At 38.8% G+C, this 144179-nt stretch overlaps 1 protein-coding gene across 3 annotated transcripts; it reads right to left on the bottom strand.

The window, feature by feature from the left end:
• Positions 1-84659: 84659 nt before the first annotated feature.
• TPO (thyroid peroxidase) lies at positions 84660-143746 on the bottom strand. Of its 3 annotated transcripts, XM_080387796.1 has the most exons (15): positions 143645-143746; positions 142738-142831; positions 140230-140311; positions 135116-135285; positions 130396-130528; positions 125889-126017; positions 125409-125538; positions 122572-122778; positions 115727-116242; positions 108475-108733; positions 107789-107959; positions 106036-106273; positions 100601-100809; positions 99912-100082; positions 84660-96630 (listed from the first exon to the last, which is right to left on the bottom strand). In XM_080387796.1, exons 1-15 carry the CDS (start codon positions 143738-143740, stop codon positions 96470-96472), a joined length of 2766 nt encoding a protein of 921 aa, XP_080243922.1. In that variant the 5' UTR covers positions 143741-143746; the 3' UTR covers positions 84660-96469. The 3 variants fall into 3 exon arrangements, with proteins under 3 accessions (XP_080243922.1, XP_080243923.1, XP_080243924.1); XM_080387797.1 differs by lacking the exon at positions 125889-126017; XM_080387798.1 differs by lacking the exons at positions 135116-135285; positions 143645-143746 and having other exon boundaries at positions 142738-142762.
• Positions 143747-144179: the final 433 nt, after the last annotated feature.

The raw sequence follows: 144179 nt of genomic DNA, 5'->3' as shown, positions 1-144179 counted from the left end.
TTAGCAGGATCTCTTCAGGTGCTCCTGATCCCAGTCCAAGGCTGTGCTCCAACTACAAAGTTGCTGTTAGTAGATGGAGACCTGCTCACAGGCTCAGGGTTGCAGGACACAAGGTTCCTCTTTTCAGCCTAGAGACACCTGTTTTTCAAAGGAGAGAACGGGGACTGCAAAGTATTTTGCCACATTTCATAATATTGAGAGGAAGCAAAGGAGGACTTCAGCAAAAGATATGGGTGGTGATATTTGTATATGTGAAGTAGTTTGCCTGTTAATTTCAAGGACATTGGCAACAAGCTGAACATCCTTCTCTCTGGAATAAAACCCACTCTCTGGGCTGCCATTTGAACTTGGCCACTTTTCTTGCAGAGATATTTTACTCTCAGCCTCTAATTTAAGAACTTAAAACAACCTCCTGAATTTCCTTTAACACCGTCTAAAGTTGTCTAGCTTACAGTGAATTGCACATAGGTTTGAGGTTTTGCTCTTCAGTTTTAGGACAGGTCTGAAAAGTACATTGCCAAATCCTTAATGCCCCCCTCAAAAAAGGACACTAGGCACGCTACTGCGTGTTAATTTTAAGCCTTGCAAGTCTTCTGACACTCATTTCTTTGAAAGAAAGCAGCAATTATGTGTTTAGCTGTTTGTTTTGCAGTTGAAAAAAATCAGAAATATCTCTCTCTTATTAACGAGACCAGTTTGCAGACACCAGGGAGTCCTTGTAAACCAGCTTTTCTCAATATTTTACTTTCTTCCAGGTGGCTGAGGAAAATAACGCATCTGTTCCAAATCTCAGCAGACCCACATATTACAGATGTCACCAGAGCCCTAAAACAAACAGGTTGTATAAAGCTGGAAATGTTTCAAGAGTTCCCACAATTATGAATTCATCTGATATTCACTTGAGAAACAGAACCGCTCGGAACAAAATGCCTTTTCTAAACTAGCTATCTGTAGCTGGATATAGCTCTCTGTGTGTGTGCGTGCAAAGGGGTAAAAAGGCAGTGGGATAGACAGATGGGTTGTACAGGGTCCTGTGCTGAGCCAAAAAGGGACAAAGGAGGTTCCTGGCAACCCAAGATTTATGACTGGGAATGAGGTAATAAGTTACCAGTCCCAGATTTTACTCTTCTCTGGTGGTTTGAGTTGTAGCATCCACTGATTTAAATTGTCAGTGAAAGATACATGAGGAGAGAGCAAGTTCTCAATAACTCAACACAGATCCCTTCTGCCAGAATTAACTCCCTTGCTTACTTTACTGAAGCTATTTATACTTTATTTCATCAGGAAAATCCCTCTCATGATACTTTTCACATTTTCAAGGAGGTCCTGGGAAATCATTATGACCTCATGGTCGATATTTTAGCTTGTTTCTACCTGGGACTTAGGCAACATCATTGATGTTTTCCATGACAAGACATTTTATAAATTTATTTTTAAAGATTTTTCAACACATCCCCATTTAAATAACAAAAAAGTTCTCCTTAAAGATACCAGGCTGTTTTATTATAGCAAGCTCGTTTTCATATGTTACTTTTCCTTATTTGTTCATCTTTATAGATGACAATGTTTAAGCATTTTTACCTCTTCAGAAGTGTCCATACTTTTAACTGACTTGTTATTATTTGGAGCCATAATGCAGTAAAAATGTTTGTGTCCAATGATTATGTTGTACTAATTATTATTTAAGAATTTCACCCCTTGTCAAAGTTCCAGAACAATGCCATTGCTTATCAGTATAATTAAAAACTTGGGTTTAAGTACTCTAAATAATACCTTTCTGAACATGAGGAAAAGTATCTGTGAGGGATAGGACCTGAGGGAAATTACAAGGTGCATGAGAAAACAGACAAAACAGGGGAAAGGAAGAAAGAGAAACAGAGGTTTTACTGTACAGAAGGGTTTAAGTTATTGATACAGCCAAGACATTTTTATTAATTCTTTTTAAAGGTGACTGAATTCTTTTAGTTCCCATAGCTTGAACTGACGCCAGCCTCTCTCTAGACTGTTTCTTGTTTTTAACTTACAACTGTTTCCAATTTCTGCTTTCTTGTAACATCTTTTCAGTCTTTTTGTATTTGTTTTCCCTTATTTATATTCTTCATTAGTTCCACTCTTATTTTTGGCCAGGAATCATGTGGCAGGAGAAAGCAATGATCTTCAATCTGCCTTTGTACAGATTCTTTAAGGCTCTCCCTCAACAAATGCAGGAGTGAAAAACAGCTCTTCCCTTGGATATCTGAATTGAGTGCCCAGCCCAGGATGTTATCAATATCTGCAGTCCTCATGTTGATTAAAAGTGAGCTTTCATAATCCAAAAATCTTGTTCTTTCTCCTTTTGTCACGCTCTTCTGACAGTTTGTTGGAAGTGATAAAGACCAGTGTAACTGGAGAAAGAGTACAACTTTGTGAGCACAGCACTTTTCTACTGTCTGATTAATTCTGTGCTCATGTGATTGAAGGGACACTATTCATTCCCCCATGGCCCTGCAGACCTAAGGACTTTCACTGGTTTTGTAAGATACACTGACAGACCTCACGCTGTTTGGGGTGCCTGGAACATCCTGCTAAAAAGTAGCAAGAGATGAGTTTTGATAAAGGGGAAATGAGATAAAAGGGTAACAAGAGTGCATATGTCCTGGCTTTGAAGCTTTGTCAAAACTAGATCTTCCATCCGTTTTCTTCCTGCTGCTGCTAACAGCATTCTTTCATGGCCATGACTTTGCTGAGACTTGTGTTCTCCAATGAGAGAGGAGGGTTGCTGGCAAGTAAATAAATGCAGCAAAATTAAGCATGGGGGATTTGGGTTCCCTGCGTCAAGATGAGAGTGATGGTAGCAAAAATGTCTAAAAATTTCTGCCTCATGAGATATGAAAAATATAATTTCTAGATTTGGAGGGCAAGTTGGTATACATTGTTAGTATTCCCTAGAAGTAGAGTTCTTTACCAGATGAACATGGACATTTCCTGGATATGTCTCTTTTTCACCTGAAAGTTTTATCTGAATGGAATTTGAGGATTACGTATATTGGGACTGCTGTATTAACTCTGTTGTGCATATGGTTCGCTGGCAGCTCATGTTTTGGATGGACCAGTCCTATTGCAAATGTACACCACTTCTCAGAGAGGTCAATCTGTGCGTCACATACGCAGTGGGCTTCATGTGTCCTGGATCTGTGGCCAGCTCATTCCATTTGTGTTGTGGAGCACATGTGAGAGTATTTCTGCCTAGGAGATATCAGTCAAAAACTGCCTTTTTTTGACAGCAGTTTACCTTACCTAGGGCAGGAGGAAGGGAATTTGCAACCCTCCTGGTCTCAGAAGCTCTGGTAGTTCAGTTACATCTGTTGCTGAAAGGAAGACTATCTTTTCTCTATTTAATAAACTAAATGTGTTGGTTTTTTCTTCCTCCTTTTAAAGTAATGAGAGAGAGATAAATCAAGAGGCAATGGCTGCTGAGAATGATGAGGTGAAGAATTTCTAAATTTGTATTTAGAGTAAGTGTTTCCTAGATCAGAGGCATAACATGAAGGGTCCCTTTCAGTGGCAGTTATTGCTCTGGTGAGCTGCACGAAAGAGCTCTTCAACCTTTAGAGTGAAATGCAAGAAAATACTTTTAAGCAATCATGTAGTTGGTAGAAAAGTGTATTTTGCTAGTTTAAGCATTATGGGATGCTCAATTTGTTATTTAGACAATGATTAAAATCAGGTATAATATTTATCTGGCTATGAAATATTAATTATTACAGTTATTAATATATTGCATGCTACTGACATTTTTATGTTTTGGAGTTTAGACGTATATTTTTAGAAACTATTTAACATACACAGTTATCAATGTTTGGTACAGATATGGTGTTCAAAAGTAAAATGTTACGAACTTCAATTACTATGCCAGGTGTTCATCTTCCCCAGCTAGTTCCTTCAATTCTCTGCTGAAATTCATGCTCCAGATCCTCTTCCTTTCCCCCATGTTCCTCTGGAACATTTCCTTCCTGCTCTCTGAGATCTCTACAGCAGAAACAACATGATTCCCTATCTTCAGCAAACCAAATCGATATGTTATAAATTTGATTATGAGCAATTATTATTTTTAATTTGTGAAAATTCGCATAAGATAATGGTGACAAGAAATTCAGCTTGGTGAGCTCTGATAGGGATGCTGCAGATATGTTATGCTGATGGTAATAGGTATTTCTGCCCTGGAGTAAGGAAATCCCACTCATGCCGGGCAGTGGCATGGATGTCTTGCTGAAGATGATTGATGCTGGGTGCTGAGCAAAATGAAGAGATGTCATGGGAGAACATGAGAATTTAGGAAATGAAGGAACAGCAGCAGAGCCACCTACAGTGCTCAGGAAGTATTTGGAGAACTGCTACTATGTGATAATTTTATTGTGATCATTGTATTACTTAGAATTACTTAGAGCTATGGGACTTTGTTCAGAGGATATCCAATTAGGAACCTTGAAAGAGGAGAGATTAGTCTGTGGAAGCCTTGGCAGTAGCAGGGAAATATTAATTACAGGCTGAAAATTACTTCTGTACCTCACGCCCCATCGTAAAGACACAGACTCTTGGGCCAGCTCTTTATTTTTCATCCCCTTTGTGACACTTGGATCTCTGTATATTTAAAATTATAATCACAATGTATGTTATTGCTAGGAGGCTGCAAAGATCATACCTTTTCCTTGCTGTAGCTGGGAAGGGTCTGTTTTTCTCGTAGCATTTTTTTCCACTTGTCCTCAGAACAACTTATTCCTCCAGTGGTTACCATAGGGACTAGAAAGACATTCAGCATATTCTTCAACAGTGTTTTTGCAGGCTGCTCTATGAACCTGCACAATTCCAGTAGTGTGACACCATGTCATCTTTATTTAAGACTTTATTTCCTCTCTTAAAGAAAAATGTTCACAAGAAGCAACAAGCAGGACTAGCCATCTCGTTAGTTCATTGTTGTTCCACTTCTTCATTCTCTCTTTCTTTCAAAGGAAACTTAAAAAAAAAAAAAGTCACTTCAACCCTTTTTAAAATCTCTGGATCCAAAAGCAGTGATTGCCTTTAAGCTAACAGAATTGTAATCACTTTTGTCTTAGCCTCTTAGACCTACAAGACATACAGATGTAATCAAGATTAGAGAAAATTAACACAAAGGCCATATAATTTTTATTCTGGGAGTAATAGAACAAGAATCCTTCCTTGTTATTAGTCATTAGATCAAAGCTGCGTTATGCAGGAATGTTGTATTTATGTTCTAAACTTGGATTTCATTCAGCAAATGGCTTTATGTCCAAGCTTTGGTGATTAAATTAGGTACTTAAAGTCTGATTACACACTCTAATGAAAAAAGTTTTAAAAATAATTGACCCATGGTTCACATTTATTTCTGCCCTATTTTACTGCTAAAAAATATTTTTTCAAAAGTACCTTGGTGGAATATAGTCCTGTTTATTTTGGAGTGCAGCTAACAACGTACATGTCAAGTGGTTTGGGATGTTTCAGTGCTAGGGCAAAGATGCAAGGCACTTTAAACTGTCCTCTGCTTAGCCTACGAAATTTCAGGGATCTAAAATCACTCAACAGTTTAGAGACACTTACCCTATCTTTAAAACAGTGCCCTCTTTAAGTGGGACCTAGTAATATTGTTCTGCAGTTCAAGCAGTAAGACCTCTGTCACTAACATTTGGATATTTTCTTAGATGTTTTCCTTACATTCACTAGCCTTTGGCATTGTAACAAATGGTATTCTTATCCTCTTGGAAATAAAGGGCAATTGGAAAAGGTCCAGAAAGGTTTCAGTCCAAACTTGTCCCTTTCCTTGAAGTTCACATTCTTATGTGAATAACTGTATGTCTCAAACCAGATACCCTCTGAAGCTGACCTTCCCTGGGCATTCCTTGTAAAGCTGACCCTGTTTTGCTGCTGCTGTGAAGGCACTTCAAGGGTGTCTGTCAGATGGTCAGGCAAGAGAGAAGAAATAAGGCTTCATGTCTGGGCATGGGTTGGGAAACTACAGTGCACCCAGTAGAAATCTATTTACAGAAAATTTCACTTTAGAAAAGAACACCTTAGATACACTGACAAAAGATTTGGCTGTCTAGAGTGCACTGAAACATCCAGCTTTCCCCATGCAGTCTCCAGGCTAATGAGTTTTAGCTCTGCGCTGCGGAGCTGTGCCATACCCCGGCTACCATAGCCTTTGCTGTTTCTCTTCTCCATTTGAGTCTTACAGCATATTATGCCCCTGGACTGAAACATGCAGCATGTGTTTTTGTGGAGGACTTCACATCTTCAATATCTGCTGGATGCTCAACAGGAACGAAGCTGTGCGCTTAATCTGATAAGCCCTCGCATCCCTGACTCCGTGAGCTGTTCGCACTATGAGGTTACGTGAGAATTCATGCATACTTGGATGTGATGGGCTTCTAAAAATATCTCACTCCAACGTACAGGCACACTGACAGCAGAAATGCCAGACATTCCTCCCTGCTCCAGGCTTTTCTATTGAATGTGTGTGCATATGAAAAAGAAACCAGTTGAGGAATGAAACCACCTCCCAGTAAGGCAGTACTCTATGAATACGTTTAGCAGTTTCTTCGATAATTATTTATAAATTCTTTGTTTCAAATTAATCAGCAGCTGGAGCCCAAAGTACCCTAGATCTTCTCCTGCCTTTGGCTATTCAGTCAAATTGACTAACTGAAAAAAATCAAAGGAGTGACTGAGGGAGAGCTGCAGTCAGAGGAAATTTGTTATTGAAACAGAAGTGAATCTGCTTGCCTGCCAGACTTTCCATGGACAAAAGGGTATTTGTTTTCCCTTTGGTACCCACGGTGGCATGGCTTTCATTAGAAGGTTTATGGGCCAGGGTTACAGCTGTACAGGATTGCCAGCCAGCATTTGCAGCCAAATGGTCTAAAGCAATCCATGAGAGCACAGCTGTCTCGTAGCACAATGAGGTGAGGAACACATGATGAATAGCTAAGTCTGTGTCTGTGGGTGAAGTAGGGAAGGAGAAGAGATCACCGAGGCTATTGCAGAATGCAAGTAATACAAATTATTCTGAGAATTTGCTGTCAGTTAAATAAGCTACGTATCTGATAGTGCCTGAAAGAACAGATGGATTGAAATTAGGATGTCACATCCAACTCATTTAAGCTGTGGCCAAGAAGGGCAGGGAAACATTTGAATTCCCAGCTTCGACATCACTCTATGCTTATGATTTCCAGTAAAATCCCCAAACTGGAAGAGTCTGTTTCCCATTTGAGATGCAGCCAGATTCTCAAAAAAAAAATCCAATTCTCAGGGGATTAATGAGATTTTTGCCAAACCCACATAATTGTTAAAAAAGATCTTGGCACGGTTGGTTCTGCCACCAACCCAAACTAATTCTGGTAAGCTTAAACCTTCAAGCTTAAGCCAAGACCAAAAACCTTTCCTTTAGCCCAGGGGTCCTCAAACTATGGCCTGCAGGCCAGATACGCCCCCCCAGGGTCCTCAATCCAGCCCCCAGTATTTACAGATCCCCCCGCCGGGGGCTGGGGGGGAAACCAAGCAGCCGCAGATGACTGCCTGCCACTTCATCCGCGCGCTGGCCCCCTGGTTAAAAAGTTTGAGGCCCCCTGTTTTAGCCCATATTTACTAGCATATATATATCTGATGTTTTGTTGTTGGTAGAATTGTCTATATTTGAATTCAGTAGTAGCGAACAAATCATTGCATTTATTGAATTTTATCTGTCATCTTTAGGACTTAAAAGTGCTATGTGAAATCAATTATTTTGAAATACGGATATCCTTAAAATTAGTCAGGTGTGTGTTAAATTAAAAGTATGTAATTTTTTGTTCCTTTGAAACTTTCCAGGGCCCTGAAAGCACCAACAGAACTTACGGACCCTGCCCAGCCTCATATGGGTCACCCCCATCCCTGCTGGTAGGCACAGGACAGCATTTCAGCTCAGTCCAGTACTCTCCATCTCTGCCCAAATTATTTTGCAACTGTGTCTGCAGCCATTTCCATGCCCCTATCTCTTTTTGCTCCTGGTAGGATCCCAGGCATCAATTGTGGACCGGGATCTGGGGCTGTTGACGGACCCTGCTACCAGCCTGTGGCTCTGCCCGCCATGCCCAGCCCCTGTGGGACCGCACCCTGTTGGTGAAAGCACAGCTTGCACTGGATCGCCTTTGATTCCCATGCCCTTAGGCGGCCCTTGCTACTCTCTGACATGAGATTTTAATCAATGGATTCTTTTTTCTTCATTTTAAACAGAAGTATGTTTTGTGTACAACTCTGCAACACCTTTTAAACCTCAGCTAATACTTACGCTCCGATTCTGCTTTCAAAGAAATTGAGAGATGGTCAAGCTTCTTCATGCAATGATTTGTGTAGCTTGCCTCTGTTTCTGGCTCAGTCAGCTCTTTATGTGGTGTAAACACTCTTCGTGCAAATGCAAGCTGATACCCAGTACAGAGGAAAAAAGGTTACAAGATTGGACTATCCTCAGTATCTGGCAGTAGCTCCACATTTCCAGAGAGCCTGCTCCTGCCAAGAGTCTTGTTCATGAGGGTGAGCTAAGCCGTAGTGATGGACAAACTTTATGCATGGATCCTGCTCCTGATGCACACACATGGGAGCAATAAATCAAAGCGGCCAAAAGTATTTAGTAGGGATCAGCACCAGAAATGGCCTTTCTCTTCTCCTCATTCTCTTTGTTACTCTTAAAGGCAGAAAAGATTAAGTCATGCCAAGTCTTCTCCCCTCAGCCCTATCTAGATTACCCAATCCTAATTCCTTCAACCTTTCTGTATGGGCCGTGTATAAGCCCTTCAGTCATTCTTGTTGCTTGTCTGGACTGACCCACATTCCTCTTGATCTGCAGTGCCCAAAAATGGACCTGGTACTCCGCCTGAGGTCGTACTACTGACAAGTAGAACAAAAGAGTTACTTCATGCGTTTTTCAGGCAAAACTATTGTTTATCTATCCATCCCAGTATGTCACGTTCTTTTTTTTTTTGTAACAGCCTAACATTGAGTAATTTTCAACTTGTGACTCACTGTAGTTCAGAGACCCTTTTCTGTAGCACCAGAGGTCATAATTATTCATTTTATCATTATATGGCTGATTGCACTCACTCACGTGCAGAACTTGACATTCATTCTTGCTGAATTGCATTGTGTTCTTCCCTAGACGATTTCTCTAAAACTGCTCAGTGATTCTGTTGTAAGCCTATTTTTAGAACCACTTGTTAGTGGAACATGGCTAAAGCCACTGTCACTGATGCCTCATTACCACAGGTTAGGTTTGTGGTTGGATTCAATGATCTTAAAGGTCTTTTCCAACCTAAATGATTCTATGATCCTATGTAAAGTTTGTAGTGCCACTTCTGTCACTTTGCAATAGGGTAGCCCAGACACTGATGGCATTAAAGACATCTCCATTTAGATGCTTGGAGACAGATGTCTAAAGGCATTTTAAGCGCTTAAACTTCCACTGCAGGTAATGAAAATATGGTTCAGTGTGATTTCTGATAGCTGAGGATTATTTAGTTAACCAGCACATCAGCACAGTGGTTTCTGAGTGCCATCTGAGATGCCCTAGGCTGACCCAGACATCCACAGCAGAATGACAGAGGGCGTACAGGAACCTGCGCATTTCTGTGCCCTACTGGATGGCAACAAGGTGTCAAGGACATCCTAGAACATTTCAAATGGCGTTGCATCCCTCTGATAAACTGAATAGACGCTTATGTATTTAATGGAGGGGGAACTGAAGTGATCTCCAGGGTCTATTGACAGCACACTTTAGAACTCCACACACTGTGACTGGAACTTTGCCTGCCATGCTGATAGATACGTGTTTTAATTGCAACTTTAGGACTCTAATATGTCCTAGCACAAGGGGAACTCCTTTGCTGAGAGGGGAATGTTTGTTTTCATCCTCATGTAAGTGCAATGTAAAGGATTTTCTCACAGTTCCTCCCTTCGTTGAAGAAGAGACAATGGAATACTGAGATTACAATGAAAAAGGTAGGGTTTTCACCGAAATCCTAGGACATGCTGTCTTAGGTGATGGACTTTCTCCTTGTTATGGAGAAAGATTAAAATCCATAATGAATGGTAACTTGAATTTCCTTGTAAGCAGCATTTAAAGATGCAAGAAGATTGCACACATTTGCTCAGGGATACGCAATCTCAGCTTTGCTCAACTGAGTTACTTCCCAAAGTATAAATAATGACTGGGAATTTTCCTTTAAGTGCAATGATCTTTTATAATCTAAGATTAATGAGGTCAGTAGAGAACTTGATAGAGGACTCCAGGAATGTTCAGTGTTCCCTAACATTAAACATTTTAACAAGTTCTGAACTGAATTTGTTGAACTCTTTCAACATCTCTTTCATGCTTTTTTACAGAGAAATATTTTATGATATGCAAAGGAATCAAAAAAATCAGGTTTTCTTTCGACATATGGAAGTAGAATGTTGTATTCTTAGATTTCAGTCCTTGGGGTTATTTTTCATTATAAATGAGAAAAACATTTGTAATTCATTTCTGGATCATTAATATCTCAAACAAAAATCTTATAGTATTTCAGTTTCATGGATAATGGCTATAGGCTCCATACTTTCCTAGGTATTGCTTTCAGGATGCCTCTTTCATGTAACTATTTGCTCATGTAGTTCTTCAGACTCATTATCAAAAAATCTTAATCCTGATCACTAACTTCAGAATGTCCCCAGAATGCATAGTGGTATCTAGGTGTCTGGCATGTGCAAAGCTCGTATAAAGAAATTAATATTAAGCTTAGATGATCACTCCATATTTTCTTTTGTATCACACTGTCCAAAAATAAATTAATTTCACCTGTCCTCAGCCCTTTTTGTCACACTTCTTAAACTTAAGGAAAAATAATTTTTCCAAGGCAAAGCATGGAGTTCATAGAAACAAAGATTTGTTCCAGATCAGTAAGAATTACTCTTCCATAAGAAATGTTTCAGGATATCTGAGGGAGGTGTCGTAGCTTGCCATGGCTGGTCTGAGGGTAGTACCTGTGTCACAAAGAGGAAGCAGTGGTCAGAGACTGCCTTCGCTGTGGAAAGGCAGCACCTCTCTGCTGACCAGACCTGCTGTCTTGGGAATTGCACTGCTTGCCAGAGGCCTGGATCCAGAATGTTGCAGAAAAATTGCTGAGGTTCATCTGGCACTAACATGACTTTTCTTTGCTACAGCATATGTTGCTTGCCTTGATTTCAGCAAGACTTTAAATGCAATCTCATGTATCGTTCCTATAAAATTGTTGTGTAGACCAAATGGGGAGATCTCCCTGGTTTCGAAGGACAGTGGTCAGTGGTTTACAATCTAACTTGTGGCTGATTACAAATCGTGTTCCTGTGGGGCTGATGTTTAGGTCAGTGCTGTTTACTGTGTTCATCAACAGCATGGGGAATAGGACAGACACACTGAGCAAATTCATAAAATTGAGGCAAGCAGTCAGTATGTGATATATTGGTGCTGCCATCAACAGTGACCTTGAAAAACTGGAGCAATGGGCCAACACATTCCTCATGAGGTTTAGTAAAGACAAATGCAAAGTCCTGTTCCTGGGCCAGGACAGCCCCAAGCAATGGTGTAGACCAGGGAGTGACTAGCAGCCTTGCTAGAAAGGACTTGGGTGTCCTGGGGGTTAGCAAGTTTTACAAGTCATCTGTGCATGCTTGCAGTGCAGGGCCACCACATGCTGGACTGCATTAGCCAGAGTGTCGTCAGCAAGTTAAAGGAAGTGAATATTCCCCTCTGCCTTTCTTTAATCAAAATTACATGTGGAGTATTTGGTCCAGTTTGGGGCCCTTCAGTGCAAAAAAAATCTACTAAAAACCTGGTGTGAGTACTGTAGTCATCCGCTAAGACAGATAGTGGTCAGGTGCTTAAAGTATGAGATGAGTGTAAGAAGGATGGGCTTATTCATCTCAGTGAAGAGAAGGAAAAGGGGAGATACCTAACTGTCATCTTCAGCCACCTCCGTGGGGGAAGACAGATTTAAACTCTTCTTAGATATGGTCAGTGAGAGGAGGCAACAGCCCCAGGCTGCAGCAAGGGAAATGCCATCTGGATATGAGTATAGAATTTTGATTGTGAGAGTGATTAAACACTGGAGGAGGTTGCTTGGAAAGACTGTGGTATCTTCACCCTTGAGCCAGTCAAAACTCAACTTGGCAAGGCCCTGAAAAGCCTGACCTTGCTTGGTCGCCGGCCCTGGTTTGAGGAGGGCGTTGGACTAGGCGGCCTCCAGAGATACCTACCAATCAATTTTTTTTTTTTTAATTCTAAATAATATAGAGACCAAGCAACGCTAGATTTTAATTTCTTTAATATTGCTTTCACATCACTTTTAACTAGAGGATAGAGGGATAGAAGAAAAAAACCCCAACAATAGGAAGCACCAGTAACTGAAGATATTTGCTTTTTTTTAATTGAGAAAAAACCCAAGAGTCCATAGCAACAACTGACATTTACTTAATTCAGACACTCTTAATTAAATTAATACCTTTTTTGATCAAGCCTCTTTATCAAGTTTATGCTGTGTTTATTTCTTATATGACACTTCATTACTGTCAACCATGACCTCAGAAACTTGACAGATGGAGAAAAAACAGTTCACTGACAGAACTGGGAACAAAATGTGTTCCTTCCAGAGCGGTGTTCAAAGCTGTAGACAATTTTGCCTGTTTCCTGTCAGGAGAGCTCTTTCTTTAACTGCTGTCAGTCTTAATGGGTGTTCAAAACCAGGTGAATGCTGTGCATGTTCACACTTGGACAAAACATGGTCAGCTTGCTAGGTCATGTTAGAAGGCGCTTCACTGACAAGCATCTCTGCTGACGTAACTTCTGATTTATTTGTCTCAAATGATATTCATGTCATTTGAGTCCCCATATTCAAGTGAATTTCTGAACAAAGAAAAGGGAAGGCATATATGAAGTCTGGTTTTTCTCCCAAGATCCCAGCATAAAACAGAAATGTGAAGAAATAGCCACCATAAGAAAAGGCTCTTCTGTTCCGGCTGTTCTATTATGACAGCTTGAGCCCTTGAACGTTCTGTCTCCCGTTGAGTTACTCCTTTTCCTGTCTTGTTTTCTCCAGCCTGACAGCTAATTTGCTGGCTCCCTCTTCATTTCTGCCTTCCTTCAGACTTTTTTCATGGCCTGTTTTGTAGCTTTACTGTCCTTTCTGCTCTCATTTTGGGTCATGGTGATGTGGATACTCCTGGTAGGTCATTGTAATTAATCACATGCATGTGTCTAATCTGCTTTGGTGTAACACCTCTCTGAGGAAAACATACAGTGGGATTCCACTTCTCTTGGAAGTTTTTACTGATTGAGCTTCAGTGGATTCTCAGTAAGTTTTGGCAGGACTGGGTATCTTACTATTTTACTCACTACTTTTTCATTTGACAGTCAAACAGAGAAACCCAAAAGTCAGCCACTGTTTCTTGACTTGCAAAGTTTGCACAGCTTACCTGGGTTTACTTTTTTCCCCTGTTGGCTGAGTAATTTCTTATAATTGACTTCCTGATCGGGTTGCATACACCAATTTGCCTCCCACTTTTTTTCATATGCATTCATTTCTATGGATATATGTGATGAAAGATGATAATAAACAGAGCGTATGACACTGGCAAATTCACTATGTTGAAACTGTCAATAACTGCGGGAATTGTTTGTGAAGAATGTTAGTAGTGGTGAAAACAGCAAAAGATGTTAATTATTGTCAGACAACTACATGTGTATTTAAGTCCAGCCATGGCTGGAAGCAGATGTTTCAGCTTGGTGTAACAGACTGCTGTGGGAGATACTACCTATGGGGAAGCTCTTACTCCTTCAGCAGCTGGAAGCTGATTCATACCTTAAAACCTGAGGATTTATATATCAAAGAAAAGTTTGCTGAATCTTTTCTATCCTCTGGATAATTTTACTATTCATACAAAGGTCCAATACTTTCTTGGAAAACAGCTAAGCTATTTGGCTTCAGTAATGTCATGTCTGAATCTTGTCAAAATGTATTCACTCTTCACAGCCCATAAAACATATGGGAATATCTCATGACACAGAGTAAATTCAAGTTAACAAAATTCATGCACTGGAAACAGAATAAAATGTAGTGTTTAGAGCAGAGAGAAATTCTGCTAAAATTGTGAGCTGGAATAGAAGGAAGATCTGGATTTTTCAGTTAAGCATACAGTAAGTGAACAGCATTGGAGCAAATGTGATGACTCAGTGTTGTTAAACAGAAGTATTAACATCAGTCCCCAAAGGAAATAGCTTGTTTTTAATCCCCATATCCAACTCCCACTTATAGCAATAACAGCTGCAAATGAAGATCTGGGGTAATAGAAGGCTGTAGGTGTGTTAAGATGACTGTCTCTTAGAAAATCGGAAAAAATATGCAGTGTGGATAATCTAAATCATCTTTTTTTCTAACAGTATTGATCATATAACCAAAGAATCAGTTAAGGAGCATGGGGTCCACTAATTAAACACAGAAGAAATGTATGCATTTGTGGCAGAAAACAGAGAAGAAAAACAGCTGGTAAAATACAGTACATTGCTGAAGATTGTTTCAGATATGGGACTGTGATAATTTTGGATGAGATCCATTCCACCTAAAACATCTATAGCAGTAAATTAAACAGTGCTGTAATAATTCTAGTTTGCAGTTTGGATGAAGCCACCCTGCTTTGGAGGGGTAAAAACATTCATTATTAATGACACAGGCTGTTTCATGCCAGGTTGCCTTAGTGCCAAAAGCAGCTCCTGGACACCGTTAACTTAGTAACATAGATGCAGTCCTAAGGTCCCTCTTTCTTCCCAAGTTAGAATTTGAATTCCTAAAACTCATCTAGATTAAAGATAGTTTTTGTTGAATAAATCACTGAAAAAATAGATAGTGATGATCTCATTTGGTTTCAATATCCTGACACAAAGAGTCTGGTTTTAGAACTATCAGTCTGATGGTATTCTGCCTGTCCATTCTGAAGCATTACTGCAGTTCCTTCCACATTCAAATGATACTGACCATATTTTTTTTGCATTTTCTGTATAATTTTATGGCCGGATAATTTCTGTAGAGTAATAGACCTGTGCAACTTTAACTCTTACATAATGAAGTGTTCTCTTACTGTCCTGATTCTTTTTGGGGATTAAATTTTTGTATTCTTTTCCTTCCCATTTTGCAACTACTAATTTATATTTGCTAGTATCGGTTTTCCCAATTTTCTAGACAATGTTCTAGCTTTATAGCTGTCTTCTCATTTTGTTTATTGCAGGTTTTTTAAGCCAGAGTTCTTTCTTGCTTATAGGATTATGACTTTCTAGGCATGGAGCAAAATGTCCATAATTGATTCCCAATTGCCATATATTTTTCTGCTTAAATTCTTTCTGCTAGCTGGCTTGGTTCATAATTCTTTTCAGCTTTGGGAAATGCCTCCTTTCAAAACACTAATTAGATATATTACTACTCTGGACTTTATTGTGCTTGATGCAGCAAATGTAATAATTTTTTTTTTTTTTACTTATACTACCACTAATTTTTATTTATACAACCATTTCCTCTTTATCTTTCTCAATGGAATTTCACTTTCTTGGGTGTACACTCCTGTTGAATCAAAGAATGACTGTGTAATACATGCTGAAATTTTAAGGATGTTTAAGTATTGTCAGCATCACATTTTTGCATTTCATTCCTGTTGATTTCTCCATAAAATAGATTTCTTTTCCTGATTCATTAGGCTGATGTTCACAGAGCTGCTCATCCTACTCTACAGAATACGTCAGAGATTTTCAAAACATAGCAAGTAATAGTCCATCTTGTACTCTGTCTTCTAAAGCACTGATCCTTATATATTTGATTATTTTTGGTGAAAAGAGTTACTTTGCCAGATAATTCCCATATATTATATACAACTTATTTTAAGATTCTAATCATTCATTAGATTATTTTCATTGAATGAATTATTTAATTTCATATCCAAGACATTTCTTCTGGCCTCAGTTAGGGAAGAAAAGAGAATCTAGATCACAGCTGATGTTCCACTGATATTTACCATGAGAATGAGTTTAGAAAGAGAATTTCTCCTGTTTCCAGTTTGCATATTTAGGGAAGCTGAGTAAATATGTTTAATTATTTGGTCTCCCCTATTGCATGGTTTAGAGCTCAGCTGTGTTCCCATTAAATCAGTTCTCTTAACTTCATGGCAGTTGTATTGTACCTATAATTTTTCATTTGGCTTTTCAATTTTATTTTTCTTACTTCTCTATTTTTTTTTATTCGTGAACACTGTTGTTATGTGCAATTGATATGAAAATATTCACATCTATTTTTTTCTCTGTTGTGTCATCTATATTCTGAAAAATGTTGAAAACAGAGATGAAGGGAGCTATTTTTATACCCTTAAGTGATGGCTGAGAACACAGAGAGGAATCTGAATGAAACCTCTTGCACAATCTGATATTTACTTTTTTTTGGCAGCCTGTTGCAATAGTAATAGGAAGATGAGTGTGAACACATGCACTGTCCATCTCCATAGTTATTACCTAACGTCAGATAACATGGAATGTTCTGTAATCTAGCATAGCAAGTACAGGCTATATGAAATTTGCTGTTTCTAGGGAAGAAAGTAAAGCCTCCTCTGGGGAGTTTTTCTGCCAAATGAGGGCAGGTAAAAGAACTTTTCTGAAAGTTCCATCACTTGAGGTCTAAGAGAATAGGAAACTCAATCTCATTCCTCAGGTGGAGAAACAATGGTTGTGTAGAAAAAAATCAATAGATTCTATTGCTTCTTTTAGCTCTGTGGAGCAATCTTCAAGACTGTCCATTTCAGTTGCATTCTTATCTTGATTAAAAATGGTACTGCCCACAGTTTTCCTTACATCTTTTAATTCTTTTCCTAGAGGGTCAGCAGAATTACTGCTTTTACAGTGTAAATGTCAGATCCTGCCCTATAAATACCAAGATGCTGAAAGAATGCAAAAATCGCAGGTGTTTCTGACTGATTTTAGCTTGCAGTAAGAAAATATAAGCAATCCAATTTGGAAGTGCTCCATATATGAGAACAGGAGTGGTGTTGGCCAGAAAACACCACTGAAGAAATTTTATTTAGAGATTTTAAAAAATCAGAACAACCACCCAAAAGAAACTATAAACTAATTGTGAGCTGTATTCATAGCCAGACCAGGAAAAATTAAGCTAGTAGATTCAGTCTTTTAGTGTATAAAACTGGCTGTGCCCAGCAAAGTCTCAGACTGTGATCTATAATTTGCTCCATAATGGCTGCTGAATTGCTAGCTCCCATTCACGTATTAATTCTTTGCAAATGTTTTTTGGTGCAAAGATGTTCGGTCTTGAAAAAGGCTCAGGCTTCAAAGCACAGTTTGTCTTTCCCTCTCACACATATTCCAATGAAGCTGGTGGTTTTTTTAATCTAAACAATGGGAAATACCTTTCTCGCTCTCAGATTTACTGCTTCTTACAAATATCTGACAGTTAACCTTGGCAGTCATTTTATTACAGGAGGATGCAAGAAAAATTCGTGAAAGTTCTGGGACTCTGCTCATCTGGCAGCTAAAAGATTCCAGCAAAGCCTTGCTTGGCCTCAGGCTCAGAGTATGGAAGTTCAATTGTCCATGAATACCCTAAGCCAAAAAGGAGCCTGAAGATTGAGGGGCATTTGCCAGTATATCTGCCTGAAAGAATATATATGAGAGTTTAGCTGCTCTTGTGAATGTTTCACACTATTTTGTAGAAAATGTATTTTACTCATTTGGATTTATTGAATAATTACACTATATGATTATTAACACAAACCAGGCAGTCTTCCCCATTCATTATTTTTCCCAAAATTCTAAGTCATGTAATAAAATAGTATGATTTCCTATTGGTTCCTGATATAATTTCTAATGATTCTGTTACTGGAAATATTTTCATTCACCAATCACCAGGCTGTGAATCAGGCACATACTTGTAAAAATCAAACTCTCAAGAAAACTTTTTGAAAAATTTTCAAAACATACGAATCAATCTCAAAGCTGGGAAATTCTATGTGCCAATAAGCTTTTCCATAGCGTAAGGATGCAGTAGGAGTCACACAGTGATAATTCCACAGAAGTCAGTGGACAATGACTTTTGAAGTTCTTTTTAATAGGAATTTTAAAATGCTAGCCCCCCCTCCCCCTCCCCCACCCTAGGCACCTTCTTTTCCATCATTTGCTCAGGAACTATACAAACTCACTATGGTGCTAGCATAATGCTGCCCAGCCATGAATGCCCTTATACCTACAAACGTTTGTGGCCTAGAAAATATTTCTCCAGAAGATAGTCTCTTGGTCTCCCATCAAAAAGTTTCGGCACCTTGCATAGGTAAAATGCTGTTCTGTGAAGAGTAGCAGCTGTGTGCATAGTAGCAACATAAGTAGGTATAATACTTGGAGAATCATCAGGCAAAGTTACATAATTCTGTCTAACGGGCACCATGTAGGTTGGTTTGTGCAAACAGCTGCATTCAGGAATGTCCTGCTCGTGTGAGAAGTGACGTCTTTCCTGTCTCTGTGATGCATCCCATCCAGCGAGAGGAGAATAAATGGAAAAATCCAGTTCTGTGTACAGACACAAGAACTGTAGAATCAAGAAACATTGCAAATGGGGTTTTATGTCCGCATTTGCGGGGAGGTGAAATTGTACCAGCTGGAGATCTGCACAATATATCTTAAAAAATTGTGTTTCTGCCTCTTTTTGTGACTTTGGGCTTTGAAATACATTCTCTGTATGCAGGTCTAGTAAAGCATGGCATTAAGGAAAGCTGAAGGATAAGGGGCTACATTAACTGTAAGAATTACTTGCCATGACAGACTTTTAATCTTGACAGGGAATCACAGGTTTGGTTTAGGAGTAAAGCAGAAATCAGCCTGAAAGTGGGCCGATATTAACTGGCCAGTTTTGACTACTCCTACCCTCAGGATTTTTGCATAGTTACACTTCTGTTACATTAGCTATAAATCAACATCTGAACACAGTAAATAGTTAATTAGAAAAAAAAAACCCAACAACCTGTGATCTGTGAGAAGAGTTGGTTCACTATTTTTTTTCCCCACATATTGAAGAAACAGTGTTTAAGAACAGTTGTCCTGTAAAACCAGGGAGGAGAACCTATATAAAAAATAATTTATGGGGGTATTGTACGAATTCAAATAAAAAATTAGTGAAACTGAACCGGCAGCAGAGATTTGTTGATAATACAACAACTTAAAGAACCGTGGAACAAGGATATCTGCATATTTCCAGATTCTGGTCCATCTATTTTTCTTCTTACCTGTTCAGTTTCAGATTTGAAGCTTTTAGTTGAACAGCTGCAATTGGGTTTTTGAAAGTACTGTATTCTAGAGCTGCAGGGGACACAAATGGGAAAATGGCAAGTGTATCAGATACTTTCTGATAGCAGAAGAGTAACTCTGTGAAGCTAATAGGTTCTCTGGCATTATACAATATTTTTGTGACAGATGAAAAGCTGAAATATTTTGGGATCAGCTTTAGAGATGTTAAATTCACATTAAAAATATTCTAACTGAAATTATACATAGATGCAATCAGTAGCAATCCCTTGAATTTACTATAATGCTAGTCTGAAAGTTCTTTTTATGTTTAATTACTAAAAGAGTTTACATCTAATGAAAGGCCTTGCATTTCTGCTGGTCTACAAAGTAAAATTTTTGTGCACATTTTTTGCCATGATATCTCTGTTTTTTTCAAGAGAAGATTGCCATGGATAATATCATTCAAATCTATTCCAAATATTTGCTGCCAGAATGGCTTGTCTCCAAAAGTTTTGCGAGTAGACGTTTTTTGAATGTTGCCGGAATTAATTCTGAAGTCTTCTGTTAGTAATATAGATTCAGTGCAGAGAAAGCCATCAAAAGTTTTAGCACATTGCCTCTTGTATTTCTCACTTTATTAGAGGACGATGTATTGCTAGATCTTCAGTCAGCATAAATCTGTCTAGTACAACCATGAGGATTTTTGCCAGCTCTGATCTAGTGTCTAGTCAATCCTTGGCCTGTCCACTAAAACAACAGGTAAGTTTGCCAAGTTGGACCAGCTAGCTTTATTTGACTGCTTCTGCTTTGATATGAGAAATGTGGGCCTATAGTTCCTATCCAAAATGCATTGCTTGGTGCCCCAGGTAAAGAATCTTCCCTACCCATACATTAATTTCATTGTCCCCTTCTTTTAGCCTTATACATGTTTTCCTCATCCAATTCATACAACTCAGAATAGCAATCTCTGTCACTGTTTGTTCTGGATCTTGACCCAGCTTCTGTAGAAGTCAAGGGCAAACTCCACTGGCTGCTGAGAGAGAAGATCAATCATCAAAAGCAAAAAAAATCCCTGGAGTACTAGTTTTTCACAAGGACATGCAGGAAAAGATGATCACACAGCAGCAGTAGTCATTATGTAGAAGGGAATTTTTCTGGGGATGAAGCAGTCAGGATGTTTACCAGTGCTTTTATCATGTTCTGTTCTGGAGTTAGGATGCTTTTCCATTGCAAAAGAACTTTTATTAGCTGGCTTCTTGCCAAGTAGGATTTTTGCTTCCATACTACCTTGCAAATTTCCCTGGAAACATTTGTTAATCCAAACTGTGCGTCAATATTTATCTGTATTTCCAGTACATGTTAAAAACTTGTATTTACTAACATGTAAAAAAACCCAACTAACAGAAATAACACAAAAAACAATAAAGAATTTGAGTCTGGTCTTTCAAGCTTTCTCCCACTAACTTTGATGGTATTCCTCAGTAGAATTAAGTATACTTAAGTATGAATCAGCACTGGCCTCCTCAGTTGCAACAAAGTCTGGGTCCTGATAGGCTTTTTGGGTAAGGCCCAGAGTTTAGATCTCAGAAGCTGAGTGCCACACAAATTATGTGACTTCAAGTACAGAACTATTCTGACATTATCAAAAGAGTTTGCCTGTCGGATAGAGACTTTGCCAAGAAATGAAGGAATTCCCAGAAGTGACCCAAACACCTTTGCAAAGGCAGAAGACTGGGAGAGGGAAAATTTAAGGTAAAAAGAAGGGATGTTTCCACATTTCCTATTTAAGCAGATGTACTCAGTTCCTTACATTTTCCATTCTGTCTTTCACATCTCCTATTTGTGCCTCTTCACCCAACACATCTTTTATTTTTTCTGTGAGACTGCTGTGGACAGCATCACAGTTCTTGACAGTGTGCTGGCACAGGATTTTATTTGTATTATCAGTGTTGCTAAAGGATTTGGAAAGATTTGTCCTATAATACCAGTACAGGGTACTCAGTCATCCAGACAGTGTAAACTGGTGCTCAGTCTCACCAGATTAGACTAAGCACTTAATGTATCGTAACTGGTGAGTGGGGGCTGACTGCCTTTGCTATAGGTTGAAGCTGTGACATACAAGATGCTTTACTATTACTCTAGGGTACACAAGACATTAAAATATGACTAAGGCACTATGAAACAAAAAGATACTAGACTTTCTATGGTTAAGGATACACACAAGGTGGTTATTTTTGCATGTTTATCGTCATAGCTAGCAACATTTGGATTTCTGTTTTTCTTATTTGTATGAGTTCTTCAGCTTTGTGGAATGTGTTCTCCACATATTCTTACAGCCATGTGTTTCTAGTCATTGGTGGGACCTCACAGGTTCATCATGTAATGATTATTCGCTATTCTTTCTGGACATATGCTTGTTTCTAGAATAGAATTTTCCACTTTCTCCAGTCATTTTTTTTTTTTTTTTTTTTTGTTGTTGTTCTTTTGCTCTGGGTATCAAATATAGGTAAATCTTGCATTTTATGCTGTGGACCTATTCCTTATTAGAGAGCTCTTCTCTAAAAAAATGTTTTTCCTCATTCTCTTGTTACCTTTCTCTGTGTAATTGATGTGCCTCCATTTACTTTGATAGATTCAGTTGACTAAAAGGTGTTGTAGTTAGGTTTTTCTTGAAATTGCCTCTAGTCTTTGAACAGCCAGTCAGAAATCCATAAAAGATACACTACAAATCCTCATTTGGACTGCTGTTTTAGGATTAGACAATTAAGATTTATTTTTATCTTGTTTCAGCTTAATCTCAGCAGGTATTACTTTTTTCAATTTATCTCCTTTTTGCTTTTGCCCTCCATAATGACACACATGTATATACAGACATGAATATGTACAAATCTGTTTCTTTAGCATAGTCCATCATACTAAATTCAGAGTTTTGCTATTTCCTTTTGTCTCAGATGAGGATAAGTTTTTACTAATCATAGACTTTAGAGTGGAAAAGAGCCTGGAAGGCAGTGCTTATGAGAAGTGAATTTGAAGTGTTTTAAGGTGATTTTGTAGCAATTCTTTATCACCCACTGCTCAATGGTGCAAAATGCGTCTCCTCTAATTCTATCTATAATTGACTCTTAAATTAACATTTTTGATTGTTTTATTAACATTTCTTCATATGGTGGCAGATGCTGTAACATTTTCATTAATAAGTAAGAATGCTATGATTCAGTCCTGGTTTTGCCATTTTTATTTGCACATTTATCCTTACAGTAATTTTGTTTGCATCAAAATGGTGTCTTTTTTTCAAAATTTTTCCTGGAAAGATGATATGATATAGCATCCCGTAGGAAGAAGTTGATATCTGTCTGAGACATAAAGGATTTTGCTTATAATTATTACTTTGCAACCATTCCTAACCATAAGCTTAAAAAAGGTAACATATCCATTATTTCTATTAGGAGTGATACAGACAAAATAGGATGGGAAGCTGTTTAGGTAGGGTTTTTTTTTTCTGACCAGTAGTTCTCATGAACGTGGGAGAGACATTCTGTGGCTTGATTTGCGTATATTTTGTCAGAAACAGTCTCATGTTTTGAGGGATAATCTCATTTCACACAGTGCAGTGGGAAGGGCAATTTTTAAGTGCAGTCAGTAAAAAGACATTAACTACAGTGAATACACATATGCAAACAAACACAAAGTCCTGTGTGAACTGATCCTCAGCTTCCTGTGGGAATGACATCTTCAACGGATTATGTTTGACCCCACTGAGGATCAGTTGGGATGACAGCTGAGCTGGAAGCTATGCAAGAATACTGGCTACGTCTGGTTTTTTGTATGTTAGTGATACCTATACTTAGCCTGCTCTCTGGGGTACAGACAGTAAAATTGTTATGAAGGATGGCTGTAAAAGGAGCCTGATGTGTGATTCTTCCAGGCAGTTCTAACATTATTGTCACGATGCTTCCTGAAATGTGTTTTCTATTTATGACCTGTTCTATGGCTCAAGGATTTTTTTACTCAGTTATTAGTACTGGTCTTTTTCATGCCTTATCTTCGGTGTATTTCTTGACAGCAAGGTAACTTCTTAAAAGTAGAAAATCTTAAAATGTAGGAATTATATGCACAGGATGGAATTAAGAATTTATGGATATGGGCAATGTAATACAAAGCCCAGAACAGAGATCTGACTAATTTGCTGGCCTTTCTATGTGTAAATATTTATTTAGAATTGTGTTACCGTGCTTTCTCAAAAATGGTTTTATATGTGGGGGTGGTATGTGAACAGATTAAAATACTCATTTGGGTGATGTGGCTCACATGAGGGTGATGTGTAAATCAGTTTCCCTTATTCCTTCAAAACTCCTTCCACTAAATAAAGCTATTAGGATCATTTAGAAGTGATTTATTTCTGTGAAAATTAAAGCAGTGATTTAACTTACATTTCAAGAAGCAAGAAAATGTTTCAAATGGAAATAAGAAGTCTTTTGTATATATTGGTAAGGTTCTCCTGAGCTTTCTGTCCTCTAGGCCGAACAGTGCCAGCTCTCTCAGCCTTTCCTCATGTGTCAGATGCTAATCATCTTCATGGCCTTTTGCTGGATTCACTCCATGATGTCCATGTCTGTCTCTTCCTGAGGGACTCAGAGCTGTACCAAACACTCCAGATGGGTCTCACCAGTGTTGAGCAGAGGGGAAGGATCACCTTCCTCGTCCTTCTGGAAAATCCTCTGCCTAATGCAGCCCAGGATGCCATTGGTCTTCACTGTGACAGCCCTTTGCTATCTCACGGTCATCTTTATACCACCAGTACCCACAGGACTGTCTCTGCTTTCCAGCTGGTTGTCCCCAGCTTGCACTGTTCCAGCCAAAGAGCACGTTGAGTAGTCTTTGGTCTCAATGTCCCTCAGAGGAGCTGGTTTCACACACAGCTAAAGACAACAGCTTTTCAACGTAGTCAGCCAAGCTGGGTGTATAAAACTGACTGTTATGAATATACTTCCCTTCAGCCTGTGAAGCATTTTTAACTATCTCGTCATACCCTTATAAAATAGGCAAGAAGCCATGGGCAGCAGCCTCTGTCTGAATAGGTAGAAATTAATGTGGAAAGGGACCTAAAGAGAAGAAACATGATAGAAGTGCTAAAGTGGAGCAGCTTTATAGGAGCTCCAATATGCATCCTCACTCCCTTCCTTTCATGGAAATTACAGTTTTGGAATTATTATTACTGCTTTTATCTTGCCAAAGTGACATGTAATACGTAATTAAAAATAAGTAACTTAATAAATGCCTGTTTTCAAAGATAATTCCTAAGAATTACCTTCTTTCAACTTAACTGTAGCTGAGGCTTAATGTTGAGTCAAACCTTTGCAGACTAAAGGTATCATCTATCCTTGTTTGAATGTGGATATCCCCTTTCCAGGCTGCTACCCTGCCAATGCTTAACAACTCCTTCAGTCGTGATCTGGAAGGAGTATTTTTTCTTGTCTTTGTGCAACTGCCACAGCATCTTATTTCACATTATCTAAATTAATTCCATGGTTCCTCTGCAATCCTAAGGCTGTTTGACCCTGGCACATAATTTGTAGATATAGAAAAGAGTATGTTCAGTGCCTTCTGTTTTTATTAAGAATCATCAGAAGTCACTGCAAATGGATAGCTTGCTAACTGGGGGATGATTTCATATAATTCAATCCTAAATGAAGTTCATTAGAGTGGCCTGAACAGTATGAATTCCAGCAGCTGTCAATTGTAAACCCATAATTTATGCTAGAACCTCCAGGATGTAAAAAAAAAAATACAGTAGTATGGTAGTATAAAATGTTGTATGTGAAGTAGGAGGATTTCCAGCTACCTATTTTTAGCTTTTTATGCTTTGTACATTGAATTTGTGGACTCCATTCAATATGTATTTTGCTTGAATAACCTGGGAAAGTGAGGGCCAAATTAAAGACTTTTTAAAGGCCTTGTTGATTTAGTTTAGGAATAAGTTCTGTGATATACTTCATATGCTACTCAAAATCAAGTTTGTCATAATTTAGCAATATATTACAATGTGTTTTTCATTCGATGGCCTCTTCTCATTTTGAATGATCCTGCTTTTTATATATAGTACATATACCGTATACAAAATCTGTACATATTAGGCTATCTCAAGATGCCCCAAACGTAACAAAAAAAAAAGTTATCTAAGCCCTTTTTCTCACTAAATACCTGCTATTGGTCTTTTTGAATGCCTGAAGAGATGAGACCAGACCTGTATCTACCTTGAAAACACACAAAAAAAATAAAACCCCTGCTATAAACAGAGCTCTCCTCAATGCAGCAACATAGTCTGTCTTTAGCTGAAGCAATAACTTGGATTAGACTCAAGAGCAGCCCCTTTTCTTACCGTGAAAGGAAGAAGCTTCAAGACAAGCAGCACTGTAAAACTTCTGTGTGACACATTTGAAAAAAATGATTAAGGACGTTATGTAAACACTGTGTCTTCAGTACTCTGTTGTGGAAGGAGCTCTCTGCTCCCATCTTTTGGCGATCAGCAGGAAATCTGCTGGTTTTATCCACACAGTACGTTTTATCCAGGACTACATCTGGACAGAGGCTCCAGGTCTGCTGAGTGGACAGATCATGCACATGAAGTGATTCCTCTAACCATGAGCTCTTCTGTTCACTGATAGATGAAGACCTGAATGCTGCCTCCAAAATCTTTGCAGTGTGTAGTTTTAAAAGTCACTGGTAAGTGGTACTGCAATAATGTAAAGGGAAATTGGGGTTCCTTCTTCAGGTACAGATCCTTCTTGAGGTGAAGAAATGCTACAGCTTCCACTGTAGAAACATGGCTGAGAGTGAGCACAGGTGACCTTTTACTGGCCTGTTGGGCTATACGATCCCAGTGGTTACCTGCTCCGAACAAGAGGTACTCCTTTAAACACTGACAATTAGCTAACCTGGCCCATGACACCCGTGCACTTAGAAACGGAGTTTTGTACTGACACCAGAATGTTAGCAAGGTTTGCCAGGTAAAGCGAAGTAATGTAACAAAGTGGCGCTTACCGCTTGGGTTATTATACCAAACAGAGAAATTATTTGGAACATATTTACTAAAATCACTAAGTATATCATGGTTGTGTTTTCTCAAGTAGATAATAGCATGTGCTTCTTTCCTTGGCAAGGTGTTCCTTGATTTGTGTGCATACTCAGTGCTTGTGAGAGAGGGACAACTGTCTTAAGGGTCCCTTGGGAAAGCAGAAAATGGTTTTCAGTGCACAGTTGAGATAATGATGGCTGTCTTGTCTAAGGAGATTGTAAGTTGTTGGGGTCCAGACCTTGCTGTCAGTCATCTCTGGCTGGAAGGTCACACTTGAAAAGTGAAAGTGCTTTTAGGTCTCAGCTAGTTACTGGCTTAACAAAAGAAAAAACAACATATGGCAGCCTGAGAATACAATGTATGGCATCTGTGTGATACATAAAGTGACTTTTCCAGACAACTCAAGATTTGAGGATGTTACATATGTAGTTTCTCTGCCGGCTTCCTACCTTACTTCTCAAATGCTGCCAAGAGCTTCGCCATGAAGGCAATCGCTGCCTGTGCAAGGCTGTGGAGCAGGGGCTGCTGACCCTCTGCAGCTCTTGCTGAGCTCCTGTTACCTTGCCTGGCCACTGGCACAGAAGGAACTGAGAGACACAAAAGTCCAGTTCAACGTGGTCTGGGTTCTGCATTTATTTATGGATTACAGACAAAATTATAAAAGCCTGGTAACCTTGGCCTCTTTTTACATTCAACTGAATAATGAGATTTTAGAGGATTTTTGGTCATCTTTTCTGCAAGGTGCCATAAATTCTGAATCAACTTCAAGAAAAAAGCTGACATTTTCTCATTATGTTTGTTCTCACTTAGGTAACATAGTTGAAATTATTGAAGGTGACTGTCTTTTTCTTATACTCTCTTTTAATACGAAGTAGTTATGATCGTTCTGGACTGCTTACCAGTCCTTTCACCCAGATAAGCCAGAAACCGTTAGGTAGGGTCATAAATAGAAAATGGAAACTTACATCACAAGAATTCTTGTAACACATACATTAATAGTCAATAGTTAGTATTGCCACATTTTTAAGGTTCCTCTAGTCTTCTTCACAGCAGGTGACTCAGTTTTTTGGGGGCAGATCTCATACACATGAAATGTTTTAGTTTTGTTTACATTACATGTGTGCAGGTTGTGATTCATTAGAAATGCTAGAGCTGTAGACCTGTGTTGGATGCCATAGATCTAATTGTGTTCCAAACATTAATCCACTCTGTTTCTTACAGATTATTTAGGACATTATCCACTCAAAATAGTAGGGAATTTTTTTTTATAAATGCTACAGGATACCATAGATACAATATTATTTTTTGGGTTGAAATTACTGTTAATTCACTTTATTGTTTCCTGCAACACTCACCAGTGTAATACCTGAGTAGAATATCTGGACAAAAACTCTCCAAAATTAGTCAACACTATTTTCTACATGATGTCTCATCCATAGCCACTGCACAACTGGAAAAAATTTCTCTATGCAGATAGTCTTCACACAAGGACCTGAACAAAATATTTCACCGTAGTTTAGTGACTTGGTGTGTATGAATAAATAGTTTTAGTTCTACTTTTTCTCTCACAACATTGTCCTTGTTTCAGCTGGGACAGAGTTAATTTTCTTCTTAGTAGCTGGTGCAGTGCTGTTTTGGGTTTGGTGTGAGAACAACGTTGATAGCAAACGGATGTTTTTTGTTGTTGCTGGGCGATGCTCATACTAAGTCAAGGACTTTCCAGTGTCTCAGGCCCTGCCAGCGAGAGGGCTGGAGGGGCACAGGGAATGGGGAGGCGGCACAGCCAGGACAGGTGACCTGAACTAGCCAAAGGGGTATTCCATACTGTTGAATGTCATGCTGAGTATGTAAGCTGGGGCAAGAAGAAGGAAGGGGAAGACTTTTGGAGTTATGCCGTTTGTCTTCCCAAATAACCGTTACGTGTGATGCAGCCCTGCTTCCCTGGGGATGGCTGAACACCTGCCTGCCAGTAGGAAGTGGAGAATGAATTCCTTGCTTTGCTTTGCTTGTGTGTGTGGCTTTTGCTTTACCTATTAAACTGTCTCATCTCAGCCCACAAGTTTTCTCACCTTTACTCTTCTGATTGTCTCCCCTAGCCCAAAGTGGGGGGAGTGAGCGAGCAGCTGTGTGGGGCTTGGGTGCTGGACAGGGTTAAACCACAACAGCATTGTACCCAGACTCTGTGTTAGTCTCTCAACTTCCTGTCCCTGGATTACTACCACCTGAAGTAAAGAAATAAAACAAGCTCTAACCTCAGTGGACTGCAGTGAAACTGAGGCAAGGGAAAGCGATATCAGGCCCAGAGTATTTAAAGTGCAGCTGTGGTGGAAATGAGGAAGGAAAGAGAAATGTGGGAGGATGAGTAACAAAACCAGAGGAGCGTAGGAAACTCCTGAATTTTCTCAGGGGCATTCTTTACCCCACAACACAGCATGTTGGTTAACTTCTAAAATCTCCAACATAATTATAGAAAACCTTTCTCTGTCTCTCCCATTGTACCCAGTATGGGTTTCACCTATGTGCTACCGACCTCTTTGCAAGAATCTCAGTGCATCATTTGAGCTCGTAAGTGTAGATATCTGCAGTTCAAGGAAAAGCACCTTTAACCCATAGCTAAGATGGGTTGGTAGGAGATTTGATTCTTCTAGTTAGTTAAGCCTGGGGCAAACTGCTGTTTTCCTGGGCTAAACTTTCTTTCTGGAAAATAGACTGCAATTGGCCTAATCTTTTGAGCTCTCAATCAGGGAACTGGCTGTTGCTTTGTTCTCACAGGATGTTTCTCAGCAAACAAGTGTATTTATAGTAAATATGGGAAGACTCAAATTTAGATTTAATTTTCCTTGTTGGTAAGTGGGACAAAATATATAAGCATTAAAATTAATGTCTTCAAAAGCTGCCCATTTTTAATCAACTTTATTTTTTACAATGGATAGCCTCTACCTTCTGAAAAGCAGACTCTAAACTTCAAGCCAAGTCCCAAATAATAATAGAAAAAAATATTAGTGTTTAGATCTGAAATATGCATGTAAGAATTTAAAAGCAGCTAACTGTAGCATAAAACAAACTCACAAACAAATCTCCTCAATTTTATCCATATTCAACTTGCTTACATATTTGTAGTCACATCTCAAAGGAATTTTAATGGAAATTCTAGTTTAGGACATGTGGTGACTGGTGAATAAAGAAGACAGTGTAAGTGAAATAAACAAACCCAGAAGTTTCCTTGGACACCAATCCGTTTTGTAAAGAAATATCAGTTTATATTTAGTCACAAAACTCTTTTTCACAGGCTAGCAGCCTGAGAGCAAGTGTAGGCTGTGGGTCTAGAAAATGAATTTGGGCAATATTGTGGCCAGATGTGTTTTTTCCACATAAATGGAGTCCAGAAATTGAGATTTTGAATTAGGAACCTATTTAAGATGACACATAAAGGCTCAAGGCTTACTGCTTCGACCTTAGTCCGCAGGAGGCAAAAGGTTAAATGAAGATTTGCTGAAGGCTAATATTCAAGCTTCAAACCTTCCCACCACCAGCGTGAAATAACGTGTGGAAGTGCAATGTGAACATGAATGAGCAGCACAAGGAAAGTAACGCAATACAGCAACATTAATAGGAGTGTTGCTGTGTGGTTACCAGGCTCCTACCTACCAGGATAAGGAGAAAGAGAAGAGTCTCCAGCAACATGCAGTAGATACTGTTAGGATGCAGTAGGAGTCTGGAGCCCACGTAGGAGGCAACCTCAGTCACATGCCACTGGCAAGACCTTCTTTTATATCTGGCTTTAACTGGGGCACGAAACCTCATGGTCCACTAGTAATCCACAACTGCACAGACATTTGTTTTGTGAATGGATGTGAACTGTGTTTGAAGACACAGAAAGCAGCACAGCCAGTTCTTACATTTTCCCCTTAACTGTTTGAAAGTAAACACTTGTGAAGCTCTCCTCTTTTGCACCACCAAACAGGATTAAAAAAAAATAATGTTTATGTTTATAAAAATAAACATAGTGCTTAGACTTTCAAAATGACAAAATGAACGTGTCAGGAAGAAATACATTCTCCAGGCAGACTCAACACAAGCAAATGTTATATTCTGTTTTTTCATTGAAAATTATATCCCTTTCAGAGAAAGGGCTGGCTTATTTAGTTACCTGTGCTGGTTTTCCTTTAAGATCCTGTCTGAAGTCAGGAGATCCTTAAAAGCCGCAGTAATCTTAGCGTGAATAGAGTGGTAACATAGGCACAGGGAAGCTTTCAATTATTTATCAGACACAGGAGCCAACAGCTGCTCTCCCACTTTGTGTCCTTATACTGTTGCTGGAGAAACCGGGAGTGGTAACTAATCACCCTGCATGGAAGTTACTGCATTGCAGTCCTTTAGCCCCATGCAATCCTTTAGGAGTGAGCTCTGCATTACTGGAAGATATTCCTGTACGGGCTAAGGCAATTGTCAGCTTCTATCTCTCAGCACGACTTGAGTTTTTCAGCAGAAAAAAATCCCTAAGAAATGTCAAATAACTTAACTGGTGGACTAATTATATGGTGAATGGTGCAATTCTCTTGCACTGCATATTTTGCAGTCTGGCTGGTTGTAACAGATGTAGTATCATTGCAAACCTGGCACTGACACAGCCTTTATTAAAGTAAGCTTGTAGAAGATACAACCAAATTTACTCAGACATTGGCTCTGGTTTTGTGACAGAAATCTGTGATTTAAACTGTGTGTTTGTGCCAGCACAGGAATACATCAAGCTTTAATCAATTTGAGTGTCTTACTTCAATTCACTTAATGTGATATATGTGGAAAATACAAAGTACTTTTGATATTGTTATATAGAAGTGTTATTTTGGAAAGCTGCCACACCTAAAAAAGAATTGTACGCAGAAAAAAAGAGGATTCAAAGTTTCAGTTATAACAGAAAGAAAGGTCCACAAAGACAAGGCCCTGCACTAGGCAGGTTACATGATGAAATGTGTAATTACCTTACCCTGGGTGCTAGTTCATCAGTGCTTAGAAAGCCCCCTGAAAAATTTGCCTTTATTAATAAGATAGAATCTAAGGAACAGAATAATAATTAGCAGTTAGCAAACTAGACATTGCTAGGACACTAGTGAGACACCTCTTGGGCCAATTTGTTCTGGGAACAGGGTTCATTGCTTGGAGCTGTGCATACACACTAGTCCTTACGGGAAGAAGAAGAAGAACTTTGTTAAACGCTGCAGAAATGTTCTTGAGCAGACTCCTTATAAGAAATACACTGACATATTTCCCCGGACGATGTAAAGTGTCAGAAAGAAATGAAAAAGTCCCAAATATCTGGAAAGGACAGGAAAGAATGCCATCAGTCTCTGATAATGTGAATAAGAAAATCAAAGAAAAGTAGATTTTAAAGGAAAAAAAACCCAACAAAAAAACCAAATAAACAATCAAAAAAACAAACCAGGATTAATTAAAAAATAATTATTACTTTCACATATGTTTTGGAGTGTGAAATCTTTTATTATTCCTGTCTGGGAATAAACACTGAAATTTCACTACTGTGCAATTCTGGTATAGATAGTAACTACTGTTGGAAAGGAAATGTTGATTTTTTTTTATTTAACATGAATTTTCTGTGTATCTGATTTGCAAACTCAGTGATACAGAGAAGGAAATGTAAAATAGATACATCTGCGTCAGACAGGCAGCCACAGGAAAATGTAAGCCCCTAAAGAGTTTCTGAGCAAGAAACAGGGACACAAATAACATTACATTTTGTGAGGTGGAGCTTTGCACCTGTCCCTGCAGAGCACTCACTGCCAGCAGTCAAGAGGCAGAAGGGAGGCAGCATTCTGCTCTGCTATAGTCACAGAGAGGATGATAGATGTAGCACAGAACAGTGCAGCAAAACCTGCGGGATGTTATTTGGGTATATATTATTAGAGTGTGAGCCAGAGGTGCAGTATGTCACCTAGTCTGTAATTTACATAGTTTGTAACTTCTGTGTCTTTCATTGTTCCTTTCCTTTCCTGTTGTGTGTTAAAGATATTCCATCTTTTTGTGTATTTCCTGGGAGCCTGCCGACTTTCTGAAAAGCTATGCTATGGTCTGAACTTAAACAGTAAAATCATTGCAAACCAAAATGGCAGGTGATCAACATTTCAGATTAGACATTTCAGATTCAGAACAGCCAGGACCTGCCTGGATTCCTTCTACTTCACTTTAGAGACCTATAAAGTAAGAATCTGTGTTCAGACTAGTCAGGCTTATTTCGTCATCACCAATGAAGAAAAAACAATACTTCCAAAATTTGATAGGATTAACCTTGTAGGTGTCTATACTGAGAAGAAGCCTGTGCTAGACGTGTCTTATTGTCTTTGTTCCTTGCTGAGGAAACCAAGGGTGATGAGCTTGGACATAAATGTGTACCTTGCAGGTGCCTGAAGTTAAATGAAATGACTCTTACTGAGGTTGTCCTTTGTAAGCAGACAACTAATACACGTTTTTTTGCCATTTGTTTTGCACTGTCCCAGTGAAGTGTTAGCAGTTAAAAGGTGTTTAAAAATGTCTACTTCAAAATACTTTCCATAAGAGCAAAGAAGGAGGATGTGTGAGAGAAGCCATAGTACTTACAGTGGGTGCCAACTCTTCCTTTCCCATGAATGGTTAGTTAAGTCAGCACATTTCTTCAAACTAACAAGAACCTTATGAATATCCCTACAAATAACACAAGCTCAATTTTTAGCAGGAATGACATTGTTAATTGCCTGCAGATGGTTTAAGTTGCTGGTCAGCTAAATAATCAGATAAGTAAGAGAGACTTGATGCAAAGGAAATTACAACATCAGAATACAGAAAATTGTTTTTGTTCCTATGTAAATTAATCGACTGTAATTCACTCTGTTAGGTATGTGTGTTTAGTCACAGCTGGGTGAAAGATATAGTCATTCAAGACCATTCAGCTCAGGTACTGTTTCTAACTGCTGTTTTTCTGGCAATGCTAGACCTGGGAAACATTTATAGTTTCTGTTCTACTGAAGTTTCTTTCACTGCATGGAACATCCTCTGCAAGCTACTTTATCTACCATTTCTCAAATTTATTGAATACAACTCTAATGTATAGTTTGAATATTCATAATTTATACAATTTATAATAAATACTAAATAGTAAGCAGATATTAGTATGTCCTTTCAGTTGCAAGACAAGGAAATGCAGATGAAAAATTTAGTACTACACTGGCAGTAGTGTACTGTCAGTAGGTCCCACAAGAATAATTACAATATTTCACTCATGCTCAGGTCCCTAAGCCCCACAGCTGAACTGAAATACTTTATTATAAAAAGGCTTAAAAGAGTAAAATCCAGATGTGATTTGAATGATTCCAACTTCATTTTTACTGATGTTGCTGGTCTGAACAAACTGAGGTGTCCTGGAATCATCCTACCAATTACAATACAAAAAACAACCTTAAAGGCAGGCTAGCCAATCCCCCTGGATTCATCCAAGCTCACGTGCCAGCCAGCAGACTTCTCCACTAAAATGGGATTAATTTTCTCCAGTCTGGGACAATGCTTGGGGCCTTGTTTTTAGGGCCACCCAACTAGCCTTCCATAGGAGTATGACAAAAACTGAGAAGAAATAATTTCTCATCTCATTTTACCCTTTAGTTTTCTTTGGACTTTTGCTCACCATACCACATCAGGCAAAAAGACTGATCAGGTTTATTCCTTGACAGCTGGTTGCATAGCTAACCTGTATGGGCAAATGTCTGCTGCTTTGGCTGAGTCTCCAAAGGTGTCCAGACCTAAGCTGATCAATGAACCCCAGATTCCCTTCTCTCAGTTCCACTTTGTTTATGAGAAAATATAACTCCATGGATATCTACAAGGTAAATGTTCATACTAGTCATTGAGGTGCCTTTCATCCTTGGATGCAATTCATCTCATCCTGGAAGAGACATTCCTAACAAGTCAGGAAAGTGCCTTCATATGCTTCTTTCTCTCCATTGAGAATCTGCTCAGCCCTAAGGGGGAGGCTGGGGGTGTATCTCTCCATATGTAAAGACTGATGACATGAGCATGTCACTTTAAAAACACTTTATCTTCCTGACCACTTTAAGCTGAATGTGTACACTGTATCTTCCCTGACCAGAATCAAGAAGAAAGGCTGTCAAGGCTCCTGTATGTGCCCAGCAGGAAGCTTCAGAGGTCTATTGCACCATGAGTTTTTTACTTAACATCTCTACTACTAGATGACAGAACTTCGGTTGTTGCCAAAAATACCTTAACTGCTTAAAAATGTCCTCTCCTGTAGCAAGGGGCAACATATTCTAAAGAGCTTACTTGTTGGGAGTGACTGACATAAAGTAAAAAAAAAAAAAAATGTAGGAAAATGAGTTGGTCACTGCCTAATAACATGAGTGCATGGGTTGTTATTTATTTTCCTGCTTCATATACAGCAGTATTTCCATGTTTTCCTAGTACATGAATGGTATGTTCCAAGATTTTTATCTATTTTTTATCTTGAAGGCAGTTGAAATTGCCTCTCCAGATGTTATTAAATAACCAAAGCATGCTGTAATCAAGCAGCCTAATTCCCTGGAAAGGAAAATAATTTCCTGTACCTTATTTACATATCTCTAATTTCTTATAAAGCTTGCTGAAGAGACTTATGACAATGGTAGCTGATGCTGTTTTCCCACTTACAAATAAATAGTTCAAATTCTCTGCTGGTATTAACCCCAGTCACTCACATCAACTAGCCTCCAGGGAATCCTATGAGAACAAATTTGAGTACAAGCAAGTTTGTTACTTTGTAGTATAAGGATTTAGCTATCCCACAGGAAGCGTATAAGAAGCTGGGTGGAAAATTGACATAACCCTTGCTTCTGTGAGCCTGAGAGCACAGGGACAAATAAACTCACTTCTAAGAGAACTAGTTGTGTGTTTGCTCTCTTAAATGCTAGCAGGATGCACATGCCTTTAATTGGATAATATAACCCTTGCACATTCCACATTACCATTTTAAGGGCAGCTTCATTATACATTCTGAAGCTGTAACTTGTAGCAATAAAAAGCAATTTAACACTTGAAACTAGTGGTCTAGAAACATTTGAAGACTTAGACACTTCCAAATCATGTAGCTCAAAATTAAATTCAGTTTCAAAGAGCTAAAATTTAAAAGAGATATTCAGTTTCTCTAGTTCTCCTCCACCCTGTGTACAGTTTTTGCCCCCATCACAGCAAGTACAAAGTTAAGTAGTAATGTAACCCAGGCCATAAAATAAAAGCACATGTGAATCACTATCTAGCTGACGTAGCAGCTTAGCCTGAAACCTATCATTTGTAGCTGGATACTAACAGGCAAAATGTGGCTTAGAGCACAGCAGGGGCAGCGGCATTCGAAAATTTTAATGCCTTATGGCTGTGAATGTACACATTCAGCTTAAAGATTTCTTTCACTGGTCTGTGTGTGAACATATACTCTCAAATCTTGACCTCTACATTGACCTCTACAATAACACAGAAGAAAGGAGAGAAAAAAAAAAAAAGGAAAAAAAATCCTACAAAAAGTCCTCCTTCTTTATTTCTCAGGGGGACACAGTGCAGTTTCTGTAGCCTAGCATTGGAATATGAAATGTGAGAAGTTCCTCTCTTCTTTTTCCCTATGTATCATTAAAGGCCAAATCTAGTTAGCCTTTTCTCAAAATTTCTTCCCTTGAGCCCCTCACAAGTAAGTTCTGTGATATCCTATTTCAAGAATTTCCTATTTGTTCGAACGAGGCCTCATTAATGCTAGATGAAGGCCTGCAATAGCTTCATAACTCGGTAGACATGTCCTGGGACTTAGTTTACCCTGTTTTGTTGCTGCAAAATAACATGCAGATGGTTTATTATGCGCAATCACTCCCAGTTCACTTCCCTGACCTATGTCCTATGACATTAACATTAGACGTCATAAACCTCAAGTGCATTAACATTTGAGAGTTTTCGTCCTAGCAGTCATATAGTCTCAGTGAAAGACATTCATTAAACCCAGCTCACAGTCACAACAAGTAAACTTTCTCGTTAACGTTCCTTAAAGGTCACAGAGATGATGAAGGAAAAATTCTGTAGTAATAATTAATAGTAATGGTTTACATTTATAAAGTGCTTTTATTCTCAATATTCTAAAGTATATTGAAAACACGGTGAATAAAGCCATTTGTACTTGGTGTGGCTTGTTGCAGAAAAACATAAATATCACCAAAACCGAATTTTTAATAATTTGCCAAGCTATGCAGTGTATTATCATTTTAACTAATATTTTTAAAGTTTCCAATCAAATATTATTACAAGTGGTTCTCCTAAACATGACAAAAAAGCCGAGACACCATGTCAGGCCTAAGTTAATATGTCACTACTCAAAATGAGGACTTAGAAATGTGAAAATAGTGATTTTTTTTTTTTTTTTTTTTTTTTTTTACATAGGCATGGTGTAATTCATTATGAAGCCATTTTCTTTTTCTTACAAGTGCTTTCAGGATTCTGTCATGAAATGTTCTGTTTTGCCCTGAAGAATAACTGAGTCTTCTCATTCACCTCTTAACCTCGACAGATAATAAGCAGGGTTTCTCAATGAAAAGCTGCGTTACACAATTTGCTGTGTTCTTATGAGGAAACTGGATCTTTATAAAAACAGTCTTCCACAACAGACAGAGCATACACTTTTCATTACTCTGCAAAGGCCTGTAACATAAATGCCACACCAGCAAAAGCAACAACCTCTGATGAATAACACCCAGCATCACGGTACACAGACACTCAGATAGTATGAACCTGGCTTAAAACTGAATTCTGCACAAACTAATCACCACAGGTCTACCCAGAAAGGCAATTATCCTGGGAATCCATTTCTTGCTGAATAGATCCACTCTTTGGCCCTACCCCACAACCGGAAAATTTCTATTCACTTCAGCAGCCTCTGAAAAGGCTGTAATTCATATCTAGGCCTAGATGCTTATGCAAGTGGCAAAACTGAATTGTTAGTGTATGTTGTTTCTTTTAGTGCTGCAGAGCCAACAAAGGGGTCTGCAGGAGGGAGTTAGATATAAGGCAGGCTTGTGCTTCATCAGCAGATCTGTCTCCTCTCTTCTGATTGCAGTTTCCTTACGGCTGATGATGATTATAAGCCAGGAAAAAAACACAGCTGTTTTTCCAAAAAACCCTTTTAAAACAAGGTGAATCCAATCCTCTATCACTGGCAGGTCCGTCAACATGAAATGATCTGAAGCTGATTTTACAGGCTTATTTTTCAGTGGCTATCAGACATAAAGTTCAATAATAAGGACCTACCTATAGGCATCCCATTTACATCCTCTGCTTCAGGAGTAAAAAGACAAGACTGCAGCTGTTCTTATACTTGTTTTAATTTGTTCAGGAGCACACCTTTTTAGAAATGTTGACCAGAATACTCCCTGGTGGAAAGCACAGAAACTGATGGATTGGTTTTTATATGCACAGTCTCCATTCACAAAAGAGAACCCAGATCTGTAAGTGTATTTTTTCATTATTTGATTTCATATGAAATTATTTATATTAAATATTATAATTGATATTCGATATAAAATTATATTTTAGGGACATAGAAATGGAGATTTGTGTGCTTGAGAAGAGAAGCAGGACTACCTTAAAAGACAACAAAGAAGATATGGAAGCAAAGGCTATTGCAATGCTGCCACTTACTGCCTGAACAGGAAAGGGTTGCTCTGAGCAATTGTGTGCTTTCTGCTTTCCAGTGCATGATATTTGCTCAAAGCAGAAGCATCAAGTTGTACTACAGCTGGGAGAGCTTTAATGTCAGGAAAACAGTATTATTTTTTTCTCTCACATACCTACTGAGAGCCTAAGGTCTTCAGAGCAAGGATTGACTACTGCTGTGAGGTTTTGCATAACATGACTGACACTTCTGAATCCTAATCCTGATATTCCAATCCTAATAATAAACTAGTTAAAGACTATGAAAAAGCAAAGTCATAGCCACAGAATTACTCTTGGCTGTGCAACGTCAAGTACTTTATGGTAACTGTAGTTTAGTAATTGAGGTAGAACTAGACAGTAAAGGAGTTGTATGTGCAGGCATGATTAAATGATACTTCTGAGGGAGGGTGCCATGCCCTGTAGAATGACAGTGAGCTCTGAATGTCAATGTTTTCTGCTTCTTTAAGGTCTTGAGATAATCACAGAGCTGTTCAGCAAATAAAATGATGACAGCCTGGAATAACTGCAGAACATAAACTACTTACGCCTATGTCTGCCTGTGTTCTGCAGACTCCTGGTTTTGTTTGCCCTTTCTGATATGAAAATTTATTGTTGAAAATGACATTTGAACAGCTGATGATGTTTGGAAATTTCTGTTTTACAGATCAGAAATGGAAAAACAGGTAGACCAAGTCATACATAGGCAAAGCACCCAGCTTTCACTGAAACTGATTTAACTGATCTCAGTGTCTAAGTACTTTTGAAAATAGGCAGTGTAAAGACATCTGACCAAACCTCAGGGAAACTGTATGACAGGAGAATGATCTGAACATTAGCTTATTGAGTTCAAGGCTATCATCAAAACTGCCTGATGGCTGAATCAAGAATATTTCTTTAAATGTTGGTAGTCACTTTGTATTACCTGTGAATTTAATTCAGCTATTTATTGTTGAACATGGCCCATTGAACTCTAATACTTGGAAGCTTTTTAAATTATTTAGTTTAATTAAAGAAATACATTTATCACATAAGCCACGAAGACCAGACTTTATTAACAGATAGATTTAAGGAAGTAAACAGACCTAATGATGTGATAGACCTTAGGGTCTATGTTGCCATCAGCAGGTTTGTGGAAGCTTAATTGGCACTTATGGTAGTTGTACAGGCACAGAAAAGCAGGAAAAACCCCTTTCATCTTAACTGTATCAGTAAAACTATCTTTAAAGCTCTTTCACAAGGAGTATTTCCATGTCAGAAAAAACTTCTCATACAAGCAACATGTTAAATGGGCTAAAATAACAATACATACCTGACTTCTGGCAGATACATGAAAAAACTACATTTGTGCTTAATGTATTCGGGACCCAAAGACCCAAATGGATGTGTTTTCAGTTTTATGCCATTTGTTTTATGACTAGTTCTTTTTATTTATTGCTTTCAAATCGTAATCAGGTGAGGAACATCTTGTCTGACAGTCTCCTGCATTATGTATTTAGTGCAAACAATGCATTTTTTCTGATCATGTGGGTTTAATGATGTTTTTGAAAAATAGCTCCAGTTTCCCTCCAGCTTCTCTGTGCTGTGGATCTGAAGAAATAGGGAGAAGTGAGAAAATGAGAAATATGGAGCACCTTCAGATAGCTCTGCTTGATACCTGTTACAACTTGTCTCACTCACCACTCAGACTTTTGCTTGTTTTGACTGGATCCAGTCGCCGGGTTTCATGCCCTTTTAAGCTCCATTAGTCTCTGGATGATGACTGATTGCTATTCTGAGCATCAGGAATGCCCAGCTATTAATCCCACGTCTGACAGCCTTTGCAGTAGTGTGACTCCCACAGTCGGTGTGACAACCTTCCCAGGCCTCTGATGCATCACTTGGACATGTCCCCAGTCAGGTATGACCTAGGTCTGGAGCCTGGGTTTCTAATTGCACTCTGAGAACTGAACAGCATGGTGTTTGCTGTGTTTTGAGAGACAACAGTGATCTAGTCATCTGGACTCAAAATGTATGACTTCAGCATAAGAAGTAGCTAGAAGCTGTGGTTATGTCTGTGTTAGCAATATGGCATATCGTGCAATGTATTAGGAACAGCTTTAAAGGGAGGGAGTTGGTTCTAGGCACTTAGTGTCCACACTTCACATATTTTGGGCAGATTTTAGACTACCCCCCTCTGGTCCCATATGCTCAATGTCTCCTAGTGGTTGAAGCACACTTTCTTGTTTGTTTTGGTTCAAACCCAGTCCAGTTTATGTGGTCTAAGACCAAAGCATGCTAAACAGGGTTGACTTGGGAGATCCTTTTAAAAAAATAGTTCTGATCTGAAGTGAAATGCTAACATCAGTCTTGCCTATAATCCTTACCTGTGACTGATGTGCATCAAAGAGCTTAAATGCAATGCCAGGTTAGGCTTCAGATAACTGCTTTTCTGTAAAACCACTTCAATGAGATCTTGCCTGGGTAGCCCAGGTCCAGTGTTGGCTGCTGGGAATTTCATGTGTAGGTCTCTCACTCTTGCTGTATTCACGGTATAAGGATGGAAGTACCTGAACCTGCACTGTGAACTCAGTGCTTCCAACCAGCAACCCAACTTCAGGTGTTGCAGCACTGGGCAGCACAGCATATAAGCCCTTTCTTGGCTCAGGAACAAAGCCCATAATTTAAACAAACATGTTTCTGTCTAAGCAGGCTGCCATTAGCTTTTAATCAGAAAAACTCTTGAGATCCTAGATTTGCAATGCTCCTTTAGTTAGCATGTTTTCATCATCCTCTCCAGTACTATTTAACCTTTTGTGCTTTTTTACTAAGTTCACTCATTCTTTGTGTCTAATATTCATGCTGAGATATCAATTCATACACATCCAGAAATGAAATAATTAAATGCACTTAAGACTATGACACTGAATATTGTTAGTGAGGCCATTTTCCTCAGACTGCACATTTTACTGTATCTCCTGGAGTCAAAACCAAGAAAAGCCTTGTTTGAAAAGTGTAGTGGTTTAACCCTGGAAGGCAGCTCAGCCCCACACAGCCCCTTATTTACTCCCCACCAGCAGGATGGGAGAAAGAATCAGAAGGTAAAAGTGAAAAACCTCATGAGTTCTGATAAGGAAAGTTTAACAGGTAAAGCAAAAACTGTGTGCAAGGAAAGCAAAACAAGGAATTCATTCACCACCTCCCACCGGCAGGCAGGTGTTCAGCCATCGCCAGGAAGGCAGGGCTGCATCATGCATAAGGGTTACTTGGGAAGACAAATGACATGACACTGATCATCCCCCCTTTCTTCTTTTTCCTCTCTCCCAGCTTTTATTGCTGAGCATGTTGTCAAATGGTATGGAGTATACCTTTGGTCAGTTGGGGTCAGTTGTCCTGGCTGTGTCCCCTCCCAGCTCCTTGTGAACCCCCAACCTACTCGCTGGCAGGGCAATGTGAGGAGCAGAAAATGTCTTGACACTGCAAGCACTGTTTAGCAATAGCTAAAACATCTCTTAACACTGTTTTCAGCACAAACCTAAAACATAGCACTATACAAGCCACTAGGAAGAAAATTAACTGTATCTCAACCAAAACCAGTACAAAAGGTTTTCATCTTGGGGGGGGTGGGGTGTCCCCTTCTCATTTTAATATTGCCCAAAACCACCTTTCATGTGTTTTCAGGCTACCAATTCATGCTGCTTCTATGCATGTAAGTGAAGTCTCCAGAATCACTATCTGAATATAACCTGAGTATATTTAATTTTACCTCAGGAAGAACACATTTTGAAACCTTAGTTGCACTGATATTCTTATTTTTAGCTGCTGCACAAGTGTGACAGGGCAACAAACCCACAGAGCCTGCTCTGCCAACAGTTTGATTCCTTTTACTTCAAAGTTCCACCTTCCATGTGGGTTCTGAACTGTGTTTTTTGCAGCTGGACCTCATGCTTCCCCTCTCACACCCCACAAGCAATGTGCTGGCTGCCAGAGCCAGCAGAAGCAGGGAGCAGCATGAGAAACTCTCCCAGGCTGAGGATGGTGAGCTGAAGAGTGGTGAAGTTTCAGTTAATGCACTGAAAATAGCTGGCCTCTCAAGTTCTTATCCATTCTTATATACAGTCTTCTGCCTTCCTTTTTCCACTTGACTTCTTTCAGTAACCTCATTACTGTCACTGTTTTCCTCACCTCTCCACATCTGGGCAGCCACCACTCTTGTTACTGCTTTTAAAGGCTCTAAGAAACAGATTTGTGACTCTGTGTATCCTTTTCTCTGGCTAGAGTTAAAAACCAGGCAATTGTTTCCTTAACTGGTGAAAAATGTCATATGGAGAGCTATGTTTTATGAACAACAAAAGAAAGTATGATGGAGGCCATAAGAAACTGGAAGAAATTTCTGTAGTTTGGATTAAGGTATTACCCCAAAGATGGAGATATACTGAGCCATGAGCAGTAGCCTGGATGGTGATTGCCTCCTGTGGTTTGTGCTTTCTAATTTGGTATCCTCCAAGAAAGAGTACAGCTATGGGAAAAGACGAAGGGCTGAGACCTTTAGGTGAAAGAGATATGTGTGTATAAATATGTTTTTAAACATGTAAAGAGATTGTTTGCAGAGGAAACTAAGGTGATGAAGATGGCTAGAAAGCATCTTTACTCATTATATTCATTACGAGTGAGCTTTGAAGTTTTGGAGGAAATGGTGCTGGACTGGGATCTATAGTTTTGAAGTACGAAGGAAACTTTCTAAAACATGTGTGCCTCTGTGGGCAATATTCAATTGCATTTGTGCATAGGAGTCCAATTACAGATATCACGCAGGTATCATGGAAGATGATATATATGATGAAGCGAATGGGTGGAGTGAATAGAGAAATACACACTGAAACACATGGAAAATGTCACTGAGCAAATGCATAATGCTTTTTTTGTGGCTCTTTTGTAGGCAAAATGCTATGTGAACAACTATGGGGGGTATATTATAGACCTGAGTGCATTGAAATCTCAGCTTGTTTTGAAGATCATCTGGTTTCCAACTACAGACATCAGATTGCATTAGTATGTTTCTGTAATTTTGTTCTATTGAAAACAGCAAAGAAATATCTCTCAGATCTCATGAAAACAGGGAGGAAAAATACAGTTTAGAAACTATCAATGGTTCGAATATAAAATGCACCACGGATTAATTGAATAATTTTCAGAAGATATTGCTTTGATTGGGATGAACCACAGGTAGTGTCTTTTCTTTCTAATAAAGAAGTAGATTAATTTCTTGAAATAAAAATATCACAGTGGATTTAGCTAAATACAACCAAAAAGACCAAACCTATAAAATACTTAGTGCTAATAGAAATGGCATAGTAAATCACAATGAGCACCTGAATTGAATGGAACTTTATGGCCTTTTCTAAGGGAAATTGGAAACAGTATAACTAGGGACACTACCAGAGCCAGAATTTGAGTGTTGGACCTCATGCCATTTTAAAAATTCAGTGACTGAAAAAAATTTCTGTTTTTGCAAGACATCAATCACAGAGATTGAAAATCTGTGTCTCCTGAAATTTGGGCTCATTAAAATACTTGTTAAACATGTTTTTAATCTCTGTGTTTAGTATCTTTTAATTGCTTATTATTTTTTTAGTGGAAAGAAAATTGATTCACGCTTAAGTCTGCTAAAACTTTTTCTAAGATTTTACTACAACAGTTATTTTCCATTTTTGTCTGAAACAGGCTTTCAGGAAATAAATTTCTTTAGAGGCAAGATAATCAAGCAAAATTTCACTCTTTTCAGGTACACACTGTAGCATACATTCTCATACATTTTATCTTTTTCACATTATTTGCAATCATGTAACCTTACATGATCAATAATTGCATTTGTGCAATATGTCATGAATGGACAGTTGTACTTGAAAACTAAAAACAGTGTTTGTGATCGATGTTTGTGATTTGGATTAGATACACTGAGAGACTGTACATAGTAAAATATTGGTAAAAATTAAAGGGGTAACTTGAAAACACAATTAGTAAAGCAAATGCATTTTTTATGAGATATATGTCAAAGTTAAGATATGTTTTATACTACAGATCAACTTTTTAATGTCGTCCTCTTTAGAGATGTTAATTATAGTTTCCTCCCACTTGTCGAGGTTTGACAAGTTTCATTCCTGCTCTGCTATTAACAGCATGGGAAATGTGTTTATAGGCACTTTGTCAGGCCCTGTTAGAAGAGTCAGCAAAACCTACTCATTCATGTTTCTCATGAGCCTTTCCCTTCTCTTTCCCCCTCCTCTCCAACTGTCTCAAACAAAAAGCTGGCTCTGTATTTGCAGCGTACTGTGAACTGTTTCATTGCTGGTGATTAAAAACAAAGCAAGTCAAACCTTTGTGGGAATTTATGGAGTGGCAATAAATCCTGTACATGTCATCCACGTACTTTCCAAACCTCTTCATATACTCTGGGATTTTTTTGTTTTGGGATAAAGAACATGGACTTTGATAAATACAACTACTTGAAAGAAGGAAAATGTCATGTACTGTGGCCAACTCCTCCCCGCCCCCAATCCTAACTTTATAACAGGAGATTAGGGGGTGGGAGGGTAGCTCACCAAAGCAACCTAACTCTGTAAAAGCTGGAGACTATAGATGACAAAAAGCTAATCTTTGCTATTGTCAGACATAACAATAAGCTAAGGAAAGGCCTGATTAAAAGGAACCAAGGCAGAGCGTAGTTACACAGAAGCGTACAGAAGTTAGAATTTAATCCATTGTGAATACAGAGTCAAGAGTACTTACACTATTGTATCACTGAAGTAAAGTAGAATTGCATGAAGTCTACATCATTGTAACTGACAGCAATGTTTGGCCAAAGTCTGGCTTAATCAGAGCAGAAGGCAAAGGAACGATGTTTGCGGTCAGTGTTGTGCTCGTGAGTAACTTGGAGAAAATGTAAAACTCCCTTTATGCTTCAGGACTCTCCTTTGGCATTGCAGAGAGAACTAAAATTGACTCTGTGTCACCAGTTGAGGGCTTCCCCATTTGAAGAGAGTTATAACATGCACGCTTGGAGGACGACTTGGGCTTGGCAGGGAGGAGCGGGAGGGACCTGACCCAGTCTGAGCTGTGCTCCAGCAGCCATCAGCTGGCACCTCCTCAGGGACCTCCTGCCAGCTCACACAGGCCAGGCCAAGGGGGCTGAGGGGTCATACGTGCTCTGGAGACTCGAAAAGGAAAAAGAAGCTCAGGCTTACTAGCTACTGATTATGTGTAACACTTGGTAAAACATTTAGTATTTATATATATATTATATTTATATATATATTTAGTATCTTTTGCGTCTCTATCATATGTATTGTACGCACAAATCCGTAACACAATGAGTGTTGTAACTATAAGCAGCAGAGAAAGTGCTAGCTAAAAGCATCATCCTTTCTAATTTGAGAATTTTGATAGAAGGCTCAAGTCCTGAAGCTGAACACTTTTCATCAGAGAACATAGCTGAACTGGGAAGGCAAGCAGCAAATAGTCTTTGTTTCCGTCCTCCAAACCAGGCACCAAGGAATGAGAAAGATGGACTTTGTGCTTTGGATGACATACTTGATTGTCCAGCACAGCAAAGGAACTTGGTGACATCCCATAGGATTAAAATTGCATTTTTCCAGGAACTGTCCTTTCCCTTCTTCCCTCTTTCATTCATTGTGTGTCTTCTCTGTTCCGAAAGCCATAAGGCAGAAGTCCTACTGATAGCAAAGCCATAATTTAAAAAAAAAATCTTAAATTGGTTTTGGTTTGGTGTTTTTCTTTTGTTTTGTTTTGGTGGTGGTGTTGTGGGTTTTTTTGTTTGTTTTTTTTTTTCTCTCTCCTTTCTTTTTTATTTTTTACTTTGGAATAAAGAAAAAGATTTTAATCTTTCCAAACAGCCCTTCTGGCCTGTGCACATTCATTCATCAGTTCCACAACATAGCTTTCACTCTGTTCTCATTTCCTTTTCAAGCCCCACTTGAACTCAGTGATTAATTGATAGCAGTAATAAGTTGCTATCATCTCCGCAATAGCCGTGAAAGGGAATTGAGATGGCTTGCCAACAGGCTTCAGCAGTGCTATTTTGGAAGGAGTGAAGTGCCAGAATGCTAACACTGAACAGCACAGATAGCCGCTGGGCGGAACCATTCCAATACATGCTATTTTTGATCATACCAGCACAAAATCATCTCTGGCTTTCACAGTTGCTGCCACGGGAACTGTTGATGTTCAGAAATGAGGATCTGTGTGTCAATTTTAAGGGAGACTGCACTTTACTGGATATCAGCATGTCAGGCCACCTCTTTTCCTGAGGGGAAGCCTTTTTGCTGATGTCCCCACCACCATGATTGTGTCAAAGCCCCTCTGTTCTCCCTGTTCCTAGGTCAGGTGTTCCCCTCATGCATCCCGTTTCCAGATTTTTGCTCAGTCAGTCTGGTTTTTTCTCCCCAAGCCTTTTATCCACTCTAATTTCTTCCTACTCCAGCTCTCAGCTCCAATCTCCCCAGCCCTAGTGACTCTTGCCGACTCCCACCACGCTCTCCTGTCCCAACCAGCCTTCCTTGATTATTTGTCCTAAAGGAGCTCTTCAGTCCTCTGCCTCACTGCCCCACTCACTTTCCTTTCCAGACACAGAACTGCCCTGCAAACACTCCCCACCTACAGACCTTACCCCATGCACTTCCTTTGGCCTTTCCTTCCCTGTCCTTCCCCTCAGTCTTTTCCAAAAGACTTTATGCTTTCTGAGCATCCTCTTCCCCCTTCCTTTGAAACTGACTTAGATGATGCCTCTAACTTTCCCGTATGCTTTTTTCCCCCTTATTTCTCCAGCACCAACTTCTCCTTCTACCTCATTTCCTATACTTGGCTCCTCACCATTAGCCCCTACAACACGGCTGCTCCAGGAACTCGAGTTGCCCATGACTAAGCTCTGCTTCTGCAGCTCACACAAAGTACTGTTTAGAAAACTTCCTTGTGTGTATTCCCATATTTGTTGCCAGTGAGAGCAGTGTCTGGAAGCCGCAGCTGGAGTAGAAACAGAGGGGTGGTGCTGGGGAGCTTAGGAGATTTGGAATGGCTTCAAACTTCCTTCAATGAAGCATAGGGAGGCAATTAATGGGGAACCTGGCACAGTGCCCATCTGCAGAGTCTGCCTGTGCTGTACAGCTGGCCTTACTCATTTGAACATTTTCTTTGGTTCAATTCACCACATGGCTTTACTTCACTAGGATTAGCCCTTCAGTTGTTGTAAACTTACGCAGCCTTATTGAAAGTAATGTAGAGAAGCTAGTTTACAGCAAATAAGGATACAGTCCCTTTTTTCGGGGACCTTTGGATACAACATGTCAAACCCCCAAGTTAGACATAATTTCAGTGTAAAACCTCAAAGTGCTCTGGGTGAATATGAAAAGGCTCATGAAGTTTAAGGAATCTTTAAATGGGCTTGATTTCAGCTCTGTAAATGCAATTATCTCATGTGGTTCCCAGTGTCGGGTTTCACTGCAAAAATTTTGCATTAATTTAATTAATCTCCACCTGGAAGAAAAGTACAGACTTAAGTATCTGTTCAACCTTTTTCTGGGTCCTGCACTTTTAGCAATTTGAAATGCTCAGTCTCACAGACTTCTTAGACATTAAAGGACAGATCTTCAGTGGGAGCTTAGGTTAGAGCCAAAAAAGGATTTAGGGATCTTGAAAACAGGCAGTGTAGCATCTGTATTTTAAGCGCTTTTCCCTGAATGCAATCCAGAATTGAGAGTTACAGTCCTCAGAGCATAGGAAGGATTGTATAATTCAAAATGGTAGTACCAAACCTCTGTGCACTGAGAGAGGCTAGCCAACAGACCTTGCCAAAGATGGATTATGACAAAAATGCTTCTACTGCCTTGAGCTTAAGTGCAGAGTCAAGGCTCCAGGCAGGCATATTGACTAATTAAAATATGTTTTAGGGTTGCCTTAATTATCTAAGAGTAATTGAGACCTCTTTCTAAGTCATGTTAAGAAATGGATTCCCACGATGCTCAAGCACTGATTGTAGCTGGTTCTGTGCAACCTTCAGGCATTAGTATGTTTGGGAATTTGGGCCAGATTTCAGTGATTACATGTTCTGTGTTTATGTTTGATTGGCAAAATAAGTATAACACTTTTGAATGAAGACTATGGAAATGGATTATATAGGTAGAGTAAAATGCCCATCTTTTGTATAACTGTCTTGTTTATTAAAACACTAACCCGGGGAACGGAGTCACTTAGGGTTGGTTTGGTTTATTTACTGCCTCATCTAAAGGAGAAATGTAAGCCTCAAATTTTTTCCTTGTTAAAAAACAGCTCAGATTTGAGATTGACATAAAATAGGATGCATTGCCATTGCCTCAGTCAAGGTTGGCCGATGAAGGAAACAATGCAAGAAGTAACCAGAGTGGGGCAGCCTGGCTTGGTATCTTGGTCATTAGAAATCCTTGTAGAAGGAGAAGAATCCTGAGCTCCTGCAGGTGAATTCCTACACCATTAAATTCAACAGTGCATGTATGGAATAAAAGATAAGTAATACTGTGTAGTTCTTGGTATGCAAGTCTTCACACTACTTATGGCCAAAAAGGTATCAAGAGAAAATCCTCAGGCAGCTGACAGAAACTGTGAAGCTGGGATTTGCATGTTGTCATCATCTTAATGTGGAAGTACACTTGGCATGAGTACGTGGCAGGCAATGTGAGTAACTCACTTTCACGTATTATTACAAAAAAAAAAAAAAAAGAAAGAAAGAAAAGAGAAATCATGAGATCCACAGATTCAGAGGCTAAAGAAATCGGTACAGACAGCAATCTATGCTCTTCCCAATACCGAAACAAAGGCCATAAAAAAACCTGAGCTAGCTATCATTTAGACATATTACTTTCCCTATTTGCTTTTTCTTCTCCTGTAAATATGATCACACATTAATTGTAGTAGAATGGAGCAATATTCAATGCTTTATCGTTAATTCCCCTTTTTTTATAAGAAATTTCTTGTTCCTTCAATAAAGCATTTTTTCCTCCCTGTGTATAAAATTAAATCTCTTTCCCAGACTGTTTATTCAAAAAATGAAAAAAAAAAAAAATCTACAGAGAAAATGTTTTAAAAAGTAGTTATGTAGGGATTGCAAAGAGCTTCAGAAAAACATACGGTAAGTATGTTAATTATTTTCTTCTCTAACCTTTCCTTAATGTGGTTCAAGGGAAAAGCAAAACCAAACCAACTGCTAAAGATTTTAATATAAAGCATCATATTTACAAAAAAAAAAAAAAATCCATTTGCCTTTTCTTAGATTAAGGCAGAATCCTCAGTTTTGATGGGAGTGTCAGCTGCCTGCAGTCAAATTATTCCTGCATTTTTTGTTGATTTTCTACATTTCTATGCTTTTATCTAAAGTAATGATATTCAGAGCAGGTCATTACTTACACTAGATAATTTTATCCTAGGAATCAGTCCATTTCATAGCTTGAAGTAAAAATGTTTCCTCTGAGATGAGCTTAAATGTATTTCTCTCACATGATTGCAGACGCATCAGTAATGTTCCCAGACCACCAAGCTTCCTGAAGAAAGCACTCAGTGCCAAAGTCTGCTTCCATTTCCTTGAATGTTAAATTCTGCTATTATATGTGCCAGTGGCCAAAGAACCAGGCTGTAAAAAAGTAATTAAGAACATCATTTCCCCAGTGTGAATTACATGTGTGCTTTTGAAGGCAGTTTCTGGCTGTGCTACCATTGGCTTTCAAAAATTTGTTTCCCAGGAGTTGCACTCTTTCAATGTATATCAGGACTGTTTCTGGCTGCGTCAAAGATTTTTAAAGGAATTTTAGTATACACAGTCTGATGCTGTTTGTTCCCATATTTTCAGTGAAGTGAAAATCTTAACATCTGATATCTTCTCTCATTTTAGATACTTCTCTGATTAAAGGAGAAATGTGATGCTTCAGAACAATCAAATATTTAAATAATTTTTTAGCAGGTTTACTGTCCTTATATAGCAAGAAAAAAGGAGTGATCTAAAGCTGTCAACCTTTGCATCTATAAAACACCTTTCTCTTAGTAATGTCTTGCTTATAATAGTAATAGTCTTTGGAGTGATGGAACAAGCTCCACAGGGGTGTGGTAGAGTGTCCATCACTGGAGGTTTTCAAGATGGGATTGGTCAGGGTGCTAAATAATCTCATCAAGTCTTCCTTTCTCATGAAAGGTTGGACCAGATGATCTTTCAAGGTCCCTTCCAGCCTGAGGTGTTCTATGATTCTGAGATTTGTGTCTTCAGACACCACTTCTGACCTAATGGTTATACCGCATAACATCAGCATACCGATCCAACCTATAAAGCACCAGTTGCAACACTTTGATGAGCACTGAGCAACTACAAAGGTGACCCTTTACTTCTCAAGTGTAAAGCTGTTCCCAATTAATGATGTTTCAGGTGTTTTGATGCAGATAATTTTTGGTGGATAAGGAACACCAGCCATGCTGTGATGCTCAGTTATTCAGTTCTCTCTCTTTTCAAAATAAATTTAAGATGGGACAAACTTACCGTCTTAATGACCACAGTGATATATGGAATTCTCTGTTCCATTTCTTGGTGTGGCTGGGAGAAGCAGTTTCAGTGCATTGCTGGCTTTTGTCCTTGCACTTCAAGAGCACTATAGCAGGTAGTGCTTCTTTGGTAAGGACACATAGCTAGGGGACCCAATTCTTAAACTTATTTCATGGTTAATCTATCTAGATATTTAGTGATATTGTCTCTTTAGTGATGAACACGGGGTTTTAATCTACATAAAAGAAAGATCTGGCATTCCACAACCCGCTTTAACTACCCATCTCTGCCACACATCTAGGCATACAGCTCATCAGCTCAACTAAAGCTCCAATGTGAACTGCTGAGCACACTCAGAAACATGTTAGTCGTCCATTTAACTAAGATCCTACACCTCTAACCACACAAAGGTTGATTCCTCTTTGTCCCAGTTCTTGGGTTCTTAAGATAAAACTACTGTCTAGGCAATTCTGAGTAAAGGTATCTACAAAAAGATGTTTTAATCCCACAAGTTGAAGAGGGTGCAGTCATTTCACCTTTTAACTAAGATGAAGGCAAGCATAAATTGTACTGCTCTTTGCATGAAATGGCATGACATTTTAGTCCTTTTGAACATAAAACTGCTTCAGTTTGTTCTGAAGCAAAAAATACTGTATGACATAGTAATATCACCACCTTGTGGGGAAGAAATGTGTCCCAGCATGTACAAGCATTGTCATTATGAATATCCCTGGAGCACCTGTGTTCAACAGGGATATAAACCAATATATAGTCAATGTTGCTGAAATTAGAAATTAAACAATTATTCTAATAGAAGTTAATTTGTATTTTTTAAAAAAGGTATTGCAATGGATGCATTTATCTTCTGATTTGGCTTAATACATCAGCTTGGTAAACTCTGCCCAGCTTGTGCAGTTAATTACAACCATTGTGATTTAATCCCTTGATTTATAAAGATATATTTAAAATTGATAATTTTTAATGTGTTTATAAATGTGTTATAAAATAATGTATATATACATATAAAAATAATAGATTAATATATTTAAGTGCCACTTTGCACAGCGTTTCCAGCAATTCTGCTTTCTCCATCTCTCATTTTCACAGAAAACATTGAAATAAGGCTCTTCTGAGAAGCCGGACATCTGGCAGAGGCTGAAATACACCCAGCCTGCACTCAACCAACTAACAAACAAGACCATCCTTTCTCCTCCTTAAGTCCTCATTTTTTTGTTTTCTATATAACTTCCAAACTCTATCAAACATAAGGCAGCGTTTGTACAGACAACGATTTCATTCAGTACAGGCCTAACAGTCTGTCCTGTGTACTGAATGATGCAGTATCCTGTGGAAAAAATAGTGTATGCTTATGTTATTAAAGGCTGTAGTATAAAAACAATACTTAAGATTTAGCACGAGAATTGGAAACTTAACTCTAGAATTTCCTAATACTTTTGGATTATTTTCAATCTTAATAACAGCCAAAATAAAAGTTTTTGTGTTTATAAGCACAGATACTAATTTAAACAGAAAGGTTAAAACATATTCCCTTATCTATTACTATAACACCACTGAAGTACTTTAGGTCTTAAAAAAGTAAAAGAAAGTTTTCTTTATTAGGAAGTATGAAACACCTTCTGAAGTATATACCAGTGAAGACGTTTTGTACTGTTGAACAAGGAAATTCTGTTTTACTACCAGAAGTGATCTCCATCCCCACCCCCCACCCCCTTTGTTCAGTATCTATGTAGCAATAAAGGAGTCAATGCATAGCAGAATACTATCAGGATAAAATACATTCAAAATATATTCTAGCAGAACTAAATTTGAGCTTTTAAAGAAGACATTATGACTTTAACTTTATGTAGGTGAATTTTTCTCTTGTCCTGCACTGGAACAAAACATGCAGAAGTCCTACACTTTTCAAAGATAAAAGAAAGCTTACGCTGCCCACTTGACACATTTAACTTGGATGCTTCAGGGTTTAAAAAGTGGTCTGCAGGCTTTCATTAACTGATTCAGGCAACCTAACCTGGTCCTAGGTTTCCTACCTGGCCATGGAGGTCTCCAGACTTTGATTTCAGAGCTCCTTGCTTAGGAACTCACCTCTCCATTACCTGAAAGTCCCCGATGGGTGAATGATTAGGTGACCAATTTAGGATTCATAGCAGGCACTTCTGACAGATTAATATCCACACACTGGCTACTCTTTTGGGAGCAGGCACTTACTGCAGAAGGAGATACGAGAAGGCGGCTTATTTCACACAATAATACAGCAGTTGCCAAGAAATCAGGAAAAGGCTCTAGATTTACACTAGCTTGAGGATGTTTGCACTACAATTTCTACTACTATGTAGCCAAAAAGCTGTCAGAAAAGTCAGGGCTAATTCTCTTTTGAGTTTTTTCTGTTGAACCTGGACCTTTTACAGCACAAACTGCAAACAAAGCAAGAAAATAAGCTAAAGCAAGCTTAGCCTCTATGAGAAGGGGATTTTGCTGAGAAAGGTTTCTAGTTTTCCTGCTCATGGTGTTGGTTACTGCCAATGACTCTTAAATGCACAAGCATCCCCTGGTTGTGGTTCCTACAGATACATTTTCTCAAGGCAGTTTCCCGTTTAGGCAACAGATCCCCTCTCCTCCCCCCCCCCCTTTTTTTTTTTTTTTTTTTTTTGTATTCCCCTGATGATGTAGATCTTCTGAGATCCTGAACAGGATCACCAAGTATTTTTTCCCATCTGTTTATTGTCTAACTTTCAAACATGGAGTTCTTTCAAAAAATACTATCAGCTTCAGATCCACAGTCAAGAAGAGCAATTTGTAAATCTAAACTCCAGAACATGTAATTAACATCTGCATATGGCACTACAAAGTTGCCCCGGCATGCAAATGTACAAAGAAACCATTTTAGTTTCTGCCTCATCTATGTTATGATTCAGAGCTGAGACAAAGACCTGACTAAAGCCCTGGGGAAAGCGAGATCTGTTAGGTGTGATCTTGGTGTACAATTTACCACACAGTATGCACAGAGTTCAGTAGACAGCAAAGCAACCACAGATGGTATCTATCATCTGAGAAGGGGCAGTAGTGCACCACTTGTGCAGAACAGACTAAGAGCGAGGACACTCCCTTGGGAGAGGAGAATGGATGTCCTAAGTAGGGTGTTTATTCTCCAGATTATTTCTGGGGTTTTGTTTTAGTCTCAAAGTGAATACAATGAAGAATGTGTAATTGATCTGGCGAAAGCATGCACAAGTCCTTACTCATCAAACTGTCAAGATCACTAGGTGACAGTGTTACACTTTGTATTTGATCTCAGTCTGCTTTCATGGTTCTGACACTTATGGCTTCCTAAAAATTTTCAACAGAGCTGAAGATGTGCTTATTCTATCAACCACTAAGGCATTCACAAAGGAAGTGGAGAATGTAGGTTTGAACATCCAGAGGAGAGAGGCCCATGCCTGTGTTAGTAAGGACAGGTGAGAACTTGATGGGCTGTATGGTTAACTTTTTTCCTGTATATGCCTATGGCCCAGCCTGTCCTGTACTTTTCCAAATAATTTGGGGTTCAAACCAGCTGTTTGCCTTGGTCAGTTGATGAACCCCCTGTCACATGCTTCGTTGCCCACATTCTTCCTCAATTGCTGCATCCAGATTTCAGCAACTGGTTCCCAAGTGTGGGATGCCAGTCTGCACCCTGTGTGAATAAAGTGGGCTAAAGAAACACACCTTCTATATGGAGCCAACACTTTGTTATTAGTCTAAAGTCAGCAATATTATTAAGCCAGTTACGCTGATACTAACATTTACATTCAGGCTATCAAATTGTTACAGCTCTTTCCCAATAGTGATGAAGTTAGCACAGATACATACATATTTTCTAGTATCTCACCCTTTCTTCCATTAAGCTCACCTTTCTGTATTTCCCAGGGTCCTAAAATCAATGGCACCCATCTGTTTTGGTGTTTAAGAACATTTGAGAGAATGGATTTGTCCAGACTCTGCCAATTTAGTGCTTGTGCGTTTAGCAGTATGCTACTTTAGATGCAGTGTTCCTCATGAGTGCTTTAATCAGCAGACTAGACTGCAGACTTGCTCACAGTAATCAAGCATTTATCACTAGGAGGGCACTAAGTGAAAGGTAGAAGTGATGAATCACAGAATTATTTAGATTGGAAGAGATTACCAAGACTCATACAATCCAACCTCCTCCTCCAAGCAACATTGCTTTCCAAGTTAGTTCTGGTTAATCATGGCCTTGTCCAGTCAATTTCTGAAAATCTCCAATGATGGAGATACCACAAGATCTCTGGAAATCTGTGCTTAATCGCTTTTGTGGGGAGTTTTTAAATGTGAATAAAAATTGAAGTTTCCCTTGCTGCAACTTGTAACTGTTGCTTCTTGACCCTTTGTTGAGCACCTCTGAGAAGAGCCTGGCTCAGTCTTGCTTATAGTCTTGTATATCACTTTATCTCTCCCCTTCTGGGACATCTGCAAAAAGAGATTTTTTTAAGGTATCTCATTTCAGGAATATAAAAATTAAGTACCTAGTTCCAAATTCCCTTTCAAACTTTTTATTACTGCTTGCAACCAATCCACTAAATCTCTTAAAAAAATCAAACAGATAAAATAATTGATTGCAGTTGGGCAATGATAAACAGACACACACACACCCCCCAAACATCCAAAAGCTAACAAGCCCAAGTAATTAAAAACTGGATGTGGGAATGGACTGTCCCAAACTGCCTGTGAGGCTCTTGCCTGCAGACTGGTGCTGCTGTGTAGGAAGATGACCAGCAGCCAGGTTAAACAGTAACCAGCTATTTGCCTGTGGATTTTTCAGTCATAAAAAGAGTCAGCTGGAATAGAAGTGTAAAAGACACCTTGAATCTTTCTTACCTGGGAGACCGAGATGTAGGAAAACCACATGAGGCAAAGCCTGGTTTGGCACTGCCAGGAGCTGCCCTGCAGCGTTGCAGCCTTCTCGCTGGCTCCTGTGAGTCTCCTGTGCCCAGCCTGGGGAGGGGGAGGCACAGATAGGGACCTGTGCTTCAGGAACCCTGAAGGGATTTTGCACCAGCCCCAGCCCCAGCAGGCTGCGGGGAGCTGCAGGGGCACATGCAGTGCTGGAGCACCCGCAATACCAGTGGGAGATGAAAATGTATAGTGTGCAAAGGGGGGAACCCCCAGATTCAGGACAGGGGGTGCACATGTAACCCTGCAGAGCCACAGAGAGGGCATGCATGTGCATGTCACTCTGTGTGTGTATGCACCTGCGTGCATGTGTGTTGGGGTAGGATTAGAAATTCTTGGCATTTTTTATAAAAGAGTGTTCAGAAATTCATAGGTACCTATTGACACTTTGTGTCTAGCATTGCAGTTTTTCTATTTTATTGTTGATAATGATCTCAAATTGCTGCTTGCCAGTAATTTCTGTATCATTAACAAATCAATAAACCACCTGGATCCTGATTTTATTCGGACCACAGGAACTGAGCAGTTTTCCTTGCACTACTCGTGTTAATACATGCCTTTCACCTCCTGCGGCCGGAGACCCAGTGAGAGTCCCAGCTGCTATTTCAGGATCAAGCTTCCTAGCACAGAGGTGCTGCTCTGACATCAGATTCCCCACCAGGAGAACATCTCACTAGAGCTGGACATTGCTTTACAAGAGTCTCAGTTTGAATGAATCACCATTTTCAAATGAATAAGTTCAGCCAAAGAACTCAATCTGCTTGACATTTTGTTTAGTTCTCAGACATCAGCTGTAATGTCACTGCTTTTAAAAAGTAACTGGATATGTCTTTTTTAGCAAACCAGTATTATATGAAATATTTTAGGCTTTTTCTGTGTAAGTGGAATAAACCAGGCAATGAATTAGATCTTTTTACAAGACTATGCTTTTATGTATGTTCTGTGTGGCATCACTGAAGGCTCCCTCAGGATTTGTTCTCATTGCAGACCTCATGCTAATGTCACAAGCTCATCTCCCTCACTCTTTGTTACAGATATAGAATCAGAGGTGCAAGATATGGAAATTAATTGATATAAAAAATGTAGAGCAGAAAACAGCGGTTATGACCTGAGGGTTTTGTCAACTCTTTGTACTTATCAGGAGTTGCACTGGATTTACACCTGTGCTACAAGCGAGCATGAAGTCCTGCATGATGACAGCAAGCAATAAAATGTCACCTCCGTGAAACTTCACATTATGAATGGTAATTAAATACTAAATTTGCTTGAGTTTTCACATGCATACTTTATAAAACTTCTTCATATACCTCAATTTCAGTACTAACCCCTAGAGGATTTTGCTAACAGCAGTATAAATTAATTGAAAGATACCTCACTTTCTCAATAAAGTCATCCAGCTATCTAATAGACATTGAATAAAATTAATGAAATAACTTTTACAGCTTGTCTGACAGGTGCCTTTCAAACACTGCAGCACTGCTTTCCTCTGCTGTATGAACTTCAGTGCTTTTATCGTCTGAGGAGACAAATGTCTTACACAGAGTGGGCCAATGTCAGCATTGATCTGATTCTTAATCAATATTAATAACTGAAAAATTTTCTTTTCTATTCCACATACGCCTTTTTATTTTTTCCACCCTGTCATGACAGAGTTCTGTTAATGTAACAGAACAGGGACAAAAAGTCCAAGTCTTTCCCCTGCAGGTGAGAGTTGCATTCCCTTCTGTCTGCTCTCCATGTCTCACCATTTTTCACTCCTACGCTTCTGGCTCAACTGCTATAAAATAAATGAAATTAAGGCATTTCTTTGGAAAATCGGGCTGAGACCCTGAAAGAGAAGAGTTTCACACCCAGCTGTCCTGTGCTGACCACTTTGCTATATCCTTTAAAAGAGACCATCAGCTCAGGTTGCCAGTGGCTGTAAGCATTTTCAATTAAGTCAGTAAGGGAAGTAAGCACCTTAGTGTAATTTTACTTTATAGCTCTCCAAAAGCCTTCAAAGTTATAGCTCTTTCTCTGCTGACCACAGAAGGATGCAAGCATGTCCCTTCAGAAAAGTAGCTTGTGTTTCCCCACTGGTGCTGTGCCCATTATTCAGATACAATTTGCACCATAATTAGGTGCCTCATTTAGTCACATTGGTTCTGTGCTATGCTTTCTACCTTTGTATCATGAGTATATTTCATTAGCATCTCTCTTATGTGAAAATGAATGTGTGACCTTCCTGTCCACTGTGAATGAGGAGTCTGGTAATTTGCTAATGCAAATTAAAGCTTCAGGGCTGCTCTCTTGAACTGACAAGTCACAGCTTTCAAGATCCGTTCTTTTGTCCAGGACCATTGGAGTGGATTATATTGCAACTGCCTCCTGGGAATTTGCAAGCAAAATCTTCTGGTAATGTTCTACACAATTCCTGCCCACAAAAGAATATTAAGGCCATGTGGCTGACAGCAAGAACTCCAAAGTTCTGCTTAAATTTCCTGCCCAGAAGTATGTGTGACCGTGCTATCAGTGAGTCAAATATGTCCAGGAAGCATGAAACATACTCTATGTGTACAGTACAATTTTTTTTAATCTACAGTAACTCCAACATGTCTAGACATTTTGATGTGTCATATGTTCAGTAGATCAGGATCAGATCTGTAAGACTGGACATTTTGATCTGGTGATGACAATCTGAGCTTTTAGAGTGGGCATATTTGACCTACAGACATTATGGCCAGAGCTCCTGCTGTGCTGAGAGATATCTAGAAATCCTGGGCAAATATTTCACTCTGGCAAGATTTCCAGGAACAAAAAAGGACTCTCCTTGCAAAATTCAAATTCTTGTTGACTTGGTCAGACTGGATACCCCTACTCTCTACACTTCCATTCATCTGCAGCTCATCTTAACCATATTCCTTCAAATCGTACCTCCTTTTTACATTGTTTGTTAATGAAATTAGGCTGGTATAAAAATATTCATTAAAGCAGTTGACCTATCTTGACATGACTTCCACTTCCTGTATTTTCTATCTATATTTTTGCAATTCTCATGAAATTGTTGATGCATGATGCTTCAGAAAGGATTAAAGGGATGTAACCTAATTAATACCACTCAGCATTTTTATATAACTGTTAGACCATCCCAGCTAAACCAAATTTTTATTGTAAGATTATGGATTTGACTTATGAAGGGTTTGATGGAATATGTTTAGACTACTGGAAGTCAGTTGGTGTACATTGCGTAGTATTTCTCTCCATCAACAATCCTGGCAAACTGCAGAGGTCCAAGAAGACCAGAGGTTAGACAATGTAACACCCATTTACAAGAAGGGCAGGAAGGAGACCCTGAAAGAGAAGAGTTTCACACCCAGCTGTCCTGTGCTGACCACTTTGCTATATCCTTTAAAAGAGACCATCATGAGGCAGGAACGAGGATCCAGGGAACTACAGGATTGTCAGCCTGACCTCTGTGCCAGGGAAGGTTACAGAGCAGATCAACCTGAACGCCATCACACGGCACATGCAGGACAACCAGGGGATCAGGCCCAGCCAGCATGGGTTCATGAGAGGCAGGTCCTGCTTGACAAAACTGATCTCCTCCTACATCAAGATGACCCACCTAGTGGATGAGGGAAAGAATGTGGATGTTGTCTACCTGGACCTTAGAAAAGCCTTTGACACCATCTCCTCCAGCATTCTCTTGGGGAAACTGGCTGCTCATGGCTTGGACAGATGTACTCTGTGCCAGGTTAAAGCTGGCTGGAAGGCTGAGCCCAAAGAGTGGTGTTGAATGGAGCTGCATCCAGCTGGTGGCTAGTCAAAAGTGGTGATCTCCAGGGCTCAGTATTAGGGCCAGTTGTGCTTAATATAACAACAGTCTGGACAAGGGCATTGAGCACACCATCAGTAAATTTGCAGATGATGCCAAGCTGGGTGGGAGTGTTGATCTGCTTGCATGTAGGAAGGCTCTGCAGGGGGGTCTGGACAGGCTGAACCGATGGGATGAGGCCCATTGTATGAGGTTCAACAAGGAGAAGAGCCGGGCCCTGCACTTGGGTCACAACAACCCCAGGCAATGCTACAGGCTTGGGGCAGAGCGGCTGGAATGTGCCTGGTGGGAAAGGGCCTGGGGGTGCTGGTTGACATCCAGCTGAACATGAGCCAGCGGTGTGCCCAGGTGGCCAAGATGGCCAACAGCATCCTGGCTTGTGTCAGAAACTGTGTGGCCAGCAGGACCAGGGCAGTGACCGTCCCCCTGTACTGGGCACCGGTGAGGCCGCACCTGGAATCTTGTGTTCAGCTTTGGGCCCCTCACTGCAAGAGGGACATGGAGGGGCTGGAGCGTGTCCAGAGACGGGCAACGGGGCTGGTGAAGGGACTAGAGAACAAGTCTTATGAGGAGCAGCTGAGGGAACTGGGGTTGTTTAGCCTGGAGGAGACTCAGCAGGGATTTTATCCCTCTCTACAACTACCTGACAGGAGGCTGTAGGCAGGTGGATATCAGTCTCTTCTCCCAGGTAAAAAGTGACAGGACAAGGGGAAATGGCCTCAAGCTGCACCAGGGGAGGTTTTGATTGGATATGAGGAAAAACTTCTTCACAGAAAGGGTGGTCAAGCATTGGAAGAGGCTGCCTGTAGAGGAATTAAGGCAGTGGGTTGATTAGTATTGATAGTGTGCGTGTGTGTGTGCGTGCGTTTGTGTGTATGTGTGTGTGTCAGACAGAGGAGAAGCAGTGTGGTCTGATCTCTGGAGGAAGGTGATACAGCGCAGACAGTAGAATCTGACCAATGGTAAAGCTTTGTTGCAGTTTACTAGTTTGATTGTTCTGCAACAGCTGCCCATGAGGTAGTGGAATCACTATCCATGGAGGTATTTAAAAAATACGTAGATATTCTGCTTAGGGACCTGGTTTATGGATGGACTTGGCAGTGCTACGTTAATGGTTGGACTTGATGATCTCAAAGGACTTTTCCAACCTAAATGATTCTATGATTCCATTTTGATAGAAGGTTGAATGCTACAATTTCAAATCTACACTAAAATAATTTTCTTACAGATACTTGAAAGGTAAGTGTTAATAGTTAATCATTATCCAGTAGGTACATTTCAAGTGGGATTCTTCAAGAATATGTTATTGGCCTCTTACTATCCTGAGGAAACTTTTGGCAATATAAAACCCTGCTGGCATACCTGTATATAATGCAAAAATATGCCAGAGTAAAAAATAACAATAAAGGAAATGAGTTTTCAAGAAAAAAAACTTGTTTGAGCAGCCAACTGAACTCATTTGAATGATATGTATTAATGCATCAAATCTGAGGCTATATTCTAGAGGCTAAGGATTTTACTTACACGTTGGGGAATATGTTCTGGTCCTTACTGACTCAGAAAGAGAATTAGCCTGATCATGGTGGATAACAAACTGGACATGAACTTACAATGTACAGCAATATTAAGACAGCTGATATCAATCATTAATCTAAGCCTGGGAAGTAACTGAATCAAAGTCTGTAAGTACCTACACAGGAAAGTGATTTCTGAGAGTATATGGATCATTAATCTTGCAAGCAAAGGCATAAAAATGTCCAGTGACTGCCAGCTAAAACTAAACAATTTTGGAATAAAATAAGATATAAACACTGTAGAGGGAATGCAATATATTTACACATCTTGCAAAGTAAAAGTGAGCTCTCCTCTATCTGACCTCAAGTTTAGAAGTCAAACTAATCTTAGCAGTCTATCCAACACTGTTGCTCAGCAGAAGTTAGGGTCCATGCAAGAAACACTGAGCTGTTTTTGTGAAAATCCAGATTTATGAGAGAAAATATTATGCCAGAAATACTGTGATATGTCTTCAAATATACCAAAATAATACTTCATTATAAAGATGAGTTATTATATGTTAGGATGAGGCAGTTAACCATAACTGTCTTGAAAGACAATGACGAATACTGTTCTATTTGATTATATAGGTATATATAACTATACCTGAAACTACCTGAAGCACATACCTTGATTTCATCATGGACCAATCTGACTAACAGCTTGTGCCACCATCTGGCTATAACGCCCCCTCCCAGTAACAGAAACTGGGGGAAGCATTGTGGCAGACTTTGAAGTCATTGTGGAAGCAGAGGACCCGAGGTGGGCTGTCTGTGTTGGAGCTGTGCTGCTGTCCGGAGGCCAGCGCTGAGCCCGCTGGGGCGAGTGCCACATGTCCCTAGCACTGCGTGCCGACTCACTTGACTGGTAACTCCACATGTGTCTGTGCATGTGTTTGTGTTCAGACAAAGCTTTGTCTGACACAGCTCATGGCTTGCTTGGACCATTTAATAAACTGAGATTAGCCTGGTTTAGCTTGCTGATGCCTGTTGTTTCCTCCCATGAGAAAGCTCCGGTTTTAGCACAGAAGGTCGTTTATAGGGAAATGTACAGATGGCATCCCATAATACATAACAGAAGTAACATTAAAATGTTCATCATTAAAATGGGGTCACAAAACATGTCACACCTTTCCAAGTTCTTTCCACATGGTGTGAAACTGAGGGCACTGGTTAAGGGATGGAGTAGCAGCAACCGGCACTCAACACAGCAGAGCAGGGGCAGGTCACAGGCTCCCAACACGGCCAAGCCTGCCACGTGCTATCAGGGAACAGGAGAAATTCATGGCACTAGCCCGAAAATGAGGTAATACCCCCCTACATTTAGGGCACTGTAAAGCTAAAGCCATCTGCACAAGCCATGCTGGAGTATAATATTTGCAACAGTCTTTGAAAAATGAGCTGCTGCCACTGCGTTGCTGTGATTTTCAGTTGTTCTCTGGCCTGTGCTAAAGGAAGTACAGAGCGATCAGTCACCCCTTTTTTCCTGGCTCATCAAAACATTCAGCAAAATTTAATTGCTGAAAAATAATTAAACACTGAAAAAAAAAAAAAAAAAGGCTGCCCTTCACTTGCTTTCCTACTTCAGCAAGTCTGTACCCCAAGTGGTAGGACAGCTGAGGTTGGTCTCTGCAGTTGTGGTGTCATTGCCCTTTCCACATTGCTCACAGACTTGTTCCATTTCTCTTGCCTTAATCTCTTATCAGCAGTATCCGTGCTTATTTGTCTTTGAAACCTCATTTCCATCATATCAATCTGTCATTTTTGTCAACAGTGGAGAAGCCATCAAGGAAAAGGAAAACTTTAGGACACGTGTACAGAGAATCAACATGATTACATAAACATCTGAGAGAAAACAAACCAAATATGCCTTTCTACCCTGAAATAATCATTCACCACTGATTTCAAGTTCTTACAATTGATCACGTAACATCTGAACTAAGACTTCTGAAAAACTCAGGAGTGTTTTGCCTTATTTTTGTCTCTAAGTGCATGACTATGACTATAACTCAATTCTTTTGTACAACCATGAACACATATGCATACACTTAGACCCCTGCCCCAACCCCAAAATGTGCTTGGTTAGGGAAGTCTAAATCCTTTTCTTGGAAGGATATCTTCACATATTTATTTTTGCATGTTGGTCAGTGAAATGAACTTTTGATGATAAAAATAATCATTAATCTTTGAACTAAATTATGAAACCATTAGAAGGGCAAAATAAGGCATAACAGAATCAGGCAGGATGTTGCCAGCATTTCTTAGCACACATCATCTCTGTGTTTTGAGAAGTGACCTATGCTATCCATATATTTTTCATCACCAAGGCCACTGGCAGCCTTCAAAAAAATTGATACTGTCCTTCTCAGGAACAGTTGTTTGGTTTTGTTGTTGACAATTTTGGCTTAAATCTAAAAAAAAAATAATATTTTTGTGTATGTCTTAATTTCATTTCCAAAGGCCTGCTGAATCATGAACTGGCTGTGTCCAAAACCGTCATGCTGATCTAACCTATGATATGGATACTAGTGAACATGTTCTGCTGGGGAAGGCTGGGAGGAGGTGATGAAAGCAGTAATTTCCTCAACTAAATACAGTACTTCACAACATAGTGAGAAGCACTATGAATGATGCCACAGCAGATCAGGTAGAAGAATATTGAAACAACAAAATGTGTCCATGGACTCTGTGCACTTACTAAACCAAAACAAGAATACAGCTTTGCCATATGCTGGAAGGTTGTGTTCGAAGTCCAAAACAATTGCCTTTTGGAATTACAAGAACATGTTAAAGGGGTGTATATATTTATGGCTGGTAATATTTAATCATTACAACAATGAATAGTGATGAAAAGGAGTTGCAAGCACCTGCATGACATGGGAAAGTCAATTTATTTTGCTGCAAATTACAAGTCATGATTCCAAACCCTCAGAAGTCAACGCACAAACTCTGGCTCATCACTCATCAAAGGAACTAGGCTGATTTTGTAGGATGAGTAGGTTGTTTATGTAGAATGAAGACCACAAGCCTATAGAGCAAAAATTGGCACTCGGGTATATTTTCCATGGCATGAAAGTATCTGGGCCAGGGCCAGCATCCAGAGGATATTGGAAGAAATCCCACAGCTATAATTTTTAAGCAACCAGTTTCCTCTGAGTTCCACATTCCATAACAGCCACTGGTCTCATGCCTCTCTGGAGGTATGAGCCCAGACTTCCTATAGCTGATGGAGCAGAAAGAAAGGTGTATCACAATTAAACTCTGTATGATGATTTTTTTTTCATTCAAAATTATGACATTATTTTAAAGGTAAAAAGCCCCAATATGCAGTCTGTTCCTAATGAAGAAATGATTCCGTTCAGGAAAACAGTATCTCAGAAAGGTCTTGAGGAGAAGTAATTCAACAGCAGCTTTACAGATACTACTGTTTCAAAAACAGCTGAAGTGATCCTGAGCTAAAATTTAATAGGAGAACAGTGAGTAGCAGAAGTGAAATTACTTGTATCTATAGTCAGCACATCCAGTGTTTTAAAAAACCTTGAAAAATTGGAGATGTGCAAAGAGTCACAAGATTCAATTGAGGAGTAGAGAAAATACTTCGTGAAAGTTAAAAAATCCAGTTTAATTAAGTAAAAAAAAGTAGTCTGAAACATAAATTTTCTACAGAATCTTAATATTCCCATGAAGAGGAAACGTGCACCAGAGAAAGGCAACAAGAAGTAGCAAGTGAAACCTGAAGCCAGAAAACATGCATTCATACATACCAAGGCAGAGTACCATCAACAGCTAGAGCTGACTACCCACAAAGTGATGGGTACTTCCCTCCCACCGTTTCCAAATCGTGACTAATTCCCAGACAGGGAGGAACAATCATGTTACAAATGAGGTATTAAATGGAATTAAAGCTAAAGTGACATCTCACCCCCATTTAGAGGCAGGGGAAGAACCTGAGGCACCATATGTAAGAAAGTGGCAGCAACCCTAAAGTGTAGAAACAGAAAGAGCATCACCATCCCCAGATTAGGACAGACAAGTGGCTTAATCCAGCTGCACACATAGTCCTTGCTGTTTTCTAATGTGATGTTCAGCTATGAAAAGATCAGAAACCTTGCTTAAATTTGGCTTAATTATTCCATTAATTAAGCATAAATTATGGGATTTATTATAAATCATAGAATCTAATGCAAGGGTAACTGTAGAAAAATGAATGGTGTGTCAGGCATGGAAAATCAGACCAGTCTAATGCTTTAATTGTCTCAAACATTATATCTTTAATTTAATAGTCTGTGTCTAATAAAGTCTCACTCTCAGTGTACAAAAGGCCGCCATTTCTTTAGATCTGGTAGAGATATAAAGATGCAATAGCACTCTCGGGAAGACTTTATGATTGAGAAAAGTATTGAAACTGACTCAGCACTTGTTAAAAAAAAACACAGAAAAAGTGAAATAAATGCCACATCTGGTCACTTGAAATTATAAATTACAGACAATTTGAATTTTTAGCTGTCTCTGCTGCCCTGCCCAGTTTACAGGAAGTGTTAGCTGGCTTCTCAGTTCACGAACCCTTCAGCTTTCTGCTGTGGTTATTGTGAAAAAGGAGCAAACTGTGGAGCAGCTGCTTTATCGTTTCAGATGTGTGTTACATTACACATACCTTCAGGAATTATTCCGCTTATGAATCCGCATTAGGCCACCGGTACAGCTCTTACAGCTTCTCATTAGCTCTGCCAATACTTTTCTGACACTCAGGAGGTAAAGTTATTAACTGTGAAGTCTGCTTGCAAGGAGCCATTATTCCAACTTACAACGGAGTATTTCCATACATAGTTTGTCTCTTAAATTAAATTAGATTGTAATTCTATTTCCACCTGTTTCTTAGGGCAAACTCCTGTGCTGTCACAGGCGAAAGTATGAGGTGAATCAGCTAAGACTATTCTAAATTGTCAGAAGAAAAATAATTTGCTAAAACTGTTCAGGAGAATTTGGTGCAGGTGTTTTTCTGTGGGAGGCTAGGGAGAAGCGTACAAACTCCTGCCCTGGGATTTCCCATACCTCCTGCCCCTCCTTGTCCTACATTTTGCTTCACCTGCAACAATTCTTCCTCTGAGCAGTAGGATTAAAGGACTAATAAAAGTACAGAAAAAAAACTACAAACCACTTTATCTCAGGCTGTCCATTGGCCAGTCTGATTTTTGCAAGTGCTAGGTTTTCTACCATGTAGATAGTAAGCAATAAAGTTTTTCAGGTTTAGAATGAATTTATTTTGTTCACCTAATACAATTTTAAAGTTTGGAACATTTGGGAGGGAAAAGTAGATTCTCTGGACCCCACAGTGCAAATTGGTATAAGGCAGTGATAAAAAAATTTCCAACATTTAGAGACATTTTATGTTGTACTTTTTTAGAAAAAGAAAAATAAAATAAAAGATTATAAGGAAAGGGGAATTAAAAATGTCTTATTAAACTACAGACAATGCCAGCAGTGTTTGCGCATTTAGCAGAAATTCTAAATTTAACTGTATAGAACAAGGAATAATGATGTATAATTACAAGGACATGAGGGGAGGGACAATAACTATGGTCAACCAGACTGAAAGATATTTTGTATGATAGTGCCCTCTAGAGATAAGATAGTTCAAAAAACTTGGATGGTATGGAAGAAACACATGATTTTTTTTGTTCTCCTCAAAACAATAAGCAAGCAAAAGCATGAGGGGATTGTGTTCATATGAAGCTCCTCAGTTCCTTCAAATGAGAACTTGGGAGTCAAAGAACTTATATGTAGATGACCAGTGGACCAGGATCCAGGCACAGTGGGGCAGCCAATCCGTCTAGCAACAAATACCTACCTGTTGTGACAAAGGGAGGAAGCGGGGAGACCTGGGCTTGAAAGATAACATGTGACATAACTCAGGACTTAAGTTGCAGATCTGTTTTATTTGTAACATCTGATATAATCTAAATACTTATGATTTTTTATATAATTAGAAGGAGTTATGACAGACCGCAGTATAATAAAAATTAAAAGTACAAAATCTAACCTATAAAATATAAATAAAGAACAAAAGACAAGAAAGCAAAGGTTATCATCTGTTAATCATAAAATAAACAGTTTCAGTATTGCAAACTGGAAATAACATATGAAATCCACAGACTTTTTATGAAGAAATTCAAGCCTACTCTGAGATTTAACGTCTGATAAAATACAAGCTTTACCACAAGATATTTCAGTCCTTACTGTAGATGGTGCTGTAGTATAAATTATGCATTGCACCCTGACTGCTGATTTTAACCTGTCTCACTATGACTGACATGCAAGCTACTGTGTGCACAGGATTAATCCACAGATTATTGTGAGGGGTCATGTAAACATGTTGCAATTTATGTGTGGTTTATATGTGAGCATAGGATTGTTAAAAAAAATATTTTAAGAAATGTTGAATTAATTTCTATAATACTAATATGCTGGTTGTTATTATTATGTAATACTAATAATGGACTATGCTAGGCCATAGCTAGGTTTAGAAAGGTCTCTGGAATATATTCGCCGAGAAGGATAAGTGTCTCATTTGGTTTGGTTTGGTTGCTCTGCCTGGGGCATAGCAAGGTGAGAAGATTTCACCCTCCTATTTTTTTTCTGAGAGAAAATCCCAGGTATTTCCAGCCACCTTTGCTTTATACTGACTTCTTCCTTCATTGGGAATCTCTATGCAGGGTAAATACAGAGCAATGGTAAAAATCAAGTTCAATGCATGCGGCACAAGCAATTCTTATTCCAGAGAAGTTTCAAAGGACATCCAGTTATGATGCCCTGCTTCAATCCGAAAGATAAACAGCATTTGCAGAGGAGAAACGGGCATCTCACTGAGACAGCTGCACGCCTCAAGCTAGAGCCAGCTGCAGGTACAAGAGGGACCCCAGGCAAGGGGTCAGTGCAGAGGAGGGCAAAGCACTGTCCTGTCCCTGCCCATTCTGTGGCACCAGCCCCCTCCTCTCACAGGTGCTTGGGACTTTCATATTTTTTATTGCAGGTTGTCTGTGCTGCCTGTTTTGGAATTAAAACACTTTGCTTGTCTCTTTTCTTCTGGCAAATGCTGATTCTTGTAGTGCACTGTAGGAAAAAACCCCAGCCTTCACCTTCCTCCTCCTCTCCTTCATCTCAGTAGTAACTCCATCACAGTAAGCACCATCCTGGAAAGCTGCCTGTTAGCTAACTGCTGCTCCCTCTCCTGATGGCAGCAGAAGCCATGCGATTTATCTACAAAATGTGAGAGGCTCCCTGTGCTGCCAGTAACAGCGGTCTGGATGACTCCCGCAAGTGGACTGGGCCACAAGCCCTTTCATGAACCCCAGAGCTGGTTCTGCAGCTGCCACAGGTCACCCTGTCTCCCTGCAGAAGCTGCTCACCCTCAGCAGCAAGCTTCTCCGGTTACCAGAGGTGATGCATCATCTTCCACAAATGCAGAATGAGCAGCATGAGATTTCTGTCAATCCACTGCTTAGCATTTCTGCTGAGAGTGCTAGGAGAGTCCCACTTTTCTGCCCTGTAGACAAATATTTATCAATGGACATGAAACACTTTTTTCTTGAAAATTAGTGGATCTGTGTCAACATACGGCAATATAGGATAAGTCCACCAAACACAATAATTGTAGGGTAAAGGCAGCAATGAAAACTAAGCAAATAAATTAATTTGCCTTGGCAAAAGCAGGTGATATTGCTCAATGCTGCCAAAATTTAAATAAATGTAACTGAACATGGAATAGTCAAAGAGCACTCTTTGGATTTTCATTCAGGATTTTGTTCAGCATCAGAACACACTGATATAAACAGATGATAACTTGAGTTTTATGTGAGTCTTGCATGCTCCTTTGATGCAAAATATAACATGTTTACTTCAGTGGAATGCTAGGACTGAGAAAAATTCAGAAAGTTCTGTTCTTATCCAGATACAGGTGCTTAAATCCAGACATCCTTTCTTTTCTTTCTTACAAGCTAACTGGTATTATAGCAGCGAAGGGAAGCTTCAGCTCCCTGTCGCACTCGGAGGCGTTGGGTGGCCTGCTGTCAGATGGAGCCTGCAGCTCCACCACCCAGACCTGGGCTGGGCAGATGCTTGTCTGATGCCAGACAAGTGCTTAACAGGCTACCTGCAGGGTGCATGGGGCAAGGAGCTCGCTAGCCTGGCCAGCAACAAGTGCACAGAGGGTGGGTCTTCAACCACACCCCAAAACCAATCTGGCTTTTCATTTCATACTGCTTCATACTCAAATTATCTCCAGTGTAGTGAGATTTCAAGTTATCAGGCCAAGAACTTCTCTAAGTAATTTTCTTGTACACCTTTGACTAATCCTTTTGTTTTTAGAGAGGAGACCCAGTCTTGCTTAACTTCTCTTAGTGTCAGGTTTCCGGGAAAAAAGGCTTTCACTGCACTGTAGTGTTTATAGCACAATATCTGCTAATTGTTTTATTGGAAGCAGCAGTTGTCCCTTGGGCCTCCCAGACTAGCCTGCAGTCCATTTTAGCAAGCTCTTCTGCATTATTGTATGCTCTATTCCTCCCCTTCTAGCCGCAGAGACACCACTAGTCCTGCTGTGCAACACAGACTGCATCCTAAGCCAAGGAAGAAATATGCCAAAAGAGGAAATGAGGGAAGAGATGCAGAGAAAGAGAAAACACTGTATAAGCAGCTTCACATTAAAATGAATTCTCTGTTAAAATACCATTTGAGTTTATCATCAGCTTATACCTGTTGTCCAGATATGTTTTTCCCCTACTTTTCTATGAATTGTCAGTCACAGCTCTTAAATTATTTGCTCAGGGATTTTTCTGGGTGATGCTGGAAGAAGCAGAGCAGGGGCAGTTGCAGAAGAGTGTGTGCATCTTTGATCCCAATCCATTTTACCTTCATGGACACAGGGAACCAGAAACAGAGTCCAACCGTACTTCTGTGCACTGCTTTGAGAAAGATGCTCAGGCATATGCCTCCTCTGGCTCTAATCTGTCACACGGGGACAGAAGAGGTTAAAAGCAGTGATACAATGGCCTAAAACCAGATAGTCTAAGTAGGAGTTTGGTAGTATGACTGACAAGCAGCGAGAGGCTACCTCTGCTACAATGATGCCCTAAGCAAAAGCATCAAATAACAGCATGACCCCCAGGCTGAGTCACATGGCTGGGCAATGCGAGGGAATCTGGTCGGAAAAAGCTGCAGGGCCAAGAGAAAAGACTGGAGTAGCGAGCTTTGGTCAGCCGGTGAGCACTTTTCACTGAAGAGGGCAGGACTGGGTCTTGTCTTTGCTGCCCCTGGAGCTCTCTGCCTGCCAGGGGGACAGGCAGGCTGAGTGCCAAGAGGAGGGACAAACCGTGGGGGCGCCTGCCAAGCACTTTAACCAAGCCTCTAATTTAAAAGCTAAGAGGTCAGCTCGGTTTTCTGCCCTCTGCTTTTTGCTTTCTGAGCCTAGCTGCAGTCTCCTGCAGCCCCCTCCTTCCCTGCAGTGTTTTACAGGACAGAGCTGAGCAGCAAACGTAAAATGTGCCACTTCCAGTCAGACACTGGAATAGCAGTGGGCTGCATCATCGTAAACTTCATTAAGATTCACATTTGGTAGCAGAAATTGTCAGTTCTGGTATCTCCTGGAAGTTATTTCACAAAACTGTTTATCACTGATGAAGTGCTTGTGTCAATAAAAAAACCCAAACCATAATGGTAAAAATGAGCTAGGCGTAATTTATTCCTAATAAATAATTGATGTGCCTTTTTTGCTTCTAAATTTACAGTCAGATTTCTGTTGTCTTAGATCTATGTACAATAGCAAACACATATCAAGGATAATAACATATTTTTAAAAAAACCCAACAACCCAACCCCCAAAAAGCAGTACTTTGAGCGACCACTGAAAAGGAAGTAAGACTCATCAATTTCTAAGGGAATTCTTTTTCCCAACTGTGTCACTGATGTGGTACCATTATTTTACCAGTGGCTATGTCTGCTTTACTATAATTTTTTTCCCTGACACATGTTTACAGTAGCTTGAGAACTCCAATACTTTTCTAAAGGTTCAATATATTGATGTAAGCAACTGATTCAATTATATGCAGTTCATCTCAATGACCAAATTTAAATAAGGAAATAGCTCACACTATGGCTAAGCACTGAGATGATAGTTTTGAACACTGAATTATTGGTTCTTGATATTTTTAAGATCCCATTGAGTACTGTCTGCATTATTAAGTTTTAAATGCTTGTACACATCTGGTTGGTTGTTTAAATTTCTTATTCCCCTTGGCCTTTCTATTCAGCCATTCCTCTTCTAAACGATTTTGTCTTCTAAAAGTGAATTTGAATTCCACTCATAACCTTGAATAAATGGAGATCCCTGGAGTATTCTATCTTTTGAACCATGGGCCAGATCTGTGGCTAAGGTAGGTCAAAGTAGTTGTGCTGTCCTCAATGCCAACACACTGTATTTGGGGATCTGATATTTTAATGGCCACCTGTTTAATGTAACTAATAAATCAAGTATAATGTAATTTCCAGCACACCAAATATAGTCCTGAGAAATGCAGTTATGTCATTTCTCCCATATGTTCAGATAAATTCACAGTGTTTTCATTAGCATGCTTTCCTACAACTGCATGAAAAAGCAAAGAATATTTTCTACTACAGGACACTTGAATACAAATTAGCATCATTACCGTAAAAGAACTGTGCAGTATTTTTAGCAGATCATTAATTAAGACAAAAATTAATACATAAAGGATAGTTGATTTAAATAGTTCCTACCTCTGATAAGGTAACTTATCTACTTCATAATATAACATTAGTCTGTTCTCTATATTTTTAGCTGTAACAGAAGTATGAGTGTTGTAATTAAACTGGATGATATGAAGTTAGCTTAAGTATATCTGTCCAGAGCAGCGCTACAGTAGAATTTTAATGCAAAAGTGAAATTCTGTTGAATTTTCCCAGTTTGAATTTCCATTCATTAATTTCATTGCTATTTATATCTTATTGTGAGATTTGTCATCTTAATGTGTATTTATATGATGTGTATTTTTATCTGAATTATATTTAAAACAGTAGTACTTAGTTTAATAGGGCTCCTATACTCATAGCTTACAATATGAAACAAAATACAAGTCTTTCCAAAAGGTTTGAAGGAAGAAAATGTCTGTGCTGGCTTCAGGGACTTTCTCTCAGTTCCACTTGACAGATGCAGTCATATTTTCGGGCAGAGCTCAGCAACAGAGCATCTCAATTGCATGCAGTAACATTTCCCCTAACAGCCTGTTCAGTTAGAGTGGCTCCCATGACGTGCAATGCCATCCATGTTATATTCACTTAGTTTTCAAATGTAACAGAACTTGCAATAGCATTTGCATTCATTTGCATTTCAGTGTTGTCATGAAAAATATTGGAACTAGTTATGAAAGAACAGATATATTTGGCCATTTACCATTTTATGACTAAGGAGCCCCAAGGAGGGGCTGAAGTGATTGACAGCTTCTGATAGTTACTTAAAAAGATTAAGTTGCTTTGGTTTAGGCCAATTTATGCCAACTGCAGGCAATCAAAACTCCCATTAAATGATTAGGACCAGCAAAGAAGTTTACTTTACTCACATTTGCCTGAAAACCTACAACTCCCAGTTGTGTCTTTACACTTACCACAACCTGTTCTCAGCAAGAGGAGAGCTGCTCCTTGCTCTTCCAGTGCTCTCTGACAGTGCATTAAACATTGATTCTCATATCTACAACTCAAGCAGTAAAACATGTATCACTCTCTAGATGGGAGACTACCAGCTGGGTGAGAATCTGGCTGAGTTGCTTGAGCCCATGCAGTAGCGGACAATGTGTTGTACTCTACCTGAATGCCTGAAGCGGGTGAAGCACCTCAGGACACTGTCCTGGGACCTGCTCTGTATAAGATCTTTATTACTGAAGAGGAGGAGGAGGCAGAATAAACTCTCATGAAGTTTGTGGGAAGTGAGCTGAGCTTGAGGCAGCAGTGAGCCCTGGCACCAGCACCAGCCAACAGCATCCTAATGGGCTGTGCTAATAGGGAGGGGATCGTTCTTTACTCAGCACTTGTCAGACAGCTTCTGGTATGCTCTGTCCAGGAGGGACTCCAAGATAAACCAAAGTTTCGTGTAGGAAGTAAGTGAAGTAAGTTCAGTGAAGGGAATCAACGGGCTTAAGGGGCTGAAGCACTTGCCCTGATAGGAGAAGATGAGGGAGCTGGGCCTGTGCAGCCTGGAGCAGAGATGACCTTGGGGAAATCTGACAGCAGCCTTGCAACACCTGCATGGAAGTTATGGAGGTGGAGCCAGGCTTTCTACTGAGGTGCGCAGTAGGAGGAAAAAAGATCAGGATGCAAAACTGGAACAAGTTGCCTGGAGAGATTTCAAAACCCCTGTCCTCGCAGGTTTTACAGCCCTGCCTGGACAAAGCCCCCAGAAACCTGAACTTGGTGTAGACCCTGTTTTGAGAAGGTTGCAGAAGAGGCATTGTGAGTATCCTTCCAGCCTGAATGATTGTATGACACTGTGATGCTGCAGAGCTGAATAAATTATTACAGTGGTAGGTAAGATTTGCTTTGAAAATTAAGCAGAAATGCTCTATAGATTAACATGCCTGCGTCAACTTATTTCCAACAATGCTAGCAATCTTTTTTGCATGAATTGCTTTGCTTCCTTTCCCACTTGATGTGCCCTTCATTTAAAGTCAAAGAATTTGCTTCTGCTTTTTATTCCAATATTGCTACAACTTGTGACAATATAAATTTCTTTTATAACGTCCTCCCTCCCCTCAGTCTTTCCCAGGTACTCCTCCTTCTTCTCCCCTCTCTTTTTTATCTTCAGCATTTTCAACTGCTGTGACATGATCGAGCTCATTCATAAAAACATCTGGCCTCTAAATCACTCTCTCTCTCTCTCATGGTTCAGTGCAGTCTTTACGTGGCATGTGTTGGAAATCACTGGGAGCAGTTGAAAGCCTCCTCATTCTTTCTCTTTTTCAGCATGTCTCTAAAGCTTTCACAGTTCCTTACAGACCCTTTAACAACAGCAGTCCAAAATATCAGCTTTGTTTCTGTCTTAAGTACCTGTATGTTCTTACGCTCAGTATTTCTCCTTTGATGAAGGAACCGTTGTCTCTGTACCTTGCTAAGGAAAATGGTATAAAATGAAGGTGGTGATTACTTTTCCTGACTAGTATTCATTAAGAAAATATAATTATTTATGTAAATATTTACAAATGTCTTCCATGCAGCTACCCCAGGATGTTGTCCAAATCGATGGCAATTGATTCCCAAGCTATCAGATTAGAAATTCACACAGCGTAGGCAGGATCAATGTAGACAAATTATAATGGAGCTCCACACACACCAATTAGTCTGCCAGCAGTCACAAACCGATGATTTCTCACTCAAGCTGACTTCGGTCAGAAAGTTTCATTTCCATCTCTGGGCCCTACTCCAATGTTATGTGGCTATAAGCCAGGCCAGATTAAATCTGTGTGTCTGCTGATTAAATGTGTGCAGGGAGGGCCAAGGATGGTTCATGACAGAAACCTGTTTTATGTGTCATGGCAATGTAGACTAATTTCTGCCAAGGAAATGCTTTGTAAATATCCATGATAAACAATGTTGGCTTAATAAACAAGTATTAAAACCACCTTTGCACAACCAGTGTAAGACCTTTTTACAGTGTGTGCTCATGTGATGCAGAGAATTGAAAATTCTGTGACTACTTAAATGATCTTTTAGAAAACTATAATGGGTTGATTATGGAAAGGGTTATTAGATTTAGCATGCCAGCCTGTTTTATTTAATCAGGAGGATATCTCAGTCTCACTGAGACCAAGAGCAGAATTTCCAGTGGGTACAAAGTTTTTTAAACATTAAATTTACACTTTTGTTTTTCAAGAGACCAGGGATCTAACTACTGCAATGTTGATATTGTCAAAGCTAGAGAGGCTGGTAAGGAGTTAGGGATAGAAGGTAGTTGTGAATTTCATAAATGTGGATTTCACCATCAACAATGTATATATGACACCCTGATTCATACACAAATGTGGGAGGAAGGGAAGGCGCTGCTCAAGCAGGAAATAGAAAAAACAAGTGGAACCAATTCAGTCCAGGACAGGACTGCAATGTGAAGGCATGCTCTGGATCTTCTTGTTTCAGTCTTTAAGAAAACTTCATAATGCTGGATACGGTCTAACTCTTGGAAGCTAACTTCCTGTTTCTGGGGGATTTTCTTTTGTTAATTTCATATCCTTTCATCCCAAAGCTCTGCAGCAGGGATGTACAAGGAAACCAGGCCAGAATAAGAAAAAGGAAGAGGTTTGTTACATAAAAAAACCCCTTAATTATGACTGCAAATTCAAATAAGGATACCAGTTTGAAGACTGTCTGTGATACTTCAGTCTCTTGTGTTTGTGATTCACTTCCTTAGCTATATGCTTGCATATTATCTTCTTTTCCACAGAAACCAGCACAGCTAATTTTGTGAACAGCATAGATATGCTTCTTAATGTTTTCTTGTCTTATTCAGTATGTGGCCCTATGCCATACTTACTGCACACTATTTAAATTCAGCTCTCAATCAGAATTATCCATTTCTTTGTGGATTTCATGCTAAGATCTACATCTCAGGAGTCAGGCTTAGAGTAATCTATCTCACAGTGGGTGTTGGAAACAGTGCTCAAAGCGCCAGCATTACACAGAGAATGTTACCTGATATGGGTGAATAATCCACATGGATGATTGTGAGAGAAGGATCTACTCCAAGCCTAGGCCTTATTTAATATAAACGTAGCCTGTATACAAAGCTGAAATGTTTTTTTATCCTGACCAGCCTTTTCCATAGCAGTCCTGGAGCTGCAACTGCTTGTTAGCTTTCTACAGGTTTGAGATGGTACTTGTTCTGTTGCAGGTAATAACACCTGAATTTTTAGCTTACCAAACCTGTTCTGTGACTGACTTGTGTGTTTGGGAAGAGTTAAGAATGTGGCTAAGTTTGGGTATATTTAAAAAAAAAATCCTCTTACAATATGCATTCTATGTAATTTTTATATCTGTGCCCCAAACCGTGGGTAGTTTCAAAAAAACTATTATCAGCATTTCTTTATTTACATGGGAAAAGGAAAAAAATTTACCTTAGTTTCCCTTTTGAAAAAAACAGCTCTCTTAGGTGAAAAATGTGAAACCCAAGACAAAGCCTACAGTGGCAATGCCTGGTTCATAATGGGGCAAGACAATTGGGAAGCATGAACCATGGTAATGTGGGGAAATCTCAGTAATGGGTGGTGGTACCAGACCTGCTTAGAGTTTAAACTAGGTAGCTCCATAGCCATGTTAACACAAGACCATAGAATCATAGATAAGTTAATTGGAAGAGAGGTTTGGTGGCCATCTGGGCAAGCTTCCTACTCAAAGCAAAACTATTGCTGTCAGAAGAATAGGTCTGTCAGGGCATTTTTAGAGGAATTTTGAAGACCTTCAAGGATGAGATCCATGACCTACCTGGCTCACCTGTTCAAATGATGAGCTATTCATTCTCCTAGGAAAAAAGAGTTTCCCTAAATCCAATAAAATTGGATAAAAATCCAATAAAACCTTCCAAGATGCAGGTTGTACACATCAGTCCTTGTTGTCTGGCAAGAGACTTTGGCTCCCTTGTCTTTGTAACTCTCCTTCAAAGACTTGTGTCTTTGTTAGGAGATCACATCTTTACTCTCTCTTGGTCAAACTAAACAAGTTCTGTTCTCCCAGACCTCTCCTTGTAAGGCAAGGGCCCTTGTCCTCTTGGGAGACTTCAGTTGGATCTTCTCTAGCTTCTCCACAGCCCTCTTGACACAGGGGCCCAAAACAAGGCACAGGACTTCAGATGCAGCTTCATCAGTGTCAAGTAAAGAGGAATAATAACTTTTCCAACATAGCCCACTATGTGGCTTGCAGTAATTGTGGTGAGGGTGCAGCATTTGTTCATCTCTCACTAGGCACCCACCATACTCCCTAAGCTTATGGTCCTTCAGCAGAGCTGCTGGTCAGCTAGCTGTCCCACAGCCTGTGCCTACACAGGAGGTTACTGCACCCTTGGACATAGGACTTCACACTCCTTGTTGAATGTCAGGAATTTTCTGTTGGTTTAGTCCTCAGATTTATTAAGGTCCTTCTGGGCCAAGCTCTGCCTTTTATTTTACCATTCCTAATTTGATATCTGCACATTTGCTGAAGGTGTACTTTGTGTGATCCCTGTTGCTGATAATGAACAATATCAGCTCTGGTATTGACTTTTGGCTTTTGTGGGTAATGTGAAGTAGCTGTCAATTTGTCAGTCTTGTAGCAAACTCACCAAACAAGTAGAAGCTTACAGGCATATCTGTAACATACTATGCAGCTTTTGGTGGAAAAAAACCAAAGCTGGTTCCTATGTGATATATCCAGGAGCACTAGCCACCATCTCTATGTCCTGCTGTGTAGAAATACCAACATATTTGGAATTAAACTGAGAATTTTTTGTGGTTCTGTGTTAAAAAAAGTAGACTATGGAACGTGTAACAGTTTCTTCTTACTGCTAGAGACAAGAGTTCAAGACCAATTGAGTTTTCTTTATTTTTTTTTTTAATATTATAGTAAGAGTTTAATATTTTCTCTCCCTGTGGTGTAAGTGAATTTTTCATTTCAAAGTGATAAACGTATCTCATTATAAGTTCCCCATTATTTTATAATGCCTTACAGTAAATCTGTATTGCACCACAGTACATTGCTGTTCTGCCTTACAGTGCAGAAGCAGGGCATTGTTCAACAACCCCTTTGCAAATGCAGTGTGAATTTGAAGACAGAAATCACGGAAAAACTCTGAAGGCACAGTTTGGAAAATCTCAGTGCTACTACTTTAAATAGGCTTTTGATACCCATTGGCAGTGACAATATAGTTTGCCAATCTTTGTGACCAAATCCTTGCTGAATCTGTAGTCTAGGTAGCATTACAGGCTTTTATTTTTCTTCTTTTTTTTTTTTTTTTCCTTTTTTTTTCTGCTTTGTGCTTTCTTTCATGTTTTAAACTAAATGTTATCCTTAGGAAAAATATTTTTTCCTTCCTTATCTTTTTTTCTAATTGCTGCATTCACAAGAGAAAACTAGATTTTTATGTATGTATTTACAGATTTGTTGACCATCTTCTACAGGTATTAAATACAAAAACATTTTAAGCTACTTTTTTTTATTTTCTCATGTCCTCTTTCAAATGAGAAATTAATGTGAGAAAAACACATATTCTATTGGTGCCTGAAAATTCAGAAAGAAGCTCAGAAAAGAGTAGTAGCAAAAGAAGACAAAATTTTATTAGAAGGCAGTAGGACCATGTTTAAAATTAGCTCACCCAACAGCAATAAAAATGAACTCTTTTTTCTGAAAATGCAGTCAAATTTATCATAAATGTAGAAAACCTCATAGACATTTTTATAGGTAGTTATGCACATGGGAAAGTTAAAAAGTCACCTTCAAACCTGCATAAAAAGATAGCTGGCATCAAGACACAGTGTGTTAACTATGAGTCATGTGCACATATCATTGCACATATATATATCAGCAAAAATGACAATCTGAAAAATTGCTATACAGTTGTGTAAATGCAATTGTCTTGTTTTAATCTGCATTTCTTAGTATATACATCTATCTTGCCTATATATTCCTAATTTGGTTTATGGACAAAGATTGCCAAACCCAAAATCTCTAAAGATTTTAAATGGCTAGCATGTAAAAGCAGTAATTTGGATGAATACAGAGCAAGGAACTATGTTTCAAGTGGGCATGCTAGTGGCTGAGAATGAAGCATTTATGTGAATGAAATGCAAGTAAATGAAATTGAGGGAGGATGTCATTTCATGGCATTTTTTATTTGGTTTGGCATTTTTCTATTTTCTCTTTACAGAAGATTACTCTGGAGCTAGATAAAGAATAGAACTGTTTACCTTTGTTTACAAAGACAACAAAAGGACATCTTGCACCTTCCAGATTAAATATTGTACTGCTCTTTAATTACTTCAGAACACTGGAAGAGCACATAGATTAAAATGTAATATACTTTAAATTATGATATTAATGGTGATATAGGAAACTATGTCTAAAAAGTGTAAAGTAAGATGATATTAACTATGGAAGCTCTTTGCTAAAGGATGTTCTAACGTGGCTGGATACTGAATGCTCTTAAAATAGTGATTGTTTTTCTGAATTTTTCCATTGTCTTCTAAGATGTTCTAAGACTTTTACAAGCACAGTAAATTATGATGGAATTAAAGACAAGGAAAAGAATAAATAAATTTTGCAGCTAAAGCTTTGCCTGAATTCCATGCACATGTAGAAAATGTTCTGCTGATTTGGATCCCAAGTATCTAATTTTAGAGAGCTGAGGCTGATGAATGGCTGCACTAACAAAATTGTTTTATGACTCACAGCTCAGAAAAGGATTTTCATATTTTACAGCCTCATCAGACAATGGTGATGCTCAGTGCTAAATGCTTTGGATGCCTTAGCCTTCGTGCTGCTGAGACCCTCCTGTTTGCAGGTGTACAGCCTGCCTTCCCCCAGCAGTGGGGGCTGCCCATCACCCCAGCTACTTGGGCAGGGTCTCCCAGGGCCCTGGGACAGGATTTTCCCCTCCATGATTTCATGGTCTTGCTTTCAGGCTGTTCTTGTGACCTTGCGCTGGCAAAGCTGGTAATGTGGCTGTGGTGGGTTCCAGAGGAAGCAACTGTGGCAGACAGGAGAAACACTCAATCTTTGCCCCCTTTCCCTTGGCTGAAGCTTTGGGGGACATTAGAGATCCAATAATACGCTTCCCTGTAGTGTAGCAGTCAGTAAGGATGCAGCCCCAGCCCCAGCCAGCATGTGCCAGTCAGAGATAAAAGCATTGTAAGCAGGAACCACCAGCAGGAGTTTGAGCAGGTCCTGATGAAACCTGTGTCCTTTCTGCAGGAAAGTGTTATGGGGGAGCCCTGCTGCGCTGGAGGGGAGCCCTGGGGTGCTTGGTCACCTGGGGACCCCCACCACTTCTCTTTCCATTGGCCACTAAGGAAAGTTTTCCCTTTACTTTTCTTTCGTATTGATTTTATTTTTTCCCAAGGTAACTTTCACTGCTAGCTTTGATACGTGCCTTGAACTATGAGCTCTGCTTGTAAATTTTTGTGCACTTATTTCAGCATCCACTGTGCAACAATGCCTCTTTCTGCAACTCACTAATATGTTCCTGCGCCCACTCATCTTTTCTTGCCTTGACTTTTAACAAAATATTTTTTGCATCCCAAATCCATGTTCCTTGATTTATGCAGAGTATAGTTGCCATCTACCCTTTCGTATATGTGCTAAAAGCCACGTCATCACCTACATCCTATCTAAAACTGTGTCACTGTAATTTTTCTGCTTTTCATATCCCTCCAACTGACTTATGTTGCCAAAGAGCACGTGTACACACAGACAAACACACACAAATTATCTTTAACACTTTGCAGTCATTCTTCTTTTCAAAGTAATTTACTGCAAAACAATAAAAAAAATAGAACTGGTAAACATAGCTTTCATTATTATTGACATTTAATTAGTTCATACAGGGTCAAATCAAAATTTCTTCTTCTCAGTAGCTATTTAGGGGGAAAAAAAGAAAAAAGAAGAGTTTAAATTCTGTTCACAAGTCTGTACCTACAGTGGCAAAGCAATTATTAAAAATAAAAAAGATGGTGGCAATGTTATTTGTCTTCATGCAGTGTGAATTTAGGGCAGGGATCTAACATAATATTATCAGAGAATGCTGACAGGCCATTGTTAATTCATCATCTGTACAATTCTCCTGCAGCAGGCTGGCTATTAAACCTGCTGCTCATAGAATTGGGTCAAACATGCAAATTATCTCAGTACAGGTGTTACATTGTTCCTCTCCTCCCGATTCACCTAATGGAGATACACTCTGTACTCCATACAGGGCCATCTAAAGATTTAATTCCATATTATCATCACCACTTTTTTTTTTTTTTAAAGGGAGGAGAATGCAATAAACCCTATCAGGCATAGCATGCTTATGGGAAAATGATAAAAGGATACTTCCAAAAGAGATGCCACATAAGCAATTAATTTAATTTATTAATCAGAATGAAAATCATACACACAATTAAGGCCTCCTTACACTGTTCACTGAGGTCACTGGATATCAGCGCTCCATTGCACAACTGTAACAGTATCAAACCTGGTCCCCTGATTAGTGCAATCACCTGGGATATGCTGGGTGTAGCTGTGAGTCCCTTTAAAGCCTTTTTTCCTCCAACCTGTAAGCTATTATGGGGTAAGGGTTTATTTGCAAAGGAAAAAGCATGTCCCACCCATTTTTTTTTCAAGAAAACTCACATCAGGGATAGAATCTAGCTTTTGGATCTTGGGTGCAAAATGCATTTGCCTTCAGCCGGGAACTAAGGTTTCAGGGTTGCCTAGGCATACTTCATGGTCAGTATTTCTGAACTGCCTAATTTTAGACAGTTCTCTCTGTGTGTCATTGTGCGTGTGTATTTGGTGAGGGGAGCTGAATGTCATTCTGATGCAACTCATTCACTATAAAGGAAGCCTAGCTGCTCATTTGCTGTACTTGATCTAGCCCTTGGGCTCCTATGTACTTTTATAAACATTGTCTGAAGAAAATAAACCAAGTGTTTCTGTAAAAATGATCAATAGTAAATATATCTTCACTATGGGATAAGCACAGGAAATTCCAAAAGGTTGCATAAATTTCTGTTTTGTATGAAAGGCAAATTAGGAGATCAAATTTTATTCAACAAGTGATTTAACCATGAATGAGTTTTGCTAGAAATCAGCTCCAAAACAAAGGTGTTTATTTTTTTTTTTTTTTCTCTTTTGGACAGTACTTGAAGGAATGCTGCAGACAACATATTTGAGAGAAGGAGGGAAGACAGGTGAGAAAATCCACTTGATTCAGGACAGGAAAGTAAAGAAGAAAGGTAAATCCAGGCTGTAGCTAGCATTAACTTGTTGTTCCAGTCATCTTTCTGTTGTGCCTTATTAATACTACTGAATTTCTAGGTATGATTTAAGAAACTGGAGTTGCTGCAGTGACCAGAAAGCTGTTTGATATACAGATACATGTCTGATTTGTTTTGTTGCTTTCTTCATGGATATCAGAATAGCATCCTCATGAATATTAAGTGATTTTGCAAACAAGAATTGGGATGTGTGCAAAAATGTGGGAATACAATTCAGTCTGTGATGGATATGAGGAATAAAGTGTAGATGTGATATTGCTGGAGGCAGGAGATCAGTTTGGGTGTCAAAAGCAGGGAAACAGAGCCAGATTTCCACATGTTCAACAGTCCCAGGTACGTAGGTGAACTGGATGGCATTGAAGGATTATATTTCACATGTTTAATAAACTTTCAGCTTCCTCATCACAAATTGTTATTAACAATGTAGGTTTGTCTCAGGAATACTTTTCAAAGTATTAAGCCCATTGCTGCTCCTAAATTTCCAGTTTACTGAAAATCTAATTCCTCCCTACTGTTAAAACTGTAGAAGATGTATTTTTCCCTTTTCTAAAAAACCCAAAATATCTCATTCATAGCTCTTCTAGTGAAGAAAGACTACTGTAATTATGAACAGAATGACGTAAGAGTTCTACTAGTAGTTCAGACTGTGCTAGCAGTCTCCAAAGTGTTTCCAGAGCCTGCAAAAGAATACTTTGTAGATATATAATTAATCATTGTTCATTATGCATTTTGTTAAATAAATTCCAGTCTTGCCTATTAGGTTTTTGTAGGGACAGGTTAATTAAATAACCAATTCTCTTAAATAGAATTTTCTACCTATTCAAGATGCAGCAGAAATTAACTTCAGCTGCAAACAGTTTTCACAGGAGGTGTCTCAGCTGTTAAATGTCATGCAGTCTGTATTTTAACAGCGAGAAAACTCAGGTTGAAAAGATAAATAGGTTTCCATAAAGTTAACCACAAAGTCCATATTTGTTCTGGAAAAAAACCCCACATTGACAGGGCTCTGGCATTTGCATGCATTTTGAAACTGCTTTTGCTTGAGATCTGCTTTTAAGCTGGGGCTTCTCTGCTTAAAAGCAGATCTCAATCCTCCTGAGCTCTGCTGCAGATGCTACCAGCAATGCCCATGGCAGACCATGTCCACTGTTGATGTGGAACATGAACCCTACCCGCAGGCCCATTGGCCAGCCCAGCCTTGTCCCATCCCTTCCCCAGGGAGGTGCCCAAAGCCCCAGGGCCCTGCCTTCTTGCCCTGGGAAGCCTCCATCCACCCACTGCAAACAGCCTCAAGGAGACTCCAGCCCCCACCATGTCCTGGCATTGTTCATTAAGCTGAATACAGATATTTGTTTTTTCTATGTCTACATTTGTGATGTTGTGAGCTTATGGAGTATTAATTTCATCCTCATGTAGACCCTAAAGTAAGTCAGAAGAAGTGTGTTAGAATAGCTGTACCCCAAAAGAGCCCATTTTCCCCAGAAGCCCATAAAGGAAGCCTAACCTCAGCTATAGGCAGAAACTTAAAATCAAGTGGTGTAAATCCCATTCTCCGTGTTTATCTGGTTTGTGGAATAGCAGCATGTAGTAAAGTATATCACAGCTTGCAAAATCACACTGCCAGAATGCACCCCTGTGAATTAAGCAAACCGACAGATCAGATTCATGGAAAGGTAACTGTACAACCTGAGTATTTTAAATCTTAAAGGTTATATACATATACACATGTATATGTGGAAGTTTCGGTTCTAGTATTTTAATCCAAATTTGGAAGAAGAGTAGATGTTACACCATTTGTGAAAAACATCACAGCATCTTTTATGACTGATGAAAACCTCAGCTTCATGTGTCTCCTTTTTTGTTATTTATCTTAATCTGAATTTCTTATGATTTTGGGTTTATATGGTATACCTTCAACTGCAAGAAATCAAGGACCATGTGTGCTGCAGGAAGATTTGTAAAGTTTCTGTGGAGACAGGGGCATACCTTGTATGAGTCGCTTAAATTTGTTCTTCCTGTTGTTGCCAGGCTTCTTTCGCTGAAGGTATACATAATCATTTGAGTTTGTTTAACATAAAGAGAATTGACACCAGAGTTTGCAGTAATCCAAGAACAAGTGTAAAAATACCACAAGAGAAAAACACAAGATCACTCTGTATAATATGCTCACTTGAATACTCCCATGACACTTAACTAAACACACAGGTACTCTTTATTTTAAAAGTGTAATAGATGCCAGATGGAAGCCAGATATCACCAGCCTCAGAGACAGGTCAAAGAGAACAGTGCTGCTTTAAATGGTAACAGCCCAAAGGCAGAATTTCTGTCCCATGGAAGAAAATGGCAGAATTTTACAGTGTGAGGACTTTTTGTCATTCCATGAGAAATAACTTCATTTAATGAGTTTATTTGAATAATATGTCAGAGGGATATAATGGGAAAATTCATTCAGAAACAGTCAAAAATAGGTCAGAGCCAATTATGACTAACATCATTCTAAACCATAACAATTATTTAAATTCCTTCTGGTAAAATCTTATGTAACTGTCATTGTCACTTTGCCATATTTCTTATATTTTAATTTATAGTATAGAAGTAAGCATCAGCGATTACTCAGTTATAGTCAACAGGCTCTTTGTAGCCAGCAGCAGCTTGGCTATCTTACCATCAACTCTGCCTTAAAAGCTTGCACACTTTTGGGGTGGTCAGCAGTATACACAGCTGGTGGTCAGAGACCATTTGTGGCAGATCAGAATCCCCAACGTAAATTTTGACATGTTAAAAACCTAAGGATATCACTAGAGTTATTCTAGCTGGAAAATAACCTAAGGCCACTGAGAGCTTTCTCTTTTTCCTAAAATTAATAATGGAAGGCAGAAAAATCCTGCAAATTTGCTCACAGAATGGAAAATGGTAAACTAAAAAAACCCTTATGGCTGCTGGTACTTTGTTTTTGTCAAAGAAGTCAGTGTTCTTTAAATACTTTCCAGCTGACACTTTGGTTACTTGCCATCTTAGTGAAAAATGTCAGAAATTCCCTGGAGCACCATGGAATACATAAACTTTGAACCATAGCTCTAAATCTCTCCATTCACACAAAGGATCATGGGGTTTTAATGACCCAAATGGGTCAGTACCTTTGATTTATAGCTCACCTAATGGTTCAGCCCGTGCTTGTTTACGTTTGCTGTTATTTGGCTATACAGAGAGTGGTAATGTCTGCTATTCTTCATTGTAGGAGCTCAAAAAGGGAAGGAAATACAAGACTTTTATTTCAGTCACACCAGCAATTACTGAAGATGTAAAACTGAGCACTTGTAATGTGTAGTGCTCAACCAAACTGAACTGCAGATAAATGCTGGGAAAGAATAACAGGGAAAACTGCAGTTCATTCTGAGCATTGGCTGAAGTGTCTCTTGCCACCTTTACTGGGATGGATCCAATATTAACATTCCTTGTGTTCATCAAAAGATAATGCTCATCCTTTCCATTGTGGCCAAATCCCATTCAGCAATCAAAGCAGTGAAGTGATAAGTAACTATAATTAATATAATAACCCCAAGAAACCATGAGTGGAAATAAAGGATAAGCACTCTATTTTTATGATAAAAAGCAGAGAAAAAGCACGGAGGCCATGCATATCATAAGAAAGTAGGTGCATGAAACACCCAAAAGGAGGATGGGAAGGACATGAAAATCCTGTTGGAACGCTGGCTGCCTACCCCTTTTCAAGCACTGCATAGGCAGCTTGACAGCATCGCTCTGCAAAGACACGGTGTCTAAAATCATAGCTCTTACTCTGTGCCATGTGATAGATTGCAAACATCATGCTGGGAAAACAGTCAGCACGCACACCTTTGGCTTTTCACTGGCCTATCAGCATAAATTCGGCCCTGTGGTTTGGGCTTGTTTCCCTTGAAGTGCTTGCCTCTGAGTTAACCCTGGGTTAACAAGGTCTGCTTGGAGGTTGGCTGGCTATGCTGTATTCAGAGGCTTGGGATTCACATTTACATAGGCTCCAGCATGTAGGCTGACAGGTATTCCAGAAGCCCATCACAAAAAATCTGTTCTGCTGTGTCAAGTGCCACAGTATTTTTTTACCTTTTTCACTCTACCATGCTGTCTTTCTGATGCAAACAGAAGTATGATCAAGTACAAAGCAGCACGTGGTGATAAAGCAACAAAGTTTTCCTATAGGATTGAATTTGTGCCCCTGCGGTGATGGGTATGAAATGCATCTTCAGCTGCCATCTGTATCCTAGCAAAATTGGTTTGCTGTCCTGGGAGTGGGCAGACATCCATCAGCTTGGCAGATGTGTGTGCTTCCAGTGCCACACAGCACCACGCAAAATAAAGGTGACCTTCCAGCCTAGGAAGTCTGATTGTCAGTTCATCTTGAATTTCAGTATTCAAAGGATGTAATCATGTGATTGACAGACTTCTGAGGAGAGGTACACCATGTTCATTTGCAGCTTGTGAGACAGGATGGGAAGAATAACAGTGAGAATGTTAATTCCTCATCAGCTTTCCACCAAAAGCCCTACAGAAGACTTAAAAAATTGATGACACTGGCAACTTAGCTTTGTCGTTGTCAATGCTCTTAACTTACTATAAATGTACAAAACTTTTCATATGTATGTTGAAATGCCAAAAGCAATTGCCATGAATACCCATAGAAATCAGAATATAGTTTCAGTATTTTTCCTTGAAACAGTCTAATAGAAGGGGACATATCAGAGAAGAATACAGTAGCTGCTACGCATTGTAAAAAACTCTCCTATTCTGCTTTAATTCAAGCACTTGATTTTGCTTTTACAAAATCTCAGTCATCAGTGGAATAAAACAGAGGTTTGAGTTTTGTACACAGTTAATTTGCAGTGCTGCAGTTTTTTGCTGCAATCTACTTTCTTTAACTTCCCCTGAATACAGCTCAGTATTTATCTCAGTTTCTCAGTTAAATATTTATAAGGACATGAATCCATCCACTGGAAAATAAAAAATTCATAATATCAAAAGATTATTTTTTAAGAATACCTGAATAGCACGGGGTCTATGGCTCCCATAGCAAAATTTTCTTAAATAAAACCAGCGTTTTCCTTATAGTTTTGACAAGTGTCAAAAGTCATGTTTTTTGTCACCTCAAACCAGCTGTTCTTCTCACCCCTGCAGGGTGCAGTGCCGAGTACCGAGTGACTGCAGACTAAAGCACCTGCTGTGATGAGTCACTACTTACAGCGTTCTGCGTTTTGCAGCACAGCAAAGAAGGTTTGTCCAATATTATAATGCCAGCAAAGTTTAAAGAAGTGTCATTTTCAGGATTTATGTTCCTTAAACGTAGCACTAAAAGCACAAAGAAAGTAAGAACATTTATCCAAAGGTTACAATCTGACACTGTCATAAAATTCAGAACAAAAATTAAAGCCAATTAAAATTAGTTGAACGACCGTGAGGAATCCTGAGACTAGATTCTTTTGTGCTGGGGTAAGATGCATTTTAAAATATAGGTCTTTCTGATAATATTTACAGAGAACTACATACTGAAAACAGGAATTCATGTAGGCTAAAATGTATACTCAGTAGTAGAACTATATTAAATACTAACATTTGCACCAAAATTAAATTCTCACATACTTTTATTTTCCCTCACTATAGAGATTGGCTTTTAAAAGCAGAGCTCATAGTTTCCAAGTTCCCTCCCATTGGAAAAATGCACAATAAATTCAAAAGTTCTGGTGAAGAGTAGTTAGACAATGTAGTCCGGACTTGTACAGACAACTGCTACTTCATGAGAGATGATGCAGTGTTACAAATGTTATTGCCATGGTTATTCCTCCTGAGCTGTGACTGGTACCCCCTGCTCATGATCCCTTGTATTATGGTTAGCATAAAGAATGCCATTTTATTGGCAAATGGCTATTCTCTGTGACTGAGCTGACCATGTATCAGTCCCCCTTCCCTGCCTCATCAGGCCCTGTAGGTCCTGTGCACCAGGCAGATTTCTTCTCCCCCTCCCTATATACTTCCTGGGTGCCGGGCCAACTTCATCCCTCCTTACCAGCCTTTAGGGTCCCAGGCCCCTGGCCAACCAGGCTGTGATGACCCCGTCACAGAACAGGGACGTGTAACAGCACACAGAACACTGTATAAAGTTTGGCATTTACAACTCCTAAGTGGGACTTGGGCTGGAAGTGCTGCTGGACAGCAAAACCTGTAAACCCCTGGTGTCAGGGATGCCTCCATCACTGCCTGTTTCCTCTGAGGACTGAGTGACTCATATTCTTGTACCTATTTTTGAATCTAGATTATGATTCTTACATTGATACAGCAAGCCAAGTATTAAGATTTGATACGGTGTGCAGATTAGGAACCACAAAACCAAGTTGTGCTATAAAATTCTGTGCTATACTATTAATAATATTGTGCTACACCAATTCTGCTTATAAAAATCCTGTGGTACCCTGATCATAAAATTCTATGCTATGCTAATCATAATGGTCTGTAAAACAATAAGGGTATCACTGTAACTACAACTTAGTGCCATCACCACTCTGCCAAGGAAGTCCAAACAAATCTGTCTGTCCCTGTAGTGTCAAGTGACCTGATCTTATCTACAGACCTCAGTAACTTCATTCTTTTACATTGAAATGGGTCAGAAAGAAACTGGGAAAACATGGTCTGAGAGGGATAGCGGAGGGGGATAATGGGTATCTAATCCATTGAATCCAAAATTTATATTCTGTTAGCATTTCTTAGGTAGAAGTGTAAAAAACAGCAATGAGTGGACAGAATCTAATTCAAAAATACATATCAAAAGAAACTTTCTCTTTCTTGAACTCAAAAACTTCACTGTGTTTTCAATGCCATTTCAGTTTAATTCAGTACATTCAATGAAAATTGAAAATATGTTGAATGCTGTCTGCTGCATTCTACAATAAGCAAATATAAATCTTTAGAAAGTCTAATCATTGTACTCCAAAAAGAAGAAATACTTTAAAAGGTCAAAAGTTGAGAACTTTACCTCTGCTACTAATTGACTGCGCAGATAAAATAATCAAGGGTAGAAATTCTACACAGAAGAAATTAAATGTTTGCATATTTATCTAATTAAGATAAAAAGTTGGTTAAATTTACTCATAACTGGTACAGTACTTTCCAACTCAGTATTGTACAAAAAAAAAATAATAAAAAAACCCCATGATGACCCCTAAAATGATGGATTCTAAAGAGTCTTTAGGAAGTAGCCCAGCATCTGTAACAGCTAAAAGTATGTCATATATACAGCAACACACAGTAACTATACTGCCTATACAATAATTTCAAATTTGAAAATAAAAGTTTATTATGTTTCCTTAGAAAGGTCAAAAAGCCTGAGTACTATGGAAGCAGATCACAATTGTCTCACTATTATTTTGTAATTCTTCCCATAATTTGTTATATCCACACCTTTTCCTTTATCTTCTGTCTGAACTGTAAGGTCTCTACAGAATTAATTGAATGAGAAACTAGTGCAGATCCTGCTTTAATTGGACAGGGGTCTCTTGTCGCCATCCCAGTGCAAATCAGTAGTAGATACAGAAATTATCTCCTCTGAATGAATAATTTTATAACAATTGAGATAACAGGTTCTGCCTTGGACACACACGGGTGGAAGAACAAGAAAAAAACTCAAAGCCCACGTAGACACTGATGCTCAGTAGTGCCCTCAGATTGGGCACAAAATTTGCTGCCTCTTTAAATTACTTTTTGGCAAAAGCAGGTATTGGGTTTGCATGCCCCATATCAGAGAGCATTCTTGCTGAAGGATCATGAGGTGTGGCCAGGTTTCTGCTGCCTTTGCCCATTCCATCCATGTTTGTGGTAACATCAAACAACAAGGAAAGAAAAGAGAAATTCCAGCTTCAAGGCAAAGCTTACAGCAAGGTGGTTAAAGTTTATAGGAAGCCTAAACTCAAGTTTGCATGGAATGTGCAGAAATAAAAGCACACATTCCTGGTAGCAGGCTTTGGGAGTGTAATTTCAGGTGGGTTACAGTGCAGCCATAGCCTGTCAGTTTAGAAGAAACTTTCTGCTGTGTCTGGTTTGCTTGGGCAAACAAAACCCACAACGGAGCCTGGACTCAAAGGAGCCTGGACTGCTAGTAGGGCAAGGAAGGCAGAGTGTTGTCACAGGTACATGAGCCCTTATTCAGGTTTTATTCAGTGCAGAAAGCAAACTTCTTATGGTTTCAGGACTTTATTCCTTACAATGAGGCTATATAGTGATGAAATACCATTTTAAAGCTGTTTGTCTGCTGGGTTTCATTATATACTACTGTCCTAAGATATATATTTAGAGCGAGAAATGAGAGGCAAGGGCATGCACACCGATATACTACCACTTTTTTGACAATGTGATCAGAGATTTCAAGTAGACTAGGTAAATAAACATCAGCTGATTGAAAGTATCTGAGCATCTTTTCCAGAACAAACAATTTGCAATACATATTCACAAGAAACCGTAAAGTTCATACCCAGAACAACAGACCACAGGGTCTCACCATCACTTTTTTTTTCCATTTTAACCAAATGAATCAAAATGTCTCATTTTCGTTCTGATTTACACAGAAATATTTTATGCGAAACAACATTGTTATTTCTTGGCAGCTAGATCTTATTTCAGTAGTAGACATGGAACTACCTCTTAATTTTCAGTTTGGTCTTTCAGAGACCTATTATTGGAGTATTACAGATAAACTTGAAATGTCACCTCTGGCTCTGCATCTTCTCTCATGTTATTTTGCCTTTGGGATTAACACTTAATGAGCAGCTCTTGTCTTCTGATCAATTCAATGGGAGCTAAATTGTTTGGGTTTTTTTCATTGATACCATACAAACTGGTTAAACTGGCTATGGAAATAATTCATGATCAGTTCTCAAGTTACAATATTAAAAAGCCATCAATCAAATTTAAACATAATCTGAAGTAAAAATCACGTAAGAGTATAATCTCAAAGCTATAAAGTTGAAGGCACAAAAGGAAATGTATGAAGTAAAACCAGTAAGTACAGTATCACCAGTGGACCAGTTATTAACAACAGCTGAATAAAACTGAATGGGAGGAAACCCAAGTTTTTCCGGAGCAAGGTTTCCAGAATATTGAGACTAATGGGTGTCAGAAAAAAATGGAAAATTTACAAGTGAACTAACTTTACTTCCTAGTGAGTTTGACTTCATATCCTTAAAGAGTAAGAGAGGGACTGGATATGTATGAATATTTATGTTGAAAGAGACAGGTAATTGTTAGCACTGTGGGAAACAGCATGGTAAAATGAATCACTTTCTTTCCCAGTTTGAAACTGCATTTGCTGCAGTATGGTGTTGAAGGTAACATTAATCAGCTCACCAAGAATACAGAAACGACGATGAGACTTCTTCATGCTTACTTGTACTGATCTTCGATTTTAAACCTATTCACTTGTTCCTGTTAATTCCTTTGGACATTCCTTGTGACAACTTTAATGACAGGATTAAATCTTTACTCCATTTATCAGGTAAGCCCCCAATATTGTTCATTTTGTGCCCACAACATGGACAGGAGGAAGAAGGAGGGCCCTCACACAGTAGGCTTTTATCCCTTTAAGGCATAATGTATTCTCGTAGTGGCGCTCAGAGGCCCCATTAAAGTTTCAGAAATTTAACATACTGGGTAGATTTTTCATGGATTTATCATGTGATTTAAAGTCCAAAGTGTATTACTTATTGAATTAGACAGAAGTTTCCGATCAGCACTTTAGATTACCCTCATCCATCAATCACATAAACACATGCTAGTTTACTGGTTGAAAGTATTTTTAATACAGCTTTTTCAAGTTTTTAATGTATATTTGTCATATTTTTTTAAAAAAGGTACTAAATACAGCTAGATTCCTATTTAATTTGAGATCATATCAAAGAAAATAGGATTTATAAAAGTAAGCTTATTTCCATTGTCCTGAGGGTAACAGCACAGAATTATTTAATCATATGACACACTTCGATCTAAAAAGTTTCTGCCCATTGGCTAAGCCTTCATAAATGATTAGTTTTAGCCTACTTCATCTGGGAGGCAAAACATACACATTTTAATGTCTTCACTGTGGGTCAACATGACAGCCTTTTTCCTCATGATTGGAGTATGCATAGATGCAAAGCTAGGACTTTTCTGTTGATAATTTTTTTTTCAATTATTTTTAACTTCTAAAAATTACACAAATGATGGGCCAAAGTAGTAAGGGCCAAGCAGCTTTGATTTGAGACGGCTCAGTTAATTAACTTCCTGAATAAAGTTACCCTATACAAGTTTCCATGTGAGTCAAAAACATTACCCAACCTTAGAAAAGAGACTTGAACCCACTGATGAATTCCATCAATAAAAGCAGGATTGAAGGTTATATAGATTTGCAATATTGAATAGTATTACTAGAGCTCTTCAAAATTTTAAGAGCACTTTAGTTTTGAAGATTGAAATGCTCATAATGATGTGAAGTGCTCTCAAAATTCTAAATCATTCTATGCTGCAGATCCCCACATTCTTATTACTGCTAAATTTCAGCTGCTCTTTTATTATAATCAACATGTTGGTTTAGAAAAGTATTGCATTGCCTTTTTTACCAAGGCTCAAAACCTCATTCTAAATATACATTGAAATTAGCTGGGCCTTATGAATGATGTTCTTAAAAATGCAAAACAACAGACCAGCAAACCAAGACACCCAACAGCCTTGATAAAAACTTACTATATCAGCTGAAGTAAAACCACAGAAAAGTAGTTTTATTTAAATTTGTCAGAACTTTTTTTTTGTTTTAATATGGAAACTAAACACAGTTGACTGTTGGTAACATTCTCCTTTCACTTTTTAATACAAATATTTTTAGGAGCAAGTTACTGTCAAGTACCTAACTACTTCTTTCTCAATGGAAACAGTATGAGAAATTACATGAGTGAGACATGCACACAGCCATGTAAAAACCACAGTTTACAGAGAAACTATGTAGAACACTGCTAGATACCTATTCCTTTTCTCCATACCTAATCACAGAATCAAAGAATCGTTCATATTGGAAGGGACCTTTTGAGACCAACTAGCCAAACCTCCCTGTTTAAGCAGGATCAGCTACAGCAGGTTGCCCAGGACTGTATCCAGCCAAGTTTTTAATATCTCCAAGAATGAAGACTCCATAATCTCTCTGGGAAAACTGTTCCCATATTTGACCACCTTCACAGTAAAGAAGTATTTTTTGTTTTTCATGTTTTTTACTTTGTGCCTATTGGCTCTTTTCCTGTCAGTGGGCACTTCCAAGAAGAATCTGTCTGTCTCATCTTAATTTTCTTTCAGCAGGCATTTATACACAATGACAAGACCACACTGAGACTTCTTTTCTCCAGGCGGAGCAGTCGCAGCGCTCTGAAGGTCTCCTTATATGAAAGAAGCTCTAGTTCCTTCATTGGTTTCATCATCCTTCACTGGACTCAGATTAGTAATTCCATATCTTGTACTAGAGAACCCAGAACTGGACAGAGCACTCCCGGTGATGCCTCACCAGTGCTGAGGGGAAGGGAAAGATCACCTCGATTGACCTGCTGGCCACGCTTTTCCTAATGCAGCCTAAGGAGCTTTTGGCTTTGTTAATCACAAGTGTGCATTGCTGGGTTATCTTCAACTGGGTGTCCACCAGGACCTACAGGTCCGTTTCTGCTAAGCTGCTTTCCAGCTGGTCAGCCCCCAGCATATACAAGTGCTTGGGTTGTTCCTCTTCAGGTGCAGGACTTTGCACTTGTCCTGGTTGAACTTTGTTAGGTGCCTGTCAGCCCATTTATGCAGCCTGCTGAGGTCTCTTTGGATGGAAACTCGGCTCTCTGGTGTATCAGACTTTGTTCCAGGTTTGCATCATCTGCAAACTTTCTGAGAGTAAACTCTGCCCCATCTTCCAGATTGTTAACTAAGATGCTAAACAGGACTGGACCCACTATTGGCCCCCGGGGTACACTGCTAGCTTCCTGCTGTTATCTCACCAAAAGTGCAACATGCTGCCCCGTCACTTTCCCAATCTGTCCTTCCTAAAAAGCCTGTATCCATCCATTGCAGCAATCCAGCTGTGTGAGATATCTCACCATGTTTCTGTGATCCCAGCAAGGTCATCGCCTTGTAACTGTGCACAGACTTCTCATCATTCCTCCTGGTTGTTCCCGAGGAATGCATATCTGGGTTACAGTTCACATAATGATAACACTGAAATGGGCATAGCATTAATTCTTCAGTACGTATGCCTTAGACACCACTTTTTTAGAAGGTTTCACCTTCAAACATTGCCTCTTACTGATGGTACTTAGCTAGGAGCTTCTAGTAAGAAGGTAAAGAGATAAGGAGGTAAAGAATAGCTGCAGCTGCATCCTTGAGTCTAAGAAAGGGGATGGTGTCTTTTAAATATTTGTCAATATAAATTATAACTAGTATGTAATGACTGATACTCTGCAGTGGCTTAGTTGGCCGATTAATGTCACAATTTCAAATTCACCAGCCAGTTTAAACCACAGTCCTGGCAGAGATACAGTAAAATAAGTCTCATTATTTCTATAAAAGAATGCTAGGGAGACTCAGGTAATCACTTGCCAAATTTAGCCAGTCATTTGTCAGTGAACATTTTCTTCCATAGTTTTAAGCTGTAAGAGAAAGCAGTGTATGTCACATAGCAGAAATTCTTATGATTGATTCCAGAGATTCAACAAACCTAACCTTTAGCATAATGTGCAAGGATGGGCCCACGGAGATGACAAACTCCCCTAGCCCCTGGGGTCTAAAGGAAGACACTAACCTTGTTTGCTAGACACGCAGCAGTGGACGGGGTGGCTGTACCTGCACCCATTTTCTTGGACTGTCAGAAAGCCAATGAAGCTCTGAAACGCACAATTGACTTGGTCTGGGGTAACGATCACTTGGCAAGCAGCACTGACTGTAAGGACTTTCTGTTTCCTCCCTTGAAATATAAAATTTACCTTACATTTGGAGCTGTTTTACGTTCATGCCAGTGCAGTGTCCTTATATAATCTGTCTTTGTTGCACTCAACACCAGTGAGCTAATCTCTTTAAGCTAATCTGAAAGCAGGTTTTTGTCTCGATTTAGAGTGGTAAATAAATGTAACCATGGTTGAATGGGTAAAGGAATAAACCACAAATAAAGATAAGAAACACCTACAAAAAAGGCAGGGTTTTTTTCCCTATTTTTTATGATGTTAAAATATGAAACTCTGAATGACTAGCACCATTCTTTTTTAGTTTTATCCCAGAAAGAGTTGACCCTGAGGATTTGCATTTGCATTTGCTACAGCAAGAGAGAGCTAGATCCTTCTGGCAGCATTCATTGTTGGGAAGGTACTTTTGCTGGTGTGTCTGCCCAGAGGGATGCCAAGTGCTGCTGAGTTAGAACAGTCTCCCGCTATCATCCTTCACTCCTGGGTGTTTGATGTTCTTACACGGCCTCTCTTAACATTTCATTTCAGGGATGAGATCTCACTTGAGGGACGTGCTTAAGTGGTCCAGAACCACAGCTGGAAAACTGACTGGATGCACATCATATCATTGAAAACATCTGTTTGTTTGCAAGAAGGTAATTCCTCCTCCCCCCCCCCCCCCGCCCCCTCCTCCACAGAATTATTATCATTCTGTGTTTTCCTTGTGCAATTAATAATAAGGGGCAGTGTGATCCCACCTGTCATAACCAAGGTATTTGCTGAAACAGGAAACAAGGAATGTGCCATCAGTGAGATTCAGTCTACTTGTGACTGTGTCATATACAGCACTCAATATGCAAGATTTGAGCACTCTAGACTTTCTGTGCTTCCTTTGGGCACTTTGGTAAAGTAGATATCCATCCACTTGAGTTTGGATTGCGGGTTTTCATGGAGCTTTTGACAGATCTAAGCACTATTTCCCCAGAGCAGGTATTGCTTTGCATCAGTGGGTGACTACACTTGTACACCCCATCTAAAACTTAAAACACTACACAGCTTCCACACATGCTGAAAAGCTGAAAAAAACAAGAAAATGCATAATTTATGCTAGGTCACATAGGTGGAACTTAGTTAAGATTCAGATGCTGAGTTTAGACACTAACTAGGTAAAACTCAGGTAGTTTTGATCCCCCCTGCACGTGCATTGTCAGGAAATAGTGGCTTATATACGGTAGGAGTGGAAAATGAAAAGCTTACTTCTGTGTCTGTATTATTTATTCAATACCTTAATTTACTTTACAGAATCTGACTGTATCTTTATGCCCATGACTGCGTAGACATTTTTTTATGTCTGTTAACAGTTCTTTAATAAATGTCAATTTTGTGATTTTTACAGCAGTGTAAAACAGAACAGAGAAAGTTTTAAAAGACAGTAGGTTTGCAGGCATTACCAATGCATGTTCTTCCATCTTCTGCCAGCTGGTAAGGGTCAGTATGGAGACATTTATAGCTGCCTTTAGTGTTAATGCATTTAGCAGAAGGAGAGCATGCTGGATTAATTTCATTTTCGCATTCATTGATGTCTGCAAAATGAATACACACGGATCAATAATCGTGACAAATTACAGAGGTATTACTGCCTTCTCATACACACCTTCTACAAGTATTCATAAACGAAAGGTATTGTACACTTTCAGTGACACACAGATACTGCCCAAGATCCACATTGTTACTGTTTAAAGCACAGAACTGGATTGGTTTGGTTTTTTGGTTTTTTTTTGTTGTGGGTTGGGTTTTGGTTTTTTTTTTTTTTTTTTTTTGCTTTGTTTTGTTTTGATTTGGGGGGGGGGTGTTTGTTTGTAAGCTGGAAATGATGAAAAAAGAAAATTTTGTTTTGGTAATCTACCAAAAGCTACAAATGCAATTAGCTGAATTTCAAAAATGCAAACTGTGAATCTGAGAGCTCTCCTTGCATGTGCTTATGTCCTAAGACTGAGTTCCTCTATAAACTTTCTCCATACTGCGCTCTACAGAGATAGTGAAAATAATAATGCTGACAGTTCTATACGCTTCTAGGCATGATTTTGAGGAGTCAAGGATTCAGGTTAGCTTTGGTTATAAAATTTATAACAGTAATATGTGATATCACTGCAAAGATGGTTGTTTCTAGATGTTATATAAATTCTGTGAAATGACAGTATCCTGACAGAATGGTGAGCAGTTGAACAATTATCTATTGAAAAATGTACATAAACACATTGTTCCTGAGGCCATTCAAGACCTTTCATATTCTGATCATGTGAGGAAATGGGAGACAGTGTGGAGTGCAGAAAAGAAAGTACTCAATGAGGGGAAGAATAGAGTCTTTTTCATATTTCTGCATCTTTCTTCTTTCTGTGCAATATTTACTTGCAGGTCTGGATTTAGTTGCCTAAAGATAGGTGCCCAGCACTGTTCTAGATAGTTTTCCATTGGTCCCGTATAATATTTGCCAGCTTGTTCAAGATCTCTGACCCATGGTCCTGCAAAGCACTGCGAGCCTGTATGTGGGCAGGCAGCTGAGCCTTCAGTGTCTTCTTTTTTTGGTTATATACCTTATTTTTGATTTGCTACTTGAGGCTAAGCAGCTTTTTTGGATCAGTACTAGAAACTGACCGCGTAGGAATGATTTACTGACTTCATTTAGTATTGTCACTCAGACCACTTAGGGAATACCATCTTTGGAAATAGGATCAAACCTGATCCTCTCTTAAATTTTAATACAAAGCAGCAGCTGTGTCCAAAGCTAGCCATCAACTGAGACAATCAACAATTAATAATGCAATGCAAGGAATAATCTTAAAATTCAGAACCTTAAGAAATGCTAACCTTCATAACACCTCTCTGAAGCAGGAAAATAATCTGTTATACAGGATGAAGATAAGTATTACTCCCATCAAGAGTACATTTTGGGTTAACTCCCACTGGCTTCGTCATCATCTGGGAAGGAAAACCTGCACAGGCTTTGCCTGCACTGTAATTCAAATGTGCTATTTCAGCTGTTGTAGATACATAGCCATGCTATCTGTTAACTAGCTAACTTTTCTTTCCGTCACTAAATAGTGCATGTCAGATCTTTCCAGCCTACTCTACTATACCAAGAGCGCCATACTTTATTAAAGCACAGTAAACAGAGTTATCTATCAAGAGTAAGATAACACTTAATATAAAGGAAGGTAGAGTAGTCTAGCACTAAATGACTTCCTGAATCAATAGAAATGATTTCTGTCAAAGCCAAAGTTAGTAAGCAGGAATTAACAGCTCTCAGATTCCTATGCTTTTGCCAGCAGGCTGTTCTGTCTTTTCCAGAGCAGCATATAATTTTGAAACCATCTGCAGAAATGCTAAGCTCTATCCTCCTCATTATATTGCTTGACATTCCTAATTTGCTGAACATTTAAAAGAATGGGAACACATTGCAGAGACATGCATGGAACAAAGTGCTTTCTACTGTAAAACTCAAGTAGCATCTGTGTAAGTGGGTTTTGATGGTTTTCTTTTAATAAAGGCGTTGCTTATTTAATATATGCAGCAGCTTGTTTTCCTATAGCAGATATACAGTCTTTTGTTTACATTACTGAACATATTAAAAGAAACTAGGACAAGGAATGATTCATTCGTATAAATTATTTATTCAGTTTGCTGCCAGAACATTAATCTATCGAAAAGATTTTATTGTAATTCATTTAACAGCTTTATTTCTTTATATGGTATTTATGTGGGTGGAATTCAATGGATAAATAGGATTTGAATAAAGGAAAGAGCTGCAAATTTCATTTGACTTTTTCCATACCAGGTATACAATTAAAATGAATAGTTTTCTATTCTGCTGTCACAGAAATACTGATAAGCAGACTTTGTTGCGGATCAGCTGCAGCACTTGCATTCAAATTAATTTACCACCATCCATATTATAGTCCCAAATATGGCCTTTTCAGGTTTCATTTTCTCTCATGTTATAAAGCTGAGAAGTTTGAGTATGTGTGTGTGTGTATATATATATATTTATATAAAAATATATACACACACCATTATAAACACACCCAGTTGAAATGCGAACAGCGAATTCACCCTTCATAGCTGCAAAGAGTGAAGGTCTTGAAATACTTGCCACATTCTCTTTCTTCCTATCTTATTCTATTCAACAGTAAAAATAAGGCAAAAGGAAGAGAGAAGATAAAAGAGCAATTAAAATTACAGAAAAATATGTCTCTGAAAATGTGCATTAAATATTGAAAGACAGAATCTCTTTGCTGATTTTCACCTGCTCTACTTTTCTACCTGAAGAAGGAATTACTTTGGGAAAATCTTTTCACAGATATTTGGAAGAGGGTGGTTGGAACTGAGGTGATAATTAATTTGATTAATTTCACTTACTTCAGAATTTTTTTTCTTTGTCACTTAACTCATTAAGTTGATACATGAACTACTGGTGCCGAGCTCATTCTGTACCTAGAGCATTCATTGAAACAAGGCTAGAAAAATGAAAACTGTCTGTCTTGTTATGTTGAATTTAGGAGGGAGCAATGTGTAATTCTGATTTGCTGCTTTTTTTTTTTCCTACTGGCTGTTAATAGACTCAATTTTTACTTAATTAAGTAATTTTTAGTGACATTTTCCTATAATCAACTTGATTGCTGAATCAGGATGGGTAGAGATTGAGATAGCAATTCTGGAGCAATGAGAGTTTCACGTTGCCATGTTATTGTACCTATAAACCCAGAAGGTTGACTACAAGAGAACATATGAGGGAGTTCACTTCTGATTACTGTGCTGGACTTTAGCTTCTAGAAAATTCAGAAACAACAACAACAAAAAAAGATACCTATACAAATAGGAGCCTCAAAGTTCCATCCTTTACTTGTGCAGGTTAATTTCTCTTCTCCTTGTAATTGGAATCCGTATTGACACAAGTAAATCACTGTAGATTTTCCAAATTCTGAACAGTAAACAAAATCACCATTTTCCACACTCTTTGGTGTTCCACATATTTCCTCTACAAATAAAAAGACTGTATTACAAGCTTTTAAAAACTTAAGAACTTACCTTCACAAATGGACATTATTCTCCCTTACTGCCATAAATTAACTTCAGTGAAATTACTCACGTTTTAAGGTGACCAAGAATTTAATTGTTCATTTTTGGACAAGATTTTGTATGGAATACTTCCAGATTGAATAATACTTGTAAAATTAGTGTTATCTTCTAGCATTATTTTCTGCAGAGGACTTAATTAATATTTTCTAAGAATTCCTGCCCCAATTGCCATAAAGTCTGGATATCTCATAAACTTTTTATGTTACCAAAGTGAAGTTAGCAAACACTACCTTTTTTTTTACAGAGGAAGTTGAGAAAAAAAAAGAGAGAAAGACCTAGATAACATGTGTAAGTGGTGGAAATACTGAAGTTCTGCATCAGACCAGTAACCCAAGACCTGTCAGAACCAAGGTCAATCCTCTAACTGCTGATTACTCTCCCCTCCCATCAGAAAAAGACTGGTAACTACCAGATTACCTTCCTGATAAAATTCTTTCCAAGCCTCTAAATTCATCCCAGGTATATTGTCACAATGCTTAAAATCCTGTGGAAACTTTCCAAGTCGAAAGGCATCTGCTGGCACTTCAGAAATCCCTGTGTTATCACAAATTACGCGGGACAATGAGTGTTTTTTTAGTTCGTGTTTTTGAGCTTCTGTGAAAACGTTATCATCTTCCCACCAAAATCTGGAAAGAGTGATAGAAACATTTGGGAAAGATCAAATTTGAAGCGCTGATTACTCTTACTTTCACAGTACCCTATGTAAAAAAACAAAACTAAGAATTACAGAAAAATGTAGGCGGATACAACAATACTAAAAGTAAACACCATGATCTGCAGACTTACATACCCAGCTTGAAAGCCCCAAAAAGGCTGTGTGAGTCTGATGTACTAGTCAACTCAGATGATGTGTTAAAGTCAGCTGGTTAAAACTATTCATTATTCACAATTGCAGAATTGCTTTTCATTGATGATACAGGGCCACAAAAAAAAGTTAACAATCCTGAGAGGAAAACTTGGAACTAATATGTTTGAACTAGGTGCTTAATCCTATGCACACCAGTATTCACTGTGCACTCATAGACTGTTTTAAGTATAAATTACAGAGTTAAATCTGCAGCCATACCATAGCCGTAGCCAGATCAGGAGTAGCCATAATAGATTTCCCCATACCATAGATTTTTTAGTTCTGCTTGTCATTACTGAATGGTTGCTATGAAAACAGGTATTGTTGAATGCTCCTCTGTTTAATATGGACTTCTTAATTTGCTAAGAAAGCTTTTGATATGCAGATTAATTATAGCAGGAAATTGTAAGACTAATTATGCTTTTGACCATAAAAAAAAGGTAAGATAAGAGGACTGGCTGGAACAGACAGGAGCTGCTTCTTCCAATTTGTCAGATCAGGAGTATGGTGCCTGAACAGAAGAACTAGCTGGTGCTATAAAGGTGTATCTGTTAAATGAAATTTGTTATACATATGTATGCATACACACATACATATGTGTTCAAAGATTAAAAGAAAGGGAAAGAAAATGCTGGAGAAAAAAAGGTAAGGTAAATATATTGTACATAAAGACATGTCATGAAAGGCAAAAATATTTCTGGAGAGTTTGATAGCACATTTGCATTTGTGCATTAAACAGTGTTAAGCACTGCTAAACTGCTAAGACAGCTCCCTATGGTGCTCAGGCCAATGAGGATTTTTCCAAATGCTAGGAGGGATTTGTGGGAACATATCCTAAGACTATTAGCAGTAAAGTATGGATGTGATCACACTTACAAATTGACCTCAGTTTTAACACTCAGGTGTCCATAGTACTGAAGGCTGAGGTTTTGAGAAAAGTCTGTGGAATTTGTGTTTAAACTTTTCTGACTGGAAGGGAACAGCAACGTTGGCTGCAAACCCTGTGCAAACCTGGCATATGTGCAGCATCTTAGGGTTTTTGTGAGCTGCCTGCAACAGTACCATGCAAATGAGATGTCTGATAGTCCAGTGTGCATTCTTGGGACCAGGAGGGCTGCTAGTGTGCCCCAGGGAGGGGGTTTTCAGGGCAAATTAGACCCTGCTGCCAACAGGAGTGTACCAGTTAAGTAAGGTAAGTGCATGTGAAATTTTGGAAAATGGGCTTTATTTGTAAACAGATAGTTACCTACAGCAGGACAATTTGGGGAAAATTCTGTCCTGTTTTGCCTATACTGGAGGAGGAAGCAATCCACAGGACCAGGGACCGAGTGAATGTTTCACACCTCAGCAGCACTGTGACAAGAAATTTAGGAGAGATGGAGGGACTGGAGAGAGAAAAAAAGAAAGATGCCTTCCTCTTACCCCTCACCTGCATACTGTTCCCAAACTTCTCAGAGCATCCTGAATCCTCAATGACCATTCCCAGGCCCTTTCCCATAATCAAAGCCATCAAAGGTTTTGCTCCACCCATCCCTCCTACACCTATAATTTCCCCTTTCACATACATTAAAACCTATTCCACTTTCATCACAGAATTCAGTTTTATCTACACTGCTGAAAAGGCTTCAGCAGAAAATTAGTTGTTAATCTATCCAGCAGAGAGGTATTTACTCTAACAAAGGTTGCTCTAATTGATCTGTCTCAGGTGACCAAAATTTTACAGGTGAATTTTACAGTGTTAGAGTAAAAAAAAAAGAAAGAAAAAAGGAAAATAAAAAGGCGCAAGCCCCTCCTATGTAAAGAATGACTAAGTCAGCTTCAGTATTTTTCCCAACTATTACAAATTCTGATATCACAAAAAGATTCAGAGTAGGAAGAGACAGAAAGTCAAGGCTGATGGAACAGAAACAATTTGTTTCAGGTGATTAGGCTGAGGTTAAGACAGTGCTTCAGTTAAGTACATTGAAAAAAAGAAATCCCTTCATGCTTTGTCAGATGACTGACAAAAGATTTTAAGACTACGAGCCTTAAAAGGCATGAGCCCACTTCTCAAGCCTGTCAAGGTCCCTCTGGATAGCATCCCTTCCCTCCAGCATGTCAACTGCACCACACAGCTTGGTATTGTCAGCAAACATGCTGAGGGTGTACTCGATCCCAGTGTCCATGTTGCTGACACAAATGTTGAAGAGCACTGGTCCCAGTACAGACCCCTGAAGAATACTACTTGTCAGTGGTCTCCATTTGGACATCGAGCTGTTGACTGCAACTCTTTGAGTGTGACCATCCAGACAATTCCTTAACCACTGAGTGGCCTGCCTATCAAATACATCTCGCCAGTTTAGAGACAATGATGTTGTGCTGGACAGCATCAAATGCTTTGCACTCCAGGTAGATGAGGTCTGTGGCTCTTCCCTTACCCACTAACTCTGTAACCCCATCACAAAAGGCCACCAAATTGGTCAGGCATGATTTGCCCTTAGTGAAGCCTGTAGAGGAATGAAGCTGGGTTAATAAACATTGGTAATATACAACTGTGGTTTGGCTTCAGGGTCGGCGGGTTGGCTGATGTAGATAAGGTGCAGCTGTGGCTGGTTCTGGTAAGGGGTTGAGAGCCAATGAAGAGAGAGCAGCCAAGGAAGAGGTAGAGAGGAAGAAGCAAGAGAAGGGAGAGCACATGCCTTGGATGAGGTGAGATGAGGAGAAGGCAGCAGAGGGACTGTATGAAGAATATGCTGGTATGTGATGGTAAAAGACCTTGTTGCAGCTTGATAGTTTTTGTGCTGTGACAGGAAGCCCTGTTGTCTGTCACCAATCACCTCCTTATTTTCCATGTGCCTTAGTATAGTTTCCAGGAGGATCTGCTCCACGACCCTGCCAGGCACAGAGATGAGGTTGATCAGCCTGTAGTTCCCCAGGTCTTCCTTTGTATCCCTTGTTAAAAATGGGGGTTATGTTTCCCCTTTTCCACTCAATGGGAACTTCACCAGAGTGCCAGGACTTCTCAAACATGATGGGCAGTGGCTTAGCCACTTCATCCACCAGTTCCCTCATGACCTGTGGATGCATCTCCTCAGGTCCCATGGACTTGTGCACCTTCAGGTGTTCTTCATTCTCCCAGTCCCTGCCTTTGCCTTCTGCAACTTGGGCAGTGTGGCTGGAGCACTTGTTGGTGAAGACAGGTGAAAAAGTCATTGAGCACCTCAGTCTTTTCCATGTTCCAGGTGAACATGTGTCTCCCTCCTTCTGTAGAGGGCCCACATTTTCCTTAGTTTTTATATTATCATCGATGTACCTATAGAATCTTTTCTTGTTGCCCTTGATTTCTCTAGCCAGAATTAATTCTATCACGGCTGCAGTTTTCCTAACTTGATGCCTGGCTGCTTGGACAATTTCCCCTTATTTCTCCCAGGGTATCTGTCCTTTCTCCCACCCTCTACAGGCTTCTTTTTTTGTGTTTGAGTTTGTTCAGAAGCTCCTTGTTCATCCATGCAGGCCTTCTGTTGTTTTTGTAGTGTTAGCAGTGCAGATGGAAATTACACCCAACACTTTCTTTGACAAGGCACTGCAATGAATGTTAGACTTTTCCATTTACTTACTGTGTGACAGCTATAACACATTGTTACATACCTAACATTTCTTTAGATAGTTCCTTTAGTATTAATGACAGAATACTGTTTCACATTTAAGTCAGCTGGCACAAAATTTGTGGCAGAAACTCCTGGAATTCTTCCATTACTAGATCTCTCTTCTTCTCAATTTAGAGTTAACAAATTATGCTTAAGTTTGTTTAATAATAGTAGTATTATAAGACACTGAATAATAAGTAGTATTGTGAGGCACTGATGCATGGAAACAAGGCTGCAAGGACCTCAATAGATTTTCCTTCCCCAGAAAGGGTCAAGTATGCCTGTACAATTCAGAGGAGTTTCAACCACATTTTTAACACAGCTGAATGGAATGTTTGTTGTCTATACAGTTTATGCTAATAAGATACCACCTTTATGATTAGCATTGCTTTTTCCTGTGAGCTAATTAATTAACATTTTTTAAAGTTCAGATTTAAATTCTACCTCAGATGCTTATTTACATAATGGTTTCTTTCCACAACAGTGACTTATGAGAGGATCTTAAAGGTGAGCGTAAGGACCAGATGTACTTAAAACACCACTGCTAGCATGGTGTGAGCAGTTTAAAATTAGTCTTCTCATGAGATTTGAAGTTACTGCCACAAATACATGATGAAAATAAGAAAAAGGTTGGTTTTATAATTACTTCAGCAGCTGAAGCAAGATATAAACTGCATCTTGCATCCCTTTGTGACCTGAAGCTGCATTTCTGCTGCCTTGCTGGTGTGGAGGGTTCTACTGGCACAAGATCCTGGTGACAGCTGTGCAGGGTTGGGTGATGGGACATCCTGCGCTGTGTCCAATGAAGCAATTCTGGGAGCAGTCTGCAGTTCCAGTTCATCTAAGACCAGGTACATGTTTTTTTTTATCAGCTCTAGGAAGCCTAAATTATAGTCCTTTGCCTATCCCTTCTGACTTTGCTGTGGTTGCCATGGAAAATGGTGAGGTTCTTCCAGTTCCTGAGCTCAGTCCAGCCCTCAGGGATGGGATAGCTAAAGCCTGCACAGTACTACATCCATCCACACAGAGTTTAGCTGCCCCTGTCACAATTAACTGCTGGTGGCACCTTGCATTTCCACCAGGAGTACAAAGTTGGACATCTCAGTACCATAGAAACAATACCCATGACATCTGGAATTCATGCTAAATACAGACCAAAAAAGAATAAGAAAAAGCTCACCCAACAAAACTAAAAGAGGTAAGATAGAAACATGGAAGTGGCAGGGAAAATTATTCAACTTAAATTATGTTTAAAACATATTTAAGAGCCATTTTCTTTTATGTCCTGGGAAGTATCCTCACATATCTCTAAAATATCCATTGCTTTTTTTTTTTTTTTTTTTTTTACTCAAATGTTTTGACAGCATGAATAAACTCACCGGTCACCATCCCTTAGTGCTTTCATTTGCTTTCCAATTATACATGCAAACAGGGGACCAGTTCTAGCATCTGGAAGAAAGTCTTCTACCAGGCCACCAAGCCAAACATCAATATTGTTAGGATTATGGTACAGTTCCATTATTTTTTCAGTGATGTTATGGTTGGTGATTACTGTATTCAGCTCAGTGTGAGTTTCCAGTTTTGGTAAGCCACAGAATTCCCGCCAGTCGTTATAACCTGTATATATTATGTTAAAAGAAAGATTAGACTTGACTGGAAAGCATGATATATGAAATTAATAAATTTAAAAGCACTACATTCTGACAACATTAATCATAGTCATAGACAGTTATGTCTCAGAATAGGCTTATTGGTTAAACTGATCAGGGAAATGATGTCAGGATCTGAAAATATGAGCTATGCAACTGCACATGATTTTCATGAAGGAAAACAAAAGTTTAAAATAATTCTCCCATATTTAAGCAATGAAAACATGATAATAGATAATAGTAGCATTCACTGTCTTGAGATTTCCAGACTGGGAACACAAGATTTAGGTGAAGAATGGGCAAGAAGTAACCTGAATGAAGTCAGTAACTGAAGCACTTTACTAAGGAAAGTATCCTAGGGCACATGTCTAGCTCTCTGGAAAATAGATTTCTTTTACATCATTGGATTTAAACTCTCCTGCTCCCAAAAATCTTTAATTTCTGGTCTGGGAGATCAAACCTCCATTTCCACTCTTGGGTAGCTGAGAGCTTTGAAGTCCAGGACAGAGTCAGGCTTCATTTCTGTTGTCCAGAGCCAAGACTTGAGCATTCCTGGCTGCGGAGTCATGCAGGAGAAATGGAGAGAGTTGTCACCCAGAGACATAACGCTATGTGACAGTCAGTCGGGCCTGCCTCCATGGGTGAGGACACGGGGCTCAGAGTGCAGAAGGGCAGCCATGGTTGTTGCTAAGTCATGCAGACAAGTGGTCTGTTCAGGCAGGGGGTCAGGGCACAGTTTTAGAAACTAAAAATAAAGAGGCCCTGTCTGCTATGATGAGGATTGCTTCCCCTGGTCTCAGAAGCTGTGGCATGTTTGGGAGAGGTATTTACACAGAACTGGGAACCTACTGTATTTTTTAACAGCTGATGCTATCAAATTGAACTAAGCTCAAGCAGTCTTCCCCTAAGCTGGTGCACCCATGGCCCCATGGGCTAATGCGCCTTGACTGGTAGTTCAGTCTCACCCTAGGCTGACTAGAGTAAGAGATCTAGTGCAACAAGCAAGCACAAACATGTACTGTTTCTCAAAATTAGGTGTACACCTAATTAAGCCATCTACACCACTTCTGGAGACCTCTCAACACCTCCTACGGAGTAGAGCTGATGAGGGTGTCTAAGTTGACCTGATCCACAGGCTGGGGGCAGCCTGCCGGTGGCAAGTAGCTGCTGCAGGCAGAAACTCCGCTCCTCTGAAGCTGGTTCCAGCAAGAATGAGCCTCAGGTACCTACACTGAGCACACCCAGATCCACTCGCTACTACTGTCCTTTTAGATGCCAGACTTCACGGACTATTTCAGTTTCAAGTTCTGTGGAACATTTTGTTTCCATCAAAGTTAGAACTATTAGCAGTTTACATTTTAAAAGACTTAAGTTACTTTTCTGATCACCAAAGCTATTAATTAACAGTTTACAATTACAGCCCAAATATAAAAGGTTATTGTTAGTTACCAGTTGGAAGAAAATTCAAGGAAAATCAATAGACCTGGGAGTCCGTGATCACGGCCACGCTGTAAATTTAATGATGCTAAATCAAGTGAACCGTTATTGGACAACACAAACAGTTTTTCTGTTAACTCCTCGTTCAGCAGTTGATCTTGCACCTGCAGTTTTGCTGAATGTGCTAGAAGACCCCTTAGTAAAGGATCCAAGCCTCCTTTAAACACAAAAATAATATGTTACAGCATATATAAAACCATTATAACTTTCTTCACAATGTGAATGCATGTATGCTTCTATGTTTTTTAAATGTTGACCACATAGGTTTTCTACATTCAAATGCATGCAAAAATCCCCTTCAGGTTAAAATAGAATAATAGTGCTATGAAAAGGCTCCACCTTCTTCTTTAGGTGTAAGAAAATATGTAACCTGATAACACATTGAACCACAAAAAAAAAAAAAAAAAAAAAAAAAATCTTCATCCTCATTCAACACTCATCAGTCTATTCTCAATCTGCCAGAGTGGTTTAATCTAGAGAGTAGCTTTTGTCAGACTCGGACAACTATTTAATTCATAATAATTCTCTAGTTCATGTTAGCGTTCTGGAACTTGTTCAACAACTTAAATCAGTGATGCAATCAAATAAATGTTCCTATTCCTAACTCAAAATAAGTAAGTGCAAAAAAAGTTGCAATATTCAGGAAAAAAGCCAGTTTAAGTAAAACCATACCTTCTTTAATGAGCCTCCAAGGACTAAAGAAAGCTTCATGCAAATGGAGATTTGGGAGTTCTGGATCATATAAATACTGTGCATTCAATCGCCTTACTATTGGTTGGATTGTTGCATGACCAAAACGAAAAGCAGCTGTTGAAAATACATTAGAAACTGTAGGATTGATTGTGGGATCATAACCTGTATAAAGGCCAATATACAGTTTAAAAGCATCTGGACCAATGATTTTGGGAATGTAATCTCTTAAAGTAATAATCTGAAAGAAAAGAAAAGAAAAAGAAACATTTATCATTCTGTGTTTTTGTAGACAAATAGTAATGATTCCCAGGTGCTAAAATGCCTTTTTCTTCACTCATCCATGCCCAAGCATTTGGCATGACTAAAAGCTGTATTAGCCAGTAAAAAGTATTGGACTTATTTTTGCAGTAAGGAGACAAATGGCTACAGAGAATCAGTGGCACAGCTCAGTGCAGTGCAACAGTCAGGCCCCTGTTAGCTCCTACCATAAATGCTAGACCAAAGCCTCCTGAGCAGAGATTACCAGTATTGCTCACTTACAATCCATGGATTAATCCAGCTCATGGGAGGTGTGCTAAGATTTAAAGCCTTGATTGTGATGGTGTAAATTATAATGCCCTTAAAAATGGCAATGAAAGCATGAATTACTATAGAATCTTTCAAGAATGGCTGTTGATATGAAGAAATTCTATTTTCAGACATATATTTGTGACACAAATTCTCTTTACTAAATATTTGACATGACCAGGCTTTAAAATAGTGCTGCCCACAATCCCCTGGTAGACATTTTATGCTAAACTCAAGCCAATTTATAGACTCCTAAAAAACACACTTCAAAAATGAAAATGCTGATAAATAGCTTCTGTCAAATGCTTTTATAATGTAATAGCATTACAGCTGCACGAAAAAAGCGTATGAGTAATCATGACCAAAAAAAAGGGGGAAAATAAATAAAATGAAAGTGCATTATAGATTAAAGATGCTGAACTCAATAAAGTATAATGGGATGAATACAAAGCATAATGAACTCAGTAAAATACCTTATAGATTCAATATTTTGTGCAATAAAATATACAGACAAATGTACCGTGAGCTTGATATAGTGCATATTGAAAAGCCAGTTGGCATAAAATGACCTTATGAAAAACCTGTCTTTATTTTAGGCACAGCACAGGGACAAAGGAACCTCTCCAGAATTTGCTCACTTTTCTCAAAAGGGAGAGGTAACAACCTCTTTGTGTTTTCAGGTTAGGTCATGCAGTGAATGAAATACTTGAAAGACAATAGGTTAGATTTTTTTTTTACAGCTCTTTAAATTTTTTAAATTTTTTAATATAGCATATGAGGAAAATGAAATAATTGTTAGAAATTAACACTGACACTGTCATTGTGACGTTAACCTTTTGCTACATTCACAAAGGTTTTGCAAGGCAACAGTTCTTTCTAATTTTAGATTCAGAGGTAGTTTTTACAAGCAAAGACTTTAAATAGGACTAGGTTCGCCATGGACACAAACATCCTGATATGGCCATAATTTTTTGGCTCATTGTAAACGAAATCCCAAGCTAAGCTGCTCAAAAAGGCCAAATTCCCTGAAGGAGCAGACAATTCAGATTTTTCATTTGCTACAGAGGCAAGTTCTTAATTTCTTGGTGGGGGAAGAGGAATTGCAGTTTCAAGACATGAAAATTAAAAGACTAAGGGTATAGAGGGGCCTTATGCCTGCCTTGAGCTAGGAGAGGCACCTGTGTGATGGAAACTTCCAATGGCTAAATAAGGTTCCATCACGTAGAGGTGTTTTTTAAACAATACTGACTAAGGTGATACTGCCAGAAAGAATCTGGAGTCTGACAAAGAATGACATCTAAAGCAGCATCCTGTATTTGCATGGTCTCTGAATGTATCTTGCCTGAATTTCTCTGTGTGAAGTCAAGGGGAAGCTTGATTCAAGTTCTCGTAACTGACACGTACATGTGTTCTAAAGAAGGTGAAAACAGTTGAGAAACATCAACATTATTTTTGTTAAAATTCTTTTGCATGCACTCCTTTTCATATTTGACATAGATAAGCACAATATTTTATTTCAATAAAGTGTTCCTTCAACAACTGAGATTCTCCTATGGAAACAAAGGAACGTGCTTGTCCAAAAATATGTCAGTAAACTCAGAGCCACAAAGGGGCTATATGGAAAGGAATCACAAACAAGTACAATGAACTGCTATACCATTTACTACTTACTTTGAGTCTATTTATGAATAATAAGTTAACTTTCAGGTGTTTGCAGCAGCAAAAGGGACTTATGAGGATGTAAAGAGCCTGAACCTGGAAGGTACTGGGTGGTCTCAACTCCTTGTGACATTTATGAGATCAGTGGAAATTCAAGCTCCTCTTAGGATACATTCAGCACCTCACAGCATTGACTCCAACCTCTATAGAAGCCTCATGAAGAAATTAGTTTTAATCAATAATGTCAATATTCCTACTGCCTCATGTCATGGCAGTCATTGTTTCAACAGTATAATTCATGAAAAATTATGACAAATGGGCACTGTCTTTTAAACAGAAGCTCATATGCTCAATGTTTAAATGACTTTAGTGGTCTCTATCACCGAATAGTAACAGAGCAGTTAAGAGTATTTAGATGTTATTCATTTAGTCATATCAGAGAAAATAATATTGATTTCCTAGCAATTAAATCAATTGGTCAGTATCTAGACAGAGAATCTGATGAATAACAAGACGGTCAGAAAAGGCTTTGTACAGTTTTTACATCATATTGGGAATCACACATGTGTTGTTTGTAGAAAAGTAACTGAATCCTGACCTGAAAACACAATAATACTCCAAGTTAAACAGGCTGTTAGCATGAAAGGCATCCCTCTTATCCAGAAGGCAGAATTACAACAGGGGTTCCCAACTGTCCTTACGAACTTAGCGAGCATCCTGGTGAGGTTTGCCTCCAGACTGGGCCATGTCCAGCAAATGTCAGCCATATGTGAGGTATTTTGAAACAGGTCACATAATTTCAGATTATTTTTGAGAAATTTTTGTTCATGTTAAAATCTATTTCAAATTAGGTGCAAAAGATACAGGAATTCATATCACTTCTCATAAGGTTCAGCAGACTTTCCTTGCCAAAACCTCTCCAGTATTTTCCAAAGTAGTTGTGACTGGGGCACAATGGATGGAAAAGGAAAATGAAGAAAAAGGCTGGAAGGGAGAGTATAAAAATGTGTGAGCTGTCATAAGTAAGGCCAAGAGTGCAACTTGCCTTTGGCACTGGCAAAGGAATAGTATCTCACTGAGTTAGTGAAGAGGCAACTAAATGAAGCTCCTGTACTTGGGAGAGATTTCAGAAATAATAGAGAACAACCAAACATCTTTAATTCATTAAAGTGCTATGCACAGTTGGTTTGAAGTTCTCACTGCAAATATTAAAGGATTTACAGCTGATGTAGAACTCCTTAATTTTTATGTAAAGGGTGATGGTATGTGAGTTCAATTTTTAATTAAAAATGAACACATCATTATGGTTCTGTTAATAGTCTGAACTATGCTCTTTATAAACATGAGTTATGACACTGTGCAACACATACTTTTTAATAATACCTATTATCTATTTCTTCTTTATAATTTCATAGTTTAAACTCTGAGAGGAGTTATCTAATCATCTAATTGCACAAACAATTTTCATCCAAGTTGGCCATGTTGAACCAAATAACTGTAGTTAATGTATGTCAGCCTCAGAAGAAATCCACTTTCAACCCATGCCTTGGATCATGGCAGAGAGGTAGGGATGCAAGATGTTCAGAGAAGATATGAAAGGAAGTGAAAAACCACCTATATACATGCTGAAAACTAAAGGCGGTTGTCAGCTACAATTGGGATCAACTGGTGGTATCACCATGAATTCAAAGATGATTCTCTGATACTGTAATAAATCAAAGAGAATTTGATTCAGATTGATCTGCAAAACTCCCGCTTCACTCTGACTAGTGCCACATCACCCAGCTTTCACAACTTAAATGGCACATCAGGGGAAACAGTCTCTGGAAGACACATCACGTGTGCGTGCAATTTCATTCTGCAAACCATGTATGTACAAAACAGTAATATGAAGATTGCAACAGTTTCATAATTGAGCATTTTTTCCTGTTTTGTCTACACTATTTATTTAAAATTTTAGCTATTTTCTTTTGAATACCTTAAAAGGAGGAATTCCAATTTTCTTTATCCTGTTTTCTCATGTCAAAACAGTAATAAGCAAAAAAAAAAAAAAAAAAAGCAAAAATAAAGTAATAAGCAACAGAAGCAGAGTTTCATTTCAGTTGATGTCTTTTTGCACAAAATACTAAGTAAATCAGGGCATGTATTTTTATCACTGATTACTGTAGTATTAATACTTTATTGTTAAGCATGTGACATTCCCATAAAATACAAGGGGAGAGGTAACCACTGTCATGGCTTATATAAACTACTATTCATCAGTGAAACATGTCTACATTATAACCAAAAAAATCTGGGTTGTCCAGGATTATCAACAGGCAATTGCTATGTTGGATAACTTTGTCAAGTTTCTATTCTTGAATGCTTGTCACTAGAGATATTTATGGTGCCAAAAAAGCATCCAGGAGGAGAACTATGCTCTAGAGGTATATTTTTTTCATTCTCCTTATTCTAGAAAGAAGGGAAGGCTTTTTGTTCAATTCCCTACAATTATACACCCACAGGCAAAAATTATGCAAGAAAGTATTAATTCCAAAAAGAGAGAATTTTAGAAATGTGTAGCAACTGAAACAAAATTTTATAGTGGAAATCGCAAGGTAACTTCAACTAGAGCCGTCATTAATGTGCTGGTTAGCATACCACATTAATAGAGAGACTCCAATTATCTCTCTTGAATTAATGTCTCTAAACCAGCTAGATATAACTCAAACGCATTTCTAATGAGCCATAAGCAAATCTCATTAGTCTGTGATACTGGCAGAGATAATGAGTATCCCAGATTCATGCAGTGTATTGCCTTGCACAAAGTGTTTTCTTTCAGGCCCCAGCATTAGAGATGTAAATCAGAAGTGTATGAACACACAGAGGCCTAATTTTGGATTTGCACTTTTCTTCTAACAAATATTAACAACCTTTCTGACTTGTCAATGTCATCATTTTAATGCAAACAGCACATTTACAGCAGAGGAGCCAATACAGTTAATGTAAACAAAATATATAAATAAAAAAAAAAAAAAAAAAGAAGCCAGACTTTGCAAAAGGACTTACTGAATACAGTTAAATAAAGTACGTTACTTTTCTGAAGTTATCTGGCTTTAAGTGCAAATAACAACAGGCCAGAGAACACAGGTGGTCTCTTAAAGGAAATTTTATGCATATTCTGCTGACTAAAATTGTGGCAGAAGAAAGAAAAAATGTTCTATCAGAATAGTGAAATTTTCCTCCCTCCTCCCCCAATTTAACTTCAAAAAAAGTCGTCTCTTGGCACTAAAAAAATCTGCTTGTAAGAATCTGAAAGCATAGGAAAGTCCCCTAGCCTTCACTTTCTTCTGGTCCTTGATATTGCTTATCCAGTATTATGGATTATAATGGACAGACTGAATAGCCGTGTCTCAGGTTGTCTGACTAAAGGTGAATCTCCACATATGCAAGTGCCTTTGTGAAGCTTCAAAGAGCAATGTCCGCTAGAGCAACGTGAGTAACCAAAGCATTGAAAAGGGGCTCACAGGATCCTCCATTCCCCAAGGCCACCAGAGAGAGTGGCCAGACCCCAAGCCCAGGCGTGAAACCTGCCAAGAGCTAATGAAAGGAACTGTCTCCCTGACATCACACAAGCTAAAGGGGTGATTGCCTGCAGGGGTAGGAGCCATGGGGTGCAGGGAGGGGGTGATCTGAGGGGACTGTATAGGAACTTCATTCATAAGAATGTGCGAAACACTACAGGGTACTCAGGGAAACGACTGAAGGTGGGAAAAAGGAGAGCTCAAGGTGGACTGGGGACAAACGAGCATGGGAAAACAGAGGGAAAAGGGGATAAAAGGGGTTGTCTGAGTGTGAAAAGTTCTCACTCAGCCCTGTGCTTGATCTCTGAAGTTTAAGCTATATTCTTCTGAAATCCTATTTCCAGTTACCCCTTTATGGATGTACTCTCTATTCTGAGTGTGTGTGTGTCATCACTAGTGAGTTTCCAGCCAGATCAGAGAAGATGAGCAGCATAAGAAATGTGAGGACCTGTAAAGAGAGTGAGTGGGATCCTGAGCCTCGGGCTTGTGGAGTCAGACCAGCTCTGGTGCCAGCCCCTGCGCAAGGCTGTCCAGAAGAGCTCCACATTGCCTGTGCATGTACCTCACTAATGGGCTTCCATCTGAGCAGCCACCGAGAACACGGGCCAGGCTATGTGTGCCATTCGTGTTCATGTGAGTGCCAGCAAAGCTGCTGCTTTTGGTATGTGGTGGTTGGTTTGGACTGGGGTGTGTGTGTGTGTCTGTGTGTGTGTGTGTCTGGGTGTCCCCACACTGAATACCAGAACTGTGAGGAAAAAAGTAGTTAAGGCCTGCATAGCTATTATAGGAGGAAAAGGGAAAAAAAGAAGGAAAAAAAAAAAAAAAAAGAAAGAGAAAGGAAAATGCAGACTAGAAACAGATTTTTGTGTTCTCAGTCTAATATAAATATTCTTACAGACTCCTTCCCCCACTCCCTGACCCCACCCCACCCATCCCATATTTATTTTTCTTGCCATCACCTGTCAAGAATAGCCTTGAATTTTATGCATTAAATCTTCATTGGGAACTTCATAGGCATTTTTACACCAGGAAGTTAATTTATATTATACCTACAAGAAAGTATTTTGAACACTCCGTAAATATAGAGACTAATTGTTTCCTTTACCAAAAAAAAATCTACAAAGAAATGCATCTGAAAAGGCCTCTGCAACAGACTAAAAAAACACTGGAGAAGCCCATGGAAAGATGTACCAGAGTAGAAACTGCCATGAAAATCAAGAGCACTGAAGGGTCTGGACAAAATACAGACCAGGACATTGCATTCAGAAAAGTGGAAAATGGAACAAACTTCAAACATGCCAAATTTGAAGTGCAGAAATAGGTGGCAAAGAAAAGATAACACGATCTTAAAAGCCACTCAGAGAAGCATAATTGAAGTTTTGTGATCACTTCTGTTCTAAGATATTCACTGCAATGTGTAGATAAGCAAATAAGAAGCCAACCTGATGCAGAGCACCAACAATCTTTCGTGCTTCTTGGTAGACTGTCTCAGCGCTCCAGTGGCTGTTGATGCTTTTGAGGGCTCTGGCCAGACGATTGTGCTCTCTCAGCCACAGCGTGTGCATAGCTGCCAGAGACGTGACCTCGCTGGATCGGCTGTCCCCAGCCATAAAGCATTCAATCCTTTCACCTTCGCTTGTGTTCAAGTCTTGTGCACAAGGTGATGGGATCTGGTCTGTAAAAGGCAGGTATTCCCGATGGTTATCGTAATATTTAATATTTACTCTAAGAAGGCCTTCTTTGCTTGTTAAATTCCTCAGTTTGTTTTCAACCGCAGGGGTACTGCCATAGACGGTAGAAGCATCAAGGAAAGAAGTCAAGCCATTGATTTGTTGTCTTGAATTTAGTGCTGTTAGATTTCCAAAAAGAATATCATGATCACCAGTGATGCACGCAGGAGATGAGCGGTAGAAGGGCAGGCAGTCCAACCCTGTAGATAATCTATCATTGGTGGTCACCTGCATTAAAAAAAATATGGGTATTTTCTGAAGTGAAGATAACAGTTGTGGATGTTGAATTAAGGCTTGTGTAAATATTTCCATCCTCTGTCTCCATTTTCAGTTGTTCATATCTCAACTACTGGAGCGACCTAACCTAAACCTGTAGAGATTGTTTTCCTTCAGATTTAAGCAAAGAGGTGATTCAACAATTGTTAAGCAAAACCAGAAATAAACCCCAAAACCTTTACTCTGTCATAAAAGCACGCTACAGATGTTAACTCTTTTTTCACAGACCTACACCTAAATTAGCCTGGCTTCACAATCAAAATTTATCGTGAAATGTATCACAGTGAAGGCATGAACATCTGGTCAAATTATGTTCTACTGGAAACCAAATTAAATGGCAGGTTACACGTATACATAAAAATGCAATGAAGAGTTTCAATGTCTGCAGCAGTATGCTGTAAAAACTTTGTTTCAATACTTAATTCTAATCCAGTTTCCTAACTAAAAAAAGGCATATTGTAATTATTCACTCTGCTTTCTGCCAGCCCCCCACAATACTTCCCCCAGATCACTGTACAGCAAGTGTCTTACAAGTATGAAGTTCTGACTATCTTTATAAAAAGCAAAGGCTTCTCACAACCTTTGCCAAATGAAAGACTTCCCAGTCCTTGATCAGTTTCACTTGCACACAGCTGAGAGACCAAGGTCAAATACTAACCCAGCATGTGTGTGCTAGTCAGCAAGGATATAGGCTGAACCAGCCTGGCGTTTGGTCAGCTATTCCAAACATAGGTAATGGGCATGAGAGAGGGAATCATGTGGGAATCATCAAATGAGATCCTGGGATTACAGGTAAGAGTATTAGGAGAGAATAAAGCCCAAACCAGACAGGTAGAACGTTTCTCACAGGAGAGCACTGAGAATAATTCCAGAATAACTTTGGATGTGGGGAGGGCAGCAGACTTGTTGAAGGAGGAAAAAAAGGAAGAGGAAGAAAGGTTTTATTTGCCTTTTAGGATATCCAAGGGAAAAGCTCAGACCATCAAGTCTATTTCAAAGAATGGAGTTCATCACTAAAACAAAAACTGTCTTCTTTAAAAATTATTAAAATCTCTCTGTGTTGTCTAATGCACATTTGGCTTTATGAACATTCTTTTTCTGAAAAGCACATTATTTCTGAATTTGAACAGTACTGCATTGTGCACCAACAATGAGACATAACAGTCTGTCAGTTCAATGAGTTTAAAAAAGATTGACCTCAACTAGAAATGTTATAACAATCATGGAGTATGAGTTTGAGGGAATATAAATCTAGGGTGTTCTTATCAATTGACCAACATGAAGTAGCTACAGATAACACTTACTAAAGCTGCTGAAATATCCCGGAAAAAAATAATCTTCAAACATCTCTCTAAGAGAAAATAAATGTTTTGTGTAGACACCTGAGCTAACTCTTCTTATTTGTGTTCTATCTGTTTGCCTTACATGTTTCAGAAGTCTGGCAGAAGACAGGGAACACTGCATATATTATACAAAATGATGAAATTTCTTCGTTCATCTATTAATATAGGATCAGTCTGTGAAGAAAGAATAGTCATTAAGTCGGGGTTGAAAGAAACAAGGCAACTTCGGAATGGAATTCAAGAGCATCCTAAAAAAAATCGTTACCTCATTTATTATACCAAGTAAAATATTCTTACTTCTGATACCTAATGACAATAGGGATGGATACCAATGAAGCGTTTAGGTTAAGAAAGGGTATAATTTGTTTTTCAAGTTTAGTTTGGTAAAGAAATTCTACCAATATTTCGTCACTGCCTAAGTTTTAGCAAGTCAGAGTAGGTTATTTTTGAAGGAAATATGTAATTTCTTTTTCTTTTTCTTTCTTTCACTGATTTCTGAAATCAGTAATTTCTCTGTCTGGTGTTTTCTCTTTAGTATTTGTCTCTATTATTAAGTGTTTTGCTATTCGTGTGGCTTCTTTTTCCCTTTAGCTGATAATGTAAGCAGGAAGCTCATCTCATGCTACAAATACCTGCACTTGACAGCCACAGCGCTGTATGTGTTTGAGTGCCTCCTGCTTCTAGTTATCAGGAAAACCTGGAATAATTCAGGTATCACTGGGGGAAAAAAAATAATATATATGAGACACCATTAGGTTGTTAAACAGCAAGGCTTACAACAAAACATATCAACAGTGAATGAAGTTCATACAGAATAATCTTTAGTTAACTGTCTCTGCAATTTCAATTCAAACCATTCTGTGCCCCTGTGGAGAAAAACAGCCATAATGAGCATTAAGGAACTGGTGGAACTGCATAATGCAGTCCTTTCCCTTTTCATGGGATAAGTAGTGTGCAGCCAGCAGCTGAATATGCAAATGAGAGGTTCCTTACACTATTCAAATGACATAAAAAATAATCTGAGAAGAAAAAAAAAGACTCTTTTCTGCTGAAAGGCGTACAGAATCATATTTTTTTTCCAAAACTAATGAATAATATTTATATGATTTTTTTCTCTGCCTTCCATAATTCTAGAGGGAAAAAACTCAGAACAAAACCCTGTCTGGCCACAGTAGTTTTCCCAGTATATCTGCACATTGATTTGAACTGTTATTATATATGCACAGTCAAACCTGTTTATGGTGAAATTCTTTTATGTGTAGGAAAATGAAAGGCACTGATTGTTTCAGTGTACCATGGTGTCTAAACTGCTACTTCAGCTAAAGAGAAATCTTTCTTATTGTGAAGCCCTTCTGTGGGAAATGACCTTGTAAAAGGATTTTTGCTGTAGACTTAAAAGAAAACGTAACTTACGGTCTACGAAAGTTTGCCAATATGGAGAACATGAATGCTTATTTGTGGACATGAATCTCAGAGGAGAGTCAATGACTCCATCTGACAGTGAGATGCGGCCTCTGAAGCACAGAAGAAAAAGGCAGGGGCTCACTTTTCTGGTTGTTGGGAGCACACTGACTGATCCATTTGTAGCTGAGACAGTAGCCTGTCATGTTACATGTCACCTTTTGCAAATCACCTCACTTTTCTCCAGCTCTGTTTCTTTGCCAACTTTTTTGTACCTGAACTAACCGTCTGAAAGCTTTTCAGGATTGTATCTTACTATGTGTATGCACCGTGCCTAATTATTGTCAGCAATGTAGTTAATACTGAATAAAGTCAGTAGTTCTATGAAAGTCTTTCTAATGCCTCATTATGTCTCATCTCTAACCTGAAATAATCATCTGAGGAATGACAGGTTATCTCTGCAACCCTGTTTCATGTGTCAGGTCGCTGTAAAAGAAGTATAAACTAAAGCTGGTGATTTTTAGTTGGGTCTTTTTTTCCACATTATTTGATTCTGAAAAGATACAGAAAAAGAACGTTCAGGCTCTACAGGCTTAACGTGAGAATCACTGGGTGAAATTCTATAGCCTTGATGATGAAAATGTCCAGAAAAGAAAATTGTAACAGTTTCTGCTAACCTATGAATCATTGACCTACACTTGTGATTAATATTAATGCGCTACTGCAGTTTTCAATCCTTCATTGAATTGCACTGACTCAGAACATTTTCCAGACAGCTTCTTTAATCTGCACAGCCAGAAGCTTCCTCTCCCTGGTGAAACCCCCAGAGAGGCCATGTGTCTGTAAGTGTAGCTGTCCTTTACCGTGGGTGGATTCTCCCTTGGGTGCCGCTGTTCTAGGAACACAGCAAGAGTGGAAACTGCAGCCTCTCTGTTTACCTTGTTGGATAATATGCTATTGATTTCACTGTCTTTGGAAACCAGCCACAGTTTCTTCATATACAAAATGAACATATAAAACTAACTGTGGCAGTTTTCCAAATATTTAATAGGTGAATAGCTTTAATTAAGATTTCAGGAAGAAGATCAGTTGTAGGGGGTAATAGCTTTTTGTCCCAGTGTTCAAGAAATAGTTCCTCTGGTCACACTAATAACTACAACTCCCCTCTTTTTTTTTTTTTTTTTTTTTTTTAAATATAGTGTCTATTCTTTGCCTTTGACAAAACCAGTCACAAAATACTAGATATATAATACAAACAAACAACCATCTTCATATCTGTCCCTCTAAGCTGTGAACAACAGAATAATAACAAAATGGAGCTGAAAAATTCATGGGACTGTGATCACATCATGAATCCACAAGCTGGGAAACTTACCTAATACTTACAGAGTTGTGTCTGAATATCTTTTTAAGTCCCCCAGCCTCGGCCATTCTGAGTATCAGGCACTAACTCCCAAAGGTGGCCATGGGTATGACTTGATCCCATTCCCCTGCTAGGCTACATTCAGTGCTAGATTTAGTACACGTACACATAACTTGCCTTCAAGAGCATTCCTTTGTGATGAATATTTTCACAGCTCCAGGGTGGGATTTTGAAATATGTCGCTTGTTTAGAGCACTGAAAGATGCACTTGTAGGTCTACGCCATGGTAATCTGTGCAGCTTCATTCTCTCTGCACTGTAATGCTGCCACCACATGAATAATAGTCTTGGAGTCCTTTTTTGAAGATCCCTTAAATTACCTCTATTTTAAGCAGACGGGATTTCCGGGCTTGAACTAGGAAGGGTTCAGTTAGACCTCTATGGTCTCTGTGATCCACATTTGATTCAAATTATGGGCAACAGTATGAGTCTCTTCTCAATTTAAAAATCTATTTAGTAATAAAAAATGTGGGGGTTTTGCACTTAAGATCAATACTAATTGTGCTGTCATAAACACAAAACATGAACTTTTGAAAACGTTTTGGTTTATATCTACAGCAAACTACTTTTTTAAAATGGGAGTCAATACATAGCTACATTGTCTCATATGGCAGAGACACACTCCACATCCTTCATCACATCATATGAAGCACTGCTGGTTAGGGACTGGACTTCCACCCTGATGTCTCCTTTGGGAGGTAAGGCTTTGAGAATGGGAACATTTCTACGGATATTCCTTAACAGCATAAACAGAATAAACAATTTCTTACCCCAGATGGAAATTTGAGGCACAGTAAACTAGGCATTTTTGTCAGAACTATGGAAGGCTCATTGTAACTGGGGTTGTTGTGGCTAAACCAAGTTAGTCAGTCGCCCAGTGTCCCGAAAGTATGATTCTTTATGAAATATGTGCTATTTCTGAGTACTCTCAAGCTATGCTTGCAAACTTTCAAAACCCCGTATCTCCAAATATGAGAGAGACTAGATTTACTTGCCTGTGGTAAAATTGCAGGCAGTCATTAATTTTGTTTAGTCTTCCCTGTGTTGCAGATTCTCTCATCAAATGGAAGATGAGCCATCTTTCAGCACAGGACCTGATACAGTCCCATTTACAGTCAGCCAAATATTTTCCTTTCTGTTTAATGGAACTGTGATGAGGCAAAATGCAAAAGGACGCTATGTCATAGATATCAAATATGGTTTGTAAAGGCGAAAAGAGTATTTCTACTCAGATGGAACTTACTCCCTACATTGGCTTCAGTGCATAGTGAAGCTGGTCAGTAATCAAGCTCCAACCTTAAGGAAAGTAATTTGGGTTGCTCTGCATAGAGATGGGGGCATCAGTCCAAGGGCAGTAATGGCCATGGGGCTCCCCTGAAGCATGAGATGGACAGACTGTGCTTTGAGAAACAAAAAATTGGTTTGACTTCGCTACTTAAGTTTTTGAGCAAAATAATGACTATACTTCTAAATTAATCAGACAAGAATACAGAATCCTATATTTATACCAATTTATGCTTCTTTCTGCCCTCTAACAAGCTTTGAATCTGTGTTTTGCACCTACTCAAAGCAAAGAGGTGATGCAAGTTTCAGCAAATCCCTGAAGATCATTTTATACATACATTGAAAAGATAGCTCTCTTCAAAAGTTTGCATTAGCTGCTGGAAATATCTTTGCTTTCACTGAGTAGAGTTAAGATCCTTTCACTTTATCTGACTGGCAGTTTAAAAACAGAATTATTTATGACTACTTCCCTATTTTCCCCAATGGACCTCAAAACCTTGAAGCATAAGAACAATAACAAGGGACACACACACACACACTAGTAAGGTTTCTCTGCAACTAAATTCTGAAAGGAAGAAAAATTTGGTATTTATACTAAGTACCTTAGCTGTAGTTTTGTTATCTTTACAAAATAATTTCAATATCTACAGGTTTCATGTAATAGTTGCATTAGTTTTCAATTTTTCTATCACTGTCTGCTCTGATATTTCTGGATTATCTGTCAATTTGCTTTATAATTATTTCAGTATAGGTGTATCACTGATGTGTTTTACTTTACTCACCTATTTAGAACCTCAAATTTCTCTTGAAGAAGTTAATTTAGAATCTTACCTTTATTGGAAAACATGGATTTTGTTTTTCACATGTCATCTGGCACTCCATTCCATTTAGGAAGGTTGTTTTGCTTGTGCTCTGTGGTGTAAATGCAATGTCATGGTCTATGTACTGTCCCCACACCGTAATAATATCAGAATACAGGTTGTCTTCAGTAACAGCCTCATTAGATGCATGAATAATTTTTCTTGTCACTTCACGAACCTGGGAAAAGAGCTAATTTACCTTCAGTGCCAAGTAGTATTTACTTATCACAAAATGATAGAACACTAAAAAGTAAGTGGAACAGCGATAAAGCTCCCCCCTCCCCAACACCAGTTGTACAGTACTTGTAATGGTTTGTCTAAAAAAAACAAACCCCAAAAACCCAATCTCTGACAGACTCTTATTTCTCTTCAGGAGCTGAGATACTGGTGCCACAAGCAGATTCAAAGATGTTTCAGCTGAGTTTTTCTATACATTTGCCAAATGAACAGTGTACCTTTGATCTGTTCCTTTCCAGAGCATTTTGAAAACCACACGTTTCTTTTAGACTGTCTAAAAGTTTTCTTTATATTTATGGTGTTTTATGCTCTTTTAACAGATGGATTCTGTTTGCTGTGCAACCTCAAATCACTGTGGATACACCGAGGCTCTGGGCTGCTCCATACATAAACAGAACAGCTTACGTGGCCCAGGAGACAAGATGAGTTGCAAACACATGGTAGCTGAAAACTGTGTCTCACTTTCTCAGGCAGGTAGAAGCCCAGACATATTTCTGAGGCACTTTGGTGAAAGCTGCATAGAGATACAGATGCTCTGATGGGGAACACATGGAGATATCTATGCTACATGTCCGGCCTATACTAATAACCAAGCAAAATCATCAAACTCAGCAGTCAGTGATTATTAGGTTATTGTTATTATTCAGATTCCTCGCTCATGCTGCAAAATATTCCCTCACATACAGCAGCTGCCTTAGAAGTCAAGCAATTGAAAGGGCAGCACATTAAATAAAGTCACAGTCTGTAATAAATATAAGGGCTATATAATGAATGTATAAGGGAAATGCAGTTAAACAGAACTGGTAAGGACAAGAGGCAACACAGGACTTTTTAGGAGCAACGGGCTTTATATTGAAATAGTCAAGACCACAGATACATAGAGTTCATCATGAATCCAAGCCTTGCTATAATATTTTAATAGCTTTGGTGACCATAAAGCACAAAATTTTTCTTGCAGTTGGCAAGATTTTCTTATCACTGTTAACTTGCACACCTACACTGTGTTTTAATATTACTTTATAGTAACCCTCACACTTATCTCTCACCTTCACAGTATTTGCATGCTGGTTTTTAAAGGAAATAGTTGGAAAACGAAAAGTATAAAAAAAAAGATAATTATGTAAATGAGGAAAAACATCTATGGAACTAGTTTTATCCTATCTTACTTCAAAATAAAGCAGAGGACCTTTCTGATGGTTAGATATGACCAGCTTTGGTGCAGTTACGGAGTTTTGTTTTATGTTTTGTTTGTGTTTTACTTCACAAGCATGTACTCTAATAAATCCAGAAAAAGGCATTTTGTACCATCTACTGGAAATTTACCTGTGTAAATGTCAGGTTTTCATCTTTAAGCACTAAATTTTGCAGCTTACTAAGATGAGTTGCAGGTGACATTAACACAAAATTCTCTTCCTCATCCTTAATCAAACATACAGTGGTTAAAATAACAAGACTTTGAGTCCATTAAAAGTCAGGTTTCAAAGCAATGATGACAAACCAGAAATAGTAAATCCAGCCCAAATCATTGCACACTGCACTAGGGAATTTTTCACCCAGTCCCCTATGCAAATATTTTTTCTTCAAACTTCCCTCTATAGCAGCTCTGCTATTTTTTAACTATATGAGCTGCTAAAATCCATAAATATGGCAATGCTTTCTTAGCTGAGTAACCTGGGCTAGCTAAAAAATGAAGTTATGATTTGACAGTAATACTTGTTCTGTTAAGGTATGCTAACCTAGGAGAAATGGTATATGTGCGTACACACATACGCATGCTAGCATGACCATGTGCTTTATATTTATTTAGTTAACACCCAACCCTGTTTTACCCCTTCTCCTTCCCTGAACAAAGGCACCATTATTGAAACAAAGAATCATAAAACCACTGGAAAGTCTAGGCTGGAAGGAAACTCTGGAGACCACACGATGCAGCTTTCTATTGAGAGCAGGGGTCAGGTTATTCAGAGCCCATCAAGTCAGCTCTTGGGTATTTCCCATGAAGAATATTCCAGCAGTTGTCTAGGCAGCCTATTCCAACATGTAATTGCTCTCACAACAAATTCTTTTTCCTTGTATCAAACCAAAATTTCCCCTGGAGCAACTTATGACCGTTGCCTCTTGCCATGTCAGCATGCATCATTGTGAAGACCTCTCTCTTCTCTCTAACAGCCTTTTCGGCATGAGGGGGCTTGATTAGATTCACCCTGCGCCACGCTTCCTTAGGCGGAGCAGTCACCACCAGCAGTCTGCTGAGTGCCCTGCATCTGGAACAAGCCAGGACAGGCACACAGCTGGCTTATGCCCTGCCTGCACTCCACCATGGTCCCTTTTGGCAAAGCTGCCCCCCAGGGTGGTCAGTGTCCCCCTGCACTGCTCCATAGGCTTACCCCAGCCCAGGTGCAGGGCACCTCTCACTATCTGGCTGGCTTAACTTGTGCTTTAAGAAAGTTAGTAGCTTCTTAACTGAGCTCAAGAGATTGCTATTTACTGATGCAAATGGAAGTCTGTGGTGGCAGGTACGGTTATAGCCAAATGTAAATGTTTCAAGAGATCTCGCAGCACACTTCTAACCAAGGGTAGCTGGACTCCATTGTATCTGATGCTGGGATCCCATCCTCGAGGCTGGCTGAATCCATCTTCATAGGCTGCTGGAAGCCACCTAGCCAAGGCAGTGTTGGATGCTCCCCATCTAGGATGTTCCCTGGGAAAAGAAAAAAAAAAAGAAAAACCAAAAGAACAATAACAGCAAACCCCCAAAATTCTTGCACCTTAGAATATCTTATAAATATATTTTTTATATATTTTATAATATACTTACAATACCTTTATCTTCTGAAAAATAATCTAAACATAAAATAATACAAAATAATCATCAGTCACAGAGAAATATGCCACTGCAATAAAACATTCATGTAACAGTCCTTGAAAAGGCATCCAATACTGGTTTTCATGTATGCCAACATCAGTTTGACTTGAAAGGAAAATAAAGAAGGACTAAATTACTAATGAAATGTTACTATCTTAATTACGTGTATAATGTAAGTTGGTTACCTTTTGACATCTTTGAAATACTTTCCCCGACAGTGTTTTCCTGATAGTGACCTCATTCCCCATAAGGTCAGGCATACACTTAACTGCCTTTGCTGGCATCTTTTAAAAGATGTTTGCTTAGAGCAATAGCTAGAAAATCAAGATTTAAGAAAACAGAAAGAAGTCCTAGAATAAAGGTGAAGAAAGCTTAAAAGGGAAATGGATACTACTCCTACAGAAGTAATCATTTAGCAAGATCCAAAGAGAAAGGACTGAGGGAAGGGGAATGATGGCCGTGTTGCTGAATTCAGCTCCCTCTGGTTACATCTATACTATTTACTTGGGTGCAGCTTTGGGAGGGCCTGTGCACAAGCTCAAGCACTGGTATGCACTGAACTATGCTTTTAAGTTGCAAACACTAACTGCAGTGTGTTTTTGGCTCACACTGACTTGCATTTCTCTGAACACCTGGCTGGGCACACCTTGGGATTAGCGCGTGCCAGTTTGTCATCCTGAAGCCAGCCTGCCTGAAAGATGGAAAGGCAGTGAAAAGGTTTAGATAAAAGTCTAAGATGTGGCAAGAATCAAGTCATACTTCTTTTGAGGGCCAGTAAATGATTCCTGGTGATTTTTATTTATTAGTATAGTTGGTGAGTCTTGGGCTTGACCCAATTAATTTTCCTTTTGCCATGAACATTTCTAGTGCATTTTTCGTAAGAGGATATTTTAGTTCTTCTTGTTTGGTCGGTTGGTTGTTTTTTTAACACGGCCTGTTCAACATATTTCATAATTGTTAAATATATACATTTTTGCAATGTACCCATTAACCATAATTGTAAAGTAAGCCAAAAAGAACAAGAAATATTCCCAGACAGTTAATAGAACTACATGGCGTTAAAACATACATTTATATGTCTATTGGGACGCTAAAGAGGGAACAATTATTTTATTAATACTTCATTGATCTCCAGCACACTGAAGTGGCTCAATTTGCCAAGCTATACGGTACAGTAATATACTTAATTATTCACAATAATTCACACTTGAAGGTTGAAGTATGCTTTAATAAAGCATTCAAATTAGTTACAGTTGATTTGCCTTTATTGAAATTGCATAAAATACTGCACATAGTGTAGTGCTATTTCACTCAATTAAAAATAATGAAATGTTAATTTAACTGCTTAACTAGTGATTTTTCTCCTGATTGCTTTTATATTTTAGCAGATTACTGGAATGCTACTTTAGTAAAACCCTTCTCCCATGTCCTTTTATTATTACATTAAGCATGTTAATGTCTTGGAATCTTGCTTGAGTTGAAAAGATTTTTATCCAGGGCAGCTGAAATAATGAGATTTTGGTACCATACAGTTTTATCGAGTAGTCAAATCTGATTACTATACATTCTGTTTAAGGGAAGTGGGACTTGTCATTCACTTGTGGAATACTGGAATTGCACGGTTTGGATTTTGTTTTGGCTCCCTTAGAAGGAATGTGGAGTTTTAAGATGCAGTTCACTCTGCAGATTTATGGCTTTTGGTTGTTACTTGAATGTCCTGCCTAAGTTTTGAGTAGAAAGAATGAATGCCATATGGCAATTTAATAATTGGATTTTGTCATGTTTTACATGGCTCTGAGTTACCATGGACATAACTTCAGGCAAACATGGAAAACTTCTGTGAAAAATGAGCCTGCCACTGAACTGAACACTTAGCTTGTATTGAAGCGAAGCAGCTATCTTAAAAGAAACACCTCAATTCCTCCTAATAAGTCATATAGTCTTATATGGATTCAGTCAGGACTGCTCATTCTTTCCACTAGGTGAGCCATATTCATATCTCTAACTCTGACAGTATTAGAGCTTCAGACTAAGCATTAGGTCCTTATCTGATGGAACAGTTAATGACACAGCAATGAAATAGAAATGCTGCAGATAAAATTCCTCCTAGCTTCCAAATATTAGGCATACAACATGTAATCTAGTCATCTAAGCATCCGTCCATCAAGCAAGAGACAGACAAGTCCTGAGTGCCATCCTGTTATCTCATCCTATCTCTCACTATTGGGAACAGCCAAATTTGCAGCCTTGCAGTAGAGATGTAACTACTTTGGAGAGCTAAAATTAGGTGGGATTAATTGCACTGTGAGATGCCATTCCTTTAGTACCTGTAATTCCTTCACCTTTGAATCCTTTTCACGCACTAGGCACTAAGAACTACACAGATCAATGCTAGTTAGTTGGGGAAAAAAAAAAAAAAAAAAAAAAAAGGAGGGCGGACTAGCTATTTGGATATGCTTTGTCTCCCTTATTCTTAATTTTTGACTCATGTTGTACATTTATTTTGCTTATTACCCACACCTATGCCTTCAGGCAGAAAGAAAAGTAAATATCTGTTGATATCTGTTACTAGTAAATATGGATAATGACACTGCTGGGAATGTTTGATGTTATGTTGATATTGTCAATAGAAGGCCATGTTTGTACTATTCTGCTCTGCCTTTATTCTAGGGAGTTCACACTCAAACAAGTAACCTGCTCTGGAATAAATACTTTGTAATCTATCTGATATTTCCCAAGTACGTGAACTGATGAAGTAAACCATATGTAAAGAAATTCCATGTACACTTTTAAATAGATTTAAATAGATTTTTGTTGTAGGTAGGTAAACAATTAACTCCACTGTGAAATTTGTTTAAATTTCACCTGTGAAATGCAGCATCTACTGATCTACAGCACAGCTGCACATTCCAACTGGGTGACTAAAATTGCAAATACAACACAGATCCTGATATATTTTCTGCCTGGAAGTGGCAGCTGTAAAGCAACGAAAAGTATAGACCTGGTACTTTGTTTAACATTTGAAGTCTTTGAAGCTGACTTATATTACAGAATATGCTGTTTACATTATAGTACAATGGGCTTTTAAAGCCGATATATTTCAGTAAAACTTGAGGTATTTCACGGGTCTTACAGAGTTTTATACTAATTTAAGATCTGATTTGCTAGTTTCAAAGTCTTTGTGTTTTTGTTTTTTTGGTGTGTGGTTGGTAGGGTTTTTTTGGTTGTTATTGCCTTGCACCTTTTAGAGATGTTTAGAGCAAAAAGTCTAAAATACCACCAAATACAAGTAATGAGTTTAAACACTGATTTGGTGCAAGCATAAAACTATACAAAGTAGAACATAGTGATTACAGATTAATCAGACTCAATAGATTGTACTTACTCTACCCAGGTTTAGAAACCAGACTGAAATGCCTATACACATCCTAGTATTACCAAAGTCACTGAAGAGAAAAAGTTGTTTTACCTTACCCACAGCAGGGTATGTTTCCCTCCGTCTCTGGAGAGAAAGACTACAGCAGCCACGCCTGCAAATTAAGAGCTTTAGCCATGTGCCTATGTTCAGCTGCGTGTACCTTGGCCAATGCATTCAAGCCCTGATGGAGTTGTCAGTGCAAATATTATACTAGCTGTTAGTTCAGATTCCAAGCAACTCTGCAAGTGCCTGCAGGAAATTATGGATACCCACACAGTTAGATTTATAACATCAATGCATATCAGGTTGTGTCCTTTCAACAAAGAGACTATCAGGCACACTCTTTGCAAATTACTTGTGATGTAGCAAAACAGATTAATCTCATAAAACCAGACTGATTGAATAATAAAACTGCAGATTTTTACTGCTGTTCATTCACCATGTTGCAGAATGCCTTAACCTATGCAATGCTAATGGCCTTCCATTTACAGCTCTGTAGCCCCTCACTTGTAATATTACAGTCTGCCTTTCAGTTTGTGACCTTATGCCTATGTATCCAAAGGCTGCCCAGTATAAATATCATTTACCCTTGTACTCAAAGCAACTCTCATTCTCAGTTTTACACGCTCATTGCATTGAAGGAGTCTGAAAATACAGTCACATCTGTTATGTTGGGTTTTGCAGGAAACAATTGCTGCATGTATTAGGTAACAAGCAGGTAACAGTAGTAAATAACAGTCATTCAGATAGCCAATAAGCATATATTTATATAAATAAATATGTAAAAATAAATATATCACCCATAATTTTTAGATGCATGTTTGCTAAATGTTAAGGTTGTGGGAAAACACAAAAAATGAGAATTTACTTGATTTTGCTACTGCTTCTCGTGAAGTAACTATATTTTCCTGCTCAATATCATTTTATCCAATTCTGTCAAAAATTAATGTTGGGTTAGAATTTAGTCTTTTTAATTTATATAGAAAATAGCATCTACTGAATCAGTCCTCTCTAAATTTAAAGTTCTTTACATAATCTGAGAAGCCTTCATAGGGAGGGCATGTCTGCAAAAATTAGTGTACCAAAGCTTAGATGAAGAGATTCTTCCCATGGGAGCTTTCAGAGGCACCTCATTTAGACACAGGTTGATGACAAATTTAGCTGATTGAGGATACCCTCTGCCCCCAGTTTTTCTAAGAAGAAGTATACAGAGCTTCTTGATTTTAAGAATAAGAAAGAAGGATTTTTAAGAGAACAATTCTAATCATACATACCTGTTATTGCAGGCACCAGTGATGAGTCGATATTTATTAGCTAAGCAATTGTTTGGGCATTTTGGTGGCAACATGTAAGGTAGACATCCAGAAATATTAGCAATCATAGCGAGCCTATCAGCTGATAAGAGATCTGAAAGGAAGAACCCAAACAAGTAATTTGCTTTACTGCTATACAGGAGAAAAGACTTTATTGTCAGCTACGACTACAGCATCTCCTCTCTTCCTGGGAAAGAGTGCTTAGTGAGAAGTGCTGCAGGAGGCAGTCTTAGGGACTTAGAGGAGATAGAGGGTTAAAGGGAACAGCTCATTTTATTATCTGATATGTAGAGAATGAGAAGGAAGTAGTCCAGCCATAGCTGAGAACTGAAGTCGACCTGCTCCTTTTTCTCCTTCTTTAACTTGCTCTCTGCTGCCTTCTTTGCCTGCATTGTAGTCACATTTCTTGGCCAGTCCCTGTGCTTACAACAAAGCTGTAAAAAATACCATTCAAGAATGGAATTACATAGCAAGGAGGAAAAGTGTGGGACTGGAAAGATGCAGAAATTTAAAGACACTACATCGGACTATATGATTAAGTATGGAATGGAGGAGGCTCAGAATTATGAGCTGGAATTTGGAAGCTAGGTAAAATCAGGGAGCTGTACACAAGTAGAACATGATATTAATATCTTTGTAATGTGATCCCAGATGGGTGTCCCAGTGAGCATTCTGCTGATGAGGGACAAACTCACATTCTTGTCTAAGCTCCAGAAAGCTGGCACCCTCTCTTACCCACACATGTATGTAAGCACATGTATGGCCAGTTGAAGGTAGAAGTAGCAATACCCTTCCCGAACTCAGAGAAGTCTTGCCATTCAAACTGAGTGTAACCATCACATACTGAAACAAAATGGTAAAGGCAGCATCTAGCTCTTGCCTTTGTCTCCCCACTGGGTAGTGCAGGCCATGCAGTCCCACCATCTATCACTTCTGCCCATCCAACTCCGAACTAAGCTGCATTATTCCATTAAGCAAGTCAAAAAAAGTAAGCCAGAAAAACAAACCAAAAAAGGCACAAGAGCCAAATCATCTCAAAAAACCCAAAATGTTCTGCTGAGCTGCTAGAACCTGTGCAAGGTAGGAGTGAGACCAGAGAAAAAATGGGCTGTTAGAGTGGTATGTAACCTCGTCATTATATACTAGCTACTCATACCAAACCTGTGGATATGGCTGTATTTTCATGTTACTTCAGGTTCAAAGATATCCTCAGAGATCAGTTCCCTAGTTTCTGTGCTGCCTAGCTATTAATTGAGTCGTAGAATCATAGAATTATTTAGGTTGGAAAAGTCCTTTGAGATCATCAAGTCCAACCATTAATGTAGCACTGCCAAGTCCATCCATAAACCATGTCCCTAAGCAGAATATCTACACATTTTTTAAATACCTCCATGGATAGTGATTCCACCACCCCCTTGGGCAGTCTCTTCCAATGCTTGACCACCCTTTCTGTGAAGATGTTTTTCCTAATATCCAATCTAAACATACCCTGGTGCGACTTGAGGCCGTTTACTCTTGTCCTGTCACTTGTTACCTTGGATAAGAGACCGATCCCCACCTGCCTACAGTGTCCTGTCAGGTAGTTGTAGAGAGCAATAATGCCCCCTGCCCCCCCCCCCCCCCGCCTTGAATCTCCTCCTCTCCAGGCTAAACAACCCCATTCCCTCAGCCGCTCCTCATCAGACTTGTACTCCAGACCCTTCACCAGCCCTGTTGCCCTTCTCTGGACACGCTCCAGCACCTCCAAGTCCCCCTTGCAGTGAGGGGCCCAAAGCTGAACACAGGATTGGAGGTGCGGCCTCACTGGTGCTGAGCACAGGGGGACAGTCACTTCCCTAGTCCTGCTGGCCACACTGTGTCTGATATGAGCCAGGATGCTGTTGGCCATCTTGGCCACCTGGGCACACTGCTGGCTCATGTTCAGCCAATTGTCAACCAGCACCGTCAGGCCCTTTCCCACCAGGCACATTCCAGCTGCTCTTCCCCAAGCCTGTAATGTTGCCTGGGGTTGCTGTGACTCAGGTGCAGGACCTGGCACTTCTCCTGGTTGAACTTCATACAACTGGCCTCGGCCCATTGGTCCAGCCTGTCCAGATCCCTTAGTAGAGCCTTCCTGCCATCAAGCAGATTAATGCTCCACCCCAGCTCAGTATCATCTGCAGACTTACTGAGGGTGCTTTCTATCCCCTCATCTAGAGTGTTGATAAAAATTTTAAGGAGCACTGGCCCCAATACTGAGCCCTGGGGAACACCACGTGTGACCAGCCACCAGCTGGATGTAACTCCATTCACCACCACTCTTTGGGCTCAGCCATCCAGCCAGCTTTTAACCTGGCATAGAGCACACCCGTCCAAGCCATGAGCAGCCAGTTTCTGCAGAAGAATGCTGGGGGAGATGGTATCAAAGGCTTTTCTAAGGTCCAGGTAAACAACAGCCACAGCCTTTCTCTCATCCACTAGGTGGGTCATCTTGCCGTAGAAGGAGATCAGTTTTGTCAAGCAGGACCTGCTTTTCATAAACCCATGCTGGCTGGGACTGATCCCCTGGTTGTCCTGCATGTGCCATGTGATGGCAGTCAGGATGATCTGCTCCATAACCTTTCCTGGCACTGAGGTCAGGCTGACAGGTCTGTAGTTTCCTGGATCCTCCTTCCTGCCCTTCTTGTAGATGGGGTCACATTGGTTAACCTCCAGTCTTCAGGGACTTTCCCAGTTTATCAGATCTGTTGATAAATGATGGAGAGTGTCTTGGCGAGCTCCTCCACCAGCTCCCTCAGTACCCTTCGGTGGATCCCATCTGGCCCCATAGACTTGTGTGTGTCCAAGTGGAGCAGCAGGTCACTGATCGTTTCCTCCTGGACTGTGGGGACTGCATTCTGCTCCTCCTCATCCCCGTCTTCCAGCTCAGGGGGCTGAGTACCCAGAGGGAAGCTGGTCTTGCTACCAAAGACTGAAGCAAAGAAAGCATTGGGTACCTCAGCCTTTTCCTCATCCCTTGTGGCAATGTTCCCAGCCACATCCAATAAAGGATGCAGATTACCCTTGGCCCTCCTTTAGTTTCTAATGCATTTTAAAAAATATTTTTTTAATATATTTTTACAGCAGTGGCCAGCCTGACTTCTAGCTGGGCTTTCATCTCTCTAATCTTTGCCCTGCATAACCTCATGACATCCTTATAGCCATCCAGAGCTGCCTTCCCCTTCTTCCAAAGCTGGTAAACTGTCCTTTTTCCCCTGAGCTCCAGCCAAAGCTCTCTGTTCAGCCAGTTTGGTCTACTTCCCCATCAGCTCATCTTTTGGCACGTGGGGACAGCCTGCTCCCGCGCCTTTAAGATTTTCTTCCTATGCCAGGCCTGCGTGGACCCCTTGGCTCTTCAGAACTATAGCCCAAGAGACTCTGTCACCCAGGGTCTTACTGACACACGTTTCCCTTAAAGTCAAATTAGTTCTTTAATTCACATAAAATTCTTTGTCATGCCACATAGGCTGTATAACATCTATTCACCTTCTGTTAATGTTGTTTCAGTTTTGAAAATTAACAAGAGTTTTGTGCACTTTTTTATGCTTTAGAAATTTGATTTATTTGGAAACTACTCCACCTGAAAAATAATTGTATCTCTGTGTGTGAGTGTTTATATATATATAAATATATGCATGCACACACACACATATAGATACAGATATACTTTTATTTCTAGAAATGTCCCATTAGTTTAGTAAGTGAGATGTTTTCGCAAGGACAAACAACCTGAAAACATAACTGTGGATCTTTATGTTTTTCTACAACACTCTAATGTTTCCATATCTTGAAAAATAATGTCACATTATAATACTAAGACAGAGAATACAAATTATAATTTTCCAGTTCATGCTGCTCTAATTGACAGAATTAAATTACAGGGAAAAATGTCAATGTTTCTGAATTCTGACAGAATTAAATTACAGGGAAAAAAAGTCAATGTTTCTGAATTTTTGAGCCTTCCAGACACCAGACAGATATTTTGAAATTCATATCCAATTAATGGCAACAAGAATTTTTCTTTACTTAGACAATTATATACCATTGAACTTTCTGGACTATCTCTCTTTCTTTCTCCATTTAACATAAAAGAACATCTAAAAGAGAAACAAAGTGGAAATAAATGTGTAACAGCAATGCATTATAAAATTAGTTTTGGAAATAAAAAAGTATTTTCTTAAAAGAGGGATATTACTAAGGTCATCAATGTCCAGAGGAAGTGTATTTGAAAACGCCAGTGCAATAGAGCGACAGAAACTGTATTATTTTATCTATAGATTCTAGTCCCCAGAAGCACTAAACCCAAAGTGCTGGGGAAGATAAGTATTTCACTGTAAACAAGCTTGCAACACTGTGGATACGCAAGCTGATTTATTGGCAATACAAATATACAGTCACGAGTTCACAGGATGCCAATAGCATAGTGCTACTGTCCTCAACTGTAGGAACACAGCCCACACTCCAGCAAAGAAAAACGTAAAACAGTGAGTATGTGAGGTGCTTTTAAAAACAAAAGAGAGGGCATCCTGGCCACACGGTGCAGACAAGATATGTACTCCTGCCAAAGGTAAAATAAAAGTGAAGCTAACCCAACTTTAATATAAAAGACAGTATTCAAGATATCCAACAGGGTTCTTTGCCAATGTCAATATAGTATATTTACCAGTTGGATGCAACGAACGTTTGTGCTTCTGGCAAAGTTTTTGTTTTAGCACTTGAATTGACATTTCCATTCGTTCAGCTGCTTCGGAAATATCTTGGCTTTCTTGTTCAGGAAATTTTGAGAAAGCTAGCAGCAAGGTGGGAGTTGTTATTCCTTTTCCTTCGATATTTCTATAATTGAGATAAAACACAGAAGGGTTTTTTTTTAACATATAACCTTTCAGAACTTACTCATAGCTCTATTTGTGATGTTGGATATGTTCCTAGTTTAAGGTATATTTTGTCTGAAGGGCCTGCTGGGAAAGCAGAGAGGAAGACTACTTTTTGGCCTTGTTCTACAAGGAAAATTTGGGAAAGAAAGGGAAGGTGCTTTTTCATGGGACATACACAACAGAGTTAAGCTTATAAGAAGCCTTTAGGATCAGATAGAAACTATTCAGATAGAGCTGGCAGCAGAAAGTGTCTGGGAAGACCTTATGCAGGATAGTCACAATATGGGACTGTCACTATAGACACACCTAAGTGAGTAGGCTTTGCTTTCATGCAACATTTAATATCAAAGGCCGTCTCAATCATTGCAGGCGGATTCACAAATGCCTTAGCACCTAGGAGTCATGTAACTGGCCCGCTATCCTAGATGGTGTCCACATCCCTCTCAACTGTTCTGCAATTCACTGCAAGATTTATTTTTTCACTTAGCAAGGGCTGTATCACCACTGTCCTTTTATTGGCAGAGCAGCCTTGGGAAAAGTGCATCAGGGAAGATCCAAGTCCTAAACTGACTCCTGCAACTTTGTAAAAATCACTCCAGCCTATTTCATTTCTAGACATGGTCATAGGTCGCAGACATCCCCAAAGGCTGCTCTGAAGCACAGATTTATTTTGATATGCAATTTTCCTGAAAACATTGTGTTGTCTTATTCACTCAGGCTTGTTTAAAGCACAAGAAAAAATTAAAATGGAAACAACCGTTCTGATTTGGGTAAAACAAACAGTTAAATTTTGAGAAATTAGAAACATGCTTACATAAAAAGCATTAAGAAAATACAACTCCAAGGGCTTTTCTTGATGCCAGGTTTGTTCTTAGTTGACTGAAAAGAGCCTTAACCTGTTCATTTGTTCTTTATACAGAAACTATTCCTTTCCTTTCAAAAGCTGAGCTCAAGAACACTTGGAACTATGAAAAATAGCTATTTTGCTCCTCAGCATCATGTTTTTCAGTTTTCCACACACAATTAGGAAGTTGATGGGCAAACTGAAGTATTAAAAGTCCTAAACTGTGTCCCAGTTTAAAAGACAAGAAAGATGTTATAACTAAATGCAAGAAGTCAGGTTTAATATTTTAATATCACATGAGGATAATATCAGTCATGTATCATTTAAAAAAAACCCCAACTTATATGAACAGGCAAACATGTCTGTACAAATGATTAAATAAAGACATTTGCAAAAATTAGCTAGAAGCTAAGAATTGAAAGTAATCCACACTCCCAGAAAACCTCCAAAATTGAACCACCATAATCCTTAAGGACAAGACATATTCCATTCTGAGGCATTTTCTGTCTTTTGTCTAATCTCACAGATACTGTAAGATTATCACAGCTGTCACTCCTTTGCCACATTTGCTGTCTGACCCACACCCTGCTCTTCACTCCATGCATGCATGCTAGTCCCTTCTAGTTCTTACACACACTCCTGAAGCTGAACACTGTGTCAGTTACAAACTGTCTCAATATTTAGTAATACAGAAATAGCCCCATAAAGCTAATAGAATGACCTGTGATTGTATCATTATTAGGAACATGAAATCAGACATGAAGTGTCTTCCATACATGTTTAAGAATATATGGAAGTGACCTAGTGCAGACCATGGTATTTTGATGGAATGTTCTTTATGCTTGCCAGACTCTCAGTTACTGAATCTCATTACAGATCATAATTAGAAATATATGTATATAACACTCCCCAAACCCTTAAAGAAATTCTCCACAGTATGAGACACACTTTCTCTTTCAGCTTCAGATATTTTAAGTCTGATATTTCTTTCTGTATTAAATTAATATATTTATTGAATACCTTTTTTAGAGATTTCTAACCTGAGTTAATGTCATAGATATTTGTCACCATTCAGGAGATCTCTCAAAACAGTGACATTGTGCAGAACATAAAGTGATAGTTACAAAACTATGAAGAACACTATTTATTCTTTCCTGTAATGTGTATGTACATGGCCAGTCTGCTTTAAGACCAGATTGGCACTGACTAATAATCATGCTTAGTGAATTTCTGCAACTATAACTTTTATCTGGAACACTGGAAATTATTTTCCACTTCCCTTTGCATACAGATGATCCCATGACGGTCACTTCTGCAGATGGTCCTTTCAAGTTGGCATAGATAGGAGCCAACAGAAATAGTATCTTAAATTGTGGGGTTTGCAATTTAGATTCTTTAAAAACATGCAAAAAATGAGTTCAAATGTAGTATACACAAAATAAAAGTAATTTTACAAGAATGAAGATAGTGAGAAATATCTTTAATCTGCTGTTAAGGCTTGAAGTATTTTCAGGGTTGTCATCTATACTTTTTAATCTAAGAACACTGTGCCTTCAGCTAAAATATATATTAAAATATGCTTAGAAATGTCAATGTTTTCTGACTTTAAATAGGTTGAGGAAATCTTTTGTGTTTGTATTAGAGTTGTACTTACCTTCAACCTATTAGGGTAATTTGAAACCGGAGTCTAAAATTATATATCTAAAATGCTAAAACCAAATAATCTAGCACTATCTGACCCACCAACATAATTAACATTGCTCTTATACACAACTAGTTCACCAGTCTTTTTGAGTTAATTACGAAGTTCTATCAGGAGAAATAATGACCATTTGCAGCTGTGTGCAGCACAGGCCTATGAGACTATCACTTTGCACAGCTTGCTCATTCTGGAGTTACCTTTAGTATCTTCCACACCTTAAAACCCATAAAAAGCAGAGACTCAGCAGAATATAAAAAGAATGGACAGCTGGAATCATGGCCCCTCCCAGTAGTGCTGAAACTCATTAGTTAAAGCTAGTACAAGTTTAATAATTTGTACTGGTTGTTATTATAACAAGATTTACTGTAACTAAAGTTAACTCCTGCAAGCCAGTATTACTTTCAAAATTTGTTTTATAGTGCGCCTGGTAGTAAACTATCAATGTATTTGCACATAGCACCGGATGACAGTCATAACCTCCCAGGTGACATATGGCTCTGAGTCTCCTATCCAAACTGCCTAGATTCCCATTGGCATTGTAACACAAATAATTCATTTTAATAATGATAATGCCATTGTGTTCCATCTATTCTATATTAATAATATTATGACTGAATATATTACAATAAAAACCATGAACATCTGCTCTTAAAGACTCACAAACCCAGAAGCCAATTGGAATAACAGGTACTAGCGAACAGTCATGAGAAGCACTTTGTAAGGGGAGACATGAACAGCACACAGGACTATACTGGGACCTATGTGACCTTAAAACGTGGGATGTCATTTCTACCACAACTAGTAAATCCTAGCACAAATTTCTAAAGCACAAACAGTAAGTCAAAAATTTAAGTAATGATATTAGACAGCTGAGGTGAAGAAAAGTACTTCTCTATTTTAATGAAAATTCAAGGTCAGACTGAGGTCTCAGGAGAAATCCAGTTATTTTGACTCAGTTTGCAGTTCAAACACCTAGATCATGAATTCAGCAAACATCAGGTTGGACTATTGTGCATGAAACAGCTAAGAGTTTTCCTACTCTAGCCTGAAAAAGGAGCTGCCTTTTCAACTCAGAACTAGCTTTTCAGTCTCAAAGACAGCATTGACCTCATCCATATTGCACTGTAGTTTCCTTCAGTTACTTATAAGCCAAAATAAAATGAGTTTTCACAGTACTGTGACCTCCACAACTTCCAGAAGCTCCAATATGCAGTCACATACATTCTTTTCTTGTTTTTAACCTATGTGCTGACCAAAGCTTTCATTGAAGTATACAGTATTCTTAAACTTACAAAGGAAAGAAGCCTTAGTAACTTTAAACTGACATAAAAAGTATTCAACTAAACACATTCACTCCTCAATACAATGATCAGATTAGATGTCAGTTCAGTCCTCTGTACTTTGCAAATGACCAGGACTAATATCTAAGAGGCAGGTGCAGAGTGCATTTACAAGCCTTTATTAAAACAGGAAGAATTTTCTTAATGATATTTACAATTCTCACTGCCCCACTTAGTTGGGCCACAATAAATTGAAGTATATAAAAGCGCACAGTAGAAATATCATTTTCACTTCTGGTAATGATAATTTGTAACTTGAAAGAAAATTATTTCATGCTGGTTAACGTTAAAACAAGCGATACTCTTATGAGACTGAAACTCTTAATGCAGGTGTCAGACACTTGTGGCTCTGATTCCACAAGACAGGAAAGCATGTGCCACAGCTGCGAGATTAATGCACATCTTTTGACGCCCTGCTGAAAGCGCGAGCCTTTGGCTGCTTACAGGATTAACCCCAGACTTTTGCAAAAGACATAACCAGTTCTCAGAGTGCTGTTACTAGCAGTGTTCTGCCTATGAAAAATTCAAAGGTTAACAACAGTATCCATCAGATCAAGTACTTTAATTTTTTAAAGTTTTAAATCACTGATTTAATTTTCAGCTGCTGCGGTTAAAAGAGGAAAGAAAGGGAAAAAGAAAAATAATGTTAAAAAATACATAATATCCATAAAATTACAATTTTTTGAGCCACATGTTAATGGAATGTGATGTGTTACTTAGATCAGAAAAATATTCTTAATTATTTTCATATTTCTTATTTTTATCACATTTTAAGAGAGCGAATTATGTGGCGATAATGCACAAGGTTACGTTGGTTCAGATGATCATAAACATGGTATTTAGGGGCATGGTTTAATGGTGTAATTGGCAGTTGTGGGTTAACAGCTGGACTTGATCTTAAAGGTCTTTCACAACCTAAATGATTCTATGATTCTATTTTCTTGAAGAAACACTGATCTCAAACTTCTCTGTTATGAAAGCTTTTTGCTAATAGATCCGTCACTATTTTTTGTTTACCTTTTCAGTGTATAATGTGCAGCATAATCCACCAGACTAGAGCCCTTTTCGATAGCCTCAGTAATGCAGTTATCTTCAGTTTCTTCTCAACAGTGGAAAAAAAAACAAAAAGAAAGACAGACAAATATGTTATTCAACAAAATACTTGATAAAATAACTACATTTACAAAATATAGAGGTTAATAACACTATGTATAACTTCTCCCCATTAAAATGATCTCCATATTTTAGTGTTCCTGAAACTAATGATGTGGCTTCTCACCTTTCTGAAAGATAAGGTAGGGCTAGTAAATAAATTCTTCCCTAATTTATAAGGCTTGAAGAACTATATTTTCCTTCTATTTCTCCCAGTATAAATCCAGCTGTGCATGTTAAGTAGTACCAAATGTTAACAGGTCCAGCTGCAATGTGTTGTGTTCTGTGTATGCAGTCACGCTCCTTAGGCTTCATACATATTTTTCATTAAACTGTTCTTGGATTGATAGGACAAAGCAGTCTCCCTCACAGGTAATATGAGCTGGCCTGAGCCACGTGAAGAATTTATGCCCATATTCATGCATAATTAACAAACTCCAAGATCTTCTGGGATCTGACCAATGCATGAAAGCCCTATTCGCATTTCTCCACCTATGTTTGATGGAAGGATAAATGTGAACCTAAGAATACTTCAGCTGTGCTATTTTGTGTAGTGCTGTCATAGAACATATATTATTCTTCTTTCATGTACATCTAGATTTATATTAAGTGAATCAGTCATATTTAAAGTCCAGTGGTCTAATTCCCATCTGTATTTTGTGTGATCATCCATTTTTTCTTAGAAAATGCATCATAAACAATAATAGATTGCTAGCAACCATTTATGTGCAATGGCTCATCATTTATGTAGAGTGTAATTTTAGGTGATATATTTTATCTGTGGTCCATGTTGTGCTATTTCTGTGATCTTTTTTTTTGAATACAGCACTCAGCTCAAGGAAAAGTAATACGTGATGGGAAGTAATCTTTCCTGTCAAAATTCTACTCCACTCTACTAAAGATGTTCTCAGCATCTGAGTAGAACAGTAGTTATTTCTCTTTTTCACCTATGCATGATGAAATATTCAGAAGATTCATTTATGGTTATCATTCAGATTTCTGTTACATCTGAAAATTTTTTGAGTCTATTAAAAAAAAAAGACTGATCTTCATAGGCCATATAACAGCTAATTATTTTAGAATTCTATATTGCATGATTTTTAATTACTTTTAGGAGTTTCACCTCCAAGAAATATATTATGCTCAAAGTATTGCTCATCATGTGGTATTGAATCAGACTCTGATCTAAAAGATAAGATACACTTGCTATACTTGAATTCCATTGTCTCTGTTCCTTTTCTACTGAGAAGTATGATTTCAGTATCAATGCAGTATTTAAAAAAATGCATTAATAAACATTATTTGTTGTTGTTCCCATCAGACAAAAGAAAACTTACTATAAAAAAGAATCATCCATCTATTCCATTTATTACAGTCCATATATATTCATTTTGTATTAATTAACATACAACACAGCCTCATTTTAGACCATGTCTTTCCAAACAATTAATATGGAAGCTCCAAGCAGAGAATTCACTATGGAAAATAGATCTGATCTCCTGTTTCACAGTCATGGTCCAAAAAAGATTTCCCATTGGAAGTAATGGCTTGGAGATTATTTTTTTGTTTAATTTATTTTGGATAAAATTTTCTTTTATTTGTGATTCTACACTAACTTCAGGTGAAAATCTTCCCAAGGAATCATATTACCATCCCTTATGAATCATATCTACAGCTACATAACTTAATAGAATGTAATGATTGAAATCCTGTTTCTTCATCATCTCTGCCCTACTTTAATGTAAAATTGGTCTCTGCACAATTCTCTTAAAATTCAATCCAGTATCTGTTATATTTCTAGTCTGCTAGATCTAACTGATTTAGGTTGAACAGAAACAAATAAAATAACTCCGGTGTTTTAAATGGCAAGATTACATTGTCTGAATATAGGCATCACTGCAATCTCAGATGCTCTAAAATCTCCCTAGTATGCAAAGGTTGCCAGCAGAAAATGGTGCCACAGGAGATGTACAACCTTATGGGCCAGTAGCAGGATGCCGGGTGGGACATCCTATGGCAACTGACCAGCCCAGGATGACAAAAAGGTAGTGATTGGAAGTCTGGGGAAAAAATCCAGCAATCATGCTTGTAAACATGTCATCTGATATATGAATGTTGCTAAGAAAGTAAAATCACTCCTAGTCAAAGAATAGATAATTAAGATACATTACACACACAAAGTTTTCCTTTGTGAATTTATGGTGTTGCATTGAAAAAAAACCCACATGGAATAATTCTCACAGAAGCCCGATAGTGGATTTTGCACATAAACAGAGATTAATCTAAACTGCCATTGCAGTGCCAGCATATTTTCAGCTTAACACTAATTGTCGACAAAAAAATATAACATGTATTTTTTTTTCTGTTACTTACCAAAGAGGGTATCTTTGCCTATCTGAAGGAAAGAAAAGAAAACAGCTGTGAAGGCTATGGCTGCTGAAAATCTCAAAATAACGAGCACTTTCATCTACAAGAAAGAGGAGATAACTGTTGACAAAATATATACCTTCATCTTCTAATTATAAACCATACTATAAATAATTTCCCCCATATGGTAAATTTTATTTTAAAATTAGATCTGTAGCCACGTGTTTGGCTAAGTTTTTGAAGTTAAAAATAATAATTTTTAGAAATAACTCTAATCCATTCTCTCTCTTTTCCTTCCTTCCTTAGTATTTTTTAACCATTTTGAGAAACTTCTAGGACAAGGAAAGACAATTTTATTTTATAACATAGTATGTTCTGACAATATTTACAACACTTTGCCTACATATTAGAAATTCAGCAATATTTTACCATTCATTTTGAACTTGTCTGTGCACTGACATGACTGATTGTAAATCAGTCATTGCACATAAGATAGTGAAACTGGCCAAAGTAATAATAACAGGGATCTGACCCTGTTATACTCCTGTCCATGTATAACTGTGGTGTGAAATCAGAACAATGAATATGCTGAGCTAGCCAATGTGAGGTAAATTCTCTATCTTCGTACACTGGTTTTCTGGTACTTATTTTGCAGCACTGCAAATATATAAGCTACCCAAGAGGTAACATTTTTCACATGCATTATGTTGATTGGAGATAGAACGATGTAAAATATTTTTAGCTCTATATTCTATCAACATCAAAATTATTAGCTAATACATCAACTAAAAATTCAGGGAAGCAATACTGGCAATAGAAACTCAATGTGAAAACACCCCTTCTTTTCACATTCCACAAGTTAACATGATGAATTTCTTCCGAAAAATGACAAAAGAAAGTTTTATAATCTGACCTTTTTTCTGCTGAGATGATCCTCCACAGTTCTGTACTTTATCGATGGCAGTAACCGTTCTGAAATATGAAAGTGAAGCGATTTCCAGGGGCCCATCTTACCCCGTATCAGCTTTATGCACTGGTACTCACTCAAGCTTTAACAGTGCAAATGGTTTCAAAATCACTTTTGTCACAGTATGTTCCCACAAAGCAGAAACTGACGTTAATGCTTGACTTATTTTTGTCCTGCTAGGAACCAAGAGCTACCTGTGTAGTCAGTTGTGATAGCAGAGTTGTTTTCAGAGAAATATGAAGGACAAATGATTAGACAAAAAAAAAAAAAATAATAAAAAATATCGCCATGTTATGCACTAAACTCTGGGTACCCTTTTCACTAGTTCTCTTTAGTAATATATTTTACGAATAAAGCAACTTTGTGTCCTATTTCTTGTGCTCTAGCACTGCTGCTTTACTAAAATGGCCATTTTAAACTCAGAAGATAACCTCCAGATTGCCCACCGATTTCCTTACATCACTTTTTATTTTATTTTGTT

Source organism: Falco punctatus (assembly GCF_963210335.1).
Source record: "Falco punctatus genome assembly, chromosome: 5".
NCBI classification, from domain to species: Eukaryota; Metazoa; Chordata; class Aves; order Falconiformes; family Falconidae; genus Falco; species Falco punctatus.
Note: the sequence above shows the minus strand (reverse complement) of the source record. Positions and strands in the feature narration are given on the sequence as shown.

Coding starts and splice junctions, on each gene's coding strand:
- TPO (XM_080387796.1), bottom strand. CDS start 143,740: ATGGGCCCCTGGAAATCGCTTCACTTTCATATTTCAGAACGGTTACTG. Junction 122,779..125,408: donor ATGGAGTCCAGCTACCCTTG/GTTAGAAGTGTG, acceptor CTCTTTTCCCAG/GTTCGTGAAGTGACAAGAAA. Junction 116,243..122,571: donor ATCCATGTTTTCCAATAAAG/GTAAGATTCTAA, acceptor TTTTTAATGCAG/GTGACCACCAATGATAGATT.